This window comes from Rattus norvegicus, chromosome 6 (assembly GCF_036323735.1).
Source record: "Rattus norvegicus strain BN/NHsdMcwi chromosome 6, GRCr8, whole genome shotgun sequence".
NCBI classification, from domain to species: Eukaryota; Metazoa; Chordata; class Mammalia; order Rodentia; family Muridae; genus Rattus; species Rattus norvegicus.
Window position 1 is genome coordinate 52,425,517 of NC_086024.1, and position 138,407 is coordinate 52,563,923.

General features: G+C 43.4%; 2 protein-coding genes across 5 annotated transcripts in view; both read right to left on the reverse strand.

Moving 5' to 3' along the window:
- Positions 1-481: 481 nt before the first annotated feature.
- Tpo (thyroid peroxidase) lies at positions 482-70,277 on the reverse strand. Its single transcript, NM_019353.2, has 17 exons — positions 70,237-70,277; positions 69,487-69,581; positions 62,838-62,922; positions 57,086-57,237; positions 54,583-54,715; positions 43,003-43,132; positions 41,394-41,600; positions 40,535-41,035; positions 38,978-39,236; positions 37,245-37,415; positions 33,427-33,664; positions 31,404-31,612; positions 29,970-30,140; positions 23,434-23,565; positions 21,438-21,537; positions 19,776-19,899; positions 482-983 (listed from the first exon to the last, which is right to left on the reverse strand). The coding sequence occupies exons 2-17, from the start codon at positions 69,578-69,580 to the stop codon at positions 945-947; spliced, it is 2,745 nt and encodes a 914-aa protein (NP_062226.2). The 5' UTR covers position 69,581; positions 70,237-70,277; the 3' UTR covers positions 482-944.
- Positions 70,278-103,964: 33,687 nt separating this feature from the next.
- Sntg2 (syntrophin, gamma 2) overlaps positions 103,965-138,407 on the reverse strand; it is a 201,492-nt gene continuing 167,049 nt past the window's right edge. For all 4 annotated transcript variants that reach the window (NM_001106720.2, NM_001414915.1, NM_001414914.1 and 1 more), the window contains 3 exons: positions 122,361-122,453; positions 116,058-116,168; positions 103,965-104,239 (listed from right to left, as the gene is read on the reverse strand). In NM_001106720.2, the coding sequence (NP_001100190.1) occupies positions 104,108-104,239; positions 116,058-116,168; positions 122,361-122,453 (336 nt within the window). In that variant the 3' untranslated portion in view covers positions 103,965-104,107. The remainder of the gene's footprint in view (positions 104,240-116,057; positions 116,169-122,360; positions 122,454-138,407) is intronic.

Genomic DNA, 138,407 nt, shown 5'->3' on the forward strand with positions numbered 1-138,407 from the left:
CAGGTGCATGTTCAGGAGAGAGGTATGGCCAGATCAAATGGTAACTCTGGTTTTAGTTCTGTGATATCAATAGCAGCTGCACCCACCTTACAATTAAGTGATATGACTCCCAAGAGCTAGCCCTAATGGGAAGATCAGTGGAACAGTCTTCAAAGTGGGTAGGACTCCTGCCCTTCCCTGTAATTTTTGTGCTTCAGACATGAGCAGTTTTGTTGTACTATGTGACCCCACCATAGTGTTCTGTCTTACTAGATGCCCAAAGCTATGTGGCCTATCAGTCATGGACCAAAACCCCAGAACTGTGAGCAACAATAAAACTTTCTTCCTATAATTTATCATGCAACGTGTCAGTTACCATAATGCAAAGCTAACTAACACAGATTGGGAAGACAAGGAAGGATAAAGATGGAGAATGAGTGTTAATGAACAAGCTAGGATGGTTATGGTGAAATAACATTTCCAGGCTTATAAAGATACATAATATGTAATTTTTTAATGCAAGCCTAGAGGAAGAGGATATCTGAGCTAGACCAGAGAAGGGCTGTGGCATTTATTCGTCTGTGCTTTGTGGTGACTGGAACATAATGAGAGAACTGAATGTATCTGGAAGAGATACATTCTGATTCTGAATGAACGTGGAATTGTCTGGAAGGATCTGGAGTCTATGCTAGCTTCTCTCAAGCCTTTCAGGCTTATGCAATTCTCCTATCCTTCCACCTACTTATCCATTAGCCTTACTGTGTAGGAGAGGCATTAGCACAGTCTGGCCTGGCCTGCTCCTGTGGAAAAACATGAGATGGAACTCAGCTATGCAGCCTTGGACTGATAAGATTAACCATCTGGTGTCCTCAAGCCTCTGACTTCAACATGTATCATGTCTTTCTTTGCCCAGGCAGCTTGAGACTTGAATTAGCCAATGTCTGGCTCCAAAGCAGTGAGGACTTCTATTCACACAGGAGGACTCTGGATCCATAAGCCGGTTCCTGCCAAGAGAGAAGGCAGGATGAGTAGTGTCTCCAATACTAATACCCCTGACATTTCATGTGCCACTCAAGTCACTGAGGTATGAATTTAAACTCGAAGGCACCATTTGCATTTAGCTGAGCAAAGCCTTCACTTCCATCCACATGAGCCCCAGGAGGCAGGTTCAGCTTTCAGCTTTACAGTGAGTCCAGGACCTCTGCTTAAGGGATAGAGTGCTAGGGCCCCACCCAGGAGTGACTATTAGGGTAAAAATGGCCATTTTAGACAGGCCTCTCATGTGATACGTGACTTTGAATTAATTTTTGTTAAAAGAATTTAGTACATTTATTTTATAGGCATGAGCACGCCGCAGCAATACATGTGGAGGTCAGAGGAAGAAAGCCTATGGGGGTTGATTCCCTCTCTCTACCATGTTAGTCCTAGGTGGGAGTGGAGGTGTCAAATCTGTGTCTTCAGGGATGACAGTAAGTACTATACCTGTTGAGCCATGTCCCTGTCCCTAAATTTTATTTTTAGAGGATAATCCAATATATTTGCGTTGTAAGCCCTTACATTTTGGTATGTGCTAGAATCGTAGAATAAGTATAATAATTAACCAACTTAGCACCTCACATACCTAGTTTTCTTGTAGGGAGAGCATTTTGCACACCGGTCTTTCAACAACTCCAAGACATAAAACAATGTTGTGGTCACATTCTGGGGAGCAGCCCTTCTGCTCTGACTGAAGCTTCACTTTCTATCCTGCATCTCCTGAGACTCATGCACTCACATGCTAGATAGCACCGTTTGCTCTCTGTGCTAGAATCTCAAGCCTAACCTATGTCATACATGACCTATAAATACAGCACCTGGGGGTATACATGAGGGTAAGAGGCAAAACACCAAGTTTATACTGATTTTCTCATGCTGGTTATAACTTTATATTTGTTCAGTTTTATTTTTTTTCTCCTGTGTATGTCTCTGTGGGTCCATGCATATGTGTGCATAGCTGCAGAGACTGTAAAAAAGACTCAGATCTCCTGGAGCTGGAGTTACAGGGATCTGTGAGCAGCTTCACTGATGTAGTAGGAATTAAACTCAGCTACTCTAGAAGAACAGTGAACCCTCCTAACTGCTAAGTCATCTTTCCAGCCCCTATCAGCCATTTTATTTTAAAAAGCAAATTTAAAAATCTTTTTTACTTCCCCCAAGTAATAACTCAGATAATGTTGAAGCAAATGTTGAAATACTTGCATGTAGTTTCAAAACTGGTTTTTACCTATCTTTTACACTATACAAAGGAGGCATTTCAGTACCAAATGTATAAAGGAAAGGTTTGACTACTTCAAGGTATGTTTAAAAGGAAGCTTTTTATTGTAAATCTGAGAGAGAGAGTACTGCAAGAGATATGTGGAAGAGCCAGAGCGAGAAACTAGTAGACTAGACATGGTCAATAGAATGGACCAGGCTATGAAAGGGGCTTGAGAGAGGAAGACCAAGGGTCCAGAGGACACTTGGCCAAAGTAGCAGGGTTAGATAGAAATGAGAAGGTGGGGGAAGGGAAGCTTATGAACTGAAGATGATTAGGGTAGGTGGTAGGGTGAGAACAAGGCTACCAGCATAGACTCTGTAACAGTTACTTGGGAAGCTGAGAACCTTTGAGGCCAGCGTGTGTTTTCTGTATCCATTCCTCTGTTGAAGGGCATCTGGGTTCTTTCCAGCTTCTGGCTATTATAAATAAGGCTGCTATGAACATAGTGGAGCATGTGTCTTTTTTATATGTTGGGGCATCTTGTGGGTATATGCCCAAGAGAGTTATAGCTGGATCCTCAGGCAGTTCAATGTCCAATTTTCTGAGGAACCTCCAGACTGATTTCCAGAATGGTTGTACCAGTCTGCAACCCCACCAACAATGGAGGAGTGTTCCTCTTTCTCCACATCCTCGCCAGCATCTGCTGTCACCTGAGTTTTTGATCTTAGCCATTCTCACTGGTGTGAGGTGAAATCTCAGGGTTGTTTTGATTTGCATTTCCCTTATGACTAAAGATGTTGAACATTTCTTTAGGTGTTTCTCAGCCATTCGGCATTCCTCAGCTGTGAATTCTTTGTTTAGCTCTGAACCCCATTTTTTAATAGGGTTATTTGTTTCCCTGCGGTCTAACTTCTTGAGTTCTTTGTATATTTTGGATATAAGGCCTCTATCTGTTGTAGGATTGGTAAAGATCTTTTCCCAATCTGTTGGTTGCCGTTTTGTCCTAACCACAGTGTCCTTTGCCTTACAGAAGCTTTGCAGTTTTATGAGATCCCATTTGTCGATTCTTGATCTTAGAGCATAAGCCATTGGTGTTTTGTTCAGGAAATTTTTTCCAGTGCCTATGTGTTCCAGATGCTTCCCTAGTTTTTCTTCTATTAGTTTGAGTGTGTCTGGTTTGATGTGGAGGTCCTTGATCCACTTGGACTTAAGCTTTGTACAGGGTGATAAGCATGGATCGATCTGCATTCTTCTACATGTTGCCCTCCAGTTGAACCAGCACCATTTGCTGAAAATGCTGTCTTTTTTCCATTGGATGGTTTTGGCTCCTTTGTCAAAAATCAAGTGTCCATAGCACTCTAACCCTAACTATTTGTTCTGTGGTTTCTTTGGAATTTGGGATTTGACGTCTGAGCATTGTCCTTGTTAGGGGTGAGGTAATCTCTTCTGTAATAGCTTCTTTGCTGAAATTAGGCCAGTGTTGACATTGTTAGGGCCCAGGAATGCTGGAATAGTAGTCAGAGGCCAGGTAGGAAGAGAAGAGTGGGGCTGGGGGATGTCTGTTTTGCTCCCTATTCAGGTTCTACAGGACCACTTGGGGCTAGTGATGTACAGGCAGTTTTGGAGCAGCCTGGAAGTGCCGGGTCAAGCCAGGGGGACAAGCTTATTGCAAATTCATCAGAAACATCTAGTTTATATCTGCTTTCAGAACATCCAGGACTTGCTGGTTTGATTTAGAGCTATTTTCAGCCTTCAGTTGATTGGAAATCTGCCGGGACAGGTATAGACTAGGGGCAAAACGTAAAGTTAAAGAGCTTAGGGGAAATATTTATTTCGGGTGTGCACTTGAAATTTCCAGACTTGTACTCTTGATAGTTGGTGTGGAAGTGCTAGGTCCAAAGAAATTTTCTCTCCCTAAAGTCTGGTATTTAGACAAAAGCCAGCAAGCACCCCCTCAGGGACTTGAGGGAGCTACTTCACACTTGCTAGGAGTCATTCTCCTTATCACTGGTAAAAGGGGCACATGGTCCTTCTCCTGGGTTTCAGACCTGAGGGCAAGGGACTGAGGTGCATATTTTACATAACAAAGCAGACCTGAGCTCCAGAGTGCCCCAGCATCCCTAAGTCCCTACCTGGCATCCCCTTTCCATCCCAGGGACTGGGCTGCCCTTTCTCCAGAGGGTCTTCCCTATATAATCTAGACATTTTGTCCCCTGCAACTCCTGCACACACCTCTCTTTATACACCTTTCTTCTCTCTTTCTCTCTTTTCCCCTTCCCTCTGTCTCCCTCGGCATGATAACTTCCCTGACCTCATTCCCTGGGACCAGTGAACTCACCCAGAGTGCCTTTCTAATAAGCCTGCCTTCATATACACTAATCTGGTTTGAATTGACTCATTTCACTGGTGGAGCTCATCATCTTCCATTAACAGATACCTGTAGTGCCTAAAGCATCAAGGTCCATGCGAGCTGCCAGCCTCCCTCAGGCTCTACTCACTAGTTACTGCTATACACTTCAAAGTCTCCCACCCAGCTCACTGGCTCCCTTTCTCTAGGTACCCATTTCCCTATAGCCCTAGAGATTATTTTCCCTGTTGCTTCTCCATGGTGATGTCCACCATACAGGCAATTTCTTCTATGTGTTGGGGGGAAAAGGCAGTCCCCTGGGAGGATCCCCACTGGATCTACCTGGTTAGCGTTGAGTATCAGTCCCTCAGCAGGGTAGCCTGAGATAAAATCATTGTCTGTCTCCTCTGGCCAGCCTCTAAAAGGCCTCCCATCACATCACGTAATTAATTTTCATAAACTGAGGGAGGTCACTGAGAGAGCCAGTTGAAAATCCTACCAAGTTCCATATCCTACAGAGCCCCTCCTTCAGTACACAAAGCTAGATCCTAATTCTCAAGAGGGCACAATTGTCTTCTCACATCCTGTTCCAGTTAGCTTCCGATATTGGAAAGAAAAGTAAAACCTTAAAAGGCTGGATGACAGTCCTCAAACTACCCAGAGAGATTGGCTAGATGTGGCATTTAAGGTGTTTAATGGAAGAGAAAGGCAGGGAAAGATACAAACAACTTCTGTGAGAGTCAGAAGTACAAGCTCCTGGACACAGCCCTGTGGTGTCTTCTGAAGACAATGATGGGGGCACAAATGAACCCCACTTGGGGCTTGCTTTAAAGTAGCAAAGCTGGCCACTGTGTGAAAAGCTGCCTTTCACTTTGCCCACCTCCAAGACCCTGCCTGCCTGAACTATGGAAAAGTAGGACACTGGAGTTGACTGCATCTCTTTGCCTCAGGTCAGTGCCCTAAGTTTCTCCTCTACAGGAAAGACTCTTTTATCTTCTGGGTCTGTTGTCCAAAGACTGACACCACCCTGGGACTTCTACCTCTAACAAAACCATCAATATTATGAGAGAGGAGCCTAGGATAACTGTCCAGGTAGCAGGTAAGCCTCTGGCATTCCTAATTGATTTGAGAGCTATTTGGCACTTACTCTGATGTAAGTTATCCTTCTCAGATCTCTGTGGTGGGTGTGGGTGATGATGGTCAGCTCACCTGTACCATGCCTGCCTGGGTGGTACCATATTCCTACCTTGATGATAATGGACCGAACCTGTAAGTCAGCCTCAATTAAGTGGTGTCTTTATAAGAGTTGCCTTGGTCATGATGTCTACTCACAGCAGTAAAATTCTAACTAAGTCACCAACTTTCCATACCAAAGCAGCCTGTTTCCACAACTGCAGCAAGGTACAGCCTACCTTCAACTTATGTGACAATCCCAGGTGTATTTGTCTTCTCCAATACCAAACCCAGTCTGTATTGACTATCCTGAAAATAATGATATTTTGACTTCTTTCCAATTTATATCCCCTTGATCTCCTTCAGTTGTGTTATTGCTCTAGCTAAAGCTAGAGTTATAAGTATCATCACTCTAACCAGGGTGGGGCACACAACCTCAAAAACTGTGCTGTGGGCCATGCCAAGTATGGTCACCTTCATCATCCAGGGCCCCTGGGTTAGAGAATAGGTCCAAGGTGCTTTGGGGTAGATCTAAACCTACATGACAGGGGCTAGCCCATCCAACAAACGGTGAGTGATAATAATCTTTTTAAATCCCTTGAAGGAAACACCCATTACCATTCTTTTAGGTAATAGAGTGGAGGTTTAATCAACAGTCTGAAATCACCCTCCAAGTCTAAGTTGCAGGACAGCTCTCTCAACCCAGCACTTCTGAAGGCTATTTTAAAATACCCCTGGATCTCCTCCACATCTATGGCAGTAACAGTGGGCAGTAGCCGTGAAGCAGTAACGAGTAATGTACCTCCGTGCTTCCTTTATGCTCCTGGGCAACAATCCCTAGAAGCAGCTATGCCTCTTATCCACTTAACCCTAGACTCTACATTCTGTAACCTCAAAACATGCCCCTCCCATCACTTCTTGTTAGCATTTCCTCTAGGCTCTGCCCAACAGTTACCTAGCAACAGGCAGGTAGAAGCCTGGCTAGCCTCTAAGAACTGTTAGTTATCTCTCTCCATTTTTTCTTTCTGTCCTTCTCTGCCCACGCAGGTCCCAAATAAACTCTCTTTCAGACTAAACTTGTCATAAGGCTGATTTCTCAGAGGGAACGCTTTGGCATGGGCCAGCCCAGGTGTTCCCTTCCACCACACCACCCCTGGTGTGGCACCTCTGGTCGTCTTTACTCTCTGGTGATACCAGTTGACTGCCTATTTAATAACCACTCTCAGTTCTGCCCTTTGTCCTCACATATTAACATCCCAATTTCAAGAACCCATTCAAGCTGCACCTATTTTACCAGTCTTCACAAGCTTTACCAGTCCACTCATGGTCCCTATTTCCCAACTCTATTACTTCCCCAACTAATTCTATACACAGAAGGAGAGTTCTTTACTCTCCTCCAATTCTCACCCAGGCTCTGATGGGCTGTAGCCCTTCCAATCACGATTGGAATTAGCCTGGCAGTCTCAGTGGCTTCTGTGCGTTTGGCCACAGGCTGCTGGGGTCATAGTCTATATCTATCTCAGCAGATATCCACCCAGCTAGGAGACACCATTCAGGAATCAACCTCTGCTCTAATTATTCCAAAACCAGCTTAATTCCCTAACCTTAGTAATCCTAGAAAATGAAAAGGCTTTCCACTTAGTAGCAGCTCAAAGCAAGGTACCTGCTTCTCCCTCAATGAAGAATGCTGATAATATACTAAAACCAATCAGGCCAGGTGGAAGTAATGAGTAAAGACTTACATGAGCTAAAACAATCTCTCTGGCATCTACACTTTTGTAGAACTCTCACTTTTTACTCTCTTGGGCCCCTGGCCCTTAAATCTCTTGGTCCACTGATTTCCATATTCCTCATAATAATGATTGTTCCTTGTTTCTTCGAGTTCTTTCAGGAAAGAATTAGCAAGATTACCTGGTGGTTGGTAAACCAGATATTTGTGGTGGAATTTCCCCCGGCGGCCTACCATCAGCTCTCATCCTGAGCCCCTAACTACTACTCCAAAGTGGCCTGTAGTTCATCAGCCCCAGAGAGTTCTACAGAAACTTGGACAGTGAGTGAAAAAACAAACAAACAAACAAACAAACAAACAAACAAACAAAAAAACAGATGTTTCTGGCCATTGCCTGACTTTCTCTCTTTCTGGCCTTATGACTGGCATTCCAGGTTTCCTGATTCTTAACAAATTGCTAATTTTAGCTGAGAAGTAGTTAGAGGAGATTATATCTTTAGTTACCCCGTATCAACAACCAAAAGCCTGGAATGTCAGGTCTCAGGAACTTCCAAGGTCTGCCAGTTAGACAAAAGCCAACATTCCTTCCAGGACTTGAGAAGCTAGTTCTCATTTGCTAGAAGGAGTTATTCTCCTCATCTCTGGCAAAAGGGACACGTGGTCCTTCCATTAACATATAACTGTGTTGCCTATACATATATCAAAGTCCATGTGAGCCTCCAGTCTCCCTCAGTTCCTACTCATAAGGACTTGTTATATAGTTCAAAGCCACCAAACCCAGCCCACCTTTCTCCCAGGTACCATTCCCTGAAGAACACCCCCCCCCCCCACTGCTTCTCACTACTTTCCTGAAAGACAGTTTAGAATAAACTCTTCACTTTTCCACCCTTAGAGCAGGTATTTCGGTTTCTTTACTACACCCCTTACATTCCAGAAGTAGTTCCCAGACTAGGTGAGGTGGGGGGGGGGGGGAGAAGGAGAGAGAGAGACCACATATTCATGACTATGCAGTAGATGAGGCTGTTTGATTGGCAGGAGTACTCACTTGGAGTCTGTTTGATCTGTAGGTGGATCCAAGTCTCAACTCCCTGAAGCTTACATGAATTAAAAGCTTTAGATAAATTAGCATATACATTATTTGTAATCTGCATTGAAACCCCCATCCTGTGTGTGTGTGTGTGTGTGTGTGTGTGTGTGTGTGTGTGTGTGTATGTGTAAACAGTTAGGATAGACTCACCCTGCTGAGTCATAGGAAAAGCTATGGTTTGGGGGTTTAAGTCATGAACACTCCTCTGTCTAAAGGGCTGGATATGCAGGCTGGATGGAGAGGTTTTCAGCATGACAAGAAGTACTTTGAAGTCCATGCAACCAAAGGAAATTTAAAAATTTGAGCTGGCGATGATGATACTAGAAGTCAATATTTTATCAGAGCTAGATAAGTAGCCTATCAGAACTCCATTGATTAATGTCAAAACTATGAACTTTTCAAGTCTAATATAATAACAATAACATACTCAGAGAGAAAGAAATCTGAAGCCTTTTTTGTTTCTCACATACCTTAAATAATTTTCTTTAGCTCTTTACACTATGCTTTTACATATCTCAAATCGCTTCCTTAGACCCTCACAACTTAAGTTCTCTTTTTTTTTTTTTTTTATTAACTTGAGTATTTCTTATATACATTTCGAGTGTTATTCCCTTTCCCGGTTTCCGGGCAAACATCCCCCTCCCCCCTCCCCTTCCTTATGGGTGTTCCCCTCCCAACCCTCCCCCCATTGCCGCCCTCCCCCCATAGACTAGTTCACTGGGGGTTCAGTCTTAGCAGGACCCAGGGCTTCCCCTTCCACTGGTGCTCTTACTAGGATATTCATTGCTACCTATGGGGTCAGAGTCCAGGGTCAGTCCATGTATAGTCTTTAGGTAGTGGCTTAGTCCCTGGAAGCTCTGGTTGCTTGGCATTGTTGTACTTTTGGGGTCTCGAGCCCCTTCAAGCTCTTCCAGTTCTTTCTCTGATTCCTTCAATAGGGGACCTATTCTCAGTTCAGTGGTTTGCTGCTGGCATTCGCCTCTATATTTGCTGTATTCTGGCTGTGTCTCTCAGGAGCGATCTACATCCGGCTCCTGTCGGTCTGCACTTCTTTGCTTCATCCATCTTGTCTAATTGGGTGGCTGTATATGTATGGGCCACATGTGGGGCAGGCTCTGAATGGGTGTTCCTTCAGTCTCTGTTTTAATCTTTGCCTCTCCCTTCCCTGCCAAGGGTATTCTTTTTCCTCATTTAAAGAAGGAGTGAAGCATTCACATTTTGATCATCCATCTTGAGTTTCGTTTGTTCTAGGGATCTAGGGTAATTCAAGCATTTGGGCTAATAGCCACTTATCAATGAGTGCATACCATGTATGTCTTTCTGTGATTGGGTTAGCTCACTCAGGATGATATTTTCCAGTTCCAACCATTTGCCTACGAATTTCATAAACTCGTTGTTTTTGATAGCTGAGTAATATTCCGTTGTGTAGATGTACCACATTTTCTGTATCCATTCCTCTGTTGAAGGGCATCTGGGTTCTTTCCATTTTCTGGCTATTATAAATAAGGCTGCGATGAACATAGGGGAGCACGTGTCTCTTTTATATGTTGAGGCATCTTTTGGGTATATGCCCAAGAGAGGTATAGCTGGATCCTCAGGCAGTTCAATGTCCAATTTTCTGAGGAACCTCCAGACTGATTTCCAGAATGGTTTTACCAGTCTGCAATCCCACCAACAATGGAGGAGTGTTCCTCTTTCTCCACATCCTCGCCAGCATCTGCTGTCACCTGAGTTTTTGATCTTAGCCAATCGCACTGGTGTGAGGTGAAATCTCAGGGTTGTTTTGATTTGCATTTCCCTTATGACTAAAGATGTTGAACATTTCTTTAGGTGTTTCTCAGCCATTCAGCATTCCTCAGCTGTGAATTCTTTGTTTAGCTCTGAACCCCATTTTTTAATAGGGTTATTTGTTTCCCTGCGGTCTAACTTCTTGAGTTCTTTGTATATTTTGGATATAAGGCCTCTATCTGTTGTAGGATTGGTAAAGATCTTTTCCCAATCTGTTGGTTGCCGTTTTGTCCTAACCACAGTGTCCTTTGCCTTACAGAAGCTTTGCAGTTTTATGAGATCCCATTTGTCGATTCTTGATCTTAGAGCATAAGCCATTGGTGTTTTGTTCAGGAAATTTTTTCCAGTGCCCATGTGTTCCAGATGCTTCCCTAGTTTTTCTTCTATTAGTTTGAGTGTGTCTGGTTTGATGTGGAGGTCCTTGATCCACTTGGACTTAAGCTTTGTACAGGGTGATAAGCATGGATCGATCTGCATTCTTCTACATGTTGCCCTCCAGTTGAACCAGCACCATTTGCTGAAAATGCTATCTTTTTTCCATTGGATGGTTTTGGCTCCTTTGTCAAAAATCAAGTGACCATAGGTGTGTGGGTTCATTTCTGGGTCTTCAGTTCTATTCCATTGGTCTATCTGTCTGTCTCTGTACCAATACCATGCAGTTTTTATCACTATTGCTCTGTAATACTGCTTGAGTTCAGGGATAGTGATTCCCCCTGAAGTCCTTTTATTGTTGAGGATAGCTTTAGCTATCCTGGGTTTTTTGTTATTCCAGATGAATTTGCAAATTGTTCTGTCTAACTCTTTGAAGAATTGGATTGGTATTTTGATGGGGATTGCATTGAATCTGTAGATTGCGTTTGGTAAAATGGCCATTTTTACTATATTAATCCTGCCAATCCATGAGCATGGGAGATCTTTCCATCTTCTGAGGTCTTCTTCAATTTCTTTCCTCAGTGTCTTGAAGTTCTTATTGTACAGATCTTTTACTTGCTTGGTTAAAGTCACACCGAGGTACTTTATATTATTTGGGTCTATTATGAAGGGTGTCATTTCCCTAATTTCTTTCTCGGCTTGTTTCTCTTTTGTATAGAGGAAGGCAACTGATTTATTTGAGTTAATTTTATACCCAGCCACTTTGCTGAAGTTGTTTATCAGCTTTAGTAGTTCTCTGGTGGAACTTTTGGGATCACTTAAATATACTATCATGTCATCTGCAAATAGTGATATTTTGACCTCTTCTTTTCCGATCTGTATCCCTTTGATCTCCTTTTGTTGTCTGATTGCTCTGGCTAGAACTTCAAGAAGTATATTGAATAAGTAGGGAGAGAGTGGGCAGCCTTGTCTAGTCCCTGATTTTAGTGGGATTGCTTCAAGTTTCTCTCCATTTAGTTTAATGTTAGCAACTGGTTTACTGTATATGGCTTTTACTATGTTTAGGTATGGGCCTTGAATTCCTATTCTTTCCAGGACTTTTATCATGAAGGGGTGTTGAATTTTGTCAAATGCTTTCTCAGCATCTAATGAAATGATCATGTGGTTCTGTTCTTTCAGTTTGTTTATATAATGGATCACGTTGATGGTTTTCCGTATATTAAACCATCCCTGCATGCCTGGGATGAAGCCTACTTGATCATGGTGGATGATTGTTTTGATGTGCTCTTGAATTCGGTTTGCCAGAATTTTATTGAGTATTTTTGCGTCGATATTCATAAGGGAAATTGGTCTGAAGTTCTCTTTCTTTGTTGTGTCTTTGTGTGGTTTAGGTATAAGAGTAATTGTGGCTTCGTAGAAGGAATTCGGTAGGGCTCCATCTGTTTCAATTTTGTGGAATAGTTTGGATAATATTGGTATGAGGTCTTCTATGAAGGTTTGATAGAATTCTGCACTAAACCCGTCTGGACCTGGGCTCTTTTTGGTTGGGAGACCTTTAATGACTGCTTCTATTTCCTTAGGAGTTATGGGGTTGTTTAACTGGTTTATCTGTTCCTGATTTAACTTCGGTACCTGGTATCTGTCTAGGAAATTGTCCATTTCCTGAAGATTTTCAAATTTTGTTGAATATAGGTTTTTATAGTAAGATCTGATGATTTTTTGAATTTCCTCCGAATCTGTAGTTATGTCTCCCTTTTCATTTCTGATTTTGTTAATTTGGACACACTCTCTGTGTCCTCTCGTTAGTCTGGCTAAGGGTTTATCTATCTTGTTGATTTTCTCAAAGAACCAACTTTTGGTTCTGTTGATTCTTTCTATGGTCCTTTTTGTTTCTACTTGGTTGATTTCAGCTCTGAGTTTGATGATTTCCTGCCTTCTACTCCTCCTGGGTGTATTTGCTTCTTTTTGTTCTAGAGCTTTTAGGTGTGCTGTCAAGCTGCTGACATATGCTCTTTCCTGTTTCTTTCTGCAGGCACTCAGCGCTATGAGTTTTCCTCTTAGCACAGCTTTCATTGTGTCCCATAAGTTTGAGTATGTTGTATCTTCATTTTCATTAAATTCTAAAAAGTTTTTAATTTCTTTCTTTATTTCTTCCTTGACCAGGTTATCATTGAGTAGAGCATTGTTCAATTTCCACGTATATGTGGGCATTCTTCCCTTATTGTTATTGAAGACCAGTTTTAGGCCGTGGTGGTCCGATAGCACGCATGGGATTATTTCTATCTTTCTGTACCTGTTGAGGCCCGTTTTTTGACCAATTATATGGTCAATTTTGGAGAAAGTACCATGAGGAGCTGAGAAGAAGGTATATCCTTTTGCTTTAGGATAGAATGTTCTATAAATATCCGTTAAGTCCATTTGGCTCATGACTTCTCTTAGTCTGTCTACATCACTGTTTAATTTCTGTTTCCATGATCTGTCCATTGATGAGAGTGGGGTGTTGAAATCTCCCACTATTATTGTGTGAGGTGCAATGTGTGTTTTGAGCTTTAGTAAGGTTTCTTTTACATATGTAGGTGCCCTTGTATTTGGGGCATAGATATTTAGGATTGAGAGTTCATCTTGGTGGATTTTTCCTTTGATGAATATGAAGTGTCCTTCCTTATCTTTTTTGATGACTTTTAGTTGGAAATTGATTTTATTTGATATTAGAATGGCTACTCCAGCTTGCTTCTTCTGACCATTTGCTTGGAAAGTTGTTTTCCAGCCTTTCACTCTGAGGTAGTGTCTGTCTTTGTCTCTGAGGTGTGTTTCCTGTAGGCAGCAGAATGCAGGGTCCTCATTGCGTATCCAGTTTGTTAATCTATGTCTTTTTATTGGGGAGTTGAGGCCATTGATATTGAGAGATATTAAGGAATAGTGATTATTGCTTCCCATTATATTCATATTTGGATGTGAGGTTATGTTTGTGTGCTTTCATTCTCTTTGTTTTGTTGCCAAGACGATTAGTTTCTTGCTTCTTCTAGGGTATAGCTTGCCTCCTTATGTTGTGCTTTACCATTTATTATCCTTTGTAGTGCTGGATTTGTAGAAAGATATTGTGTAAATTTGGTTTTGTCATGGAATATCTTGGTTTCTCCATCAATATTAATTGAGAGTTTTGTTGGATACAGTAACCTGGGCTGGCATTTGTGTTCTCTTAGGGTCTGTATGACATCAGTCCAGGATCTTCTGGCCTTCATAGTTTCTGGCGAGAAGTCTGGTGTGATTCTGATAGGTCTCCCTTTATATGTTACTTGACCTTTTTCCCTTACTGCTTTTAATATTCTTTCTTTATTTTGTGCGTTTGGTGTTTTGACAATTATGTGACGGGAGGTGTTTCTTTTCTGGTCCAATCTATTTGGAGTTCTGTAGGCTTCTTGTATGTCTATGGGTATCTCTTTTTTTAGGTTAGGGAAGTTTTCTTCTATGATTTTGTTGAAGATATTTACTGGTCCTTTGAGCTGGGAGTCTTCACTCTCTTCTATACCTATTATCCTTAGGTTTGATCTTCTCATTGAGTCCTGGATTTCCTGTATGTTTTGGACCAGTAGCTTTTTCCGCTTTACATTATCTTTGACAGTTGAGTCAATGATTTCTATGGAATCTTCTGCTCCTGAGATTCTCTCTTCCATCTCTTGTATTCTGTTGGTGAAGCTTGTATCTACAGCTCCTTGTCTCTTCTTTTGGTTTTCTATATCCAGGGTTGTTTCCATGTGTTCTTTCTTGATTGCTTCTATTTCCATTTTTAATTCCTTCAACTGTTTGATTGTGTTTTCCTGGAATTCTTTCACGGATTTTTGCGATTCCTCTCTGTAGGCTTTTACTTGTTCATTAATGTTTTCCTGTGCTTCCCTAAGTGTGTTCATGTCTTTCTTGAAGTCCTCCAGCATCATGATCAAATATGATTTTGAAACTAGATCTTGCTTTTCTGGTGTGTTTGGATATTCCATGTTTGTTTTGGTGGGAGAATTGGGCTCCGATGATGGCATGTAGTCTTGGTTTCTGTTGCTTGGGTTCCTGCGCTTGCCTCTCGCCATCAGATTATCTCTAGTGTTACTTTGTTCTGCTATTTCTGACAGTGGCTAGACTGTCCTATAAGCCTGTGTGTCAGGAGTGCTGTAGACCTGTTTTCCTCTCTTTCAGTCAGTTATGGGGACAGAGTGTTCTGCTTTCGGGCGTGTAGTTTTTCCTCTCTACAGGTCTTCAGCTGTTCCTGTGGGCCTGTGTCTTGAGTTCACCAGGCAGCTTTCTTGCAGCAGAAAATTTGGTCTTACCTGTGGTCCCGAGGCTCAGGTTTGCTCATGGGGTGCTGCCCAGGGGCTCTCTGCAGTGGCAGCAACCAGGAAGACCTGTGCCGCCCCTTCCGGGAGCTTCAGTGCACCAGGGTTCCAGATGGTCTTTGGCTTTTTCCTCTGGCGTCCGAGATGTGTGTGCAGGGAGCAGTCTCTTCTGGTTTCCCAGGCTTGTCTGCCTCTCTGAAGGTTTAGCTCTCCCTCCCACGGGATTTGGGTGCAGAGAACTGTTTATCCGGTCTGTTTCCTTCAGGGTCTGGCGGTGTCTCTGGCAGGGGTCCTGCTGCTCCCCCACGGGAGCCCAGAGGCCTTATACAGTTTCCTCTTGGGCCAGGGATGTGGGCAGGGGTGAGTAGTGTTGGTGGTCTCTTCCGCTCTGCAGCCTTAGGAGTGCCCACCTGACCAGGCGGTTGGGTCTCTCTCTCACCAGGTCTGGGAGCAGAGCAACTTAAGTTCTCAATATGCAGACTTTTACAATTTGCATCTGCGTATCTTAAATTGATTACTTGGACCCTCACAACTTACATAAACTCCAAATCCTTTCCTCCAGCTATTTACCATAACACACAGCTGGCTGCCTACTCAGAGCAGTCACTGTCACGGAGAATTCCTTTAAATAAAGGAATAGCAAAATCTTATGTCGAACCGAACCCTGTTTTATGAGTTTATGTCTTTCAACGTGAAGTCTGCCAGCACAGTAAACTGTCTGTGTCTGATTATTTACATATGCAGTGCACTGACCTTGTTGCTGCAGCCTTGGGGGAGGGGCTGGTCTGCTTGCTGCGTTTAAACTGAGAAAGCCACAGCTAGCCACTGACATAATCAGAGATCTGAAAAGGATACATTAGGGCAGGAAGTAGGTCCCAAATGGCCTTTGCATCAGTTCAAATGACAAGATTTACTCACTATCTAGACATTTACCCTCTGCTCCCCATGATAATCTGAGTGGTTTCATTGGGGGTAGGGTTTATCAGGCTTCTGGCTATCACCCAGGACAGTATTAAGTCTCAGCTGCCAGACCCAGGAGGTCTGAGAGATTTTCCAGTGGAGGAGGGACCTGGGAAAACTGACATCCCGTGGGGAGTCAGGGTAGAGCAATTAACCCTACAGTGTAGGAAGCAGAGTCCTGGCAGAGGCGCGGCGCAGTTCTTCGTTCCCCAGTGGTTACTGTTACCACAGTCCAGGTGGAGTCATCTGTGCCCTGTTGTCTTCTTTGCACATCTGGCATTTCTATCTATCAGGGGAAGCTTCTCCATTAAACACTTTAAATGCTACCTTCAGCAGATCTCTGAGGAGTTTGAGGACCATCTATTTAGTGTACCTGTTTAAACAAACTTTACTTGTTTTTAGTTACTTTAGGCTTAACTTCGAAAACACATACAGGAAGCTAAGCAAAGCCCGTCCTTGTAAGTGAATTACATTTGTACTTAGCTCATTAAAAAATTTGATCATTACAAGGTAACTGATCATTACCTTGTATGTGTTAATTATCTTTAACAGTTTACAACAAGCTAATAGCTTATATAAGATTGGGCTTTTACAACTTTATCCCACTTAAGCTTGGGCATTAAAAACTTGAAGACTTAACTGAAGATCCTTTAGAATCAAAATAAAATTTTGAACCATAAATACAGTCGCAAAGACAAAAGGGCTAGACATGTATCTGCAGATCAGTTTCTGCCATCCTGAATAGACCTTAGGAATTCATAAACTTCACTTATGAAACATATCTTATTCATCAAACATATGTGTTGGATTCCAGACCTTAGACAAGGGGATAAGATTTATATTTTACATACCAAAGTAGACCTGGCCTCCAGGTTCTCCCAGTATCTCTCAGTCCCTACTTGTATACAGGCCCTTTACTGAAAGCTTTCCAGCCCATGCTGCCTTTTCCTCAGAGCCTCTTCCCTATATAACCCAGACATTTTGGTCTCTCTGCACTCTTTGCCTTCTTTCTTTATATACAATTTCTTTCTCTTCCCCTTTCCCTCTATTTCCCTCCATATGGCAACCTTACTGGGCTCCTTCAGGGCCAGTAAACTGCCCTGCCTGAGAGCAACTTACCAATAAACCTGTGTTTATATATATTTTAGTCTGGCTTAAATTGGCTCATTTCACCCACAAAGAAATAACTTATCAACATGTTGTTCCTTTAAAATTTTTCTAGAAGCCTGATGTTGAACACAATTAATAAGGGTATATGTGATTAGTCATACATCGCTAGGTCTGCTTTTGTTTATCTGAGTAGACCTTTATAACTTTAGAAATTTATAAACCTTATTTATTAAATATTCCTTATTCATCAAACATACGTTGTTCCTTATCTAAAATTTTCTAGAAGCCTGGTGTTGAACAGTTAGCAAAGACCTAAGTAGTGAGATGTACATCTCTAAGTTTCTGTTAACATTAGCATACCTTTATAACCTTAGGAATTTGTCATCATACAAAGATCTATCCTAATCCAAAATATTTTGGAGGCCTGCTGTTTCCTTCTTAGTCTAAAGAAGAGATACAATAATAAGCAGAGGGCTTAGTAGCACTAGAAGTTTTATGATTGTTGCCTTGGTTTCTTTATATCATCTAGTCATCTGAACTAAGATTGTGGTGAAGTTACATGCACCCTTTATAACCTTAGTAAAGATGGTTGCCAACCACATGGTTGTTTCCATCCTGATGAGGTCATCAGCCAAGATGGCGGTAACGTGGTTGCTATTTGAAAACATCTATTTTCCTAAACAAGAGTTGAATTCAAGTTACATAGACAGTATGCTGTCATAGATCTATTTGTTTAAACAAGAATTAAATCACATATGTAGGATGGTATAGCAGATTAAGATTACCTGTGTATAGCTTTAACAATTATTAGCCATTTGTTACAACTTTTAAGCCTTTTGTCACAGGTTTAACAGATTTCTTTTAACTGTACTTGAAAAACTTACAAATCCTGAGTCAAAGAGTTTACCCAATAGTTTTAAGAGATTTTGTTCGAAAGTAGAGCGACAACATTGTAGAGAGAAAAGATCTTTAAGAGTGGAAAGTAAAGACAGCTTAGAGACAAGAGGCTTTTGAGAATGTAGAGCAGAGAAAGTTTATACAGAAGAGATTTGGGGATCATTTGTTTGTGCAGTGGCAGACGTTGTTGTGGAAATCAAGTGCGCCATTTTTAGCCATTGAGTTCTAATGAGAACAAGATGCTTTCAGTAAGACACCGAGGGTTTAATGAAATCTCTGAGTCCAAGGAGGGAAGAAGAAAGGGTCACAGACAGGCGTTCCACTAGACCAAAGGTTCTGATACATTTCAATAAGTTCCAAGAGGGAGCTAAGAGACTGAGGAGAACAGGGTCACCATGAGGGTTGCAAACAGGAAATCCATAGAGTGAGGATTATCCTTGTGTTGCTCAAATGTTGATTTATCTGCCTTCATATCTCATTTCAATTTGGACACATGGTATTGTAATGCTTATGTCAAGAGTCTCCTGTTTCAAGTTAGTGTAAACAATTTTTGCCATTTATTCTCTGCCTTGTCAATAAATGCTGGTCATTCAGTGGCTGGGAAGATGAGAGAATAGGGTGGAAGGAACTTCTATCAACCAGGGGAAGAGGAGTTGGAGTTGAAGCAATGAGGAAGGGGTCCAGAGAGAGGTCATAGAAACACATCTGAAACCCAAAGAGCCTGACCAATAATAATAACAAGTATATTGTGATCATAGTGGGGAGGTAGCCAGATTAGCTTAGATAGAGCATTTGACTGCCTGGATATTGAGGTGAAATATTAAAATAAATGCTAGTTTTTCTGTGTCATTATATTTTATACCTAGGATAAAGATATACAGTTGCTAGATTAATTCACTTACATTACAATAATTCATTTTATAAGGAAGAAGCAGCTGAAGAGTCAGACTCTAGAGTTTGGAAACAAATATGATAGGTGGCAGAAGCCAGCAGAAACAAATGATTAAAACAAGCCTTAGGGGAGTCAGATCAGTAGATTGGTTTGGATAGGAGTGGCTGAGCTGGTTAGGGGGCTCACATATGTTTCTTCTGGATTTTAGCACCAGATGTATAAAGTAAGGATATGATTGTTCTAAGTATGGTTGAGGGAAAGTTTTTGCCATATATATGAGGGCAAGTACAACTAGAGGCATTTAGAAGGAGCAGGGAAAGAAAATTGGTAGTAGACTAAACATGGCCAGAAGGGTGGGACAAGAAGACACACACACACACACACACACACACACACACACACACACACACACAGAGAGAGAGAGAGAGAGAGAGAGAGAGAGAGAGAGAGAGAGAGAAAGGAGACCAAGAGCCATGAGAGCATATGGTCAGAATTACATAAGGATTGAGAAGCTAGGGGAAGGGAGGTCCATGAGTTGGAGAAGTTTAGGGTAGGGGATGGGGTGAGAAGAGGTAGGAACCCAGCATGGACTCTAACAGGTACTTGCTATGTTGAGAGGACCTGAGGCCACCATGTGTTTTGGTATGCTAATAAGTGTTACACTTAGCCTTTGTCCCAAGTTTCATTTGGACCTGACCGTTACTATTTCAAACTTTTATAAATAGTGTGAGAAAGAATGGCAAAAGGAGGGAAGTGCAGGACAGAACAGGGCTCCATATTAAACAGCTGTTTGGAGGGCACCTGTGTACAGGTGCAAAAACCGCTGACAGTCTTAGTGACATTCCTGGGATTGGGGAGACGACACACACCAGTGTGTACCCACCTGTTCAGCATCTTGAACCTCGGCCTTTTGTGGTGAAATCCCACTCTCCTGACTCTTTCTGAATCCTGACTCCGTGGTCACTCTCTCGGTGATCAGCAATGTGGACTTCTTATCAGCATGTGTCCTGTGAATAAACACGTATCCTAGTCACTGTTGCCAAAGCTTGGAAGACCACTCCAGGGTCTGAGACCACCCTGCTCCACAGGAACTGGACACAGACATAGGGACAGCAGACACCTCTGTGGACTTAGTGTCAGGGAAGCCACTCAGGGGACCATGGAGAATGGCTTTCTCTATGGCCTCATGCAGGTTGTTAAATGGTAACCTGACTCTAGAGGAGCTGGTGGAGAGGAGGTTTTGGCAGTGTCAGGAGTTCCAGACACAGTAGTTAGCAAAACCTCTCACCATAGCTTGCCAATGCCTGACCCTGCCTCATTTAATTTATCATGCTTTTAATTATTCAAGAAATGTGTTCATCAAATTGCAGAGCCTGCAAGGAGATGCCAATTTGTGAAGCAGAAGCTCACGACTCGTTTCTTCCATTCTTGTTAATGGCCTGTCACATTTGCTGCAGCTGTAGGTTTATAAGCTGCCCTGTAGACATGTAAGGCCATGTTACTGTCACTTTGCAGAGCCTATCTACCTTATGACTCTCCACTCCCATATGCAGGCAAATGGTTATGTGATTCTTGAAGGAGAGTCATGCTTTCCTCTATCCGTGAACCATGGGCTGGCTGGCTGTACATTCCTCTTCAATAGGAATTTTGTCATGTGCATAATCCTAGCTCTCTTCCAGCAAAATAACACTTTCATGTAAGATTGATGATGATGGTTTAAAGGAATGCCTTTCCAAGAAAATAAAGTAGGACCTGGTCCTGGATTCTGGAAACCTAAAACAGTCTACCAAGCCCCACTTTGTGTGTAAATATCTTTACCTGAGGGATGTAAGATGTGTGAGCTGTGGTTAACTGTGTGCTTGGGAAAGAGTGCTATGAACTGTGAAAGGAAAGTCTTTCAGAGTCAGAGAAAAGGGAAGAAGGGAGAGGTGAAAAATGAATGTAGAATAGAGAGACCAGGAGAGAAAGAGGATGGTGAGAGAAGAGGGGAAGAGAAAATCTGACATAGCCTAATTCAGGCTGGACACTGATAAGGTAGTAGTCACCATGGCCAGAGACTTGGGACATGTGTGAGCTGCTTAGTGGAAGAACCACTCATAATGCCACAGTTTCCTGGGAACATCTATGCAATGCTCTACCACTATGGATGTGTGCCTGTCCTCCACACTGTCCTATTATTTTGGGGGCTAATCTTGCCTACTCAGACAGCACAGCTGCATACTGACTGGTTCCCACATTCCATAGGACCCTGCCACATGGTTGATGGGTAGTAATTGCCCACGGCTTGCCGCCACTCTGGTCCTACCACAGTTACATATATGACCTGGGTCCTCCTCATTGAATAAAGCCAGCTCTCCTGTCCCTATATCGCCTACTTCGCCTCTATTACCTAAACCACACCTGATAATCTAGTCTGCTGCATGGGTGATTGTGATAAATAGGATTGAGGTTTCCACTCCCCTCATAACAGGGAAGCTTTGGGAAGAACCATGCCCAGAGGAGAGGAAACACCCTGTGTGGGAACTAGGCAGAAGAAGGAACTTACCACCTGCAAATTACAGTCCAGCTGAGACTGGCCAAACCACCAATGAGAAGTGCACCCAATGCAATGGAGACCCAGGATGCCCGAGGTAGCCTGCCAGAATCTGTACAGGAGGATACAGGTCAGCAAATCTGGCCAGCATGGCCACCTGGCTGGCCCTAGCGCAACTCATAGTGGAAAGACTGTTTAGATAATATGTCCTTCCCTGAGTGATTGAAGGCAGGGAGAGCTGGCAGGGACTGGCCCTTAACTTGGACATAGGTTCAGGTTTAGTGAAGACCACAGTGACAGCCATAGTTACTAGGACAGTGAGCTTCCTGAGTGAGCTTCTTAAGGCTCCTAAAGGACTCTGATGGGGCATGACAATGGGGCTATAGTATCTACAGGGGAAGAACACAGCACAATACTCTGAGACTGTCTTCATATGCATTTGCAAAGACTGTGAAATTCAGCTAGGGTCTAGGAAGTAGCCCTGTACAGTTAGAACTTTTGGGGGATCTAAGGACAGATAGCAACTTTCTCAATGATCTTTCCCACATAGAGATAAATTGAACTATTCATTGGGGGTTAGAAAGCAAAGGGCAGAACCCTTAAACCAGCCTAGCCAAGGACCTGTAACATCTCTTCCTGGAGTCTGATCAGGCATTGCTTTCATGTGTCCTGTGCTGCTGCCAAGTTCCTAACCCAGTGACTTCCTGTGAGGAACTGTCTGTTTGGGGCCAGTAGCCCTTGCTTCAGCATCTCTGACATCACAGCCTTGCTATGAACTCCCTTGTGAGCTGATCATCACTGACTCCTTGGAATTGTTAGAAATCAGCCAGCAGAGAACTGTTTTTAAGTGTCAAGTTCTGTGTCCATCACTGTAAAAGGTGCCAAACCCCTAAAGCTATGAGGACTAGTCCCAGCAGCAGGCTACGGGCTTGGATCAGTGCTGGCTAAGGGTGAGTCTGAGTGAGAGAGGAGGCAGTAGAGGCCTGCTAGCTTAGACTGGCTCTCTAACTGGGACCCGCACCCCAGCTGTTCTCTCTCTCTAGAATCTGAAAATCTCTCAGGGTTTTACCTTCTTGGAAACTGGGGACACCAATGTTTCTTAAAGTTGACCCTGGGAATTTAAATTTGACTGCATTTCCATTAAAAATATTTAGATGAGCTTCCTTCTCTACTTGGATTATTTCCTGGACTCTGCCTTACCAAGATCTCTCTCTCTCTATCCTTCCCCAGCTTGGATGTGGTAGGGCATTAGGCCATTTACTGTCCCTTGGCCTGTACCTGACTGTCGAGTCTCAGGACTTGGTTGTGCACTATGATCAGCTTTATGAATGCTTCGTGCAGATGTGAAACCACTGTGTTCTGTCTCTGTGGAATGACTTGATCAATTTCAGTCTGGTTAAGATCTTCAGTCCCACACTTACAAGGGTCATTGTCCATCTCTCGTGTTTCTCGAACCTGTGCCCTTTGGTGATAAGACATCAAAAGAAGAAATCCTGCTCTCAACACTTTTCTGGCTTCAGTGCTAGTCATTCAGCAGGAATTCTGAAGACATCCTGGACCAAGCATTAGAATTGCAGACAGGTGCCCTTTAGCTGATTGACAGTATCACGAGTGTTATTCTTAGTCCTTGGGGCTCTCTCACAGGATGAAGTGAGGTTAGCAATGTTTCTGGACCTCCTGGGAATCAGGATGCTGACTCCAGTGCCTCATGGTTCACTTTGGCAGGTTTCTTTCTGAATTAGCTTTCTTGAATTTACAGTGGTGAATGCAGAGAAGTGACCTCAAACTCTGTTCTACACACTCTATAGCATGATTTGCATTGGAAAGGTGTTTCAGACATGCTATCGAGAGCTCAGGGTCTTACTGTCCACTTGCTACTAGGCAAGCTGAGCTTCAGTTTGGCACTTGGGAAAGTTTGGGGTCACCCTATAGGAAAATAGCTAACAAACACAGTGTTTTTCTTATTTCAGAGTAACTGGCCAACAGGCACTGCAAGGGAGCCACTCACCTATGCAGGTCTTCTCATCCTCACCTAGCACGTAGGGGTCTGTGCACACACACTGGAAGCTTCCCTTGGTGTTCTTGCACTTTGCGGAGGAGTGGCAAGGTGGGTGTGTCAGATCTGCACACTCATTAACATCTGTAGGAACAATGCACAGTCAGTAGTAGGGTAAAAAACAGCCCATGTCCTCAGCTCCATGTAGCAGACTTTACTTTTCAAGGCCATCTAGGACCACCTTTGACCTCAAAGACACCAGTGTCATAGCTTTGCCACTTTCCCAGTTATTTGACCACCTCCTATTTCTTATTTTTTGAGGTAAAGCACCTGCAGAGTGCACCTTAGTCCTGGTACTGTGTCCAGGCCTATCTCAGAAGCTCCCGTGGCTCATGGTCTACCTTTGTCTGTGCTTACACTGCCATTCAGGCTTCTGCTTAACCTCCACTGCCTTTTTCTTATGAGCTTGAGTCACTGAGCATAAGGGCCAAACATACTGCCCTATCTTATGTCCTATCTGCCATACTGTATTAAGACTGACGGTTACTATGGACTCAGCTCTGCCTCAGTGTGAGACACACTGTGTTTGTGGAAGGTAATTGATGACAAATACATACTAAGTCCTTCTCTCCTTCTCAATACATCCTGAGGAACCTTATTCTTACTTTTCCTATATGCTTTTTTGTGGCTGTAGTCAGGAATCAGCACAAGCTGAGAGCCTTAGAACCTAGTTCCCTTTTGGCTCTGGAGACTAGAAGCTTAATAAAGGTGTCAGATCACAATGTCCCCCCCCCCCAAAGAGCAACATGTCCCTTTTCATCTCCCAGAACAACTCTGAATGTGTCACACATTGTAGACTCATTGTTGTGTTCGCTAGTCCTCTTCAGTTGTCTGGTGTCTTTTCTTGTAAGGACACTGAATGCTGGGTGAAGGCCATCTGGAAGCCTCTGAAAAGATTCTATTTTCAAATAGGGCTACATCCTTAGATACTGAGGCTTAGAATTTGGACAATGCTTTCTTGTGGACAACAGTAAATGTCAGAGTCAACAAATTCTGTTTATTCTAAACAGAAGTCAATCTAGGAGCTAGTGAATTTGAGACCATACACATTCTGGGCTTTCTGGCAAGTGATTAACCCTGAGGTGTGTGCTACAAGTCTTCCCTGAGTGTATTTGTGTTTCCTACAAAGGAAAAAGGAAACATGTTGAGTCTGGCTACTTTATTAGAACTCTAGTGCAACTTTAATGGAAGATCAAAGTGTTGTGTGTGATAAAATTTTGTTTTTATTCAAAAGCAGTAGAATATGCCTTCAGATCAGCATGAACATATCTTCACAGATCTGTTTATTCCTGAAAGTAGAAATAGATGCACATATTCCTTATGAGAAAGAGAGGGGAGCCAAGAACCATATCCAGGAGGCCAAAAGAAGGGGCAAGAGAGAGTAGGTAACCAAAATGTTTGAATTATATAGGGAAGAGTCTCTGGGGAAAGGGCAGTCCAGTCCTTGGGCTAGCAAGCTCAGATAGGATGTGAGATATAGCGGCAATACCCTGTAACAGGTAGGGACTGAGGGATGCTGGGAGAACCTGGAGGCCAGGTCCACTTTGATATGTTACCTTAGCCACTTGTCCTAGGTTAGAAACTTGACACACGCATGATCAACCCCCCCTCCAAACAGAGAAATCAACTGCAACCAAGTATTCAAATGCTCAAGACCGTGAGAGACATCTCATTCAAAACACTACATTCCACTCTCTGTACCCTGTAGGCTGATGGCCACATCACAATGCAGAACGCATTTAGTCCAACTCTGAAAGTCTTCATAGCCTTTGAGTTTTAACATAGTTTAAACATCCAAAGTCTGCATCTTTTCTGTCTGTCTGTCTGTCTCTTGCTACCTCTGTCTCTGTCTTTCTCTCCATCCATCTATTACCTGTGTTCAGCTGTCCTTGGCAGTTACTCCATGGCTGTAATGTATGAAACATTTTGTTAAGGACCTCTTGCTCTCTTAAGGCCCTTTATATAGGGATTCCCCTGACACACCCTGACTGACCTCAGTGGCTCTCTGAGACTGTAGGGAAAGATTCCATGACCTCTTTACTCTCACATCTTTCATGACTCTAAAGCCAAAACCATGTGAATAAGACTGAATAGTTTCCCACCAGCCTGTGATGGACTCTAGAGCCCCTGAGCCACATATGAAATTTCTTTTTGTTCTCCTTGCTCATTTTCATTACAGATATACGTAAGAGTGATTACTAACAACCATTTGCTAGAATCAATATTATGGTGTCTTAAAAATCACCTTCGACAAATTAAAATTAAACTATTACCTTTAAATTTATTCCCAGGCAAGTTCTTAGGAGAAAGGCAGAAAGTGACCACAATTTAACCAAAAATCTCACAATAATGATCTTTAGACCAGTTACAAATGTTTTTCTCCTATAGAATCTCTTGACATGGACCTCTACAGTTCACAAAGTTCTCAATATTACTGTCTTCTAAGATCCTAATAGAAGGGTCATTAAGCCATACTGCAGCATTCAAGCACTTTTCTAGTCCTAAATTCCTCCAGATTCCTCCAAAACCCAATATGCTCAGGTCTGGCATAGCAATAGCCCATTCCCAGTACAGTGTTAGCATCTGTGTTCATTACTTTTGTATGTTACTGTGATAAAATACCGTAATCAAGGCAACCTGTTGAAGGAAGGGTTTATTTGTGCTGGTGATTCCAGATGGTTTGTCATGGTAGGGAAATGTGACAGCAAACAGGCCTGGTGCCTGAAACAGCTGAGAGCTCACATCTTGAATCACAAGTGCCAAAGAGCAAAATTGGAATGGCACAAGATTTTGAACTTTCAAATCTTTTCTTTAGTGAAACACTTTGGCCACCAAAAACACTTCTCCTAAGCCTCCCTAAGCACCACCCACTGGGGATCAAGTATTCAAATGCCCGAGACTATAGGTTTTGACTCATTCAAACCGTCATAGATGGATTTTAGTGGCTAAATGAGATTTGAACAGAGAAGATAAAATAATCTCATTGGATTTGCCATGTCAAATCCCAAAGCTTGTAGCTTTCCCATCTATAGCCAATTATACGGATTTGCAACTGATTGGAGATTGGTTAGACACCTGCCAATCATACGGATTTGCAACTGATTGGAGATTGGTTAGACACCTGCCAATCATACGGATTTGCAACTGATTGGAGATTGGTTAGACACCTATTCATGCCAATTCACCACAAAAATGTTTAGTCTTTATCATTCTTTAAAGATTTGGGGGGTTGGGGATTTAGCTCAGTGGTAGAGCGCTTGCCTAGGAAGCGCAAGGCCCTGGGTTCAGTCCCCAGCTCCGAAAAAAAAAAAAAAAAGAATTGGTTTGTTTCCTTGTAATTCCTTCTTTGGATTTATGTAGTTAAAGGTAAGATTTAGGGAAGACACCTGTAGACGTAAACATATCTGCACCTACAAGGTTTTCTCAATTTACCTCCATGACTTGTGTAAAAATACTATAAAAACAGGAGGGCAGAAAACATGGACTTGTATTCATAAAACTAGCAATCTCTCTTCATTCTCTTTTCCCAACTTGCTCTGCAGAAACTCCTGCAGTTATATAAGGTCTCAGTCCTGTCATGCTCTTTGCAAGCTCATGAGGACCTTTATCTGTGCATCCCATGCAAATGGCTATGGAACAAATCAGAATCGATTCTCATTTATACATACCACTCTGTCACTTCTGTTTTGTTCAGTGACATATCTTGGGTACACTTGGTTCTACAGTAGTAGCAGACCCTCCTTAATAGGCATGATATTTCAGGGTATGCTGAAAGGGCACTAGACCTTGTTCTTGATATTGTACTCATTAATCAATTTAAACAGACAACCAATGAGCTGGATCCCATGGCCATTCTCACTGCACATTTGGAGGCAGGAGTTGCTGAGTGACATCAAGGGACAGAGTAATTCGCTTCTGAAAGAGCCAATCCGGTGTGAAGCTGCTGAGTTACTGCCCTGGGGAGAGGTCACGGTCAGTACTGCTCAATGGGTGTCTCACTCCTAGCACACTTGGCTTTGCAGTGTCCCAGAGACAATGCCAATTTGATCTCAGAACTGTTGGCACTGAAAGGCTGCTGGTCTGAAAAGAAGATATTGTATGTCGTGTCTTCTGTTCACAGAGTCTACACCATGCACTCACTTGTCGCATTTGAGGCCATGTCACCTGATGTTCCTATAATTAGAAGAACCTGGGAAGTCTAGAAATTAAGCCAATAGTCACTAAGTTCTTAGTACCTACTGGCCATTGTACCACACAACTTCTTTAACTTTAGGCAGGTAGGGACTCTCAAAGTAAAAAGTTAGGATAAAAACAGCTGAAGGATATGGGCTGGGGACAAAAAATAAACAAATAAAAAAAACCCAATGATTTCTATGCGGAAGTGTAGTATGGGTGCACTACTTTTAAAAGTTCATCAGAGAGGAGCCCTGTGAACTGTTACGTCAGCCCATGTTCAGTACGGTCCACCCAAGCAGACGGAGAACATGTAGAGTTTTCTTTAGCCCAACTTTCCTTTACAGTCAGAAATCCTAAAGCAAACAGCCTGAATGAGGACATAAAAGTTCAGTTTTTTAGATAAAATGCAGTAAGGTGTACAAGCTAAGATATCACTATCCCAGGGCTAGCCAGCCATAGAACGTCACTGTGCCCAGCCCCGAGGGTCACACCCTAGTGAGACACCACCAGTGGGGAGAACTGGCAATCCTAGACAAGTGAGCATCTCTTGTTTAATTGCTAAGCCAAACCAGCATGAAAGCTTTGAGGTTTGTCATGATGTTAATGAAGATTAACTACAAAATGTGATAATTCAGAGTGATCAAACTAGCAGCTGTCAGAAACAACACCTGCATGCAGATGCTGCCACTTCATAGAACATCTGGGCTTCTGTCACTCTTTCTATGGGCATTCTGTCTTCTGGGAGAAAACCTCTGTGTTCCCAGTGATAAAGTCCTTGGCCTTGTTCCCTGCCCCACTTTTGCTCATGATCAGATCCAAAACAGAGCCGGGCAGTCTGCCAGCTTTGGGCCTTCACAGACCACTTTCAACTGGTACAAGACTGGGAGAGTGGAATTGTTAGTTTATATCCCAGATCCAGGTTAGATTGGTGTTTTCTCACAATAGCTTTCATTTCTTACCTGGTAGGCTTCAGACCCATTGATTCCTGGGCAGTTCACCTTGCTAAAGCCATTTTCCTAGCTCTGCTTTCTCTCTTCCTTGTCCTGTCTCTTAGACTACAGTTATGCCCTGGGGGAACCCAACATGACTATCTGTCATGGTGTACAGAACACAGGAGTCAATCATGACCAAGGCTGAGACTTGGCTCTCTGTCTCTTGATTACTTAGGGTTAAGAAGTGATGAGCATTGTAACCCTTCAAGAACAAAGCATTCTGGGTTTCAAAGTTGAAATGAAATGTTCAACCATGTGCAAAGGAAATGTAAACTAAAGCTCACCCTCAGACACTGGACATGGGAGCTCAAAGGTATCTGGCATGTTCACAATGCTGTACAGAGTCATACCAGATTTTAAAAAGAATACAAAACTTTAGATTTTATCTGTTTGCAAAGCAGCCAGTTTCTTCCATGATATCACCTTTGCATTCAGAGACTTTGTTAAATGTCTCTCATAGCAAGCAGGCAATGGAATGCTGGCTCTGGCATTCACTCCTTCTGTGGGACCACTTGGTATGCAGGGTTTGTCTTCTATTCAGGAGTCTATCATTAATGTGACTGACAGACACTAAGACAATATATCCTTTCTAAAAGTAGGGTCCCCGTGTCCTCTTCTCACTGCTCCATGCCCCTGGCTGAAGTACCACTTAAGGGAGGTGGATTTTAAGTGAAACAGAAGATGCAAGCTACTGTACCAATAAGTCTCATTGGCAGGGAACTAGAGCCCAGATATCCTTTCTCACAGACTTGTATTTCTGCAGACAAATCCCAGGACTCAGGCTTTTCCACAAGAGGCAAACACTCTTGTAAACTTCCCAACCATCTTGAGGGCGATTCCTACCTTATGCAGTCACAAGAGAGATGTGGGAGGAAGCCAGGGGAGTCCTTATAGCAGGACCTGAGAGTGACTGTTTCCCTCTACTCTCCTATTACTGGCCATAAGGATTAGACATTGATTTCCTGAGCTTGAGGAGCCAACAACATAGCTGGAAGGTGGTGCTCAAAGGCATGATAATTCTGGGTCTTTCTATTGGTACCAGGAGTGAGAAACTTTTCTGTTATTTCATCTGGGGGAAAAGTGCCTGTACATTCTGTCCATAACCTTGTCTAGAACTGATTGGCTCCTTTTCTTCTCTCCTTGACTAAATCACCGCGAATCCATATTTGATGTGACTGCCTTCATGTTTTGCCATCTGGACAGATCAGCACTAGGGATACCTGTGCTCTGAATAATGTTTTGGTGAAGGATATGAAGATCTCCACTGGGAAACAGATTGTTTTATAATTATTGTTAACCACACCACACGACACCACTGACCTTTACAGACAGGAGGCTCTGAGTCCCATCCATTCTGGGTACATGTGACCTGCTCCTGGCCTTGCAGCTTGTATCCATGGAAACAGGAATACACCAGTACCAGCTTCCCAGATTCTTCACAGTGCACAAAGTTCCCATTGTCCACCTTCTCTGGGAAGACACACTTGTCGTCTGTGGAATGTGGAAGGTCAAAATGCAATGAAGGCCAGAAGGAAAGATTCTAGACCACCAGGCCTACTGTATGCAAGCTGCCCCTCTTCATTAAAACTATGCCCCAATACCCTGCATCTGCATAGCACTATATTTGGAGATGGAGGCTGCAGAGAGATTTCCTTGGTCATTTCTTGGCCTGGGATAGAAGTGGTTAATAAGTTTGCATATGCATCTCTCTCAATGCACATGCATTCCTGTGTTTCTTTTGGCAAATGGGTCCTAGGCCCAGGAGAAATGTCTGCCATGTAGCTAATTCTTCTGTTCCCACTTGAAGCCAAGTCTTACATGGCACAGATCTGATGTCATAGTTAATGAAAGAGAAAATACTTTGTATGGTTGAGAAAATTCCTCAGCGGGTGAAGTGCTCATTGTGCAAGTGTGAGGACCAGAATTAGGATACCTGGAGCCCATGTAAAATCTGGTTGGGTATGGCAACCTGACCACAATCCCAGTACACAAGAGGCAAAGACAAGTAATTCCCAGAGCAACCTGGCTATCCAGATCAGGGAGTTCTATAATCAATGGGAGATCCTGCCTCAATAAAGTAAGGTGACTATAGACTGAGAACACTCAATGTCAGCTTCAGGTCTCCAGATTCATGTGCTCACAAATGTGCACCCAAACACATGCAAGATCCACACAATATACATACACCACACACATATGCATACATGCAAATATAATAAGTATTTTGAGTCAGTGGCAATTAATGAGAAATAATTTAGTCTGTCCTAAGCATGTGTAGAGCTGAAACCAAGGTGAACACATTTACTTTGCTAATTAACCATCAGGAACCTGTTGGTCCCTGCTAAGTCTTACATCTTTTCTATATAGCCAAATGTCAGTCACTACTTGCTCTTAAATGAAAGCTCATCGGCTGCTTCTCAGCCAGGAAGGCTGAGCCAGCGGGATCCCAGGATCCACGATTGCCAGAATTCTAGAGTAATGTTCAAATCTCATGGGCACAGAGCCCATGACAGAAGAGGGAAATCTGGGGGTTGCCAGTGCCAGGGCCCAGCATTCCCCAAGCAGTATATGAACTTAGATGAAACACAAGCTTGCCCACTGTTGCAGACCTCTGCTCTGACTCTTTGCTCTTCCTGGGGTGCTATGATTCTACAAGACAAGACAAGGCTCAGCAGGTCAGGTTTAAAATCACCCTCTTGGAGAAGTTAAACTGATTTTAATGTCACAATAAAATAACAAGAGGCTCAGAGTTACCTTGTGGGAAGGTCTCCCTCCACAGTCTGAGGTCCATGCTAGGGATTTCCTCACAGGATTCAAAGTCCTGGGGGAACTTTCCAATACGGAAGGCATCCACAGGTACTCTGGTGAGGCCGGTGTTGTCACAGATGACCCGAGGTAGTGAATGCTTTTCCAGTTCCTGCCTCTGAGCGTCTGTGAAGACATGGCTGTTCTCCCACCAAAACCTACACAGCAAAGGGCACATGAGTGAGCTGGGATGCTTTGCTATTTCTGTTTTCTAATGCACCCAATGCCCCTATGGAGAATCTTGTTGTAGGGTAGCCATAGCACACAGGGCCCATGAGAATCAGTCATTGTGGACATGGAGGAGAAAAGCCGGGTGTGAGCCTGTCTGGGGGATGGGCTACAAGCTGACCAACTTGTAGTGGAGTCTGTATGGGTGCAGCCCTGCCACAGAAACAAATGCAGCAACACCGAAGTCAGTCACAGGAAGAGGTCCTACTCAGTCCAAGGTCCAAGTTCTGTTCTTGTCCCCACCCCCGGGCCAGGGTCATCAGAAAGAAAGAAAATGTTAGTTTTCAGAATGTGAATATCAGAGACAAAGCTCCAATTTTCCACAGCCCTTTACCATATAAATCATGTCTTGATTCCTACTTGGGAACACATTCTCTTAGGATGGGAGGAGCAGAAACCAGTAAAAGGACCCTGGATGTATTGAACAGCAAGAGAAGTCTCCTCTATATCAGTTGGTTGACTGGAGTTTTGCTTTTTGGAGACATCCGGTCAAAAACACTAGGGTGAAAAATCCCAGCATCACTCCAGCATCTGCTAGAGGCTCTTGGACTTTGACATTGAACATGATCCAAAAGTCATGTCATACTCAAGTGAGTTTAGGAAATGAGCTGCCTACCAAGCTTGTGTCTTCTCGTGTCCTAATTACATCAAGCCATATCATTTTTCTAGAGACTCAGTTTCAAGGGAGATAAAAACTTCCAGGATGTTCCCAGGAATCTCAGGTATGGGAAATGCTGTACCCCTGAAAATGATGGCAGCATTTCTAGCAAAGGTAACAAAAGAGTACAGAGGCTGTGGCTAAAGTCCGAGGTATGCCTGAAAGCATTTGGATGGGGAGAGAGGGATGGGTGGAGGCAGGCAGGAAGAAAAGACAATCGACAATGTGGGGACTGTTAAAAAATACCAGAAAGAGGGCTGGAGAGATGGCTCAGCGGTTAAGGGCACTGACTGCTCTTCCAGAGGTCCTGAGTTCAAATCCCAGCAACCACACGGTGGCTCACAACCATTTGTAATGGGATCTGATGCCCTCTTCTGGTGTGTCTGAGACAGTTACAGTGTACTCATGTACATTAAATAAATAGATAAATAAATGAATGAAAACAGTTTGCGTACTTAAAATAACAGAAAGAAATGCTTCCTTGTTTTTAAATGTATGGTTCCTTCATTGTAATGGGCCATGCTTTCCATTCTGCTGATCACTACTTGGGGTACCATGAGGTACACAGATAACTCTGCTTTCCCAGCCTCCTCTGGGTGTGTGAAGTTAAAAAATTTAGGCTGAAATGGAGGCAGGAAGAAGGAGCAAATGCAACTGTGAGGGAACTGTGAGGAGCTGGAGGCAGAGGCATGGTGGAGAGGCAGGACTGAGTCTGTCCTGCTGGAGCCTGCTCCTGGGCAGTAGCGGGGTCCACATCGGCATCAAGGCAGGTCCATCTCCTCAGTGCCCATGGTGTCAGTGAAAGGCCAAAGCTGGAGTTGTCTCAGTTGAGTTTTGTTGCATACCTTTTCATCCACATGACTAGAAATACCAGAAAACAGTAGTCATGTTTTTAAGTGAACAGAATATTCTATAGGCCTTGTGGTCCTTTTGTGCGGTGACAACAGCGTTTTATTATCAAGGATGCTACATTTGAGAGAAAACCTGTCCAGTGTCACTTAAGCAATTGAGCCCAGACCTTGCAGCTCCATACAAACCTAATACGCCCAGAGTGTATACCACATGTACTTTGCCACGTGTACTGACCTGTCCCCATCCCTCAGAGCCTTCATCTGCTTCCCAATGATACATGCAAACAGAGGACCGGTGCGGGCTCCCGGTAAGAACTTTTCAGCCAGGCCTCCCAACCAGACATCAATGTTGTCAGCATGCTTGTATAACTCCATTATCTTGTTGACCATGCTTCTGTTGGCAATGGCCTTGTTCAGCTCAGCTGGTGTCTCCAGGCGTGACAAGCCACAGAACTCTCTCCACTCATTGTAGCCTGTACCATAAAGAGAGGATAGGTCCGTCTTCACGGGGATTTAAGTTTCACCAGTCTACCCATGGGTTCTGTTGACGCCCGGAAGCCAGAGTTGCAGAGTCACAGCCCTGCCTGCCAGTCCCTGCTGCAGAGTGACACTGCTATTGTAGCATGACATTCAGCCCTATTGATTTCAACAGGACAGACCAAGTAGCATAGACTTGAAGCTCTTATAAAGAGTGTATTTTGGGGTGAATTGGAATTAGAAAAGGTGCCAAGTTAAAACACTTAGTGGACTTATACTGTGTCAGTAAGATCTTATAAGTAAGACTTATACTGTGTCAGAAAGGATCAGTCTTTCCTTACAGAACCATGGTGGCAGATTACACCTTTTACAGAGCTGTGGATGCACCAGAAGGACACTGGGAGCTCATGGAGAATGAGAGCACACTAGCATATTCTCTCTCTCTCTCTCTCTCTCTCTCTCTCTCTCTCTCTCTCTCTCACACACACACACACACACACACACATACTCACACACATATACAAACACAAACAGACAGTTTTACACATATATTCATAAACACAGACAGTCTTAGACACCAACTTATACACTCTCTTAGACACACTCACTAACAGACATACTCTTATACACATTTACTCACATAATTTCTTATACACACTCACACACAGACATACCCTCTCTTATAAACACAGTCACTCATACACACACACACTCTCTCTCTTACACAGATACACTCACAGACACACACTTTCTCTTACATACACAGATGCATGCTCTCTTATACAATGTACTCACACAAGACACACACTCTCTTATACACTCACTCACAGATACATACTCTATTGTATACAACACCACACATTCACTCTCTTACACACACTCACAAACAAATACTCTCTTACACAGACACTCTCTCTTAAATACACGACAGACACACTCTTATACACACACACTCTTATACATACACACGCACCCAGAATACACATATGTGCGTGCCTATCTTTCCTCGTCTGACTGTCTCTAATACTGCAGATTCTCTATCTGCTTGAGGGTGATTTCATCATTGCTGGCCTCATGGTCCCAGCATCTCTCAGTCCTCATTGACCCTACATGTAGTGCTCTGGCTTTGCTGGGCTGCTTTCTCCTCTGGACACATGATATGATCTTCAGTATCCTCCTTATAGGCTGCCTTTGGCCTCATCCTCCTCATCTGGACTTCTTCCAGAAGTCTCTGTTTCTCCTGACATTAATGGGAAATGCCAGTCACAATCTGCTGGGGGACTCCACATTGAGGCACTCGGCAGGCAGCACAGTTCCTTGTCATTCCCTTTGCCTGTTTATTCTGACATCAGTATTCCATCCAAGTCTGCCTTGTGTTGTTCCCACTGCCTTCTGCATCTATATCCTCAGCAAATATTGTATAAACACCCATAGAGAAATTCATTGAAGCCCAGGCCAAGTCTTTATAGGGGTGATGATGGCATTAACGGGATAAAAAAGTTGGGGACTCATGGTGAAGCCCAGATAACATAGAATCTGAAGGAATGATCATGCATCTTCTGGATAGTCTGAGAAGGGATGGTATTACTGGGAGCTTGATGATGGCAGTCCCCCCATTCTGACTCAGGAGAAGCTGGGGTCTGTTTAGTGTAGCTGTGTGTTTGATGTGTGTGTTTATGTGTATGTGTGTGCATGAGTGTTTGTGTGTGCATGAGTGTGTATGTGTGTGAGAATGTGTGTGCATGTGTAAGTGTGTGTATATGTGAGTGTGTGCATATGTATGTGAGTGTGTATATATGTGTGTGTTGTGTGTATATGTGTGTTGTGTGTATGTGTGAGTGTGTGTGAGTGTATGTGTGTATGTGTGTATGTGAGTGTGTGTATGTGTGTGAGTGTGTGCATATGTGTGTGTATGTGTGTATGCGTGTATGTGAGTGTATGTGTGTGAGTGTGTGCATATGTGTGTGCATATGTGTATGTGCGTGTAGTGTGCATATGTATGTGTGTTGTGTGTGTGTGTGAGTGTGTGTGTGTATGAGGGTGTGTGGGTGTGTGGGTGTGTGTGGATGTGTGAGTGTGTGCATATGTGTGTGTTGTGTGTGTATGTGTATGTGTATGAGTGTGTGTCTATATGTGAGTATGTGCATATGTGTGTGTTGTATGTGTATGTGTGTGTATGAGTGTGTATGTATGTATATATGTGTGTGTTGGTATTTGATGCAGCCATGCATCATACCACATTTTCAGAGCCATGGCTCTTGAGCTGCCTGGTCAACAAGTCTGCTCAGCCTCAACTCTGAGTCTGCTGTGCACAGCTGGACCTGGTAAGTTGTAGCTTATTGGGAAGTCCCCTCTTTGTTCTCTAATTCCAGTTGGGTCACCTCAGTCATGTCTCTCAGGAGCCATCTAGCAAGATGACAGCTTTCTTTTTCCTGTCTCCTGAGTCCTGACAAGTCCCATAGCATTTTGACTCCATTACAGACTGCTTTAGGCCAGACCCTCACAGATCCTGTAATTTCATGGCAAGCAAAATAAAATCAGTGAATTTGATTTATGTGAAAACATTTATTCCCACTGCTTGCTGCAGAGGTTAGGGAATAGAGGAGTTACTTCATTAAATATCCACTTGAAGGATCATTTACTCTCAGGATAATTGAAGCACAAAGAGTGAGCGAATCCCACTTGAATATTGGGAGAGAGGTTTCTCAGGGGCCATAAGCAGCAGGAATGTGCTTCAATCGCTCTGAGAAAGCTGGTGCACCTGGAGCTCAGGGTGAAACACAGAAGGCATGTGGCCTTCCACACATGCAGAAGGGACCCTTTCTATAACTTCCCAGTATACACATGCTCTCCAAATACAAGTTGCTACAGTCCCTTTGAAGGCTGCAGTGAGGGAAAAATGACACAGAAGGGCAACACCAACTGCATCGCACTCTGCAGTCAGAGCTTCAGAAGAGCAGCCAGGGTCAGAGCACCCTCATCTAGGGCCTTTTCTCAGTCACATTCATAGGGCAGAGGACAATGGCCACTGGCCCGGTGAGTAGGCCTCTGGGTTAGGCAAGGTATTGGTGTGGTAGTTCCAGGGGGACCCTGGTGCTCCACAGACTTTTGTGGCACTGACTCCATGGAGCTCTGGGAGAGACTCTGTAGTTCTGTAGTAGATGCCTCTTATAGACTGGGACTTGTCCCCAGAGAATACAAAGAAACACATCAGAAAAGGCAACTCAAACACATATCCCAGATAGAGACACAGACTATTCTGTAGAGTTTTTGGAAAGTCAGTCTACACCCAAATATGCAGTTAGTTACAGACGTGGTACATAACCTATAATCCCAGTTACATGGGAAGATGGCACAGAAGGATCATGAGTTGGAAGCTAGCCTGAGCTACATAGTAACATCTTATCTCAAAACACAAACACCAACCAATCAAAACAAACAAAACCCACGAATCTATTCCTTTGAAGCTGTCAGTGCAATAGACTTGTAGATCCATTTCACTCTATACCAGGTGCTGACTCAGCTAACTCTTCCTTCAGCACGCACTGAGGCACACCATCTAGAGACTGGACAAACCTGGTAAGCCGTGGTCCCGGCCCCTCTGCAAGTTCAGTGATGCCAGATCCAAGGTGCCCACATTAGACAACACAAAGAGCCTCTCGGTCAGTTCCTCATTCATCAGTTGCTCCTGTACTTGCAGCTTGGCTGGTCTTGCCAGGAGGCCTCTTACTATTGGATCCAAACCACCTGAAAGACATCACATACAAATCAGAGAGGTCCCTAGGTCCCTGCTGAGTTCTGAGGACACAGAATAGATTTTCAGTTGTAAGGCATGTTTACTTTTAAATGTCTGTTTACCTTCACCAAATTACCTTACACAATCCCAAGATTTCCAGGTTCCTCAGGACATGGCCATTATTAGCAACCATGTGCCTAGGATGTACCTTCAGCACCTCAGGGACTAGACATAGTCTAGTCATATTACTCAGATTTATTATTATTTATTTTTCAGCAGCAGAATGTTTAGAGCCAAAGGAAATATTCATTGGCCTCCACTGCCTGGAGCAGAAAGATGTGGCCTGGTCTGGCACAAACTCTCAGTTTCTCAAGAACCTTGCTCTATAACCCACTAAAATCTGGGCCATCCTCACAGAAGGCCTCAAAGGAAGTAAAGCAGCATCCATTTCAGAGGTCTTACCCTCCTTAGCTGCATGAATCCAGAATTACATGCAATAACATCTACTGAGTGATCAGTTGCCTTGGGTTACCTTTCCCTCCCTTACCCCCACAAAATGGCAGGTGCATAATACAGTTTGAACTGTGTAGAGTGACTTGGAAAGACCCCAAACCTATCTCCTTATGCTCTGAATGAAAGCAATGTGGTTATCAGTGGTGAGGGAGATGACGTCAGCTGCCATCATCGCTACCCTCAAACCTGTCCCTGTGCCTACCTTTGACACAGGTTAGAAATTACCAGAGGGACAGGAAGAACATGGGGGAAGGGAATGAAGACTATGGGGAAGCATGGAAACAATCCTCTAGAGTAGAACCAGAGAGCTGCAGGGTTTTGTTGTTGTTGTTGGTTGGTTTTGTTTTCAAATTCCAGCGTCCCAAAGCTCACAGTGCTGGTCTCACCAGAGAGACCAGGCATAGTGCTTAAGGATTAAGAAATGATAGCACCATCTATGAGACATGACCACCAGAACACTTTTACTTCTCTGTCTCAAAACACAAAGAGAGTGTACTCTACCTGGATCATCTAGCCTGAGCTCTGAGGAGCTCCAGATGTAAATCAAGGCATTTGTCATGAACATGTCACCTTTTAAAAAACTTTGAACACTGGACTAGGCTTGGGGGGCAGGGGTGGGGTGTGGCTCAGCCAGTAAAGCATGATGCATGGCAAGCACAAGAACCCAAGTTTGTTCCTCAGAACCCAGGAGAATAAATGTAGGGAGTGGTGGTTGCATGCTCTTAATTCTGCTGTTGGGGAGGCAAAGACAGGGATTCCTGTGGCTTGTTTTGTGGCCAGTCTAAATTAATTGGGGAACTGGGTCAATTCAAGACCCTTTCTCAAAGGAAGTAAATTGCTTTCCTAAGGATGACATTGGAGGTTGTCCTTTAGCCTCTATTTATATACACACACATCTAAACACATAGAACACACACATACATGCATATGAAAAAAGGCATTGAATGCAATTATTCCCTGTAAATACTGATAAATCAGATAGCATATTCATGGGATATGAAGGCTCATGTTGGGTACCCTGACTTGTACTTAGCTGGAGATAATTTAGGAGTGGGCATACCTTCCTGGATAAGCCTCCAGGGCCTGAAGAAGACGTCGTGCAGCTGCAGCCTGGGGAGCTCTGTGTGGTCCTGGAAGTCTGTGTTTAGTCGTCTCACCAGTGGATGGACTGTGGCATGGCCAAAGCGGAAGGCAGCAGTAGAGAAGACGTTGGACACAGTAGGGTTCACCGTGGGGTTATAGCCTTCATAGGGGCCCACATACTGCCTGAAGGCATCGGGACCCAGGATCTTGGGGATATAATCCCTCATGGTGATGATCTATAGAGGGGGAGAGAGATGTTCTCTGAGCAGGGTAGGTGTTCAACACAGCCCAGGTATACCTGTAGGCCAATAGAAGGTTAAAGATTAAGCATTAGGGAAGAATTCTGCCTGGGCATCTTTATGACAAATCATCATAAGATTCATGAGGCTCCCTTAGGAGGGCACAGCTCACAGATACAGGCAGAGGTGTGGGAAAGGACATACCCATCAGGCAAGAGTACAACTCACAGGAATGTAGAAAACAATAAAAAATAAAGAGATACTAGACTGAGGAGGATGACACAGAAGTCTATGCCTGGTCCTTAGGTGCCCAAGACCACAGTAGGTCCCTTGCTCCAGGCTACCCCTTGCAACTATGTATTGGAGAACAACATTCGCTTCCTATTTTGCTAGGCAAAATGCCAAGTGCCCAGCACAGAGCCTGTTCTAACCTGACAAGGGGAAGAGGGTTAGTATAAAGTGAGTCAGTCCTCCATCACAAATCCAGGGGGACTGAAGTCAGTACTGCACTGTTTTCTAGTGTGATTTTTCTTATACAACTGATCAAAGATCAATAGGAATTGCCATTTAAGATCCTTTGGCCTTTAAAAGTAAAGATCTAGAACTGATTTTTAGCTTAATGTGACAGAATTATGAGGAACTTCAAGATTACCAAAACACAAAGAAACCAGAATCCATCTACATACCCACCTCACAGGGCTGCTACTAAGAATATTATGAGCTACATACAATGTTTGGCTCTGTAAGTTTCAAGTACCAGGCAGCAGCTACTGAAAGGGTATTGATGGGTACAGTGGTGGGTGCAGGAGGTCTGTGGCTTTATGGTTACTATAGATGACCCAGTGCTTGGACAACAAAGCCACGAAGAGCCTCCTGGTAATAGGAGTGCTTTGTACATATAAACTTGTGCTTTGGAAGTTCCCACTTGAGTATTCCGAAGGTGATCCTGCCAGAAACTAAGAAAGCCCATGGTGGTCCCACTGGAAGCTACTGGTAAGCCTGGGGTGACCCAACCTAATACATCCACACATGACTCCTTAACCAGAGCTGACAGACACACGATGCACACTGCTGTGGACGCACGGGTCCTGGAGTGTTTAACTACTTCGGCAGGGTTGATAAACATGTTCCAACCCCGATGCTGCCTGTCTTCATGTCCTCTGGATGCTCATATTCTCCTTACTACCAGCGACACAAAGACTAATGCCCCTAGGGTGCTCACACCCGCCTTGTGGACACATCTTAGAAACATCCACTTCTTCCTGTCTGTAATACCCCTGCACGGAGGCACATACCTGGTGCAATGCCCCTACCACCTTGCGTGCCTCCTGGTAGGCAGTGTTGGCGCTCCAATGTGTGTTGATGGCTTTGAAAGCTGTAGCCAGGCGGTTGTGCTCGCGCAGCCACAAGGTGTGCACTGCTGCCAGGGCGGGGACCTCGCTGGCGCGGCCATCACCAGCCAGGAAGCAGGGCGTGCGGTTGGCGTGTGGAGCACCAGGCTCTGGAGCACAGGCGGCTGATGCGAAGGGCAGGTAGGCACGGCCAGAGTCTAGGTGGAGGGTGTTGACACGCAGCAGCCCTGCAGAGCTGCTCCAGTTGCGCAACTGCTTCTCAACACCTGGGGAGCTGCCATACACCGTGGAAGCATCAAGGAAGGAGGTCAAGCCATTCATCTGCTGCCTCGGATTGGCTGCAGACAGGTTGCCAAAGAGTGCTCCTTGGTCCCCAGTGCCACAGGCGGCTGAGGAGCGGTAGAAAGGTAGGCATGCAGTGGTCCGTGAGGAGTTTGAGGGAAGCTGTGGCAAAGGGGAGACTGGATGTCACTTCCGGCTCTTGGGTCCATTTAGAATCTTAAATCATAAAATAAATTTGCGTTGATTAGATGATGGGCAAGGGGTAATACTTATTGCTGAGTGACAATCCCTGGTTCAGAGCATGCACACGACGTGGTCTGGGAGTTATGGGATAAGTTGCACGCATAAAATGGTATTGTAAACAGGAGTGCATTGAATGTCCAAGAAGCCTGTATATGTAGGAAGCTCCTGGGGACAGGGCGTGGGAAGGAGACTTTGCAGTTTATTTCAAGCTCTTCTGTTTAACACTTTAAAAAGTCACATGCCATTTCATAATCAATGAAGAGTTGAGGGAAATTACCTGTATGGGGAAGCAGGGGTTTTGGTTCTCACAGGTCAACTGGCAGTCGACACCTCCCCAGAAGGCTGCTGTGCTGGTGCTCTGTGGTGTGAGAGCAATGTCATGATCGATGTACTGTCCCCACACCGGCAGAAAATCAGAGTACTGGTCATCTTCAGTCACAGCCTCATTTGAAACTTGAATGAGGTGTCTTGTCACCTCCCGTACCTGGGTAAAGAGGACAGCTTGTAATGGTGAAGTTAGACAGCACTGTGGACAATAATGGAGACCTTGGGGTATTAAAATCATGGTGAGACTCTTGTCCACAGCTCTGGAGAGCCCTGGAAAGACCTGTTGCAGTGGACATAAGAGGAAGAACCAAGATGGAAGGCAGACACATTTGGGCGTGGCTGCAGAGACGATTCTAGGTTTCTAAGTATATCCAGTATGGTCACATGGGTCTTCAATTTTTGAGAGCCTTCTTGACCATTGTTATAGAGAGTTGTGATTTGAGGTGGAAAACATGGACAGATTCCACACTGTAGACTTTGGTGGATGAGCCATAGAGGAGGCCATAGTGTAGCCTTTAGAAGTTAGAAAAGATGAGGCTTAAGAGACAGTCAGTGGTAAAAGTATCTGCCTTGCATTGCATGAGCAAAGCACTGGGCTTGAAACTCAGCATCCCAACCATAAACACATATGTGAAAGTCAAGGAGAGGGAATCCCTAAAACCTCGAAAAGGACACAATCCCGAGACACCTTGAATTTAGATATTTTAGACTTTTGGCCTACAGAACTGAAGGGTTAAAATTTTATTATAGCCAACTAAAACTTGTATTAACGTTAGAATAAAATCAAGAAATGAAAAAAATAAGAAAAGATACCTGAAAAACTGCCTAGGTACAGGGGTAAATCTCCATTGGAGAGTTTTATGATGGTGGAGGTGTCAGTCTATAGCTGACTGGGTCAGCTCCTCACTTCTGGTACTGGTTTTATCTGGGCTGAGCTGAGTACCTGCTACCTATCATACATCTTGAAAATTCTATTGTGGAATATGGCTTAGAAACAAACATTGAGTTATGCAGTGATGTGGAGTCAAACTTGGGCCAAAATGGACGATGTTTTGATAATGTAGATCAATGGACCCATGGCAAATGTTGGGCAAAAGGACAAGTAGGAAATGAATGCTTTTGTGTACCCCCTCTCCACCACACACAAATATGCCTCTGGTAGCAAAACAATAGCCAGTATCTGCAGATAAACAGTTTGTATGAATGAATTCATTAGTGAATGCATGTTATTGCTGAACCCTGTCTCCCACCTGATGAATAGAAAAATTTATTTAAGAATATTAAAGTCCTTATGAAGAGGAAAGGTGTAAAATTAGATGACAGTGACTTTAAATCTCAGTTGTTCTTTCCACTAGCTGAGTGTAGCTAAACTTCAGAGCCTCCTCTATAGGTGTTACACCTCAGGGCTCCAACTTTTAGGGAGTTTGGGAACACAAGGGGATGTTTCCACAGTAGATCATCCAGCAGTTGCCCATTGCCCTCCAAGGCTATGGGGAGTATGCTGGTATTATGGGAAACCTGTTCTGTCTTGTTAAAGTAGGTTCTAAATGAGTACCAACCGGGGGCAGTGGGAAGCCATGGTATAAGAAATTAGGGTTCCAGCCTCTGGGCTGACTGAAACCATCTTCGTAGACAGGAGGCAGCCATCTTGCTAGGGCTGTGTTGGAGGCTCCCCATCTGGGGTGATCTCTGTGGAAACAAATGAAGGGATGTGTTTGAGATGGAATTGAATAAAGAAATGTTGAGGTCTCAATTCATTATAAGTCACTCAGTATGATACACTGGGGGCATCTCTAAGTCTCTAGGTAGGCCTTAGAAGCTGGTCTTCCTGATGGATTTCTCTGGGGTATGTGGAAGAAACTGACTTCTAGAACCTTAGTCTGTAACCTTCCTGAGGGGGAATCCTACCTCAAGGAGCTCTGCCTGCTGATAACTACTTCATACTGCTCCTTCCCAGGAGACTTCCTAAGACCTCTCTCCAAAGTAAGGCACTCATCCTTCTAGCATGTACTATAGCAGTCCTACTCATAGGACAGATATTTGGGGCATTCAAAGGGACTATTCAAAATATTGTAATATTTAAACACCTTTAATAAAGACACATCCAGGGCCCTTGTGCTTATCATAATGATGATATTTCTACTAGAAATAAGGTACCTAGGAAACTACCAGAAGTGAGAGAACTGCAGATGGGAGGCATGTGTATTTGAATTAAAAATAATAGGCCTTTTTCTGAGTTAATTGCTTTGAATGAAAAATGAACCCTATCACCAAGGCTAAAGAAAAGGGATGTTTTCTACACTCAAACTGATCTGTGATTTTATTCTTTGGTCAAAGTATAACTTGGCAAAAATGTGTTTAAGGTCCATGTTAAGGCAAATGTGAGTTGATCAGTCTTTACTGATTTCCCAAGCTACTTCTAAGTAGGTCAGGAGCAGCGCCTCTAATCCAAAGGGGAAAGAAAGGGTATATTTAAATATTATTTGACACATTTTTCTCCAGGAGCTGAGAAATTGAAATATTAATGATTGGCTACTAAGCTCAATCCAAAGCAGATGCTTTTCAAGTCTTGTTTAAGTAGATCAACCACCTGGATTTTGTTGTTTCATGATAGGCCAGTACGTGTTTGGCTTTGAGATGGCCTCATGTAGCCCAGACTGGCTTTGAATTGACTATGAGTGACCTTGGATTTCTGATCCTTCTGCCTCTCCCTCTCCAGTAGTAGGATTGCAAGCACATGTTAACCATGTTCATGTACAACGTATGTGGTCTTGACACGAAGCAGTGTATGTGGTCTTGACACTTGAAGCCAGGGCTGTGTGCAAGAACTCTACAAACTGTGCTGTTTCCTTGGCCCCAGGAAGCGATTTTAATGAAAGCTCATTTGTATGTTCACTTTCTTGTATATCTGAGGAAGAATTTTGAAACCCAGATTCAATTTTCATAATAAACTTCTGTTGGTGACAAGTTCACAGGTACAAGATTTCTCAGATCCCTTTACTGAAGAGGGGGAAGGTGGCCACTGTTTGCTCACCTCCTGTCACATAACAGGGAACTGTGCACAGTGACTTAATTCGAGTCCTGGAAGTTGGGGAGATAGATCAGAAAGGTACAGAAGGGCAGAGCAGAGTTTCAGAGTTAAAGGTGGGTGGGTGACTACTGTTCACAGCCTGCGAGGTCACGAGGAGATGAGGGTCATGAGGAGAGGAATTTGAAGTAGAAATGCCTGAGATTTTGATGTTGAAAATTGTTGTCTGTATTCCTTCTAGGAAGCCGCTGGCTGACTACAGAGCTTCACCTCCCCTTCTGCTCCTCCAGATCCAATGCCCCAGCCTGATCCCCAGTTCTATGCCTGCTGTAGTCTCCCTTTCCTCTCTGACCCCATCCCCAACAGATCAGGACCAACTTCTCCTTCAACCTCCCTTTTCCCCATATCATCCCAGCATCCAGGCCTCTAAGGCTAGCAAGCACTCTTTGGGAACACAGCAGCTGAGCAGGTCAGGGAAACAGGTAAGGCAACTGAAGACCTTCTCCACCCCCTCCTTCCCTTGAAACTCCATCCCCCACTTTTACTCAGAACTCCTGCTCCTGCTCACATCCCTTGTGGACCCCACAGAACATTCCCTCACAATCTCCCTCTCTCACCCACTGCTTTATCTCAGTCCCCCCCCCGAAACTCCTGCAGGCTCTCCCTGCTAACCCACTAGGGAAACAGGTAGATTGACTGCAGATCCATCCTCTTTCTTTCCATTCCTGCCAATCCAGGACTCCAAGTTCACCCTCAGTTCTATACCAAATTTTCTGAAGTGATCTCTCTTCACTCTCTACCTCTCTCCTAAGGAGGCTTACTAAGCAGATCCTGGCAGGACACTTTGCTTTCCTCCCTACTGTGAACCCCTTAGCACCCCTAGCCTATTCCCCATGACTAAATGTCAATTCCTATTACTTAAAAATACATTTTACCTGGAACCTCCCTCCTATGGGCACACCTATCATGTACACATAAAATTTCCTAGCAGACCATGCACAGTCAATACACTTTCCTAAAATTCAAAATGAAAACAGAAACCAAGGAACAAAACACCCACCCAACAAAGCCAAGACCAGGTATTAGTACCTAGAACTATAATTTTGCCAACCTGATGCCTAGACACCAGTGTAAAAACACAATCAGTAACAGCAGGACAGAAAGTCTCTACTAGAACTCAGCAGCCCTACCACAGCAGGCCCTAAATATTCTAACATAGCTGAGACACAGGGAAAATATAAAAGAAAAAAGTTAAAACCATCTTGAAAAATCCTGAATAAAATAGATAGAGGTTTTTAAAAGTGGAAATAAGGAAATCCCTTATAGAAATCCAGGAAATACAACAGTGGGGGGAAATAAGTGAAATTGTTCAAGTCCTGCAAAAGGAAATACAATCAATAACAAAACAAAACAACCATGAAAGTTCTCCACATTGAGAAAATTTTGGAAATACAAAAATTGAGTAATTTGGACAGGAACTGCCGAGGCAAGCTTTACCAATAGAGTACGAGAGGTGGGAGCGAGAATCTCAGGCATTGAAAATCTGTAGAAGAAATGGACCTATCAATCAAAGGAAATGTTAAAGCTAAAAAATTCCTAGCACAAAACATCCAGGAAACCTGGGACATCGTGAAAAGACCAAATAATAGGAAGAAAACAAAGAAAAGAAAGCCAGGTCAAAGGTTCAGAAAATATTTTTAACAAAATCATTGAAGAAAAATTTCCTAACCTAAAGGAGAAAGTATAAGAAGCACACAGAAAACCAAATAAATCGGACTGAAAAAGAAAGTTCCCTTGGCACTTAATAATCAGAGCACTAAACATGCAGAACAAAGAAAGAATTGTAACCTGCGAAGGAAAAAGACTAAGTAACATAAAAAGGCAGACCTGTTAGAATGATATCTGTCTTCTCAGTGGAGATTCTAAAAGACAGAAGGGCCTGCAGAGCTATGCTACAGACTCTAAGAGACCACAGATGCCAGCCCAGACTACCAACTCAACAAAACTTTCAAAAATTTCATAAATTTCAAAAAAATAAGGCATTCCATGGTAAAACCAAATCTAAGCAGCATTTATCTACAAATCCAGCCCTACAGATTGTGCTAGAAGGAAAACTCCCATGTAGGAAGGTTACCTATGACTTACTGAACCAGTACTCTCCTATTTTGAGCAGTCTGGTAAACTAAAAGTTTGCCATTTTGCTCCAGAAGTCCCTTGTCTCCACACCCTGAGCTCTGGCGTCATAGATGGGCTGTCACATTCACCTGGCATCTTCATGGACTCTGGGGGTCCAGTTGATACTCTGTGCCGCCAGCAGTTTACAAGCTGAGGCATCTCCCTAGCTCCGGTAAGTGATTTTTAAGATCTCTCAGAGTATTTCATACTGTTTTTTTCCCTTATCCTCACTCTAGTGGATAGACTTTTTTACCCTTCCCTGTCTGAGATGCTCTGCAGAAAGAAGGGTGAGTGGTTAAGCATTACAAAGAACTGCTTGAAATATCCCTGGAGGGGAAAGGTTTCATTGTTCATGTGTCTGTTGCTTCACCTAAGAACATTCCAGGGGTTCTAGTTAGTAACAGGCCAATGCTCCAAGAAGACTTGATGACTTTTGTATGTCTGGAGAGACAGTAAGTGGAAAACAATTCTACTATTAATATGCTCCGTTGACATCTAGCCCACCAATCGGCTTAATTTGGAGTAGTGCTTTTAATTAGCAACACGAAGCCAGCCAGCCTTCTGCACAGATTTGTTACCGTCAGCTGTTTTCTTACTGTAGCTCCATAAAGTTCAGCTCTCACGGAGGCCTTATTTCACCCAAACTAACAATGCTTACACAACTTTGCTGTGAGTGCTTTCGTTTTTCCACCCTTTGGCTTTTCTATTTCCAATATCTACTAGGAAGTCTTAGGTGCTCAAGAACACTGCTGTGAACACCCAATGTACCACTGAACCTGTACAGTTAGGGTTGGCTGCTTAACAGGACTACAGATGGACATTACTGAATGTCTCTTGTTGGCTCTGGACCACATAAACACCCATGAGCATGTGCTGAAAGACCATCCTTAGTGGAATCTCGGCATCATGCTCATTTATCTTCAGCTCTTCATTAGGTTTGGATAAATGGTGGCCATTCGAACATGCTGGCACAGCATGAGTGGAAACAGTTCTGAGAGTGCTTTTCAGGGAAGTGCCTGTTCTTCCGTCAGAGCTCTAGTGACCTGACCAGGACTTAGGAACAGGTACTCAGTACTGTATTTACCTCAGTGTTCCACATTCTAACAAGGAAGAAGTCCTTCTATCTCCAGCTTAAAAGGGATGCTACTGTGCTGGGAGATAGCCTTTGGTTTGTTTTCCGGCTCAGTAACCTAGCCCCAACACATAGGAAAAAACAATAGGATAGCCCCCTGGGTCATATACAAGATTAACTTTTCTTCTCACTTTTATAGACATGCTGCTTTCTCAGCAGTAAGGTGGAATTACATGGAATGAGGAAGGTGGCTGCCTTGCATAAGGCAGGCTCACACAGAAGAGCTCAGCACACCTCAGTAGTCATGTGGTCCTGGAGTGATCCACGGAGCTCACTATACTTCTGAAAGCTGGCCTGGAGGAATGAGGAAACTTGGTTCTTGATTTGGGGGAACTCTGGCAAGAGCTGCATCTTTTACACAGCTAAACCATCTTGGAGGTGGGCTTGTCATGGTTGTGGGCAATGAAGCATGCTGGGATCTCTCAGATGGGAATGTGTTTTTCTATACCTACTGTAAATATGACCTTCTTCAAGAGGTTTAAATTTTACTCTTCTGGAGCCACTGGAGCCATGTCTGAGAGTCCTACAGGACACCAGCACCAACTTCTCCTTTTCCTTTAAGGTTAATGAGTTTGTTTGGGATGCACTGATCTCCCACACAATCCAGAGGGTTTGTTTGGATTTCTAATATCTAGTTTCTACCTTGTTAAGTGATATCTTCCATTCTGAATTTTAAAGTATGATCTGGACTCTGCATGGACTCATGTTTGTAACAACTATTGTTTGAAGCAGCCTAACTATCAACGCATCGACTTTCCCTAAAAGAGATGTGTTAATTTCTCCCAGAAAGCTTCAAAAGGTATAACAATTAGATGAATTATGTTAAAACCCAAATGATCAAAGTAGGAATTAAAGGTGAATCCTGTGAATGTGTACCCAGAAGACACACTAGGGAAAGGACTTAAGCATGTAGAAACTCAGAAATCATCAGGCTTTCCCAGAGAATCACACCTTTTGCTAGCTACTCCTACTGGAATGGTCTTAATTGAAACTGTTAGTTATCAGTAATTAGATTATTTCACAATGTGTTTGGAAACCAAACTCAAAGTTTCATTTAACTCTCCTGGAATGATTAGAGAAACCTCTGCAACAAATTACATTCTATGTACAGATGGAGTTGGGAGTTCTGGAAACAGAAACACAACAATCAAATTTTTGTCTCAGAGTCTGTCATTTCCCCTAAGAATTATTTCTATGTTTTTAGACTCAGTTAAACAGAAATGTCCCTCAAGAGGAGGAGTGAGTACAGATTAGCCTGCAGGGAAGCTGACATGCTGGCCCTTAGAAAGGGCCATCTACAGACCATGGCACATGACTATCTTCGAGTGGGAGGCACAGTTGTGTAAGCAAAGGTTAGTCTCCCCTGAAACAAGTCTGGTGAGGGAGTAATAAGACCATGAAGGCCTTATGGCCTTCATCAGGACTCATCACAGACTTTCCACAGGCTGAAAAGTGTGCTTTAACTCTGAGATGCAGGGACACCCTGAGAATAGTCATGTCACCCTGCTTACTGTGGGAACCTTCCAGAATTGCTCTTCTTGGAAAAGCATGCTGAGTTACATTGGGATATCTTAACGCTCACATCTGGGTCCAAGAGCAAAGAAGTTAGACAAAGAAGAGTCATGTCATGGTGACAGTCATAGTAATTATCACTGGGCTCCAGAGGACACATATGACTGGTAGGGCGAGTCACAGTCTCATCTGTGTTCTTTTCCAGAGGCCTTGCACATGATCTCACAGGGTCGGGATACATGCTCTGCCTTGCCCTGTTCTCATTTTATCATGCTTATTGGAAGGGCTATACTTCCTCCTCAAGAGGCCAAGCTTTGGATCCCAGGCTGCTCTCTAAGAAGTACTACACATACCTGCACCCACCTGCAGGGGAGGGCTCTTGGTCCCACTCTTGCTGAACACTCTTTACTTCCTATAGAGCTTCACATGTCCCTTCTTTTCCATTTAATAGAAGATTGCATTTTGAGGTAGGCGGACATCTCTTCTCCTCAGAACTACTGAGTGAACCACTCCCATAGCCAGGAACTCATGGACAATGTAAAGCAGAGAAAGCCAGCCAAACAGCAGCAAGCTCTCATGAACATGAGCTGTTGTTTAACCTATTTCTGCCAGAAGGACTGGCCTCACTTCAACTATCTGGGGTCTCTCATGCCTCTTCTGTGTTCTGGGAGGCACTTGTTTAACACAGTACTTGGGACACAATTTATCTGTTTCAACCAGACAATGTGTTTAAGTCTGGAGGACAGAGACATGGTTCTGAGCCATCTCATCATGCTTGGGAATCCCTCCACAGTGCCAATCATGTATGAGCAGGATGTTCATACATTCTGCTCACCATCTTTACCTGTGCTGCTATAGCCTTTCCTCTACCCTTCAGTGTGAGCCCACTGCCCATTGAAGTACATCAAGGGCTTCAGTATTTAGTTGGATCTTAGGTAGCTTGCTTTTCTTTTTCTAGAATCTTCCTGGAGACTGTTTTAAAAACCTGAAAGAACATCCATGTTTACACTGTTAGGTTCCTGTACTCAACCAACATAGGGTAGGGTATAGGAAGCAGATATGGTTCTATAAATCCTGGGTGTCAAAAAAAGTCATCACTTCCTTAGGGATTCACGAATGAAGCAGAAGGCTCCTGATAATAAACCGTCACATAGAGAAAGGCTCAGTAATAAGATGATAGCATGGGTAGGAGAAAAAACCTACATGGGTAATAGAACATACCCAGGACTGAGAAACAGTTCTGAAAGGCAACTGCTGGATCAAAGGGCTGAGAATTTATCCATCTTAGTCTCAGGATTCCTCTAAGCAGCCAGTTCTAAGTTGCTAACATCTACCCACAGAGAAGTTGCCTGAGGGTGGGCCGAGCCTCTGTGCCTTAGAATTCCTGCACTTAGTACAGTTTGCAGTCCCTTAGGATTCAGGTTTGTAGTATAAGCTCCTTGGTAAGTAATACATAAGGGTTGTTATCTTCAGGGAAGGAAACAAGGGCCGGGAATAGAAATTACTCCTGTGGCCAAGTGGCTGTAACTAAAGCAGCTTTGCTAAGAGAATGGATGATGCTTAGAGGAGACTCAGCCAGGAAGAGGAGGGAGCGATGACAGTGGGGCAGCCACCTGGTGCTTTCTAGGGGCAAACAGCAATCAGATAAGCAAGAACCTCCTGCAATCAAAATTAACTCCCAACAAAGTCATGTTTACAGGTGATGGTGACTAGCGAAAAAGGTCTGCTTTGTCCCGCTCCTCACAACCACCTGACCTTAACTCCTTGAGTAGAAAAAGCCAGTGTCCAGGTGGCTGTTCTTTGCTAGTAACATCCACCCTGGCTTCTAGCATATAACAGGAGTCTTTACTTCAATTGGAGTTTATCTGTTTTTCTAGTAGGGTCACAACCTCTGGGATCAGTTGTATGTTCCTCTTCCCATAATTACCAGAGTTTGGCAATAAATTCTCACATACATGAGGCTCCTTGGTTCAGGGCAAGGCACTAATATAATTCAGCATGTAAACAATAATGTTTTAAACACACTAAACATCATTTATGTAGACACACACAAAGTTCTCTTTAGTACCCACTACAAATGTCACAGAAATTACCAAATAAGGAACCTACAGGTAAGATGATAGCTTAGAAGCCCATTTTGATGGTTAGCATTGATCATCAACCTAATAGAAATTAGCGTCATCTGGTAGATTTCTGTGCATGCCTGAGGAGGGCTAGATTGATATGGGAAGATCTGTCTTATCTGTGTGTGAGGCCATTCTGTTGGCAGGGGATCCTGGACTATATAAAGTGGAAAAGGCCATCCAAGCTGCAACCACTGTTCAGGGTTTTCTTTCATGATGATGGGTACAATGTGAGCAGCTGCTTCACGATCCTGTCCCAGTGATGTCTCCACAATGATATAGTCCAGACCTGTAAGTCAAAATAAACCCTCTCTCCCTTTCAACTGTTTTTATCAGGGTACTTTATCATCACATCAGGAAAAGTAACTAAGACAACCTCAGTGTGACCCACCAAAAGTAAATAGTGAGGATAATAAGCAGTAGTCCCTTCTAACAAGAGCTGAACAATGGGGTAACAATAAGGTTACATCTCTAGGGATGAGATCATGAAGTTCTCGCCAAGGCTAGTGGGAATTCCAGAGAGATCCCCATGTATACATGGTGGAAACTCTGGGCTAGAGAAAGACAGACAAGGTGGTAGAACAGTGACCTGGGGTTGGATATACAACAGAGAGACACAAGACCAGATCTTGGAGATAGAGGCTGAAGTGTATCTGAAATTGAGCCTCCCTGGGACTCTAGAGGGAATAACCCAAGAAGGAAGAAGCATCCTGCTATTGCCTGGGTAAGTAGTGACCTGGTTGCTGAGCGGCACACTGCTGAGCTCAGGATAGATGTGCCAAAACCAAGACAAGAGAAGCAGCTTGGTCTGAAACTACATGGTGATCGCAGAAGCAGACTCTGATAGAGGTAGCTAGAGTCCTGGTAAGAGGGACCCACCCAGCTGAAAAGGTCACCCGTGTGTAGCATGGTAAGCAGCAGTGTGTAGTATGGTAACTTTATATCTTGGACATAGGAAATCAAGCCAGGGAAGCAAGACCAAGCACATGTGGAAACTACCTAACACCAGTCCATTCTGACAGTTGAAAAACCCAAGGAAAAAACTGGAATCTACTAGCAGCTGAGCAGAAAGAATCCAAAATGAGATTTGTCAGATAAGTGGCTATTAGCCCAAATGCTTGAATTACCCTAAATGCACAGAACACATGAAACTCAAGAAGGATAACCAAAATGCAAATGCTTCACTCCTTCTTTAAAAGAGGAACAAGAAAACCCTTGGCGTGGAATAGGGAGGCAAAGTTTAGAACAGAGGCAGAAGGAACACCCATTCAGAGCCTGCCCCACATGTGGCCCATACATATACAGCCTCCCAATTAGATAAGATGGATGAAGCAAAGAAGTGCAGGCTGACAGGAACCGGATGTAGATCGCTCCTGAGAGACACACCCAGAGTACAACAAATACGTAGGCGAATGCCAACAGCAAACCACTGAACTGAGATCGGGAACCCCGTTGAAGGAATCAGAGAAAGGTCTGGAAGAGCTTGAAGAGGCTCGAGACCTCATATGAACAACAATGCCAACCAACCAGAGATTCCAGGGACTAAGGCACTACCCAAAGACTATACATGGACTGACCCTGGGCTCCAACCACATAGGTAGCAATGAATATCCTAGTAAGAGCACCAGTGGAAGGGGAAGCCCTTGGTCCTGCCAAGACTGAACCCCCAGTGAACATGGTTGTTGGGGGGAGGGTGGTAATGGGGGGAGGATAGAGAGGGGGAGCCCATGTAGAAGGGGAGGGGGAGGAGTTAGGGGGAAGTTGGCCTGGAAACCGGAAAGGGGAATAATAATCGAAATGTAAACAAGAAATACTCAAGTTAATAAAGATAAAAAAAAAAAGGAGAGTTGTCAGAGTGTATGCAGTGTCTCCCTTAGAGGGCTTGCTTCCCACAGATAGTGTCCCTTACCATACTCACTCACACACTTCCTGGATGCTCATCTTGCTCTACCCAGCCTTGATATTCAGCACTTGTGTAGAATCAAGGCAGTGTTATGCACCCCTCAGTATTTAGGAGAAGGTAAAGGAAGGGTTAATGGAGAAACATGAAGGAAGTAGTCAAAGCATTGATATAACTGTCTGGCTGGGGTGCTCCCCCAAAATAGACTCAGCTAGGATCCTGCTCTGAAGCTAAGTGAGGGCAGAGGTATAAATTACTAAGAATTAAGCTTATCCCTGTTTAGCTGAAAATGAATGAGACCCAAACTATGATTATTTATTAGGTTCTGCATAATTACTTGGAGATTACCCCAATCTAATACTTAACACTAGACTGGCTCCTTTCCCAACTGTGCTCCCCAAATACTTGCTATTTGCATCTCCCTGGGTTATTTCTGCTCCAGCAGTTTGGTGTCCCGGGGAGGCATTTCACTTGGGCATATGCTGCTGGTCCATTATGGCTAATGTAGACCTCCTGTTCTTCCAGTCTGCCCCCTTCTGTACTCCTTCTCTCTCTTTCTCCTTTCTCCTTCTCCTAGTGGTCCCTACATGCAACCCCTAGCCCAATGACTCAAACTCTACCTTTCTCTATTCCCTGCAGTAATCTGTTGCTGCCAGTTTTGTTTAACCAATAGTTTTACACTGGGGAGTTAGAATTGCAAAACGAAGGCTTGTGTATATGGGAAATTGCTCCTCTTGGGGCAACAAGATCTTTGGGTACAGAAATTAACATATAAGTACAAGAAGCACCCAACCAACCCTAACAAAAAGGAAGGGAACATTGTGATGCTTTTTGTCTAACTTAGAGCACAAACATAAAGGGAAGCAAAAGATACATGCCACAAGGGCTGATGCCTTGTGGCAAATGGTCAAATTCATTTATCAGTCAGGTTGGTGGAAGGAAGCAGACAGTCCTGGTAACATACTAGAGACAGGTAGGAGATTTGGAAAAATCAAAGATGCTAAGTATCTGGTTTGGGATATTAGGTGATGGTGATGCATTCTGTGCTTTTTGGAAAATAAGGACGAGACAGAGCAGCAAAGCTCCCCTGTGACACCTCTATCTGGAGTGTAGGACAGCACGAGGGTAGCAATGGTAGATAGTTGGAGTGTGAGATAATGGGATACACAGAGGGGTGGATGGCCACAGTTCATGGATCTAGACTTCACAATGGCGTGTGTCATCAAGTCTTGAGAGATTCATGATGAATAGAGGGTCTTCACACAGTACCTGTTGTTGCACACCCCTGTGATGGGCCGGTACTTGTTTGCCAGGCAGGTGTCAGGACATCTCGGTGGCAGCATGAAAGGCAAGCATCCTGACAGGTTGGCAATTGTGGCCAGGATGTCTGCTGATAGTGCATCTGTATAACAAGACAGACCAGTATTGAAGTTAGGTCCAGTTGGCTCTTCTTCCCAGCCCCATGCTCTGAGAAATAAAACTCAGACTCAAAATATATTTATAAATAATTTGGCCATATAACTAGGCTCTTCTCTGACTGGAATAAATTTAAAGTATCTCATTTGTCTTAACCAACATTCTGCCATGTAGCTGGCTATCTACGCTCAGGTACCCTGTGTCCATCTCCTCAGATCTTCCTAGGCTGATCTTCCCATGCTTGGCTCTGTCCCAGAATCTTTCACCCCACGAATGTCCCACCTCCCATTCCCTATGTATGCCATAGGTCATAGGCTTTTTAATTGACAGGTGATATGTCCATACAATACACAAGACATTCTCTCTATAGGCCAGACTTTGTGTGGCATCTGCACCAGATAAAGTATCTTCCCAACAGTTGTATCAGCTGTGGCCTCAACATCAGGGCTTCCTGTGCAGTCTCAGTCACTGCTCTGAGAAAACCTGCCATCTCCCTTTTAGTCACATGCTTCTTCATTCAGTCCCTTTAGCCATCTTCATGGCCAGGAGTGTGTGTGTGTGTGTGTGAGGGGGAGTGGTTGTTTACTTTTTGGGTTCATGGTGATTCTGAAAAGCAACCTCAGAGCCATTTGGCTCTAGAAAGACAAGTCAGTAGGCTACTCCCATCTCACAGGACACATCACCCAGAACCAAGTTGCTAGGTCTGTACAACAAAACATCCCCATCTCACAATTACCCAGGAGAGCACTAAGACAGGATGTGTATCCTCCCAAAGAAACCCACCTTGGTTGAGCTTGCTAATAGCATCCATTCCTTCTGCTATAAAAAAGCCTTTTTTTTTCCTCCTATCGATTTCTCTAGGTTAGTACCTCTGAACGCAGTCTTTTTTTGTTTATATTTACTGTTTTTCTTCCTAGTTCTGTCACTGTTTATGCTATTCAACAAATCAAGGTTAAGGAAGCTCAAAGATGACTCTATAAAACTGTGATGAATGTATACTAATGAAATTGAGATTCTCACTAGAAAACAGAACCAACAGGAATGCATTTTATTTTCAAATAGAAGAGTTCTCTGCACCAGCCCTTATTGAGCAACCTGACAATGGCCCAGGTGTGTGAGGGCCATGTGCTCCTTATTTGCTAGAGCACAGCAAATCAAGTCCTGTAAGGAGTCTCATGTGACTGAACTTCTGCTGGCCAACGAGCCAATGTTCAGGAATAACCTAGTGGTTCTACCCAGTGCACTTGCTGATTGTTTATGCAGGCGTGGCAGGAAGTCTATTTGGATTGGCTGTTTATACAACCATGGCAGGAAGTCTATCTAGATTGGCTATTTTATGCAGGTGTGGCAGGAAGTCTATCTGGATTGGCTATTTTATGCAGGCGTGGCAGGAAGTCTATCTGGATTAGCTCACCTTCCTTATATACTCCAGAGTGTCTGAGTCTATAATGGAAATAACTTTAACATAACCTTTACGGTATTTTACATTATCAATTTCACACTATGGCCTCTCTTGGCAATGTGCTGTCCCTGGACTGAGAGTCCTATGACACGGAAACAGGAACCAATAGGCTCCCATCCTTAGGATAGGTCACCCTACCATCACTTCTACCACCATCTGGGCTGATGTCACTATTGGATAGGGACCAATGTACTTAGAAAGGTCTTTCAACTATGTGGTCTGAAGTGAAATCTTTTTCAGAGTGACTTCATGGTTGCTGTAAAAGTTGAACTTAACTATTCCGTGTAGGATTTGAGAATTGTAGTTAATACTGGCTTAAAATGACTTCGTCTCATCAGGTGAAGCAGCACCAGATTAATTTAAGAGATCAAATAGCTCATAACACTGCACTGAAAATAAATCTCACAGAAGTTGGTAAAAAGAAAGCTTATTTTTGAGTATGGCACCATAGTCCACAGAGGCTTTAATCTGGCTTCTGTTTTCTTCAAATGTACTCTACTGTGGCTACCATGTGAGCTGCTAGAGATGGCACACTAGTCTTATTCTTGGAAAGTCCATGGATTTTTACCTTCCTTGGGTAACAGACTAAGTCAGAAGGTCCTGGTTACAAACTGGGACGTTGAGGCGCCTGTCCAGTCCCCTGCTTGCTGTGACAAGACACAACCTGAATGAATGTCTCCCCAGAATGCCCTTATGAGTGAGTGTGTTCCCTGTGTTTCACTCGGTGAGAAGGCTACAGGAAAAGTCCCTATGTATTTTAGAACATAAATTAGAGCATGTTTAGCTGTTTCTCCAAATGGGATTTGAATAGGGGAGAAACTGTATTTCCCAGAATTACAAAAATAAGAAACTATGAATGGATCTAAGCAGAGGCGGAGGCATGCAGCTGCTTACCCGTGGAGAACTGTGATTGTTCACGTTTCATGACTTGTATTGATGTTTCCATGATCTCTGCTGCTCGGGAAATAGCTCCACTGGTGGACTCTGGCAGCTTGGAGAAAGAGAGAAGCTGGGCTGGAGAAAGGACTCCCCTTTTCTTGAGGTTTCTAGAGCGTAAGGAGTCATAAGTTAAATGGGGACCACTTTGCAAATGTACTTGATGAACAAGGATGTAAGTACTTTTATCTGATCTCCAGAAACATCTGGGCATAGTGATAAGCTCCTGTAAGCCCAGTGCTGTGGAAACAGAGATGGGTAGATTTTGTGGGTTCCTTACAGCATATCCTTACTGGTAAGCCCCAGGTTCCATTGAGAGATCAAGTCTCAAAAGATGTATGGCTCTTGAGATTGACTTCTGGAGTCTTCATGCATATGCATATGAATCGTCAAACACACCTTCTTCCCATTTAGCCTCTCCCTATCGCCAGCACATATGCCACATATACATGCACATACAATAAATAAACCAACAGAACATTTATTAAGTGACTGCATATACCAGACAATGAACTGTGGGTCAGACAAAGAAAAGGCCTAGATAGCTCTGAGCCACAGAAGTGTTCAGGTCAGTAAAAGGGATAGAGCACAACTAGAAAGTAGCAATATTGGGTGAGAAAGAATATTGTCAATATTTTGGTGAGGAAGAAATTGTCAAGAATATGGTCAATATTTTCTTTTAAAAACATCCACATCTCAATTATCTTGTTCTCCTTAACAGTTTTTTTGGGTTCTCACTGTTACCTGGGCCAGGAGGCCACTGCAGGGCAGAGTCTTAACTGGATTAGGGAGGATCACCAAATCCTCCAGATTCTGACCTCTGGAGGATCTGAGGCCAAGCAGAGCCCTGAAGCTGTCACAAATGTCCCTTCTTGCTGTCAACTCACCCCAGATAGACCCAGGTTTATATAACTGTGGATTGGGGAAAGCAGCCATCTTTTCAGTTTTATCATACTGTGAATAAATGAAATGTTATATTTTTCCATGTCTTAGTAATAGCCTAAAATACACGCTGCTCTTGAGAAAAAGCCATGTCTCTGGTGCTTCACTGCAGTTACGTCATGCTCTAGCCTGAAAACACCATGAGGTCCTACCTGCTCTTACCACAGAACAAAACCAGTTACTTCAGGTGATGAACAATGTCTGTTGTAATCCTTTCTGTATCTGTTTATATCCACACAGCATGCTGCATAACCCAAGATACACAATGCAAAGGAAACTTAATAACCTCAAGACATAAATACTGCAATTATGACAATTATGTAGATGAGGAATTTAACACTTAACTCATGTAAGCTGCTTAGCTTTTGCAAGGTAGGCATGAGGGACAGCAACCAGGTTGAGATACAAACACACCCAACTCACATACATTGGAAATGAGAGACTCGGTTCACCAATGTCCATGATACAAAATGTGACATACTAGTAAAAGACCCAATGACATCCTGAGCCTTGAGGAAATGGGTTTTGCCAGTTGTTAACTACAACATAAAAAGGTCAAAGTTTCATGGGAACTGGCAGAGGGCAGGAGACCCCAGTTCAGAGGTGGAGGCTATTGTCCCGCACCACAATAGGGCTACACCATCTTGAAGAGCCAATGGTAGACAGAAGCATGGCCCCTAAAGATATATTTCTCTAAAGTATACTAGGGCAGAGGATGTTGCTAACAGGGAAAATGTGATGTTTTAATGTTTGCATTGTGAGCTCTCCTTCTGACATTCCTCTTTGTAAACAGGCAAATATTTTGGGTACAAAGTGATTTGTCTTCCTACTTAGTTGGTTGATGAACTCTCCCTTGCTGCTCTAGCTGCCTTGAGGATAAAGACTGTGAGTTTAACAATCTGAATATACCATAAACATGTTACCAAGTCCACAGCTTTGCTAATCACCCTAGCTCCTTGAGGTGGTCCATCCCAGGTTGTTGGCTGCCATGAGCCTTGCTGAACATTCTCTATCTCATTAGAGGGGCACATCTCCTACCTCATTAGACTGGCACTGAGGCAAGGCCACAATGGATCCAAAACAAAAGCCCTGATGGGTATGATTGGTGCTAGTATTGAGGAAGGTTTGAAGAGCCAGGAGCCTCACTGCCAAGGAAGCAGCTGAACAGCTTGAGAGCAGTTTGGCAGGAAGAAGAAATCAGAAGGAAAGACGCAAAGGTGATGAACCAGTGGAGAGCTGAGACAAAGGAACGGCAGGCTGTAAGATGTCAGAGAAGAGGACCTGTAGGCCCTGGCTGCTGGGACATTCTCCTAGAGCTGTCAATTCCTCAAAGTTAAGGGTCTCAAATTCTAGGCTGAGGGCTGTAATACTAGACCCTGCCTAAGGCTAAATGTCTACAACTCCAGACCTGGTAGGGACATTTGTAGGACTTAGGGCCCTAATATTTGAGACTCACAGGGACTGTGACACTAAAGGGTGACACTAACTGTTGCTTCTACAAGCTTACAACTGTTGCTCACTGCTGCCAAACAGGGAAAAGAAGGACACTAAAGGTCAGCATCTGAAGAGCCTCTTGGATATCCAGGAGCCCTATCTGGATACAGCAAATGAACCCTTGGCTGGCTGATTGGTGATGCCAGTACCCTGCCATGTCTGAGGTAGACAGCCACTGGAGACTGACTGTTCTGGTGCCTAGACCCCTTAGGCTGGACATCCTAGTCCTCATAGCTTGCTGATGATAGTGGTTATTACCATGGATCAGTGCCCATTTCGTCCTCTGGTTTGTCCCCTTAGCTATCACATACAAGAGGACTGGTCCCCCTTGCTGCTTACTTCCCTTCTATACCCTATGCTCTGATCTTAGGGGCTTAGTGAGGTGTTTATCAATTGCCCAGTCAGCTGTCCATTTGCTGCTCTCTCCAGGATAACAGCTCCATCTTTTAACCCTCCAATCGCAGTGCAGAACAGACAGCTCCATGCTTTAACCCTCCAACCACAGTTAACGTCTACAGCCATTTTGTAGGGCTCATTAACACTCCAGCTGCAGGGAGTGGGAGGGTGTTAAATGAGAGGTGTGTGTCCTCCTATTTGCAGAAGGATATTGATCATATACTCACATTTCAGGAACTTCATATTTAGCTGGCTCAGCATTCCTCATGTGAAAAGCCAAGGAGGAGAGTCACGTGTCAGATTTATGTTCTCTTTAGTTCCCCTGAGTGTTTGAAGAGTGGGGAAGGCAGAGCCAACAGTGTCGCCTTCAATAAGTCATCCTATCTGCTGCCAGGCAGACCTAGACTATCTCAATGTCAGCATACTGAGATGATGTCACAGATCTGAACACAGATAATCCAGATAATCCTGGAGCCCATGGGGAATCATGAGTCAGAAACTGACTTAGAATGCTGGAAGGGAACAGATTTGTTGCCCCAGGAAGTGGTAAGGATGTGATCTTGGTACTTTGTGCTGTCTAGAGCTTCCTGTTTCCTCAGACCCACTGCCTCTCAGTTGAGGAAAAAATAAGGAAAATAGTCTATCTACATTCTGGAAGGGAGGGAAGGAGGAACGTGAGACAATGGACTGTGCCAGGAAACTTGGCAAGGTAGAACAGACCTGAGACAGTAGTTGCCTCCCTGCTCCCTGCTCCCTGCCAGATTCCTGGCCTAGAACTCATGCCCACATTCCCCATGATGATCATGTAGCCTAAAACAGAGTTCTTCATGCTAATGAGGTACCTAGAGACCCTGAGGGTTTAATCAATAAGTTTCTCTTCCTGGACATTCTTCCCTGCAAAAGGTGTTTAATCTCTGACCCACTCGGAGAAGTTGGTTCTCATTTATTTTCCACGATGAACGTTCAATAAATGGTATGGATAAACATGGACTGTCTCTTTCATTGAAACCACCATGAGGAGCATGGAGAAGGCCTATAGAGCTGCAGCTTGTCTCTCATAGAAGGCCTGCCTCTCTGCTTTCAGACCATCACAGCTACCTTCGTTGATGAGCTAAACCAGAGTTCTCCATTTCTCCAGCCCTGGGTTTGTCGTCCTCAGCCCATGGGCCCCCAATGGTCCCAGCCTCATGGTGACAGGGTACCTGAGAGTCAAGAAACCCCAACTTTGGCTTCCCACACCTTAGACTGTGTTCTCCCACCCCCAGGGGTGTCTAGGCATGTGCATAAAGCCCAGCACCTGACAGCGTCAGTGGTTTGGGGAGATGCAGTCAAACACTCTCTGTGTTTTGTCTACTCCTACAACCCCACTGTGGGCTGAACTAGGGAACCACAGAAGGGGAGGGAAAGAGGAAGAAGGGAGGGGATAGATAGATAGATAGATAGATAGATAGATAGATAACCACCTAATGAATATATGGATATAGGTTTTGTTCTGCAGATACACAAGTGAGAGTTTGAGCCAGGAAATCTCATCTCCTTGGTCTGCTGAGAATTCTTGGTTTGAAAGAACAGAGGAGTTGATGGCCTCACTCCTACAGGTCCAGAAAGGGCACTGGTCCCTAAGATGTGCTGGTAGCTGCTACTTCCTAGGTAGCCCAGCCATGACTGATAGCAGGTCTTATGCACATCTGCCAGCTTTTAGACTTGGTTGTACTTCCTGTTGCAGAAGCACAGGCTACAGATCACAGGTGAGGCTGCCATGTTGTCTGTGTAGCCTCATGCCTCTTCCTTCCATAATGGTGCAGTCATGGGGCCCTTTGTCATCAGTTGTAGGCCATGTACTGAGGTTGACACCATAAAACTCTTAGGTTTTTAAAAATTTTCTGCCTCTTCTCCCATTTCCAGTGGGTAACTCTTCTGGTTATAAGATTCCCAGGAGCATTCCACAGTACTACAAACTCTTTTTCTTTTCTCTCTGACAATTCTCATCAGTTCTTCTGCTCAGAGAATATTGTTTCCTCTTTCACCTTCGATTTTTTTTAATAGTCAGGTAACAATTTGTCTCTAACCAATGTGGAATAGTGGAACAATTTTTTACTTGGGACAATAGAAATTTGAAGTAAATCAGAAGATGTCAGGTAATAATTTGTACCTTGAGAGAAGTTGTAACTTTTCACCGACTTCCAATGAAATGATGTTTGTGAAGACAAAACCTAGTATGTTTTTGATTTTTTGAATATCGAATGAGTCACCATGATGCCACTAGCAATGGTGTCTGTCGCATATTTAAAAATGTGATGCCACAGGCTGGAGACAGGACTCAGAGTTAAGGGCACTGATTTAGAGAATCCAGATTAGATTCCCAGCACCTACTCAGTGCTTGTAACTGTCTGTAAATCCAGTTTTAGGGCTCTGATGCCCTCTTACATTCACTGCAGGCACAAAGCAAGTGCAGGAATCTTAGACATGCATGTGGGCCACAGATGTACATACATGTGATATGATTAGAAAACATTTTTGAATTATAATTAGTATAAAAAGTCAATTATTTTAGGAAACAGTGACAAGCAGGTTGAGGCTCTGGTTCTATGCTTGAGGTAGTGTTATGGTGACATTATAGGGGCTAGGCACCAAGCCTGAATAAACAACACCCCTTTCTCTGTAAAGTGCCCTAACTTTATTCCTGTCCAAGCTTCAGACTCTGTCATCATGGCACCTTGAACTATGATTAGACCTCTGGCTTTTGATTTCATCTTCTCTGTGCAAAGAGTTTTGAGAGTGAGCATTGTTTTTCATGGTGGCCAATCACACTGGAACCATGAGTCATCTCACATGAGCTTCAATGCCTCAATTGCAGGACGTTATGGTGAACACTCACCTTTTCATGGTGTTGTAGACTGCATTGTCCACCAGAAGCTGGCTCGTTTCTACAACATTGATAACATGGGATGTCATAGTCTTCCCTAGGATATAAATCAACACATCACCATTAAAACAGACCCCACAGGGCAGCAACTCTGCCGGCTTTAGCAGATGGGTATAGTGACAGTCATGTGGTCTCTAGAAATGATCAGCTTATTGGAACTCTCTGGAGCATTAGTTTCTATGCAAAATTGAAACAAATTGTGTAAAGGTAAACTAAATAACTGCACATTTCAGAAACTGTATCAAGGAGACAACTTTGCACCATTCAGCCCCTGACAGCATCTGCCTTTGCTACTTGAGGAAAGAAGATACAATGTGATGGGAAGTTGTTGGAGAGCCTTAAGATCACAAGTTCCCAAAACCACACCAGTCTCCAATGTGGGGGACAGTATGTCTACTCAATTTCCTTCTAAATCTATCTTGCTAAATCCAATTCTCATTTCCATTCCTGAAGACAGCTGTAGTCCTGAATTTACCATCTGAGTGGGCATTGCTGGCCTCATAACAGGGAGGCTATAGGTGTGGGCATACTAGAGTCAGGATACTGTGGTAAGAGGACATTGCTGAGTGATGTTGGTGTGGATCTCCCAGCCCTCAGATTGTTGACTGGTTTGGTCCACAAGGGCAGTGAGAGCAGAGACATCCAGCACAGGTGGGGTGGGGGTGAGCTGGTTTAGAAGCCCTGTGAGTATGTATGGTGAAGGACCACACTGAGACAAGCTGTCAGTAAGCAGATCAACTTTACTAAGGGTGATTGAAAGCTTTCAAAGTTTTGAGGGACTGGAAGTAGGGACATCCAGAATGGGCAAATGTCATTGGCTGGAATCTTAGAGTACCTAGAGTGCCTCATTAACATGGGGAAGCATTTCAGGAATCTCTGGTGCTGACTGAACAGGTTTTATCAGAAGAAAGAAAAATTGGACTTATGAACTAATTGAGGCTGTGTGACATTCTTCAGGTAGAGGTGGGCTTGGAGGCTTAGAATTCCATGGACAAGTTCAGAGAAGGAAAGTCTTCCATAATGTACCAAGCCCAGAGGCTATCTGGTCATGGTGGACTTTGACCTTAATGAGCAGAGTTTTCCCACAGTTGGAATGCTACATCCTGCTCAGTGCTCTTACATTGAGAATGGTGATTTCTTGGCTCTATTTATAAACAAATTGTAGGTCTCTTTGTGGCAAGCCTGTTGATTCCAGAGGGCTCACAGAATGCTGAATCTCTTGTCTATGGCCCTCTCTGTCCCAGCCTTGGTTCTTGAGTTCTCTTCCCTTTCTCCTCTTTGATATTTTTGGCTCTTCTGGCTTTTATTTCTCTCTCTTATCCTCCCCCAAATATTCATCTTCAACTTGAACTTCTTCTGTCCCCGCCAGTATTCATGGCCTCTGTCATGGTTTGCATGCTTGGGTCAATTAGTGGAACTGTTTGGAAATGAATATATGTGGCCTTTTTGGAAGAGATGTGTCCCTGGGGGTAGGTGTAAATGTTTAAAAAACCCACAATAGGCCCAGTCTGCTGCTTTCCTTCTATCTCTGTCTCTCAGTGTATCTGTGAATACCTGTTTCTCTCTCTGCCTGCTGCCTATGGATCAGGATGTAAAACTACTGCTCCAATGCCATACCTGTCTTCCCAACACAATGATCTTAGACTAATCCTCTGAAACTGTGAGACAAGTTCCCCAAATAAATGTTTTCTTTTTCTTTTTATAAGTGTTGCCTTGGTCACATTCTCTCTTTGCAGCAACAGTACAATGACTAAGAGAGTCTTTGACAGTTGGTCTCGAATCAAGTGGAGTTGGAGACCCTTGAAAATGTTTGTCTTTTCCTTTCACTTCCTTAATGCATTTTGGGAAGTTCTGTACACCAGCATTATCGAATAGGACAAGTCATGGTGCCGACAACTCACTTATCTTTTGTTCTTGCTGTAGTAAGTCAGCTGGCTTTGTAAATATAGACCTGCTAGGTTGTGCCTCCCCTCACAACACAAAGACCCTGATGCCCACAGAGTGACATCCACACTCCTTTCCATGGGAAAGATCTTCACAGTCTACACGAACAAGGTTTAATTTTCAAAGCTCTAGGTATAACAGCTTGATTTCCCCCTTACCTTAAAATGTATTGTCATCTGGCACTAAAGAAATGGATTAGTGGATATAGGGACATTTGCATTACACCCTCAGTACAGACCCCAGTATCCAGGAAAAAAGTTTGACACAGCTATATGTACCTTTTACTGCAATGCTGCACAGAGCAGGGACAGAAGGATCCCTGAGGCTCATTGGCTGCCAGTCTAACTTCGGGCTCAGTGATAGAACCTGTCTTAGGTTAACAATGCAGAGAATTATAGAGTAATAACCCTGATGCCCTCTTCTGCCCTCTGTACACATGCACATGGCCGCAAATACCCTAACATATCTGTGTACACTCCCTCCAACCACCCCTCCGAAGTATCTACTTAAACTATCCAACTCATTCTCTCTCCCTTAGAGTAATTACCTTCTGAGTGGGATACAGCAGAACAAAAAAAAGATCAGTCCTTCACTTTGTGCCCTGCGCACTATGAAACTTAGAGGGCTGGACCACATAGTTTTTACCTCTTTGGTGCCAGGTAGAAGTTGGACTTAGTAGAAACATCACTATGTGCGAGCTAAATGCTTGCACTGAACAATTAACTGTGAAGAAAAATTGTGAGAGTGTGTGTGAGTGTGAGTGTGAGTGTGTGTGTGTGTGTGTGTGTGTGTGTGTGTGTGTACATGTGCATTTCCAGGGAATAGTAGCTGCCAGTGAACTAATTTTCTGCTATTGACCAATACTAAGTTGATATTTAAATTGATATGATCATGTATTACTTATGATTTCATTTGCTATGTTACAAAATATTTTTCCAAGTTTTAAAGAAAGGCTGATTATTTCACATTTTATCTTTGAACCAAAGGTTTTTCTATTGAGAAATTTCCCACAGAAATGCTTCTCTTCTATGATCTTCCAAACTCTCTGTGGAATTGGATAGATTTTAAATTAATTATGTTTTGGATGAACAGAGGTGTCTCATTCATCCGCATCAGAGGAGAGAGAATTTTCTCTTCTGCCCGTCTTAGCTGACCTTTCTGGGGTCGAATGAATTAGACAAAGGAAGGATAGATAAGAGAGAAGACTGGCAGACAGCAGACCTTGACCTGTATGCTGGCATCCCATGGGAGCTGCTAGAGCAGCAGACTTGGCTCATAAGAAAAGAAAGGAAGGAAAGAAAGCAAGGAAAGAAAGCAAGGAAAGAAAGGAAAGAGGGGGAGGAAACAGGTTGTTACTTACTAGGGAACAAGCTGCAAATAGGCAGATAAATGGGGAATGCCCCCAGGCAGCTGGCAGCTGTGTTTTTAATGTGGGTTCCTGGATGTCTGTGGCTGCCTAGAGACTTAGTCTCCTTTTCATTCTTCCCAGTAGAGTGGTGAGATACTTTACAAATGGATTTTCTGGCCAGAAGGGGGAAACAGAGTGCTTCTCTAAGACCTGTGGCATTTTTTGTTTTGCATCTCAAGATCCACCTAGCAGGTGCATAGGCTACATCTGACTTGTGGTTGAGGGTAAGGTCAATAATCCTAAGAATTTCAACTTGGTCTCTTCTGTTTCTCTAGAATAGAAATCTACATTCTAGAGAGTAACTTGACTTATTCCCCATCCTGGAGATAGCATCTGTCATCTGGCTGTCCACGTGTATGTCCTGAAAGTGCCATCTGCTCTGGGAGGCACACTGGCCTCTAGAATCGCACCTCTTGCATATTCATAACTGGAATGAAGAAGCCATTATACAAGAAGATACTGTATGTCAGGACAAAGAAGCAGGCTACATAGTTCCAAACTCGTTCACAAATACAAAGCAAAAGACGTGAAAGAAAGCCAAGGTCTTCTTCTCCAAAGCCACAGAGGCCCCAGGCTCTTATGCCCTGCCTTTGGCTGACTCTGACCACTTGGGGTTCACTCAGAGCCACGTGTGGATCCCGTTTTGACGATCTCTGCATTCAGAAATCTGGTGAACTGGAATAGAGCTGGCCAGCTTGCCTTTTAAACAAACTCCCCCTACTAGGCTGGCTTCCCAATCTCAGGGTTTGAAGGCAGCTTTCCTGCTCATGCTGTTCATTTGCATCTTATTTCCTTTTCACAGCTACACTGGAGCTGCTGAGTCCGCCATAAAGATAATTTCGCATGGATCTTAATTTTGCACAAACACTGGAAGCCCATCGCAGTCTGTTGAGAGGAATACACAGTACTTCATGGAGCATGTGCTACTGAGGGTTGTCAAGAGACACGATGAGCAAAGTTTTCCTAGATTTATAATGATCGCGGGTATACTCTAAGAGAAAATGAAACCTTTTTTTTTTTCATTTTCAGTACTTTATTACTGAATTTCCAGGTGCCAAGAATTCTTTTCCTCTGTGCTCTGAGGCATCTGGCTTTGCATAGAGTGAGTGCGCGCGTGTGTGTGGTGTGTGTGTGTGGTGTGTGTGTGTGTGGTGTCCCCCTACAGCTTTGCTTCTCAAAGTGTCACTGATGTCCCCCAAATGTACAAAGTCATCTGCGTTGTCATTTTCCAGATACATTTAATTTTGGCTGTAGTGAAATAGATATGAAAACTGTGTTTCAAATACATTTTACTGGTGAATACTGGTGAATTGTTTCAAAGACACTGTCGTTTAGTTTTCAACTGATAAATGTTCTTCTATTAAAGAACATAAGATTGAGCAATTGTGAAGCAAATTATTTTTGCTTGTTTTGGTTTTTCTATCACAGGGTCTTATGAAGTCCAGGCTGAGTTCACTCAAATTTACTATACATCAGATGCTAGCCTTTAACTCACAATCCTCCTGCCTCAGGTGGCATTAGAGGGGTGCTACCATGCCATGCAGAACTTGAAAGGCACTAACAGTGATTTTGATGGTTTAAACAAATTTATTATCAAATCTAGGGTCTCACACATAACCCAGCAAGTCCTCCCTCGCTGACCTATACCTGACTAAGGTACAGCCAAAGCTGACTTTGACCTTGTGAGTCTGTTTCATCTCTCTTCAGTGTTTGCCAACCAATGTGCGGCACCACTACCTATAAGTTTTCTACCTAAGAAATTTATAGTGTAGATGGATAATAAGCCAGCTAAAAATATTCTAATGAATGGTAAAATACACTCCGAAGCACACTATCATTATGGAGGTCATGTTGCACATTATTATATGCTATTAAAATGTAAGCAAAAGAGTTGACTCTATTACAGATTTATAAATCTTGCTTTTCATCCCAACCCTCTGGAGGCAGAGGCAGAGGCAGGAAGATTTGTATGTTCTGCATGGTGATTTCCAACCCGATGGGGACTGCATACTGAAACCCTGTTTCAAGAAACAAAACAAACACTCTGTGGGCAGAGTTACAGATGTCCCATATCCTCATTTTTGAAAAGAATATGATTTCAAATTTTAAAGCTACACAGTGCAGATGGTTTTATGGACAGCTCACAGGTGCAGTATTGAGCTCTTGGCTAAACTGTTGACCTCTATCTTTTCAGCCTTGTTTTATTCCTCTGGGGTCTTGATAGTTATTGAACAAAAGGATAAAGTGGTTTTACTTCCTTCTGTGTGCTGAACACCTGTCATGCTCCAGATGTTAGAAAGATTGGTATGAAGGGGTGTACTTAGTTTCTCTTGAAGATTTCAAATGAGCAACCCCTCTTTTTTTTTTAGTTGTCATGGAAACACAATTCCCACATTATTAATGCTCACCAGGAATACAGGTCGTGGTGGTCAGTTGAAGAGCCAGACTTGGAAGGGGAGGGTCATGCCCATCAGAAAGAGTGCTTTACCAATCCCTGATTGTGGATACCCAGAGGGAAAGGTGGATGGATGCTTTCTTTAGGAGTTCCTGAGCCTGGGAAGGCAGCAGGGTGACTTCAGTACAGTCATGATGCTCAGGCAGATAAATTAGGCAGAATGTAGCTCCTAGCAGGAAGCAGGTCTGAGTATAGACAAGGATGCTAAGTCTGGGCTGTGTGTGAGAGACTTAGGGGCAGCGTCCTGCCACCAGGAAGCTTGCTTCAGGGTGACCACTTGTCCTTTCTTCTTTTCTTTTCCCAGGTCCCTTTCTTGTCCATCCCTTCCCTTCCCTTCTCTACCCTCCCATTCTTTCCTTCCTTCCTTCCTTCCTTTCCTTCATTCCTTCTTTCCTTCCTTCCTTCCTTTTTTCTTCTTTATAGCAAAGAATGAGTATGTTAATCCAGACATCTCAGTAGATTTTTTTTACTATAACTTCCCATACAACTAAACTAAAAACTATACCAGAGGCATTTAAGATGATCTTAGAACAAAGAAACAAAAATTTTCATAACTTTTTAAAAGATATAGGTACAGATAAGACAGAAATGATTTATTCTATAATCATGGGGAAAATCAGTTCTTTTAAAGGAGGAATTATAATTTAATCCATCTAAACCAAAGAATTGTATTATTCCCTTTGACAAGCACAAAACTTAACTGATTCTCAACAACTGCCATGACATGTTTGGTCTGTTGAGTGTGAAAAGCAACTTTAGAAGAATAAAACAATCATATATCATTTGTTACTTACCCCCCAAGATGTCTCTGCTTCTCAGGAGGAAAGGGAGGAAAATTGCAGTTCCCATCACAACCAGCATTACTGCCATAGCTCCAAGTGTTCTCATTCTGGGGTTGCAGTGGGGAAGAGATAATCAGAAAGTCAGCAGAATACTGTGGGATGTACCATAAATACCCAGGCCTCTCCTCAGGTGGGTCCTCCCAAGTCCAAGGCTGCTACCTTAGGACCTTGAACTACCTTTAGAACCAAGAAGACACACAGTCAGCCTGGAGTGCTGATCAGACCTGGTCCCCTCTTCATCAGAAAGGTGAAGCAAGAGAATGGGAAATGTACCTCTTCAAACACATCTATGTGAAGTGAATGGCTAACATTCAGGATTTAGCACTTATAAAGATAAATAAGTCCTTGGCAGCTGCTACATCTTTTGTGACATGATGATTCTAATGATGTGATTTCAGGTGAAACAGAAGATCCAAAATCCATCACATCCACATCCACTTTCTAAGTTTTTGTTTTCTTCATCTTAGACATTGATATTCTTGAATCCCTGACTCAGCATCCTGAGTTGAACACATCATAGTAAATATGGGTCTATAGATGCCCTAGCGCATGTGAACTGAAGTAATGGGGACAGGGCACCACCAGGCTTTGCTAGGAGAAACATCTATTTGCCACACAGACCAGTAATGGCCTCCCTAGACAACTTTACATGTTTCATGATAGATTTCTCTTAGAAAATGGGAAAATAAAAAGTTTTACAACCTGACCATTTTCTTTTCCTCCACTGAAGAAGCAGGCTGTGCACAGCTGGGTGTGTTCTTTGTGGCCTTAACTTCAGAAATGTGAATCTCAATTACTCTCTGGAGACTTGGTTACCCACCATATAAATGGACTCCATGCTCTGATGCCCACTCAAGCTTAGACAGGAGTGGCTCCATTCTGTTTGTTTAGTATTTGTTTCTGCCAAGTGCTTGTGTGTCCTTGCTGGTCAGAACAAAGGTGCCACTCATAGAAAGCAGTCTGGCTGCCTGACCTAGAAAGATAGAAAGGTTCCATATACCTTACTGCTAGGTGTCTTAGCTAGGGTCACCCACATAGGTTCCTGGGAGTTTCTCTTATCCTATATTTCTAGTTCATCCCAGAGATACCTCCCCTTCACCAGTTCTCGCTCCCTCTGTCCTCCCCACACTTGATCCATGTTCCCCTCCTAACTACCTTTCCCACCGAGTTCCCCACTTCTCTATCCAGTCCAGATGCCTCTTGTAATCAGGCAAGGTTTTCAATGGAGGGCCAGGGATACCAACCTACCCACAAAACCTTTGACCCACAATTTGTCCTGTCTACAAGATGTGCAGAATAGAGATGGAACAGAAATTGAGGGAATGGTCAACTAATGACTGGCCACACTGGAGACCCATGCCATGAGAGAGAGCCAACCCCTGACACTGTTAATGATATTCTCTTATACTTGCAGACAAGAACCTACCATAACTGTCATTAGAGAGACTTCACCCAGCAGACGATGGATACAGATGCAGAGACCCACAGCCAAACATTAGACAGAGATTGGGGGATATCATGGAAGAGGGGGAGGAAGAATTGAAGGAGCCAGAGAGGTCAAGGACACCACAAGAAAACCTACAGAAACTAACCAGGGCCCACAGAGGCTCACAGAGGCTTACACTACTAACCAGAGCGCATTCATAGAACAGACTAAATCCTTCTACACATATGTAACAGATGTTCAACTTGGTCTTCATGTAGGACCCCTAAGAGCAGGAATGGGGGCTATCTCTGACTTTGTTGCCTCCCTTTGGCTTCCTTTCACCTAACCGGGCTGCTTTTTCTAGCCTCAATAGGAGAAGATATATTTGGTCCTACTGCAAATTGATATGCCAAGGCAGATTGACATCCATGGACATCTTCTTCTTTGCTCAGGAGAAAGGGAGGGGGATGAAGGGAGGTGAGGTGAGAGGTGGGAACTGGAGAAGAGGGGGTAAGGGAAGCTTCATTGAAGATGTAAAGGAAATAAATACATTAATGTAAAAAAATACAGAAGTGTGATATTTAGAGAGAGAAGAAACTTATTAAAACTAACCTCTTTAACACTTGCACTTTTCTGAGATGATGGAGCCAACTGGACAAGGACACACACACACACACACACACACACCCCAATAAAGTAGAAAGCAGACTTGGGAAGAAGAAATTTGGTGGGGGTTGGGAAAGGGAATGTGGGGATAATAGGATACTTTGATTAAAAGCCTACCATACACACATATATGAAATACCTATGAGAAATTGTAAAAGAATAAGTAGAATAAGTAGAAGCACCACATGAAAGAGAAGATGTGCATCGCTCAACATCAGCTGGATTGTGTCTTCCGCTGGCCTCCAGTGGCAATGGTAATCTGGAACATTTTGTGTATCCCTGAGGTACCAGAGTCCTTCTCCTCGAAATAGTCCACTTTTAAAAGGGCAAGTAAAGTGTCTCATTTGAGATGTAACATCCCCCAAAACACAATCCCTGAAAATGAACAGATCCATCGAACTCCTCCCTGTTGGATTAAACAGTTAAAACCAAAGTGCAAAGAGAACTCTGAGACCAACTGAGGTAGCAGCTGGCTGAGCTGCAGGCTGTAGTGTGCTCTGGGTTCCCAGATCATGAGCTTGGGTGAGGTTTGGTGATACAGGTGCCTTTGAGTCATTTCTGATCCCCAGTAAACCAAGTTGGATTTGGGTGGTATCCCTACTTTGGACAGTCTTTGTCCCCTCTCTCAGAAGGTATGTGTGTTATGTCTCCCTAGAAGTCGTACTGCACATCTGTAAACACATTTCAATGGCATCTGGAGGCCAAATCAGAGTGTCTAAAGAACATTAGGAGTCTCCTTGCGGGGGTGGGGAGTGGGGAATCACTCCTATGAAGGTAGCAAAGTAAATGTTAAAAACTACAACTTTTGCTCTGCACTATAGGCTGCATTTTCGTTTTCCTTTCATCTTTATCAAACTATAGTGATGAGTAAAGATTACACCCATGAATGGACAGCTCTTTAGTGTATAAAAGCAAGGACTGGCTGGATCTATTTAAAACACCCTTCATATCTTGTGTTCCCCTATAGTCTCTCCTCACATCTCTTCATAAGTCCTCATGATCTCTCCCCGCATTGTCTCTCTTCTTCCCTCACATTCTTTCCACACATCCTCTCCTCTCAGGCTGCCTTCCCATCTCTCAGATGCTGCTCACACCCCTTTCTCATCACCTCTTCTTGGCCTAACTTGTCATCCTCTCCCTGTATCTCTTCCTAATTCCCTTCTCACATTGTGTCTTCCTTAAGGTCACTGCTGCTGTGATGACACACCATGACCAAAGCAATTTGGAGAGGCTTACACTTTCACATTGCAGTCCATCCATGAAGAAGCCAGGGAAGGAATCCAGATATGGTGGGAACCTAGATACTGGAGCTGATGCAGTGGTCATGGAGGAGTGCTGGCTTGTTTCCTATGGCTTGATCTTCCTACTTTCTTATAGAACCTGAGACCACCAGCCTCAGGACAGCATCATCTACAATGGGTTGGGCCCTCCCCCATCAATCACTAATTAAGAAAATTCCCTACATGCTTGTCGATTACCCAGTCTTAAGGAGGCATTTTCTTTTTCCTTTTATTAAATTTATTTATTCACTTTACATCCCAATATCCCCCCTTCCTCCCACTAACCTTTTCACACATATTTTCCTCCCACTTCTCCCTTCCCCCTTCTCCCTTCTCCTTTGACAGGGGGAAGCCCCCTCCTACTGCACACATCAAGTTGCTGCTGGACTAGGCCCATCCACTCCCACTGAGGCCAGAAAAGGCTGCTCATTTTGGGAAACAGAATCCACAGGCAGGCAGAGAGGCAACATATTCAGGGACAGCCCTCCCTCCTGTTGTTGGGGGACCAACATAATAACCAAGCTGCTCATCTGCTACATATGTGCAGGGGCCCTAGGTCCAGCCCTTGTATGCTCTTTGGTTGGTGATTCTGTCTGTGGGTGCCCCCAAGAGTCCAGGTTAACTGACCTGTTGGAATTCCTGTCCTCTTTGGATCCCTCAATCCTTCCAATTCTTCCACAAGATTCCCTGAGCACCATTTAATTATTTGTTTGTAGGTCTCTGCATTTCTTTTTATTGACTGATAAATAGAGCTTCTCAGAGGACAGTTGTGTTAGGTTCCTGTCTGCAAGTGTATCATTAATAGTGTCAGGGAAGGGGCTGGGGATTTGGCTCAGTGGTAGAGCGCTTACCTAGGAAGCACAAGGCCCTGGGTTCGGTCCCCCGCTCCGAAAAAAAGAACCAAAAAAAAAAAAAAAATAGTGTCAGGGATTGGTTCTTGCCCATGGGTCTCAATTTGCAACAGTCATTGGCTGGCCATTCCTTTCTTCTCTGCTCTTTGTTCCTGAACATCTTGTAGGCAGGACATGTTTTGGGTTGAAGGTTTTGTGGATGGATTGCTGTCCTTATCCTTCCACTACAGAGTCCTGCCTGGCTACAGGAAGTGGCCACTTTAGGATCCATATCCCCCACTGCTAGGATCTCAGCCTCCACAGACCCTCTGGGGCCTCCCTCATCCCAGGTCTCCTGTACATCCTAGATATTGTCCCCCCTCACTCCCCGCCAATTTCCCTTCTCTCTCTCCTACTTTCCCTACACCTGATCCCACCCACCACTGGCCATTCCCCTCCCCTTCCCCTCTACCACCCAGTTCCCTCCCTCTATCCATTTCTGATACCTATTCTATTTCCCTTTCTGAGAAAGATTAAACCATTTGAGGCTTAATTAATTTTCTTAACTGAGATTCCCCCCTTTCAGATGATTGTAGCTTGTGTCAGTTGACATAAAAATATCCAGGACAATTGACCCCTTGTCAACTTGACACACAAACTTATCACCATTAAGCTGAAAACTTTCCTTTCTCACTCATCCCAAGATCTCATATTATAAACATAAGTAGCTTTAAAAGTCTCATAATGTTTACAAATTCAAACATTAAAAATTCAGTCTCTTTAAAATATCTAGTCTCTGTAGAAATCAAAATTTTCTTTTAAAAGGCAATTTTCAACTGTGAGGTCCTAAAAAGATCAAAATTAAATAAAATACTTTCTTACTTCAAGAAGGAAGAAGCCGGGCACATTCACAATCAGATCAAAACCAAACCAAACCCCAATGGTGTAAATAACAAAATATCCAGTATCTGGGGTTGACTTACAAATTTCTGGCCTGCTGCAAAGGGTTTTGGTTACTTCTCCAGCTCTATTCTCTGTAGCACAATAGCTTGTCTTCTAACCTAAGGCAGACTCCACTCCACAGTCGCTGCTGTTCTTGGTGGCTGTCCCATGATACTGGCATCTCCAAAATACTCAACTGCACTCTCGCCAGTAGCCTGTCCTAGCCATTCCATGGTGCTTCACTTCTCTCTGTGACTCCTTCAATCCTGAGCCTTCAACTGCCTAGAAGGCTGCACTTTTACCACTTTACCAAAGGCCTCTTCTGGCCTAGATAATACGGAGACTCAGCTGTTCTCCGTGATCACTTCACGCTTTCAAAATCAAAACCAGTACCACCTGGGTGATTCTTACACTACCAAGATCAGCTGTCAGCTTGAGGTACAACCTTGGCTGCCTCTGGAATGCAGTTTCTCTGTGCTGATTCTCAAGAATTACTTTCCAGACTTTACCTCCATGATGCTGGTCTCGATCACGGCTATTTCTAAGTCCCAGCTGACCACCATTAATTGTATCAGTAAATCAAAAGTTTTACTTTAGTGGCTCTGGCTTCTTTTTAATCTCAGCTGCTTCTTCAGCTCCAGTAGATCAGAAACCATAGATACTTCACACACAATGGCTCAGTAGAGTTTTGCTTCCCTCTGCAACGACACAGGTCAGGCCTGCTTCTGTACTGCTCTCAACATTCTTATCCTCAAAGCTCCAACAAAATAGCTTACTGAGCTCTCAACACTCAATGGCTCTTCTAGCCCAAATTACTGAAGTCCTTCCACAGACCTCCACAAAACATGGCCAGCTCTGTCATAGCAATACCTCATTATCCTGGCACCTACTTCTGTACTACTTAAGGTTGATACTGCTGTGATTACATATCATGACTAACAGCGACTTGGGGAAGAAAGGGTTTATTTGGCTTACACCTGAGTATCATAGTTCCTCACTGAAGGAAATCAGGATAGGAATTTAAGCGGGGCTGGAACCTGGAGGCAGGAATTGATGCAGAGGCCATGAAGAGGCTGCTTGTTTTAGGATTGACTACAGCTGGATCTTACTGAGGGTAAGATCTTAGTTGGGGTTTCCTCTTCTCAGATGACTTTGTTGAGTGTCAAGTTGACATAAAAACTATTCAGGACACATTGTCTTCTCATATTCTGTTCTAAGAAACTCTGCTCACATTCTGGGAGTTTATGATGAGATCTCCTAAAACCTTTAACCAACTTCCAAGAACACTGTCTCTCACAGGAGTTTTCAAGGAGTTCTAAATCATGTCACATGATATTCTACTCCCATAGGTGGATCCAGTATATCATCAGGCCCAGCAGCCATTAGGATACATAAGCTGCAGCTTGAATCCTTTGTACCTGTTACTTGAATTTCTAATTCTGTGGTCACCAGGCTGAAGCTTAGGTTCTTAGAACTTTCTTGTCTTAAACAAGAACCTTGGACCATGATCCCTTAGTTTATATTCCTGCCCTGACACCAGTTTCTATTCATCACTTCCATAATCCTGACATTTTTAGGGTCTACATATGAGAAAGATGGTGAAGTATTTGACTTCCATGCCTGGGCTCTGTGTGTGTGTGTGTGTGTGTGTGTGTGTGTGTGTGTGCGCGTGTGTGTGTGTGTGTGTGTGTGTTCATTTATAAATTTGATTGTTTTAAGGGAAGAATATCTTTAAGCCATGGAAAGTAAGGGGCTATGACACTAACACTACAACACAGCACCTCCATTGCATCTCTGGATGAAAAAACAGACAGACTGGAGAGCTACGGAAACCCGAACAAAGTAGCTTTTGTGATGATTTTGGGGTTTCCTTCCTGGTTAAAGAATGGACCGCAGTCCTGTTGGGGGAGGTGTTAAAGGTAGCCCCAGTCTTCCAGCTCATTTGAGAATCATCTGAAAGTTTCCTAGAGTTTAAAAACGAATAATTTATTGCATTCAAAATTAATTAACTTATCTGGTATAAGTCAAAGAATCACCTAGTTTTGTGCAAACTTAAACCTAGGTCAGCATGCAATTTGCTAATTTACTTAAGTCAGAACAAACCAAAGACATATGCCCAGAAGAGACACCAGTTGACAGAAATGACATAGACAATGGTTCCCCCACACACATTAAAAACCTCCACATCTAGTGATGACAGTTTCCACAGTCTAGATGTGGAGTGGGAGCCTCAGTCTGTGGGATCCTCAGTCTGTGGAGTCTCAGTGTGTGGGAACCTCAGTCTATACTTGCTCATTTATTTTAATCAATGAGCACCATGTTATGTCCAGGGTAGAGTTCATGCTTATGAACTTTGTGTATGTGGCTACTAACTACAGTCAGCTCAATTCAATTAAAGAGACCTTGACACAAGTGTATGCGGTGTCAGGTCCATGGCCATCTACATGCCTGCTTTTACAGTGTCTGTGATATGGCTGCACAGAGCTTCCCATGTCTAAAGGTGAGGCAACTACCTCTCTGTGAGCTAAAGCTATACAGTGGCTCTCATCTTGGAATTCAGAATATCCCATACCCACCCAGAGCCATCTTCTGGCCATGGTGTTACGTTCTGCTGATGTTTAGACATGTTGGCTACGTTACTTAAGAGGCTAGACCGTCTTCACAGAGACAAAGTGGACAAAAGAAGGAGCTTCCTGTCCAGTTCACAGGAGAGGAAACAACAGCAAAGAGTTTGTTCTGTAGCTTCCTATTTTCATGGGTCTCTCCTATTACTATAGGAGAGATCAAATGGATCTTTTGGAATATGAATCCTTATACTATTAGAGTCATGTCCTGCTTTGGACCACCTTGCCTTTGAGAAACTGACTACACCAACAGCAGGAACTCACCCAGAGTAGGACGAAGAAGGGATTGTTTTCTGGGTTCGGGAAAACAGAGCAAGCAGAGTGAGGAGGGGTAGAAACTCCTCCATCCCAGTTTCTAGGAACATGTAGCTCCAACTACCCTGTAGTGTGGGTTTTGTTTCTTTATAAGATACCTAGTATGCTCCCTCTTTTAGCTGTATACACCCACTGCTAAACCAGGAAACCAGACAATCTCTTGTCAGGGACTATGTGTAAGTCTTCTAGAATTAGTCTGGAGACATGCCTTTCCCAGGCAGAGTAAGGATACCCTCTCTGGTGTCACTGCCAATTAGGGACAACCAGTAAATTCCTGTTTCTAGAGAAGAAATTACAGTCCTTATCTGACTGCTCTGGTTTGACGTCAGATGCTCAAGGACCGTGCGTGCCTTCCACAGTTGCTCTGTGGAGTGGGAATGTTGAAGGGCCCTTTGTCTCTCTCAGGAGTTTTCATTGAGTTTTAGATCACATGTCACACCATATCATACTCCCCTAGATGGATCTAGAGTGCTGTCATCAGGCCCAATAGCCATTAGGATAAATGGGCTGTAGTCTGAATTCTTTGCACTTGTTACTTGACGTTCTAGTTCAACTCATCTTTACAGGGTTATCCTGAAGAAGAGTTTCCAAACATGGTCATTGTGTCTTTGACCTGAGAAAGAGAGAGAGAGAGAGAGAGAGAGAGAGAGAGAGAGAGAGAGAGAGAGAGAGAGAGAGAGAGGATGGCATGATTGTTCTTATTCTGGGGAGCTGAGGTTGCTGCAAGGGAAGGGGGAAGACTGACGTGTCAGTTAACCTAGGACGTTATGTAGTCATCTGCCTCGCTAATGCTTCTGATACTCAGCCCAGTTTTTAAAGACAAGTTTTCACTCTGTAGCCCAGACTGGCCTTGAACTGGCAATCCTCATGTTCTGTGCACCTCTTGAGCTTGGGGATTACAGGCATTGTACCACCTCTCTTTGACTGCTTTAAGCTCAACTTTATAGTGGGCATTAAGACACTGATACGGGATGACGTGAAGAAAAACAACTGCAGGGTTGTTCTAGAGTGTAGAACTCATTTATAGGTTTCAAGACAACCTGGGAATTAGAGTGCTTTGGGAGATTTATAAAAAAATAAATGTGCCAATTTTAAGAAGAAAGAAAATAAGACAGTGGCTTTTCTTACGGTGACAAATAATGTCAAGGACCTGCTCAGTTGGTTGTAAAAACTAGTGGAGCTGCATTTTCCCACAGCACTCAATTAATTTTCTCATGTCTGAGGGCCCTCGAACAGCACTTCGTCTTAATGTCTGGATAAATTCACTACCAGTGTCCCAGATCTACACCTCAGCTGCTTTGGGCTTCAGGAGAGGGTTCCATGGATAGCAAGGGGCTTTGCTGCTATTACACCTTTCTAAGGGCACGAGGAGTGAATGGTGCCCATTCGGCTCATCAGTGTTAGCACAGAGTGAATTAACCCCTCCCCCCAGGAGGATGTGCAGAGAGGACCATTCAGCATGATGTGCCTGAAGGCTGCCCATGAGCTTCGGCCTTCCCCCTACAAACTCTGCCCTCTCTCTCTCTCTCTCTCTCTCTCTCTCTCTCTCTCTCTCTCTCTCTCTCTCCCCCCTAACTGTGTCTCCCTCTGCATGAGGAGAGTGAATTTGCTGCTGTCCTTAGGGTAATGTGCTTATTGAATGACATGATGACAAATTCACTCTTGTTCCTTCCAGGTCTGTGATCTTTCAAACGACAGAATTGCTCAAAATGGTCTGCTTTCTTGAAGAGGTCCTGACAGCTTCTTCTTCTTCTGACCCCCTCCTTTAATTGTGAGGAAGCTCAGTCTTACACTTCTGGAAGGTTCATGACCTTTTTGCTAGGGGCACTAAGGGCAATTTACCTTCACCTCTGAACAATGTGGGCAGCTGATCCCCTGGTATGAGACACCAAGACATGAGATATCCCCAGGTCCCTGAGCATATGAATATACAGGCAGGACTAAGAGGAGCAGATGGGCAGAAGTTCATGTTCTTCCCATGTTCTGGAGGCTATAAGCCAGGAGTGGTGATTTCAGCCCACATTCCTTCAGGCTGGTAAGGCTGTGATCAATACACATCAATGGGTGTGATAATGCTCAGCTAGATTCTTCACATGCCTTTCATGGAAAGAAAACCACAATGCAGTTGGTCTAAGGGAAAAAATAGGAACATTTTGGGGTTTTGAAAGACACACTGCATTCCTTCATTCCTCACTTCTGCCAGATTCAGAATTATTAGTTGCTAGATAAAGTTCTGGAACCACACACCAGAACACAGAGCTTCTCATCAAGAACACCTCTCTAATGTGGACAAGGAAGATCACTAAGTGAACTTGATAGAAGGGCTGTGGTGGTTTGAATAATAACGGCTCCCATAGGCCCACCGGGAATGGCAGTAATTGGAGGTGTGGCCTTTTTGTAGTAGGTGTAGCTTTGGTGGAGGAAGTATGTCACTAGGGAGCAGACTTGAAGTTTTAGAAGCTCAAGCCGGGCTTAGTGGCTTGCTGTCTCTTCCTGCTGCTTGCCAATCTAGATGTGAAACTCTCAGCTCCTTTCCTGCTATGCAGTCTGCTTGCATACTGCCATGTATGCCACCATGACAATAATGGGCTAGATCCCAGTTAAATGTTTTAAGACCTGTGGGGTCATCAAGTCTCTTCAAAGAAAGGAAACACCAAGACAAGGGCTATCACCTGACTCATAAGCACACCCCTTTTCTGAGGGAAGCAAGTAGGCATTTGGTTCTGTTGAGTTAGAAGAGTATTTTGCAGTAGGGTAAAAATTATCAAAATACATTAATTCAGGAATATTAAAAAAAGCACAGATCTCTAAACGTGATAGTCCATGTTGTCTGGATGAAATTACAGTTTTAAAGGATACATAATCTCTTTCTACGTAGACCTGGATATACTATTGTAACAGCAAAAAGAAAAAAAAAAGGACACAAAACTATGTAAGTAAACCCTGCTTTAGAACTGAGTTGAAGTTTCTTGGGTTGACTCATTAGACTCAGGGATATGTATTTCTCCTTGGATGCAACCAAATAATTACAAACACACCACAAAGGTTTGTGTTTGGCAAGTGTATAATGTATACTCATGTCTTTGTAGATGTTGTATTTCAGTTGGGAGGATAAGGAAGAGTGATTTCTGTGTGTGTGGTGTACTCCACTTGGAATTATGGGAGGTAAACCTGTGGGAGCAGAGAGGGGTTATCTGGTTGTTTGTCATAATGAGAGAGAACAGCAAAGAGAAAGAAGGAGAAATATGGCAAAGTACTGATGGATGGGTATGTGAGTGGATGGATAAACGGATGGACTGATGGACAGATAGATGGGTATGTGAGTGGATGGTTATATGGACAGATTGATAGACAGATGGATAGGTATATGAGTGGATGGACAAACAGATGGACAGATGGATGGGTATATAAGTGGATGGATAAATGGATGGACTGATGGACAGTTGGATGGGTATATGAGTGGATGGATAAATGGATGGACTGATGGACAGATGGATGTGTCTGTGAGTGGATGGATAAATGGATGGACTGATGGACTGATGGATGGGTATATGAGTGGATGGATAAATGGATGGACTGATGGACAGATGGATGTGTCTGTGAGTGGATGGATAAATGGATGGACTGATGGACAGATGGATGTGTATGTGAGTGGATGGATAAATGGATGGACTGATGGACACCTGAATAGTTGGATGGATGAAAGGATGAATAAGGTAATGGGTGAATGGATGAGTAAATGGACATGAATATATGGGATAGACATGAAGCACAGGTGGATGAGTGGATGGACGATGAATGGATAGGTGGTTACATGGATTGATATCTGAATAGATAGAGGGATTGATGTATCAATACATAGATGGGCATTCAAAAGGTACAGGCAGATTGGTGGGTGAATGGTAGAAGGTGGGTAAAATAAGCGAATGAATGAATAAATGATAAGCACATTTTAGGAAGTGTCTGGGTCATCATAAGGATATATTATAGTGAATGAACTATAAAATTACTCTTTTAAGATGAAAGGAAATTACTTTTTATGATAAATTTATAAAGGGTTAGGAAGATGACCTTTTAGAAAGGATTTTTTTTATGATTTTCCTTTTTTTTAGATTGCTTGACTTTTGGTACCAAGGACACATGAATGGAAAGCAATTTCTCTCTCTCTCTCTCTCTCTCTCTCTCTCTCTCTCTCTCTCTCTCTGTGTGTGTGTGTGTGTGTGTGTGTGTGTGTGTGTGTTTATAAAGGATAAAAGGAATTTTAAAGGAGACTTTCTTTAGGCTTATAGATCAGTGACTGACTTGCCAGGAAAGAAGGAGGCCTGGGGGTGAAGTCAGTAGTCTCTCCTTGATTTACTCACTTCTACTCTAAAAGCAGGCACCGCTTGCGTGAAAACATAGAGGAAATTCACACACCCACCTTCCCTGCTTGGGAAGCTTCACCTATCATGGCAGCAAGAATTCTATTGCAATGATTTTGTTCTCAGATGAATGTGGAGCCAAGCACAAATATTTTGTTTTTAAAGTAATGGTTGTTTGCAATTCCCTGTATTTCCTGTAACTCCCACTGTTCTTCTATAACAGCATTTTGAAAGTAAGTTTTCTAAAGGTAAGAAGGTACCGCAGAAGGAAGAGGAGGAAAGTGCCTGTCCAGAGCAGTCTGTACCCTTCACTAAGTGCTTCCCTACTGTGTGAAACAGCAGCTTTCAGGCTGTGTGTTACCCTGGGTGATTTTGCCCTCAGCGTTTGGCTTGATTTTGAGGGCAAATGTAAAAACAGGATGGCTGTGCTTCTATTGCTCATGTCAGCGCCACTGCTGGTCCACTATCACTCACTAGACACTCTCTAGTAAATTATGTATTCCTAATAATAAAATCTGCTACTTTATAAATTTACCAGGGTTAACTGGCATGGCAAGAGCCCATGGATATATTAAAACGCCATCAGAAACAAGACTGGAGAACTTACCAAACATACCAGACCAAGGAAGGGTGCAAACTCATCTGTGCCTCATAAGGAAGAGGACATAGATCTTAGATCATTGGGATGGGGCTGGAACCCACAGAACTGTCAATGTGTGTGTACCAAGAACCAACTGGCAGAAAACTGTGGATTCTCCCTTAGGCTTCTGTTCAGTTTTGTCCCTTCAGCTGACGCAGCCTACTCACAATGCCAACAGCATATCCACCTATTTGTCCTTCTGGACCTGACTCTGGACCTCTTCTCTGAGGTTCTATAGTATTATGTCTGCCTCTATGGCCTCTACAATCCCACACCTCACTTTTATAGCTTGACTTAGCTACAAATCTCCTTAACACTGAGACCACCAGTTAGTCTTACAGTTTAGCTCTTTAACCTCTGTGGCTCTCTAGTAAGATCTAATAGAACTCTTTTAACCCTACTGCAGCTTCCTTAACTCCATTTCAGCAATATTCTCTCTCTCCCTCTCTCTCCCTCTCTCTCCCTCTCTCTCCCTCTCTCTCTCTCTCCCTCCCTCTCTTCCTCTCTCTCTCTCTTTCTCTCTCTCTCCCTCCCTCCCTCTCTCTCTCTCTCTCTCTCTCTCACACACACACACACACACCCCACATACAGACATACACAGACTATTATTATTATTATTATTTGTTGTATATGATTTGAGACTTAATATAATCATGATCAGAGGGGGGAAATCTGTATTTGCTAAAAGCTCCATATTAAGGACTTCAACACTACTCTGCAAGACTAACATGGGTCTATTGTTACTACATAAATTGTTACATTATGGAAAGACACACATATCTATCCAAGTGTTGGTTATGGTGATCTCACTATAGTTTCACAAGAAGAATGCTGATGAAGACAGACTCATCCAAGGAGGAAAAGAGGTGAACTGAGAAATGCTGAAGGCTTCCTGGAAACCCCTGGCCTAGAAGGCCACCAGGCCTACAGAAAGCTTGGTGACAGTGGAGTTTACATAGATGTAATCTGTAAAATGAATTATTTTAATATAAATGTAATCAGTAAATTAATCCAGCAGCTTCATTTCTTTACCTTTGTGAGTCCCCGATAACTAAGATTTATTTCAAGCTGCACCTCCATATCTAGGCAGCTAAAGATCTACCTTAACTCTCTATGGTAATCTGTCTCTACCTCCTATCCCCATCCCCACAATACTTGAAGTTTAGTATTATTCTAGTTCTCTCTCTGTTTCTGATGTTTCTTCCCATGGTGTCTTCTCAGGCCCTCTCCTCTTGGCTTCATTTCCAACTCCTCCTCCTCTTCCCTTTTCTCCTCCTCCTTCTCTTTCTACTATTCCTTTCTCTCCATTCCCAGTCCTCTCTCTCCTCTTGCTGGTGGAAGTCCTGCCTTACTCTCTTTTCTGTCCTGCCAGTGTGTGATCAACATTTATTGACAAGGCAGAGAGTAAATGATAAGAAATGTTTATACAAACTTGAGACAGGAGATTCTTGATCTAAGCATCATGATGCCATGTCTGGATTGAAACAAGATATGAGGGTGGAGAAACCAGCATTTGAACAACACTAGAATAACCTTTACACAGTGTACAAAAACATTATGCCTATAGTGACCACTGTCAGGTCACTGTCAGGTCTGACAGGTGGGCTGTCCAATGTTTTATGGCTGTGTTTGTGAATATAACATCCCCCAGGCCAATGGATGTGGATGATTGCTATGGTGGTGTCGAGATGAAATCAGCAATGAATATCAGACAGACCGCTGTGTGGTGGGGTGAGGAACTTCTACAGGATGTTAGAACACAAGAGTTAATGTCACATGGGGATTGGCCAAAGCCAGAAGGAACCTTGGGGAGATGTTATATCTGCAAACAGTATAATCTGATGAAAATATGCACAAGAGCTTGGAGAGGACAGGTGACCTGTGGAGGGTCCCCGGGGAAAATACCAAACACTTTGTAGACTTGTGGGATGAGAGATTGACAAAGGGTATGGTCATCTATATCTTGCTAATACATCTTTTTTTTTTTTTGGTTCTTTTTTTCGGAGCTGGGGACTGAACCCAGGGCCTTGCGCTTCCTAGGTAAGTGTTCTACCACTGAGCTAAATCCCCAGCCCCTTGCTAATACATCTTGATAGAAGACCTGCAAAGTGTTTTTGAAGGAACCCTGGCAAAGGAGATGCAAGAACTCAGGCCTCTCTGGGCACTTTGTAGGTACTAAGCCTTGTTAAAAGTCCGTCTTAGCATCAGGAAATTCCTTGTGCTTAAATGGCTCACTGTGTGTGTCTCCAAGGGCAGAGAAGTTGTAGTGCATGCCAGGACCTTATATGGCTGGAATCAGAACACATGTGGTCAGCCATTGCTTCAGAGAAGCTTGGAGAAGCCACTTGAATGAGAGCCTTGTATCTCTGCAGTGTGCTTTCCAGCATGGACTTGGAGTAGGGAATTCTGGAGAGAAGGTCTGAGCTAAGTCTAGGAGTTTCTAGGAGATCTAGAGCTCAGTATGAAAATGCCCTGAAAAGGGGATCAGGTACGTTGACTTGAGCTGATAAGACATGGGGCCACAAATGTTCTGCTTGGGCCTGATAACACCAGGACACAATGATGACATCACTAGATGTCATCAAGCATGTAAACATGTATCTCCAGCAGAGAATAAGGAGCGGACAGAACCTTCTCTCTCCAATAGTTTTTCCCAGTATTGTGGTCATCACTGAGAGATGTTTTCTAGCTGGATGCCAGGTTTTCTGTTTGTTTGTTTGATTGGTTGGTTTTTTGAATGACTGGATTCCTTTTTTTCTCACTGCACCCAATGAGAACCTAGTATATACATAAAGTTCCATGCCTAAAACATCCAAACCATGGTTTTTCCTGTCCTGTGTAGAATGGGATTTTTTTTTGCATGTTTGCATAGTTGGATTCCTATAGACAGGCCCAGTGGGAGTTAGAAAATGAGTTTCTGAAACATGAGGTGGGATCTAAGAATGTTGTGCTCAGACATTCTTGGAGAACAGGGCAAAGGAAGTTACCTGAAAGAGTGAGGAAGATACGAATAGGTGGCAAGAGGCCAGGGCAGGTCACTAGTTTTCCAGGGCAACAGAAACTGCAGTACATAGGAGTGCCGTAGGGAGAGAGAGGGAATTGTGACCAGATAGGAAGAGAAGGCAGTGGATATCTTCTGGAGAAGGGTCCACAACACAACTCAGCTTTCTGCAAGGACTTGGAGAAACCCCCTGTGCTTTTAGCTAGAGGGCGGGTGGGCTTTGCCTGCCAATATGAACCACAATCCTGTGGAGAATCCAGAAGCTACAAGGGAAGCTGCTGGTTGGAATTTAACCAAGGCGATGCCAGTGCTCTGTTGGAGGGCTTGAGGGAGTCTGTTGAAGAGATGTGCTAGCTGCCCTCCTCTCAAAGAGGACAGAGGATAGTGATTAATGTTTTCATCAGTGACAACCTGAGCAGAACATTTGCACATATCCAGGCCCTAAAACAGCCCAATGCTCTTGGGGGAGGATGTGCATCAGGTTTCTATTTTCTCATGATTACCTGCAATACACATGGGTACCTGGAACTGGGAAGAATACTTTCCAAAATGAAGACAGTTTACAGACCAACATTGTACCATATGCTGGTAACTGAAGTTACCAAGAGAGAGTAGAGGTACATTAAACTGCATATGGGTTGAGTCCTAATTACATCTTCCATTCTTTCTCTCTTTTAGATGAGAGAACAGATAAATAATGATCAGATTTGTGTCTAGAACAGATTAAGTCCTATTAGAAAAACATCTTCTATGTGAACATATCCTGAATAGGTGTGACATTTTAGGCAGTGTAAGAATGTCCAATTCAGGGGCTGGGGATTTAGCTCAGTGGTAGAGCGCTTACCTAGGAAGCGCAAGGCCCTGGGTTCGGTCCCCAGCTCCGAAAAAAAGAACCAAAAAAAAAAAAAAAGAATGTCCAATTCAGCTCTTTCTCTCTTACCCTCTTCCCTCTCTGTCCCTTTATTCCCCATTCCCCTCCCCCACCTCTCTCCACATGCTCATGGTGGGCCTCTACTACTCCTCTGTCTCTGTCTCTCTCTCCTACCCCTTCAACTCTCCTCCCTATTCCTTAAATAATCTCTATCTATACTATAAAAAAAGAATGTCCAATTCATATTCTATTATTTCCTAAGCAGTACTTTATTTAATTAATCTATTAAACACACGGCCTTCATAAGTTTAAAATTGCACATAGCTGACTGATAGAGTACAAATGTGTTGAATATGTTTGTTCATAGTTATTTTGTAGAGCTTTGCTTGTGTCCTGTGATCCCATGCACAGGCCTGTCACTAGCCTCAAGTACAGAGCTCAACTCTTTGACTGGGAAAGCATTTAGGCAGAAAGGGGTGTTTTCTCTGCTTAGAGGATAAAGTTATCCTGTACACTGGAGATGGAATGGTGGTAACATTATATCTTCCCTAGTACTTACTTCAACAAGTGGGTCTATTTCCAGGGTAACAGACACCACAACTTCCTTCCTGGTTACTACTTTACAAAGCCACGTACAAAGCAAATAGATAATCTCAGAATGGCTACCTTGTGGCTGAGTGAGTGTACAAATGCTGGCCTATTCCACATGACAGCTGGGTACTTAGGCTTCTGTAGGTCCCTCTTAGCTGGATTCACATTGCTCTGCTCCTGTGGTTTTGGAAGGCCCTGTCACAAAGGATGTGACTGTAAGTACCAAAATACAGTTCTTACTTGAAAGAGAGTTTATTCTGGCGTCGTATTTGAGTGACCATAGCTTGGGAATAGATTTAGATTACTCCAAATACCTTGTTTTAGAAGAAGTAAATTTCATGAAGTTTTATAGTCACAGAACAAGAAAACCATAAACATTCCTTTTAAAAATATTGAATGAAATGTCAGGTAAGCAGGTTACAAAAAAATTAGAGAAATCCCTGCTATAGGTTTCACATGCTATCTGATGACATTCTTATTCTTTGTGAGAAAGCTTGTAAGGAAGGGGGCAGGATTAAATTGCTTCAGGGAAGAGAAGATGATGACTGAGATCCAAGTCATTAATACAGATAATAATAATAATAGTAATAATAATAAAACATATATTAGCATTTTTTATGTGACAGAGCACTAATTATGTTTTTCTTGTATTAATCGATTCTACTAACAATTCTATGAGGAAAATACAATAGTACAGAAATGCAGTTATATAAATAAAAATAAAAGCCAACCTGAAACCAGAAGGTGGGATAGCGATTTGTGTGTTCATCAATGACTGGGTATGGGATGGGGAATTGGGGAGAGGATGTGAGGGTAGGACTGGGAGGAGAGGAGAGAGAAGGCTTGTGAATAAGTATATTAATGAGACAAAATAAAAGGCTGCCCCACTGACCAACAACTCCTATTTGTCCTTGTAGGCAGACATTCTATTAACTATTATCTCACAGTCCTTCACTTTCCAAACTCTGAAACCTCATCCTTCACTTACCCCATAGCCATGTTCCTTTCCTACTAACTTAGGACCAACAGCAGCAGTGAGGGGCTACTGATGGCATCATTGCTCAGATCTCTTCTTCTGTTCTGCACTGCTTGAACTAGTTCTGTAGTCTGATGGAAGCTGTTGGGGATGTGTTTTATAAAAAAGAAAAAGGCAGGGATATGTTTGGTGGAGGTGGGTATGGTGTAGGGGCAGAGGTGCCTCTGCGGGGCCCATGCTGAGGCATCCCTTCCCCCTGAGGGACCAGCCACAGGATAGTATAGTATAGACGAGTTTATTTAGGGCAAGGGGAGGGGAGCTGAGGGAGTAGAGACAGAGAAAGGCAGAGAGAGAGAAAGCATAGAGTAGAGGCCAGTCATGAGCATGTGTTGAGAGAGGGGGGAGGGGAAGGGGGAGAGAAGGGAAGAGGGTCAGGGAGCAAGAGCAAGAGGAGAAGAGAAGAGAGTGAGGAGGGGCAAGCAGCCCCTTTTATAGTGACTCAGGCACACCTGGCTGTTGCCAGGAAACCATGGGGCAGAGCATAGATGAAATGCCAACAGTTGGCGTGTTCGATTCCAGATAGGGATGGAGTCTTTACTGATTATGTTCATGGATTGCCTAAACCTGCAGCAGGGCCTTGATATTCAACTCAAACATGCAGTGACAAGCCACTTGGATGTGGTCCTCACAGTCCCAGTATTCCCTGGAGCTGCCCTATACCTGCCTGTCTGCTGTAGTTGGGGACATGAGTTCCCGTTTTACTAAGGTATTGGCCAGTTATTGGTCTTATTTGGCTCATGATAATTGGGTATAAAAGGCTCCTTAGTAAAATCAATAAAAGTCCATAGTTCTTCTGTGACTAAGATATCTCAAGATCCTTGGTGGCCCTAAGCCAAAGATGAAATTTAGCTAGAGGAGGTATTAAAAGATTTATGTCCAGACTATATCTCCCCTACAGTGTTGCCTGCTTAAAAGCCCAGGTGTACTCCCCTTCCTCACCTGGTTCATTGATGCAGGTCCCTCTGCTTGGGTCTGCGCCATCAAGAAGCTGCTTTTACAACCCACCCACAAAACTTTCAACCCAAAATTTATCCTGCAATGCAGTAATGCAGGCACAGGGGATGGAACAGAGGCTGAGGGAGTGGCCAACCAATAACCAGCTCAACTTGAGACACATCCCATGAGCAAATACGAACCCTTAACACTGTTAATGATGCTCTGCTATGCTTGCAGACAGGAGCATGTTGTCCTCTGAGAGGCTCGACCCAGCAGCTGAGTCAGACAGATATAGACCCCCACAGTCAAACAGTGGATGGAGCTGGGGGATTTTTATGGAAGAATAGGAGGAAAGATTGCAGTCCCCATAGGGGGATAGGAATACCAGAGGAAGACTAACAGAGTCAACTAACCTGGACCCATGGGGCTTTCAGACTCTGAACCACCAATCAAAGAACATACATGGTCTGGACCTAGGCCTCTCTGCTCATATGTAGCAGATGTGAATTGTAGTCTTCATGTAGGTCCTGAACAACTGGAACAGGGGCTATCCCAAACGCTCTTGCCTGTACATAGGATATGTTCTAGCTGGGCTGCCTTGTCTGGGCTCAGTGGGAGAGGAAACGCCTAGCCTCACAGAGTCTTGAAGTGCCAGGGTGGGAGAGATACCTGGAAGGCCCCCATTGCTCAGAGAAGGGGAGGGCAATGGGGGAATGATTGTGGGAGGAGGTGACTGGGATGCGGGCCAGTGAGCAGGATGTAAAGTGAATGAGTAAAAAAATTAAATTAAATTTAAAATGAAGCTGGTTTTTTTTATTTTGTGTCAGCATTTTATTCTGTGCTAAATTATTTAAACACACTTTTGAACATTCCCTAAGGATCTACCACTTTCTCTCATCTGCTTTGCAATTAAACTTTTGAAAAAGACAATCAGAAGTTATTGTGGAATTGCTAGCACCTTTGTGCACCACTGATGGGACTGTTAATGGGAAACAGCATCAACAGGCCCTGAAACCCTAAAAATAGAACTGCTGCAAGACCCAGAAACCCCACTACTGCATTTTTAATCCAAAAGAATTGAAGACAAGCATTCAGAATTTGTAAAATAGATGTTTGTACACCCAGGATCATAGGAGCATCGTTCATGATAGTCCAAAGGAGGAAACAACCCCCACATTCAGTACACACATGCATATGCACACAAGTACACATATATGTGTATGTATGTATATACACATGTATGTTTGTAGTTGTATATGTATGTATATAAACATACATGTATGTATATACACATGTATGTATATGTATGTATATGCATGTGTGTATACAGATACATGGACACATATAAAACAGAATATTTGGCTTTAGGAGAGAAATACAGGCAGAGATGACAGCATAGATGAACCATGGGGAGATATCTGTAACCGGAAAGAGATCTGGTTCGGGATAAAAGCATTCTGGCTTTGAGTGGGTGATGGCTATACCGTCTGTGGCTGTGCCTAACACCGCTGCCCTGCGAACTGTCCTGTGATTTTTTTTTACCCAATTGATGCCAGCCTTCCCATTCTCAGTCATTCTGCTCCAGTCATTCCTTCCCTGCCATCCAGGGCCACGTTCCATAGCCAAGATTCTATGGCTGGTGGTCAAGATTACTTAAAGCAGCTTTGACACAGTCAACCATGTCCTTGTTCCTGGAGTACTTTCCCACACAATGGTCCTGGCAACACGCTCTCCTGACCCTCCACTCTCCCTGAAGTTTTTAGAGCCCTTAGCTCGTCTCCTAACACTTAACTATTGAGGCAGCCCCTGCCATGGTTGGCCTGCCACGTCATGCCAGTTCAGTGTGCTTCTAGGCCTGTGGAGTCTGATCCAACTTTAGAATTCTAAATGCCACCTGCAGCGGATGCTCTATGTTCTGGGCCCCAGCTGGACTTTGTTCTTGGCCTTAAGGACTGCCCCCCCCAACTGATTAGTTTTTGTCGTCAGTCCTACCTCAGTTTCAAAAGTAAACCCGAATCATTTCCCAACCCTGCTTCTCATGCTCCTCTGGCTCTGTACCAGCGGCTTATGCCCCAGCATCTCACCCAACATTGAGTCCCCTCACAGATCTTTCCCACCATCTGTTCCATGGCTGGAGGCCCAGGAAACAGCCTCTTTCAATTGCATCTCTAAAATGCCTCCAGAGAGGCCTGTGCCATGTTTTCTTTCTGCCATCTCCTCTCACCATGGAAGCCTGGATAAACGCTCTCATCCCCAAGGTCAGACCTGTCCCTGCCTTCCATTTCCCCTGTGACAACAACCATCCTGCTTGCTGCTGGTCTGTTTTGGTGTCTAGAGCTCATGTCTTACCAGTAACCTTTGCCCTGCTCCTTCCCTCCATCCAGGATGTCTGTCCAGGTAGTGTCTCAGAATGCTCTCACCTTGCCTGGTAGTAGGAAGAGATGGCCAACCTCAGCAGCTTCTGGAGGTTTTCCTCCACAGTAGTTCTCATGAGACACAGTGTCAAGTGTTTCTTTTATTCTCCTGATGGTCTCATCCTGGATTAAATGTCCCAAATTCTTTGAAGTTTCTTTCATCAAAGAGAGGGAAAAGGTCCAATATCACCTTCACTCTATGCCGCTCCGTCTATAAGAATGTGCAGGTTTTATGTAACAGCAATAAGTCTCAATGTGCATATGTTCGAATGTGAAGAGCATTTGCTGTGTGTTTAAGTGTGTAAGAGAAATCTTTAACTTCCAGTTGATGAAGGACATGAGCTCTGGGGCAGCAGATCGATCAGACCCTTTCCCCCCACTTTTCTGGGTGTCCTTGATATGACACAGCAGTTAAAGATCACTGTAGGGAGTGAACAGATTTGTATTGGTACAAAGTTGAGTGGATTTAAACAAGCAGACAGTCCTCTTCAGTGGGGCTTCTGCTATGTGTTACATATACAGAGTATATGGAGATAGGACATAGCGATATCCTCTTTTCTGTCAGCAGAGATTTTTACTATAGGTTTAAAGTTCTTTCCCTGCTAGAGTTTCTGTCCTGACTTCCTTCAGTGATGGACAATTAACTGAAAATAAAAGATAAAGTAAATCCCTCCCCCTTCCCAAGTTGCTTTTGGTCATGATGCTTTTATCACAACAATAGCAACCCTACCTAAGAAGAAACAAGACACACTTAAAACTTTTCCAACTCTTGCTTGTCAAACTTTGGGTTAAAGGTTGTCTTTTTAGAATATCAGTCAGGGATATAGGATTGTCAACTTGATACCGGCTAGAGTCATTTTGGAAGAGGGAACGTGAACTGAGAAAATAGCCCCACCAAATTGACCTGGAGGCAAGCCTAGGGGCATTTTCACATTTTCTTGAATGATTATGTGGCAACCTGGCTGGTACCTCCATAGGTTGGTGGTCGTGGGTTCTATAAAAACGTAGGCTGAGTGAGCCATGATGAAAGGCCATGATGAGCAAGCCAGTACACAGCACTCCTTCATGTCCTCAGCTTCAGTCCCTGCCTCTGGGTTCTTGCCCTGCTTGAGTTTCTGCACAGTTTCCTGGAAATATAAGCTGAAATAAATCCCTCTCTTTCCAAGTTCCTTTTGATCATGATGCTTTTATCACAATAAAACCCTAACCAAGACGGAGGTCATGGACTAAGGAAGGCTCTTCAGGATGAGGTCAGTCCTGTGCAGCAGGTTGGGCAACAGCAGACCTGTGGATCTGTGACTGAGCACATTACAGAGGGAGCCCCCCTCTAAACCCTCCCCACCCTACAGCACTTCCCTGTGTAACTACCACAAGAGTTCAGAGTATCTAGCTTGAGAGCCTCTCACATGCACACTGAACCATGAACTCAGCTTAGGGTTGGGCTGCACCTATTTGAAAGTGTCCCAAGAAGTGGAATTTATCAATGTTTATGCTAGGACTGCGTTCCAGCACATTCTGTCCCTTCTGAGAAGTTTTCTCAGAAGTAGTTCACCTTTGTTTGGCATCTCGTGCGGGCACATTATGAAGGTGGGTGAGAGAAAGCACTTGAGGGTGTTCACGGGGCATTTTTAGGCCTCTGTGTCTTCTCCTGTCTGTCTCTCACTATTCTCAGGACAGACGCATGGTTTCATTTCCAGCAGGGGCTGAGGAACTTGAGAGAAGTTGCTCACATGGCAGACCTGCTGTAAGGATCCCTGATCTGAACACAGATGCCCATAGTTCAGGTGTTTCCTCAATGGTATGTTCCATGCCTGGGCAGGGGATGCACGATGGAAGGTCACCAAGTCTGTGCTGCCATCCTGTGGGTTGTTAACAGTAGTGGGGACAGGCTCAGCTCTGTACTGCCTTTGGAACAGTCTGAGAACTCCATTAATCTAGGGGCATCTAATTTGATAAAACCAGTGAGTAGGAAGCAGAGTTAAAATTTATCCCAAAATATTTTAAACACACACACACATGCGGGTGCATGCACACACAGACACACACACACACACAGATACACACACACACACACACACACACACACACACACGCACGCACACGGCTATGTGTGGGTTCTGGGAATTGAACCACAGTCCTCTGGAAGAGCAGCCAGTGCTATTAACTGGATGAACTATATAGAACTTAGCAGGGCTCTTAGCTGCTGAGCCTCCTCTAGATCTTAGGTATGGGGATGTTAGGAAGAGAAATTCTATGGAAGAAAGTCACATCTGAGAGCATTGGTCAGGATTAAGTGGCTCCAGAGTAGCCATGTAAGGACCTATTCTCCTCATGTAAAGGAGACCTCAGGCTGATTCCTGCTATTCCTGGCACAAGATTGCTGGATTATAGATCATGAATTAAAATCCTAGGTCACAAGGGTTGGATTGAAGTTACATTTTTTTAAGCTATAAACAAGGTTTACTTTTGTTTTTGAGATTGGCAAAAAGAAAGATACTGTTTAGGAAAGCCACTACATTACTATTTTAACAATCTCTCTAGAGCAAATTCTGTTAATTGATCTGAGCTGGAAAGAGAGAGAGAGAGAGAGAGAGAGAGAGAGAGAGAGAGAGAGAGAGAGAGAGAGTGCTCAATCAGACTGTAATAACTTTTTCAGGTCAGAGATGAAGATCAAAGCTTGCCTTGGCCACGAGAGCAGCTGGAGGCCTGGCTTAGCTCTGCCCCTTTAATGCCCTCAGATCTCACTTTCAAAACTTCTTCAGTGGAGCTGGAACGGCCATTTGTAATTTATTTTCTCAGAGCTGCGTGGTAATCTCCACTCATCCTGATATCACACGGGTCTGGGATGAACAGGTTGAAATGCTGACCTGATCTTTCCATGAAACCCAAGGGGAGGAGATAAGTGACTTACAAAATTCTTGTCGAAGCATAAAGCAAATGATCAAAGATAGTAAGTTGAAGCAAGAGTCCATCGAACATGAATCACACGTGTGCAGTCCTTCAGCAGACCATGAGACACATCGCACACTGAGGCAGCACAGAAAGACCAGTGTGAGGACAGAACTTGGGGTGGTTGCAGGTGGTGGATGCTGTCCAGTTCATTTCTACTCTGTGGGCTGCTTCCTTTACTCCCTGTTAAAACGACTGTCTGAATCACTCAAAAGGCCCTGTGAGATTTCTTTCCCTGCCTTCCTTTGTTTTGGAACTGTGATTTATAGCCCTCTAATCCCATCTTCCAGATGCTAATCCCAAGGCCCAATACCTTTGGGGTTTCTGAATTTCTATTAAACAACACATAAGTCACTGTGGATCTGTTTTCCCTTCCTTAAGATGCAGATAATGACACCTCATTACAGTGCATAGGTGAGGATGAGCCATAGGGTACTCATACACTGAGCACTTTTGAGCACAGGAACGCATGTGTGTGCACACGTGTGAGCTGCAGGGAATGTTAAAATCTAATTCTCTCCCTTTTAACCCACTTCCTTCATCATTCCTGTTATTTCTGGAAATGTATTGATAGAATGTAGATGATCTAGGGGAAGAAACCTTTCTTATCTCCCAGTACCTTCTTTATTCTTCTGATTCTTCTGTAAACGGGAATGGAAGCCAGGAAGCAGGAGAAACAAAGTAGAAAGTTAGGTACACACCTCTCTCCCAGGGAGCTCAGTACTTGGGTTTAAGGGACAACACAGGAAAAGGCTCTGGTTCTGGGAGGGGAAGTGACTGGGGAAGGGTGGCCAGGACAGAGAAAGGGCAATGCTCATCTGGAGGGTGGTTTTGAGGTTCTGCATTGAGCTTAGCTGTATAGTCTTCAACTCTTAGGGAGACGCCAGCCACAGGTGGGAATCTTGTTCAAGAGAGGGAAACTCCTATCCCCCATGTTAGCATTTCCTGGGGGAGCTTCTGTCCCCAGTGGCTGCTAGGTCACAACAGCACACCTGACAAGAGATCAGGTATGAAACTCCTCAGGCACTGCTTTTTGTCTACATTAGGGGGAGTCCTCATTTCTGTGGTGTAACATACACATTTTGAAGACTCAGGCTTTATAAAGATCCAACATATCAGAACATAGAAAGATTTTTTTTGTTATTTGTATATCAAATGTTCATCCAACATAACTCCTTTCTAAGAAATTATTAACCTCCTCACAGCCTTGTAGGAAAGCCAGTACTTTTCTATATACCTGGAATTGATTTGATTGACACCATTCCTAGTGTGATCCTAGCTACTTGAAGAAGGACTTTATGAATGTTAAGTGTTGTGACTCCAGGTGGTTCTAATCTCCTGGTCTTAAACAGCTTCCTGCTAAAGGCAGAATGATGCCAAGTCTGAGTATGTTGAAGCTGACATGGGAGAGTATACAGAGGCATTCATTGACAGAAGGCCCATTTAAATCCCATTGAGGAAAGGGGCTCTCCCTCAAGCCTAGGGACTAAGGAGAATTGGATCATATTAAGTTCATCTGCACATGTTGGGCAGCCAGGCTGACACATCTCTTTGGGTGTTGGCTTCAGGACCTTGGATGAGCAGACGATTGCAAGGTCATAGTTCAGGCACGAAGACTCATGTGAGTGGCTGTACTTGGTTGGGGTTCAAGGCAGTTCCTGGTTGAAGAGCTAGGATAAGGTTTGGCCTCCTTACAAGAAGCATAACAGATGCTGTGGATCTACTCTGGATTGAGGATGCTGAACAGCTAGGTTTCATTTCCATGCTTCTCAAAACAACACAGTGGTGATCCATGTTGAAATAGATGCCTTGCCTTGGCACTTCTTAGTGGTTTTCTGACCTTTCACAGAGGGAGGTGATAACTTGCTAGGAGTGCAGTCTTTACGTAGGCGTGGAGCTGCATTCTCTCTCTCATGATTCTTGTGTTTATATGTCTGTTGGTGGATATGTACACCATAGTGAAGGTAAGGGGGCCAGAAGAGGGCATCGGATCTCCTGAAGCTGAAGTCACAGGCAGTTGGTCATGACCCAAGAGTTGTGGGTTCTGGAGACTAAACTTGAATCCTCTGGAAGAGTAGAACACACTCTCAATGGCTGAGCCATGTTTCCAACTGCAGTTGTTGGCTTTCTAACTGACACTCAGAGAGCCTCTCTCTTCTATGAGTCTGTATTTCAGGTTTTCCCAGAATTGTCCCTCATATCCCCTTACATAACAAATGGTCTTCAAAAGCCATAGAGCAGTCTTCTTGTCTATAACCCTCAGACGAATAAACTTCAATGATTTCCATACCTGTGGCAAGGATGATGAGAAGAGTATGTTGTTTCTCTGATGGACACATAGAGACAGTTTCTAGGCCCAGGTTCAGATGGAAGTGAGTTTTGTGCCAATGGGACATGGATACATGCCACTTTTTTGACTCTGTAATGATCTGCAAGGAAGCTGCTGAGATCCTAGATGAGGGAAACATAAATGAATGGTCAGGAAGAGAGGAACTGTGAGTAGTTATCTATTTGTCCACTCCATTTGGAGCCTTTTGTCCAAGCAGGAAGTTAATCTTCATGACCACCATTCCCATGTGCATGGCTTTCCTTAGGGTTTAAGGTCAAAGCATGTTCAAAAGGTTTGCAACTTTGAATGCTGCATGGCTGCTCCAGCACTGGACACACAGCTTTCAGGACTCTATCTAAATACTTAGGTCATGCAGCAAGACTGGAACAGACTGCCTAAATTAGCTTAAATTCCGGAGATAGTCTTGTGTGACAATGTCTAAAAAAATTAACCCTGTCCAAGTTAGCACTTTGAGAATTCAATTGTTTTCTGTTGAGAATTAACAATAGAGTCTTATGTTCATGTATAAATTTTTGATATGTTAATTTTGAGCAAGGTGGTTTATAGGGATAGCTTACACTACACACTCCTACACACACACACACACACACACACACACACACACACACACACCTGTATCCAAACAAAGCACCCCTTCCTAGTACTTTCCTAGCATCTGGTTAGAATCTCCCCACCACCACACTCAATTATTTATTTAGCCAAACACATGCTCAACTACATCCTGGAGCTAACATCAGTATAGCATTCAAGCCTAGACTGATTTGGGGTATATGCACAGTAAGGCAAACTTTGTCACAAACTGAACTTTTGGGAGAGAGGAAATACTCTATTTACCATCTTATGCCTATGCATGACTAGCCATGCACATTATTAAAATCAGATGCATCTTGGGAAAGACTGTGAGTGGAGAATAAAGGCTTATATAACCTGTCAATCAAAACAGAAAACATTCATGCTTCTGTTTCTAGTGATCACCTCCTCCAGGAGCCATGGATAGAAGCCCTGAGAAATAGTCTTGAGAAAATCTCCCTCAGGGCCTGCAGCCCTACTGCAGTATGTCCCCTCTACTTTCATTTCACCTTTGAAAAAACTCTCTTATCATTTTGCTATTTGTGAGCACTTTTAAATTCTTAGAACTAGACATTAAAAGCAGGAAATACTCAGTCCATACAGTGATCACTGGTTACCATTTCTTCATTCAACATTTCAACCTCGATGATGATGCTACAATACTGTGTCATGTGATAATGAGTCCAATAATGCAGCTCATGGTCAAGGTAAACAGTTTTCTAAGGAAATAATGGAATAAATGAGGGTTTAGTTGGGAAAACTCTTTTTTTATGTTATTAGATAACATAAAGAACAGGTTTTCTTTTTTCTTTCTTACTTTCGTCCTTCCTTCCTTTCTTTTCTTTTCTTTACTTTTTTTTTTTTTTTTTGCTGAGCACTTGTCAAAGCAGAATGGAATAAGGTAGATGACACATGTTCCTTAAAAGAAATCAACGTGTATTGTGTTAGCACTGTGTCTATGAAATATACAAACAATTGAGGTAGATTCCTTTTTCATTTCTTATGTTAGGGCCTCACTAAATGGCCAAGGCTGGCTTCAAATTTGTGATCCATATGCTTCAGCATCTGGAGTCCTGGTATTAACAGCACCACCATGCCTGGTTTCAAAATTCATCTTTTAAGAAGCCAGTAGAAAATATTTCTCTAAGTTTAATAGAACAATGCATATAGAAACACGGTCAAAGTCTTCTTATGGACAAAGTCATAACCTGTTTAACGTAACTTTATTTTCAAGGTTTAATATGTCAGACAGCCAATATGAGCTCAGTGACATACATACCAATGTAAGAGTCCTCAGCAGATGGACAATTTCATGGATGCTCCAGGGAAGGTATCACAGAGTGACTGAAATCAGCGGCAGGGGAAAGGAGCTAGCAGGGGAGTTTTCCACAACTTGGGATACTTGGCCTGGAAAGTGGACACTTGTGGAAAGGACAGATGGATGCAGGAGGAGGATGAGCTATGGGATGGTTTGAGGATGCAGGTACCAAGAGCCTGACTCTCCATCTCCTGCTAATCCCTATAGCTTTCATTAACATTCTGCAAGAGGCTTTTGAGTCCCAACAGGAGGTGGCCATTGCAATCTCTATTGTACGCCTTTCCAGATCACCGCTCTCTTTGCCCTCCCCCACTCAGCTGGATACACCTCTGTGGAGTTTGACACTGCTCTCTGAGGCATCCTGGGCACTGACATTATTCTCCTCATCAAATTCCTATTCTCCCTGCAGACCTTAGTGGAGTGAGATGTCAACATCTCTGATTCCCCTCAGCGGTATGCATAAAGCTGCCCTGGAAACCCTTTGGAAATGGAAGAGGAAGCCCACTCTTGGAAACCAAAGGTAGCACATATGCTGCTAGATCTTCATGTACACAGGGTTAGGCGAATCTGCCTGGTCCCACAGTGGTGGTGTGGAAGCTGGGATCTAGGGAAGGGATTCACAGAAACAGACCATAGGAGCAGATCTGACCTATTTACTGATATTTTCTGGTCCCTCCACAGTAAACACTGACCAATTTAAAATATCAGAGATTGCCACATGAGTTCTGTGTGTCCAAAGTTTTAAGTCAATAGGGAGTGGTCCAGAGGAATTCACTATTCTTTGAGTGTCTGCCCTTAAACAAGCCAACACCCTCTGGATCTACAGCTCCGTACCTACAGCGCCTTCCCGGAGACACTGATGTGGGATGGGAAGCCTTTGGTGTCTGTCTGAGTTTTCTCCCCTGTTGCTGTGATGAAACATCCTGATAGACAAAGGGTTTATATCCATTCACTGTTCACAGTTCTCCATGGTAGAGAAGGCAAGTGAGTAGGAGCTTGAAGTAGCTTAAGGTGGAGAAGCTCCTCTGACATATATTCCTACTGACATGTTATGCTCAAATGCATATTTAAAGCAACACTAGACTGAACCCTTTGAAATTGTGAACCAAAGTAATGACCTGACTTTGTGATGTTTACATTTGGTCATGGCTATGCAAAAGTCATTGACCTTCTCCTGATCTGAAATTCTGGTGCGGCCTATAAAGTTTCCCCAAACCAACTTGCACAGAAAGCCCGTTTCTGTGTATAGCCTCCTCCCTGCTGCCTTTGAAAGTTGAGCTAAAGAACTGCCACAAATCTACCCAAAAGGGAAGTGTCTTCCCTCTCTGCAGTGTATGCCAAGCCTCAAATTTGCTCTGAATCCCAGTTTTAAATGAGCAATTTATCGCACGAGAAACATTTTTCTTGGTGGTAAATATATGTTGTTCAAGTTTTCTAGCTGCTACTCTGGTGAAAATGTAAGAGTTAAGAACCAATAAAATATCCATCCTTCACCCAGCCAAATCCTGTGGAATCTATTTTGCCACTTCCAAATATAAAATATATTTTTTAAAGCCAAGTGTTCACTAAAGCTGTCTCCACTGCCTCCCCATGCACTGTTCTTTTAATACTGCTGTCATACTGCCAAAGCTGTTGGGGGATTTATTTTTAAATTCAGAGATATGAATTTGGCTTTCCACTCACTTTCAGAACCATTTAAGTTTCTTCAGCTTTTAGAATGATGCTGTTCTGTCAAGAGATGTGGTTTCTCTGTTAGATGTTTGTTCTGTTGGATTAGTCAGGGTTCTCTAGAGGGACAGAAATAATAGAACAAGTACATATTACAAATGGGATTTATTAGCTTGACTTACACAAGGACTGGGTAGGTCAACAATGACAATCTGCATTCTGGAGAGGCTGGGAACCCAGTAGCTACTCAGTCTAGAGTCTCATGATTCTTGTGCCTCAACAGTCCTAATCTGATCCTGGAGGACTGGAAGGTTCTAGAGAGCCACTGGTCTTCAGTCCAGGGGGAATACTGAGGAGGATGGGTTTTGATGTTAGTGAATGCTGCTAGCAACAGTTCAGAAATGATTCCTCAGAGCTTCCTGTCAGGATTAAGGGTCCAAATAGGTTTCATTTGCTTTGTCCTTCTCTGTTTCCGGCCTTTGTTGACTGGAGACAAATGTTTCCTCCATGATCCAGACAGAAATACCTGGACTTAGCTGCAAACAGACTGGAAGTGTTTTGGGAAATGGGGCCTATTGTTCTTCTTCAAGGTTATCTGGGCCCCTAGTCCTGAATATAACTTGTGGAAGGTGTGACAGAGCATATCGGGGAAGAGGGAAGGGCAAAGTGTGGTAGATGGATACACCGAGTTCCCATAAAATCAACTGTAAATACGGGATTTTGGTTTTTGGGAAAAGAACTTATTTTGGTGTGTGTGTGTGTGTGTGTGTGTGTGTGTGTGTGTGTGTGTGTGCATCCCTGTTTAAGTACACATATATGCATTCAGCTGTCAGCAGAGGCCAGAAAAAGTGTTGAATGATGAGAACTGTAGTTACAGGTAGTTGTATACTGGGAGTGAAGGCGGATCCTTTGGAAGAGCAACAAGTGCTGTTAACCAGCAAGCCATATCTGCAGACCCCCATTAAGAGTTTTGAAACACCATCTTCCTTTTTGAAGCGGGGAAAAGGCTTCTCCAGTAGCTGTTGGCACTCTATATTGATGACTCTGTTAAAAAGCTAGTCACAGGATGGAGCCCTGGTCCCAAACTCAGTGCTTTAACCCAGTCTAAGAAGCTCTGCTGGTGCAGTGGCTTCCTGATCTCCATGCTCAGACCAGAACCCATTACAAATTTTATATATTTATCTCTTTTTTTTTAAATCTAGCTTACATTTTTGAAACCTGTTTTTTTCTCATTGGCTTGAGATCATTTATTTTGAAAGTATGTCTCAACTGATTTCTTTCTAAACAATGGGGTTCTTGTTTTTTCCCTCAGTAACAGAGTCCAATCATGCCTGCTAGCCTCACTTTGTTAAAATCTAAGGTGCTGTGAATGGGCCACACAAACTCAACCCGAAGGCAAGACATACAGATGTGTTGGGTGCTACCCCATGACACATACAATGAATTTCTTTTAACCTCACTTTTTTTGCCTTTTAGGGTCATTGGTATTCCTAGTCTTCCTCATGAAGGTTGTGAATAAAGTATCAAGATAAACAATGATCAAGAGATGTTAACCAATGGGAATTACCTATTTGGAATGAGCTTCTACCTATGTTTGAATCGCAAATTAAATGAGGGTTGATGACTTGGTTTACAATAATTTCCAAAATGAGACTCTTCCCCATTTACTCACACTTAGTCAGTAGAAAGCTTTCTGTTCTTAGTATTCAAATGAGATAGCATGCATGAATGTTTGTGTTTATAGTGAGAGCTAACGCACATGAATGTTCATGTTTATAAGATGATCACACTTAGCAGCTCAGAGTCTACAGGTTGCTTGGTAGAACTAAGACACCAAGTGGGAAGTGGTAGGCATCAGGGACACTGGCTTGGCTCACTGCCAGTCTCATCATGCCTCATAAGCCTCAGTGTCTTCATCCTGGAAGTAAGAGCCCAAGACAGAGTTTACTCACGCCTGAGTGAGCTGGGAGCTGCCAAGGACCCCACAAATGGCCTCTACAGAAAGCACAGCCAATTTTTTTTATTTTCTAATAAAATATAGAACTGAGATGATCTTAAGATTAGTTAGGTATCTCAAAAGAAAATAAAAATCTGACCCAGGAGCATGTGCTGAGATCCTTAAGGTATCTTGTCCTGAGAATGGTTTGGATGTGAAGGGTGAAGGTTTTGGTACCTGGAGGAGCCTGGGCTTAAAATGTGCCCACAACCACTTCACTTCAGGGTGCAATATTTGGCACCTGTGTAGTGTAGAGAAGGCAGTGGGCATCTGGCTATTTTTAAAATGTGCACCTTCCAGAAAGAGCTGTGCATTCACACACATATGAAAATAAACTGTAGGGTTTAATCTTCTGGGGGAAATGCTGTCACCTTCTCTGGTATCCAGTAAGGTCCATATTGGATACTGAGCATTTTCATAAAAAACAAAATGAAAAATTTCCCCATTTCTTCAACTGTAGTTCAGAACACCTTCCAATTTTGAGTGGGTTTTGTTTCTTTGTGGTTTTTTTATATAAAGAAAAATCTGTTCAACTTGGAGATCAGTGTATATATCCCCAAAGAGGATTTGGAGAGAGGGCACTGCATCACTCAGTCTTTTTTCCCCTTTGAGTGTATGTTCACAGAACTCTTAACCTCCTGTTGCTACAGATAGTCAACAGGAAGAAAGTCTGAGGAGAAACATGAGAACCAAGCCCCACACAGACAGTTCAAGGGTAGAATCGGAGGACCACTCCATTCCCACTAGAGTCTGAAAGGGCATCATGTATAACACATATTCTACATACATGATGGAGAAATATTGTGTAAGAAGGAGGTTGCAATTTCAACAACAGAAGCACAAAACTAGTTTGATAGGGTGAAACTATATCCTTCCTCCCAGATATCAGATAAACATGGGTGGATGGCAGGTAAGGAGCTATTGCTGAGTGCCTTCATTGCTCAAGGTCTGAAGGATAGCTAGCCCTCGGTGGTGTTTGTCTCTGCTTTCCACACGGTCCCTGTGTTTCCTTCCTCTCTGCAGTCAGATGGTTTGCACTCACCCTTTTCTAGAAGCCTTGACAAATGAGCATATAATCACACCTTTTCCTAACCACAGCCTGAATTTCTGAAAGGAAACTCAAGAATTCCATTAAATTGCTTTTAATAAGAAAAATAGAAAAGTCCCAGATTAGAAGTTATAAACAATATGAAAGACAAGGAAACCAAAAGCATGTGCTGTATTTGATTAATTAGGAAAAAATAGAATTCACATTTAAATGATATATAATTCAATTGCATAATAAACATGTAAGCATTTAATATAAAACTAAATAATTCAAATTCCCTCATCTCTCTCTTCATTTATCACCCTGTTCATTTCACAACCCAAATGCCTGTCCCACCCGTGACAGAGAGTTTGGTAATTGTAGACCTGTAGGAACCCCATTTCTCCTAAGAAAGAGTAAATGGTGGCTTCTGACTCTCCTACCTGGCACTTTGCAAAAATAAAATTTGGATTTCAAGAATGCAAGCAGTGGACTGTGGCGTTACATCACCGGCTGTTTGACAGGCTGGGACGGGATGGTTTCAGAGGACCCTGAGTTCCTACCACCACTGTGCCTGGTCAGGTTGATACCCCATTGTCAGATTCAACAGTCTGACCCATCTGTGAAACTAGCGATGTCTTTATTGGTATCACAACTATAGGCTCATTATAAAACCACACAAAGTTGCAACATTGTGCAGGAAAGGGTTGTTTCTTAAGAAAATAATTTAACTGTTCCCACGCAGCACTCCTTAGACTTGTTTTAGCTGCTGCACATGTATCTTCTTGCCACGCTCTGGCTGTCCATGAATGCAGGGTCTAGGGAGGCCACCTTGGCAGCAATGAAGGAGTGGATGCAGTGGAGGACCGCCGTCAAATCCTGGAACTCCAGCTCCTGAGGATGAACGAAACAAGACTATGGTCACTGGGAAGATGCATTATGGTAACTTTCAGCAAATTCAGTTCTTTGTGTACTCTAAGACTCGTTCTCCAAGTAAATACAAGTGCATGGTAAACCAGGTGATGTTAAAAATAAAGGCAGTATTGCACAATCAACATATATTTATAAAGATGGATATGCTGTTGTTGGTATTGGTACTCAGACAATATTGTCTGTGTCTCCTTAATCTCCATACAGGTTGAGATGCATGTCCTTTACTCAGCATTCCTCCTTAGTTTGTGATAGGTCTGAAGTTAGGGTTTCTGTCTTCACCGCAGGTGAAAATGCCAGGGCTAACAATGACTGTGCAATCAGAGTCTCATGGTGGTGGGGCTACCTGTTTGCTTACCCTAGTTGCATGTGTGCCTTCTTCCAAGTGTGGCTTGTAATGGGCCTTTTTAGAAGGGCAGTCAGAGTCCTACTGTGTGAACAGCATGTGGAGGGAGAGACCTTGGTTCCTCCGCCTCCAGTTGTCATGTCAACAAAAGGGAGAAAGGATGCTCAAGAACAAGATACTTTAGAAGGTGATGAGCTCCTTAAATTTAAGGTAAAAATACCTTAAATTCATGGGTCCTTACTTCTCTACCTTAAAGCTCTCAAAGACTAATATTGAAGAATAAAACCTATGTAAGTCATTACAATTATTTTAAAAGTAGTAGTAGTAGTAGTAGTAGTAGTAGTAGTAGTAGGAACTTGCCCAAATTTAGGAAATAATAATAATAATAATAATAATAATAATAATAATAATAATTCTTCTTCTTATTATTATTATATTATTATTTTGGAGTGCTACTCATATAGAGATCAGAGGACACTTTGTAGAGTCAATTCTCTTCTTCTACAATGGGTTCTGAGATCAAATTCAGATGGGTTCTGAGCCATCTCACTGTTCTCTGAGATTATTTTCTCCCCTACAAATTTCCCCACACAAAGTTTCCAGTCCCAACCAACAAAATTGGCAATGAGCCTACAAGGCAATATACAAGCTGAAGTCTTCAAATGTCATGCTGTTATAGAGAAAAGCAATCTTAGTGTCTTGGGATACAAATCCACCCCAACCTGCCACCCATCCAACAGGCGGAAAAGGTGATTTCAGTACATGACTGATGATTTTTTTTTCTACTCTATGCTATATCAATATGGTAAATTTCCAATATGGCAAAGAACAGCACACTTCCTTTTAAGGTGACTGTTCATTCATTGACATACCACTTATTAAATTTGAGCAAAATTCAATCATATTCTAAACTGCTGAGATAAGACCACAGAGAAAACGTCATCATTTTCAGGAGGACAGTCTGCTCAGGCTTGTCAGTCCCTCAGTTGTACTTGACAGGACCTCTGGGATGGGAAGTTGGCACACCTGCCTACAGGAGAGATCCAGCTCATCACAGGTGCTGAAGTCCTCCTGGACACCTGATGTGATATTTTTACTAAGGTTACTAAGGTGCTTCCTAAGAGAAGGACCTCATACTGTAAAGCTAGCCTCTATCTTCCTTTACAGAAGGCCCCACCCACATGCCTCTCTTGGTGTCTCATCCATTCCCTTCAGAAACTGCTCCTGTACTGGTACTCAGGACCCTGAACCAACCAGAGTGCCAGGGGAGGGTGGCCCAGGGAAGGGGACAGGAGAATTCACTTAGAAATGGCAAAGTTGAACTCCTGGAAAGTGTGAGTCAGCTGGAAAATGAATCCCGTGAAATCATACCTGGCCAGAGAGGGGAAAGGCACAGGTATGGGGTCCCTTGCACTTAGAAGCTGTCCTCTACCTCCTTATACCTGTGACCCAAAGATTCTCTTTTCTTCTTGACAAGATCTCCTTGTAAGATCCTCCTTTGCATGGAGGTAAAGCTTAACCTTGACTTTTTACCTGCATGAAATAATTACTTTTTTTTTTTGGTATGGGTAAAGAACAAGATGTCGCAGATGCTTAGGGTTTCCTTTATACCACTAAAGGGACTTCATAGCAGAACTCTATACTTGCTCCATGATTACCCCCATCCTGGTTTGTTGCATCCATGAGTTGAATTACCTAGCTGCTTTTCTGGATGTCAACCTGTCCTTGTGTTTTCTGTACACTGTGAGATGATAGTCAGGATGTTTTATCACTTTCAATTTTTCTCCATAAGAGAGGAAGACCAAGGAACATTCTTGAACAAACACAATGTTCTTGCAAGCTTACCAAAACTCTTACTTTCATCTGCATACACTCCTGATCGTAATCATCTTCTCAGGGGGATGAGTGGAAGGACAAAGTCACAAAGCCCCGCATCACGTATGCTTCCACAGCTGTGCTTTACGTACAAAAGCTGAAAATTGCTTTACAAATTCCTATGATTCACTCAATAACAGCACGGCACTCTGGAAGAAGCAGCCAGATGGCCACTGGCATGGAGATGCACATCTCAAAGCAGCCTTGGCATTTCCTGGCATGGCAATTTGAAGCCACATGAAAAAAAATTGAAAAGACTATCTACCACAAGGGAGTCACTCTGTGCAAAATCTCAGCCAAGAGTGTTCCTGTCCAGGAATCAAGTGTGAGCTTCTGAAAGCAGGAATCAGTCTTGATCCAGATACCGAATCTGAACACTTCACAGAGCATCCTTGGTTTGAGCAAGGGCCACGTCATGGTACCTGCTGCTCGGCCTAGATCCTAAGCAGATGCTGCCAGCAGGGCCATCCTGAACTACCCTTTTTGCAAGAGTTGTGAGCCAAAGACATGTTTGGCTTCTGTTGGGACAGGACATTCATAGTGAGTCCAGTGTTGTCTCTGTGCCTGCCACTCCCTGCTGGCCCCTTAAACTGTGTCCCAGGGGTGGTAGGCTGCCAACTCCCACCCACTGAGAAAGAGAATCTGTACACTTGAGTCGGACGTCATACAGCAGGGATACAGCAACTGCCTCCAAATTTGTCTGACAAACCTTAGATAAAGATAATTGTTTCTAAAACAAGTTTGGAGAAAAGCCAAGAAAGCCATATCTGTAACTATAGACTGTTACTGACCCTTTCTCATGTCAGCTGAGCTGTCTTGTCTAGGAGTGACGCATGTGCTGTTTTTTTCAAACACATTTGACATTTTGAGAATGGGGTCTTCCGCCACAAGTGCAGTGGAGCCATGAGAAGCCCAGGAGATGATGAAAACCTCCTGATTCTTAGCGAGCTATACTGCTAAAAAATATAAATAAATAAACGGTATTTCTTCATTTAGTCGTAGATTCTTGTCAGTGGAGCCTCAGTTCAGTGCCTGAGTAATAAAGAAGGCAAATCTGGAAGGAAACCCTGACCAGTGACCCAGTCCCTGCTCACCTGTGTCAGGCTAGGTTGGAATGGAGTTGATGGTTAATGCCTGTGACAGAGATGTCACCTTGCAATGTGGACTCTGGTTCCTCCACATACTGGCTGGGCAGTCAGGTAGTGAGTAGGCCAGTGCCAACAGCCCTCCAATGTTTTTAGCATGTGTTACTAGTTCTAGTATCAACAATCCTCCCATGATTACTAATGGCTTGCCACACGGCTAGGAAATTTTCTGAAAATTTACTCCATGAATCTGGTGCCATTTTGATCAGATACAGTGAATGATTGAGCTGGACAACCAGGAGACTGTGTAATTTCCCTGTCAGTGAACCTGTAACCTCACAGCCGCTCCTGTACCATCCCTATGGAACTAAGGGTGATGACAGGAATCAGGGGACAGTCACTGGAGCGTCATCAGTGTGAGATGGATATTATCCCTTTATCTGCATAGTTTTGTCAAATCAATAACATTGCCTTGCCTCAAAATTACAATATAAATGAAGATAAAAGTCAGAGACCACCATTCCAACTTTAAAATGAGGAAATGGAGTTCAAAACAATCTTCCAAAGTGACAAGACAGAAATGTCACTTGAAGTCAGGGATCCAAGAAGCCCCATAGGACTTCGCTGTGTCCCCTGCTAGAGTTTTAGGAACTTGGTACAACAGTGTCACCACGTTGCAAGCTGCCTGAGGAGAGTAACCTCAAACAATTCTTCATCACCAGGAGTCCTGAGTTGCTCTGAAGAACAGAATTTAAGCCTTTTCCAACTTCCCTATTCTGCAGATGTCTTTGTCGACAGGTGGGTAGCATTGTTGAAGGGATGTCCAGCTGCCATCACACTAGAGGAACTTGGCCAGGAACCCCACAGTAAAGGTATCAAGGAATGGAGGAGAAGGTAATTTTGATGGTTCCTTCTTCCCTTGATTCAATTCTTGAATAAAGCATTTTTACATTTGTGCAGGGGTGGGGTTGGAGACATTCCAGAATAGGGCAGGAGCCAAGGAGCAAAAGCAAAACGCTGATGGTAGCTATGGGTCTGTGCATGTGTATCATTAGGGAGAAACTATGAGTGGGTTCTGAGATATCCTTAAGGTCACGGCACAGAGCAGACAGCACACACATCACTCTAAGGACAACCCTTCAGGAAGTACAGGGAGCTATGGATGGAGGGTGTGTAGGAGGCAGAGGCATGTCTGTGGGGCAAGGACGCCTGTCGAGCATGAGACAGAATAGAAGGTCTATGGAAAGAAATTCTTTTCAGACAAGGACAAGAGTCTGTGAGAAAAGATGAGGGCTCGAGTTAAGGTAGAAGGAAAGGCAATGGCAGCTTCGAGAGGTGCAGATATATGCAGGGTTAGGATTGCTCTTCTTGGTACAACCTGGATAAAAGACCCCCAAAGAATCAGGACTGCACCTGTGAGGGGTGAAGCAACCAGTGTGTGTGTGTGTGTGTGTGTGTGTGTGTGTGTGTGTGTGTGTGAGAGAGAGAGAGAGAGAGACACTGAGACAGAGTAAGATGGAGACAGAAATGGAGAGAGACAGAGAGAGACAGTAAAAAACAGACAGAGACAGAGACAGACAGAGAGGAAGGAGCAGGAGAAGAAGGGGAGATCAACTCATGGTAGTCAGTCTGGAGCTGGAGGGAATAATGGAGAGTGTAAGAATCCACTGTTTGCCTCAAAGGAGGCGCCTCTCCTCACTTTATTTGCAATTTTCTTGCATCAGGTAGGCTGTCTCTGGTTTCACTCTCCCAGTCTTAGCCACATATGGCTCACTGAAACGTGAAAATACTAGAGATTTCCAGAAGTCAACAATTTGTAAGCTTTAAGTTACCCACTAATTTGTGTAGCTTGATGTCTCCTGTTTTCTATCCCAGGATGCAGACATCTTTTGGCCCAGTGAGTACACACTGCATACACTGCCTGCTGCTAGTCACTTAGGAGCCATCTGTTATCGCACCAACTGTCTTGGCACCACGGTCACCCTTACTCTGCTTAATGATGACACTAAAGTAGAAGAGTAGTGATACTCGGCAATTCAGATATGACAATAAGAAGACATAAACTGCAACAAGTTAGGTCTATCACAAATCTGTATAAGAATATTTGTTTGGCACATACTGCAGGAAATATCGACAGATGCACAGGTTTTAGTGTTAAATTAATTACTTTTAGAAATCACTGTGGCAAAGTATCTGACTCAAGGAATTTAAGGGAGGAAATTTTACTTTGGCTCAAGATTTCAAGAGATTGACGTTCGTCACGCTAGGCACCAGGTAGGAGCTGCTCATGGTGGGTGTGAGTGTATGGAGAATGGGGAGGCAGCTCTTCACATCCTGAAAGACCAAGAAGCAGAGGCCTCAAGCCAGAAGCAGATATATAACCTTCAAGTGCTACCCCACACAGCTCAGGTCTGCTAGCTGGAGCCTGGAGCTAAAGTTTCGACAAGGTCTAGAATCAGCAATAGTCGCTGTGGACCAAGAGTTCAAACACATGTGGGGAATATCTCAGATTCAGCTCAAATAGGTATTGTCTGTGACTTCTGGTAGCCACTGGGTCGGGGAGGTGTAAGAACATTCCTTCTGGAAAGGGAGATCCTCTTATCTCTTCTAGCAAGTTCATGTTTGTCTCAGACCCTGTTCTATTGCTTGGAGAAGCACCGTGACCAAGGGAATCCTTGTAAAAGAAGGCATTTAATTGTAGGCTTTCTTACAGTTTCAAAGGCTTAGTCCATTCTCATCATGGCAGGGAGCATGGCAGCATGCATGGCACTAGAGAACTAGCTGAGAGCTTTGCATCCTGATCTGCACAGAGGCGGAGAGAGACTGGGTCTGGCATGGACTTTTGAAACCTCGAAGCTCACCGCCAGTGACACTTCCTCCAAAATGGCAATGGTACTTAATCCCTCTAATTCTTTCAAATAGTTCAACTCCCTGGTGACTAAGCATTTAAATACATGGCCATCAGTGCCATACTTACTCAAACCTCCATGGTATTTGGCAGGTTTTGAAGGCATATATTTTAAAATGTTTGCTGTCACCCTCAAAATTGGCATCATAATCTGTCTGTAGGCAGTGGTCTGCGTTAGGTGATGAAATTGTCTGTTTTCTCTGGTTCACATGTTTTTTCAAAAAGGATTCATTTTAATTAAAAAAATTATTTGTATGGCTATATGTCTGTGCCAGGTATGTACATATGACAGCAGGTGTCAGTGGAAGCCAAAACGTGATATCAGATCCCCTAGAATTGAATTAAAGGCATTGCAGGCTATAAGGCATAGGTCCTGTAAATTGAACTTGGTTCTAAGTCATCTCTCAAGCACCCCTGGTATACATTCTTAGTCTTTCTCCTTCAGCAAATAACAGAATTACAAATTAATGCCTCTTATTGACATTGGCAAGATTTTTTTAAAGACAAATATGACTTCTCTAAGTAACCTTGATTCTGTCAAATTTGGTGCGTCCACATATTTTAAGATGGACGAGAACTTTTGGCAAAGCTGTTTTAACTAATACTTTTTTTTTTTTTTGTAATTTGCACTGACTCCAGGGTATCTCACACACATACCGAGAGCGAAAGAAGCTGGGAATGAGGAATGACTGTGTGGTTTCACCTTTTTTTCCCCCCTGTGCTGGTAAATATTTTATTTGGAAATTTCCATGTTCCGACAAATATAAATAACTCCTACACATTTTATTCAACCAAGGTCAATATCTTGAAGGACAGTATAGAATTTCCCTCATTTTTAATTTAATGTTGAGGGATAAGTTACTGATGGTGACGCCCTGGGAAGATACCTTCAGGTTAGTCTGGTGTACAAATAATTTACAAATGCATGAAGCTGGCACTGGCTCATACCACGAGGGGCTTTGCCACTTGGAGTGTCACCAACCTCTGCAAGGCTACTCAGCGCAGCCTCCTGGGCTTCCTTCTTGTCCCAGTGAGGACAGCAGGAATAACTTCCATCTCTCTTTTTAGGGAGGCACACCCACACTTTTGCTTCTGTTTCCCTTTTTAAAAACATGGTGCTCAAATCCACTTTTCATTCTATCATTAACATGAGTTGTTTCTTTGAACCCAATCCTTCACTCATCTCCAGGGGCAGTGAATAAGGAGAGTGCACTCACATTCCAAAACCTAGAGGGAAATTGGGCCCAGCTGTCTCTGCTTGTAGAATCTGTTATTTCATCAACTATAATTAGAAGCAAAGTGATTAATAAAATGGACGGGGAGTGGAAGAGATAATCTACGCAGTTCCCTTGCACAGAGGAAAAAGCAAGTTTACAACACATGTCTGCAGGGGCAGCTAGGCCGGCCATGCTTCAGGGTGTCTAATACTCTTGTGATGCTTGGCCACGGGGACAGTGTCTTTTCATATGTGGAGATAATCCTTTGACAAAGTTCCTAGCAACCTAGTTAGCTTTCTAGATATCTTCTCTTTCCAGGACCTAGGACTTGAAGCTCCTATGAACAGACTTGTCCTCAAACCCAAGCTATATGCTGGCGTCCACCGGTATGCACCTGCCTCACTTTAGAAAGAACATCTCAGTGTTATGCTAGTTTTTTTTTCTGCCTTGAGATTTTTTTCTCCCTTCCTCTAGCCTAGAGAGAGCTAGCAGCAAAGCTTCAGAGATCACTCTTAGGGAACAGACTTCCTATATGCTTGCCTCACTATACGGTCAGCTTGTTCAGGAAGCTTGGGATGTGAGTTGCCAGAGAGCCTCAGAAACTAGGTCCAGCCTGGGGACATCTTAGAGGGTAACTGTATCATCAAGTTACCACTTGGTACAGAGTATCTTCTGGTGGAAGAAGAGTTACATACTTGCCTATAGAGCACATTTAGCTGTGTGTTTCTGTTAATAGGCTAGTTCTAATTCCACGGTCAGTCGGAACACTGTGATTCTAATCTCACAATGAACAGGACACACTCGAAACAAAACAAAGCCAAAGAAAGCCACCTGCTACTGTGTAATGGCTGAGTGGTGTGAGGAAGCTTGCATGGGAGCAGACTCAAATGACCCTGAGGAACATTGGAACTGAGCACTGCTCCTGGGGGAGTTGTACCTCTGCCTCTGTTCTTCCTCCCTTTCTGCTGCAGAGGTCATTCAGTTGTCCCTGGTTTCTCCTCATGAGCAGTGTAACGGTCTGTCTAATGGCTGGGTTGGGTTGACTACTCCATTTTGCTTCTTCTGACTCCGAAATAGTTTTTCAGTGTGACTAGTTCATTAGCATCAGTAACCCACGCCTGGCATTGCTCTCTGTGCCAGCTCTGTTTGCTGCCTGCTCTTTAGCTCAGGTTATTCACACCCAGTTCTCCTCTCTGCATTAGACAGGCTTTATTGGCTGCCTGATGACAGAGACTACTCTTACAGAGTGAAAATTATGTGCTATTGTTTCTCCCAAAGACAGAATTATTCTTCATTAGACCGTGCTTTGTTACAAGGATACAGATGGGGATATTAGGGGTAAGATTGGTCTGCAATGATGAAAGCACTTCATTTTAATAATGAGAATATTTTTCTTCTGAGAAACTTGTAAAACTCTGGGTATATTTAGTACCCCCCTCTTCTTCCTCTCCTCCTCTCTTATCCTTCCCCACTCTCTTTCTTCCTTGAGACAGGGTCTCACGTATTTCAGGGTGATCTCGAGCTTGCTGTGTAGCTAAGGATGGCTTTCAACCTGTGATGCTCGTCTACCTCCCAAACACTGGGATTACGGGCATGTGCCACGGCACCCAACATTTTACAGAACTTTCTGTGTTTCTGTACTAAGTTTCTCTTTCTTTCAGTGTTAAAACGGACTTATTAAACACACGTTCGGTGGACTTCATGCTGCAAAGATAACCTGTCCCAAGAAGCTCAGTCTCAGACACTGAAGAGACTATCAGAAACATAAATATAACCAATGGACCCAGAAATAAGGTGTGGGGTGGTGGAGTCACATCACAACAGGAGCTAGCTGAGGGGGTGGGGACAGTTGTTTCACCATTACCCAATCCTGCATCTCCTCATAATCTCATGGTAAGTCATATAAGCAGTCAGCTAAATAGAACTCCAGGAAAGCAAGTCTTTCATTTATGAAGATTTTAGAAGCGAGGGAGATGGCTCAGTTGGCAAAGTATTTGTCACACAAGCATGAAGACGTGAATTCAGACACTCAGCAACCACATAAAGACACCATCTTTCATCCCAGCGCTGGGCAGGCAAAGACAGGTGGATTTCTGGAGCTCACTGGCCAGCCAGCCTGGCTGAATTAGTGAACTCCAGAACAGAGTAAACTCAAAAAAAAAAAAAAAAAGGCAGAGAGGAACTGAGAGAGATATCAAACACCAGCCTCTGGCCTCTACACACAGTATGCATACATGTGCACACACCTACATGAACACACATATCAGAGAGAGAGAGAGAGAGAGAGAGAGAGAGAGAGAGAGAGAGAGAGAGAGAGAGGAGAGAGAGAGGGGAGAGAGAGAGAGAGAGAGAGAGAGAGAGAGAGAGAGAGAGTAACTGACTGATGATTGAATGACTGAGGCTGTGTGCTAACTCCAAGGACACCTAGAGGTCTAATTTCCCCCCTGCTTCATACACTGTAGCATCTTCAGCTGGGCAGGTTATTTCTGAGTGAAGCAGAGTTATGTAAGGCGAGGCATCACCCCCGTTTCTTTCCCTCACTGTGGTGAGCTTAAGGCTGGACCTGCAGAAGCCTCCAAGGCCAGGAAGTGAGCCTTGTTCTTGCTTTACTTCACTTAAAACCTCAGCCCTTTTATGCCTCATCCATGCTTGTGTTTCCAGAGAAACCCTGGTAGTCTGAGATCTATGAAGGATCAGGGCTGGGCTGCAAGTCTGTGCATCTCAATCTGTTGAGATGTATCCACACGCCTCCCAGGCATTTCTAGGTATGTACATAAAATTTCTATTCACCCACTATTCATGTACATGACCTCTATAAATATTAGGTTTTTTTTAAATTTTAAACCAACCAGGATGGAAATCTGCATAATCCACGCTAAGGGCCACAGAGAAGTTAACATTCATTTCAGATCCCGACCCAACAATTCCCTTTCATCACAAGCTGACACAGCTTCCCCTTTATCAACATGGCTGACCTTCAGTTGACTGACTGATGGTTAACAGATAGGAAATTAGACCTTTAAGTCCCACAGTACCACCTGCTAAAGGGGCAGCCCAGATGCTAGGCAACCATGCGCCGTTCCTTCAACATGTGTTCCAGAGTACAACAGTGCCTCAAGCCTACCATGAACCAACATCCTCGGGACCCTGTGACTCCCGCGCTGAAGGAGTGACTGGACAGATGCAGGGAAAGGTGACAGGTCCCTCCCTGAAGAAATCCTGACAGGAAAGTGCTGCAAGTCACTCTCTGCTCCACTTTCCTCACACTAATCCCCACTCAGGCCCCAGGACTTGGCTCAAAGTAGAGGGTAGGATGCAACTTTCTGAGACAGCCCAGTGTACTAAGAGTCTTGTCTCCTCACTTTAAACCTCAACACAGGGGTCCACAGCTAACCCCAGCTTAGGGCTTCACAGGATGTACCCCCCACCCTCCAGAGCGTCATACCTGTCCTCCAGCTCAGGGCTCTATAGCTTTTCTCTTTCCCCCAGTGCAACACTTCAAGCCTCCACAGTCTGCCCTCTCCACCTCAGGAACCCAAAGCCTGAATGTCCCATGTAAGGAACCTGCAGCCTCCCACTTCCCTTCAGGGCTCTACACCCTTGTACTGACCATGGCCTGTCTAGTATGCACCTCTATCACTGGCTTCGGCCAATTCCTAACATAGAAAAGCCAAGCAATTGTATGTAATTTCTCTTCTTCGTAGAAACGTTCTTTCGTGGAGTGAGACAAGGGCAGGATAAAAATAGACCCTAATTCTTCACATATAACAATGTCAGGTGGGTTGTGTTGCTCAGGTTAATTTCATAAGAAAGAAATTCAAGGAAAGAGGTGACATTCTGTCTCTAAACAATGCATATGTGTTATACGCACACACACACACAAATCTTTTAATGCACTAAATTTATGCTTTCATTTGACAATAGTTTGCATTAAAGTTAGTTTGTTGATGATGACATACATGTAAAACCATGAAGAAAGTCTACCTATTAATAATGAAGAGATATCTCAGTGTAGCACCTCTGAAAGGGACAAGGGACATTTTTTTTTATTCTGTGCCTCAGACATTCTATCAGACAATGCAGCTTGCAAAACTCGATTAGATTTTGGCTTCTAGAGCATTTTCATTGCATCGGCTTCCTACTGCTATTTACCAAGCAAATTGTGGATTTTGTTAGAGTTAAATACTTTGTCTCATCTGTCACAGTTTCAGGTCACAAACCCTCCATGGGAAAAGTGTCAGCCCTGAGGTCGACTTCTAATGCTGGGCTGAGCTCGTTCCCTCTCACGCAACCTTTTTCCCACTGACCCCTCTCCCTTTGTGTCTGTGGGTGCAGGGTGCACAGGCGTTACCTTCGTTTCAATCTGTTTGGTGTCCGGATTCTGAAACAGCAGCTTTACTCGAGTTTTCCCGTCATCTGAAGATCCCTTAAGCTGGGAGAACTTGAATCTCCAGAGTACGTTCTGCAGGGAGATGAAACAAATGAGTGATTTATAAGCAGGGCTATTGTTAATTAATCAATTCATTTAATTAGTAACTGTTATTAATGTGAAGTACCTATTGGGTAAACGCCACAGTGTTGAGAGGCTGATCCCATCCCTAGCCAGTTCAGGGTCTCATACGGGCCTTTCTAGTCCTCACCCTGCTTTTTCCAGTCTGGCTTTCCTGTGCCTCTCCTGGAAGCTTCCTTTTTTGCTTATAGGACTATGAAGTCAACTGAAGGCTGGCCTCAGGCCCTGTAGGATGCCCACCCATTAAAATGGAAAGCTTGTATCCTGGTTGATCACCCCACCATGGCCACACAGGATCATTCAGCCTCGGGTTCCCAAGAACCAACAGGAGGACGCGGGCAGCTCTGCCTTCCACCACTACATCAAGTGCGTCTGAAGCACACACTGAAGTGTTTCAGAGGTAAAATGTAGTCCCAGTCCTTAGGAGGCTAAGATGGTAGAATAACCATAAGTTTAAGGCTAATCTGCCTCACATAACTTCAAACCAGCAAGGGCTACCAAGGGAGAACATGCCTCGCAAAATAAGAAAAATGCAATCTTTGTTGTCCTAGAAAAATACCAATGGGGATTAGCAATGTTTTAGCCACCTACAGGTTGTTTCTATTGCAAGCATCATTTTCTAAATGAACAAAGCATTTTCAGCATTAGGCAGACAAGAAGAGGAGAATGGAAAGTCTCAAAAGCAGTTCTGTTCCTCTAGATGGTAAGCTGTGTGCCATGCCATCCACACTGGCCTCAGGATTCCTTGTGAGATTTTTCATAATGAACCGTGGACATGGATCAAGAGAAAAGTCTCGAAGCTCATGCTGCTTTCATACTTCAAGACATTTGGACTCCGTGGTATCTTGAGAACCATTCACTCTATCCCTGCATTTCCTCTGTGCTGAGGCCAAGTCTCTGCCAGCTCTGGCAGATCTGAGTACCAGGCTGTTTTCAGAGTAGGAATTAAGAGAACATGAAAGAGTTTCACCCCAGTTACAGCACAGGTCACCAGTTTCCTCATGTAGCCCTTATTTGGGGTAATGGAAGAAAATGATGTTCGGCTTCTCCTGTTTTTGATTGTGTTACAAGACATCCAGGTCCACATGGTGCATGGGGTGGTCAGCAGGCTTATTCCCTTTTTTTATTTCGTGTGAGCCTTATGTCCTCAGCATGGTGATGCCATGAGCACCTTGTTTGACACTTATTTAGTTCGTTGTCTTTAATGGCTCACTGTCTGTTCTTTTCAGTTTTAAACATTCCAAGCTTTCTTTCATGCGCCTAAAATGTAATTTTTTTATTTAAAAGGAAACTATTTCAGAAAACCGTGAATACTATTTCTGCCCGTGGTCCTAGCAAGCTACTAAATCTCTAAACGCCAAGCCCTTCTTAAATATGCAACTGAGCCTCTGTACACAGATCTGGGCTTGCAAGCTGGGAACTCAGAGCTCAGATTGGTTGCTTAGAGATCATGACACAAATAGTGCTCACTTTAGTTTAGACATCAGGAGATGGATTTGAAAGGGCATTGAGTCCCACTGGAGTAATAAAGGCCAAGGGGCATCTCAACACTCAGTTCTCAGTCATAGAGCTGGGAGACATCTTTGTGTGGTTTTAGCAACCACGGCATGCATGCATATATGAAGTACATGACCTTTGCTTTCCTCTCAGCAGTGACAATTTCATTGATAGTCACTGCTCGCCCCTTCAAAACCACTTGGGGCTTTAAGGTATTGAAGGTGAAAGTGACACGGATACCCATTTAGGAAGCCTGGTGGGGTTCACAGGGGCCGTAACACTGGGATCATGGTGTTTTGCTTCTGCCAGTAGAATGACCTCAGTTCCTCAGTCACTTCCTTTTTCTTTTGAATTTGAACTTCTTTAGTCCTAACCTTTTAGAATTATGGGATTCCAGCCTGGATTCAGGCTTCACAGGCACCATCCCAGCATCAAGCAACCAGGAGATTCGCACTGAGAAAGTTGGAGCACTGGTGCTGTTACCAAGGAACATCCATGAGGTAAGAAAATTTCCATGGCAGGAAATTCTGGAGTGTGACTTATTTCATAGAGGGACAGAGCCCCGGTGTTGCTGGAAATCTGAGTGGCATAAACCCCGGAGTCCTCAGCCCTTTGCGGTTGCTGTAATCTTACTAGAGACAAGGCTGGGCATTCACACTGTTCGCGATAGCTGGTGGAGGAGGAGGAAGATCTTCTTTGGGTATCTGGCTGTTCTTTATTCTATACGTGTGAGCCTGGAACTTGGCTATTAAAGGGAAGTAGTCAGTCTTTGCTTTACTTCTTCATTTCCAGCTCTTCCCCTGCCTCCACAGACCACGACAAGACCAGAACATCAGTTACCATCAAACTACAGAGCAAAAAATGTGTTGACTGGTGTCATGCCAGCTAGCCTGTAGACATGTCAGGTCCAGGCCACATACCTAGAATGGTGTTCTTGTTTATTCCCATTTTGATGACTTTAAAATATCTTTGTAGAAATGGAAAAATGTTCTGTGGTCTTCTCATTTAGTATCAGGGGAGAAAACCTGCTTGGCTATGTTTCCTGCCCTTCCTAATTACTCCTTATGTTGGTGAAATAGATGCTGATAAGAATAGACTGATGCTCGGAGACAAATGCTTGTCCCTCCCTGGTAAAAGAGAAGTGAGGATTACAGAACTGAGCCATTAGTATATGAGGGACAACTATGTGGATATCTACTAAAGCACAGACAGTTATCAGAATCCTAGTACTGTGTGTGTGTGTGCGTGTGTGTGTGTATGCGTGCACATGCTACTGAGGATGAAACTTAAGGCCTTGTGCATACTATCATCCTCTCCCACCAAATCATAGTCTACCCTCAAACTATGTTTTCTTAGGCCTTTGATACAGAGAGCTACTGCCAAGTCATGGATCTAGCTGTGTCTCAGCAAAGATACAGTAATGAACTGATTCAATGACATGAAGGCTTGAAAGAGTCTCTCACATTCCTCGCCCCCTCTTTGTCTAGGTGTGTATGTGGAAGCCAGAGGGTTAACTTCGGTTGTTCCTCAGGTGCCATTCACATTATTATTATTATTATTATTATTATTATTATTATTATTATTATTATTATTAGACAGTCCTGTTATTAGTTTGGAATTTGCCAATAAGCTCCCAGGATTGACCTGTCTTTGGTTCCTCTGGCTCCCTTATGTGGTTCTGGGGCTGGACCTCATGCTTGCAAGGCAATCACTGTATTGACTGAGTGATCTCTGACCCCATCCTTGTCCATGATATTCTGGGTAAGGGGCAGCCTACTTTATCTAGCCCAAGGAGGTATTAAATGCTTGACATAAATTCTAATGCTTAATGGCCAAGGGTCAGACTGATCAGATAGTCTGTCACCATGCAGTCTAGTTCCCAAGGGCTCATAGCAGTCCTGAACAACATTATGAAACAAACGATACCATTTAAAACCTTTGAAAGGTTAATTTTCAGGGAAAGATGCTAGATTAAATGGTAAGACGTGTCCTCAGAGCCTCATTTGAAACCTACCATGGGAATAAGGGGCACTGGTTGGTAAAAAGGAGGACAAGGGAGCAGGAAGGAATTTAAAAGCGAAGGAAGATGGCGGATGCATGACTTAGTTGATACTGTGTACTGTGGGTTTAACCCCCACACAAGAGCAAGGGGCCGTGCAACCAGGAGGCTGAACATCCTGCTTGTAGCCTGTGCAGAGCAGCTCAGAACTTCCCACAGATCTTTATAGAGACAGGAAGGGAACTACAGAACACTAGACCCCTCTTCTAACTCATTAGGTGCCAGACTTTACACCACGCTCTTCCCTTGCAGTGTTGCTCCCCCTGGCTGCACACCGGACAGTGGGTAGACATGGGAAGAGTCTCACAAATGGTCTGCTGAAGAATCTTGTGTGTATTGTTCTATTCCCTGGAGTGACAGGAAGACTGGCTAAACAAGCCAAATACAGAAACATGAGTGGACCATGTGTGGAGTCTCCAGCAGGCAGTAGACTGCTGTGTTGTGCTTTGCTCTTCCTAGGTAAGGACCTTGGCCAGGATCTAGTCCAGGATATTGCCAAGTGCAGCACAAAAGACACACAGAATCCTTCAGACTATGTGGAGGCAGAACATGCAAACCTGCCCTTAAAGCAGAATCCTGAAGGTCTTAGATTTGGCGTCCTGAAGGGCAATACTGTGCATATCAGAAAGGAAGAAGCAGAAACTACACAGAAGACGTTTCTTCCTCTAAACCATACGCATCCTTGAAGAACACACATGACAAGAACATTCGGGTCTAGCTTCTAGATCATATTAGTAGCAAGGGCAGGTCCTGTATCTGCACAGGTGCCATGGCTACAGAAAAGTACAGCAGGAAGAACCCTTGACAAGGATCAAGAAGTCATTTGCTCACTGATTCTGTGCTGTAAGCAGGAATGGCCTTTGATGTTGGATGCAGAATTGAAATCCATTCTTGGCATTACATTTTTATGCAACTGCATTTTATTTTTACTACGATCACCACATAACTCCGCGGGGAACATCATGATAATTTCCCTGCGAGGAAGTGAAGCGAAAATGTTTTTAGTGAGTTTTCAGGCACCAGGCTTCTGTAACAAAAGCCTTCCTTTTCTGTCTCAGGATTTCTTCACCTCTGCACACAGACTTCTTGGCTATTTTATATGGTGCTCTATTCTGTTAATGGCAGTGGCTAAGCAGCACTGTGGTCCCCTCTCATGGACATCCGAAGCAGCACAGTACAGTACCCTTCCAGGTACTGGTAATGAAAAACCTTCTCCAGACATCTCCACGTGTCCCCTAGAGGGCAGACTTGTCCCGGCTGAAATCTTTGTTCTGGCAGAAGGAAGGGCACGGGGAAGAGCTCTAGACAAAGTTGCTGCCTGGGAGTATTTATCAACTGCCTGAGAGGCTGGGCCACGAAACAGCATAGCCTAAGAGGCTCAGCGACCGCAGTTTGGAAACAGCTATGAGAAAAAGATTCCTGGTTTTTAGAAGCCTTCGGTGAGCTTCACTTCTTCAGCGTAGTCTCTGGGAACGAGGGGAGGCCAAAGCTGAGCCTGCCCAAGGCATGTGGAAAACAGGTTTCTGGAAATGTCATTATGGTTAGTAACAGAAATGAAGACACGATCCAGTAGAATCCATGTGTAAGAATGAGCTTAAGCACGAGGCCCCAAAGACCAGACCACATTGCCATCATTCATGTCAGACGGCACATCATCAAACTGAAGCTTTATGCAACAAGAAAAGCTCCACTAGTCCACAGGTTCCTAAGTGCTGATGGGCAGCAGCCAATCGGATGGGACCCACGCTAGCCCGAATGGACAATGGGGACGACCATTCTGCTTCGCTCTGCAAGAGAAACCACAGGAAGCTGCTTCCTGTGAGCCATGGGGTTCTGTAGCAGGAGGCCCCTGGATCCTGCTCGAGCCACCCACGGAAACCACTCTTCTGCTCCGTGGGGCTGCAGTGGGCTGTTATGCTTTGTCCTTGCTAATAAAACCCAATGAGATCTTCACACTAAATCTGCTGGCACCCCAGGGTCACAGCTCCTCACAGGCACGCTTCCTCAGGCATCAAGCATTTGTAATTAGCAAAGTAGGTTTTTATAAATACTATGTGAAAAAAGCCTTGGCGCCTCACGTTGGCAAAGAATTCCTTAACACTCATGTAATTTGGAGAGCCCTCAGATGATAGTGGAAATAATCCAGCGATTTCTATTGCTCTCACCGGCCGCTTAATCAATACAGCTGGAATCAAGGGTGGCTTTTCTATTCCTGGATGCATGCTCCCAACACGTGGTCCTTACTCTCACCAAAAACGATGACTCAGGTTTTAAGCGATGGTTCTTTTCATTATGTTCTCGTGTTGTGGGTTTTTCCTTCAGAGAGATTATGAAAACCCACTCTGCGTTTTTCTCTCTCCTTCCCTCCCCATCTCTGTCTGTCTGTCTGTCTGTCTGTCTGTCTCTGCATCATAGTTACCAAACGCCATCTCACTGGAGTCTTTGCTACATGGATTCTAGGGCCCCAAACTAGCAAGTCGGGAGGCAGATAATATAGGCAGACCTTGGGTTCACACACAACGGGAGGGAGCTGCCACCTCTCAGGCACATAGGAGTAAGTGCAAAGTAGCATGCACAGGGCATCTTACCTTTGTTTTACTGTCAAAGCAGGTGAATCCCAGAGCAAAGTCCACCGTGAAGCACAGCATTTCTCCTTGCCAGCTGCACAGATACGTTTTGGACTAGAAAAGAGTATTAATAGTGAGTGAGCACTCTGCAATAGTTCTGGTTAACTATAGGAAGGAAGCTGGCACATTAGCTATTTTAGTCAAAGTACACTGTTTTAACTCCGAACACACAAACTATGTAGAATTAAAGGGAAGGTTTGGGGGTTGCAGGGAACTGTGGAGACACGTGTAGGCACTGAGATCTTCCTGGCTTTACAGTTTTAGACAGACAAAGGTTGTCTTTAAAGGCATCCACCGAACAAACCCAAATCACAAAAAACATTTCAACAGGTATCTGCTCTCCGATGTACCTTTAAAAACTCTCCCTGGAATATCTGTGTGCTTTAAGTGTTTCATGGCAGTCTAGGGAATATAAAAGGTATATAGTAAGGAACAGTCCTACAACTGGAAAAGCTGTTTTTATTAACGTCAGTAATCGGTCTGCAGGTGAAGTTACCCCAGATTACAGAAGATCTGAAGCCATCACTTGTGTGGGGAAAATCAGGGTGCTTCTCATGGGATAGATATGAAGGTCTTGCTTAGGGATGATGATGGGACAGGACTTGATTGTCTGACTCTCTGACATATGTACTCAACATTGGGAAGCCAGGAGGAGCCCACCTCACTCCTGCACTGCTCCTTATCACTCTACCCAGGATGCCATGGGCATCCTCCGCACTGTTACTGACTCTCCCACTTAGATCTGTTATATTATATTCTCTTCCTAGCAGCAAGACAGACGCCTGGAATAGCATTAAAATATATCAAAGATCCCTGGTGAGGTTGTCGCTACATCTTGGCTCCACTCTCTCCTTCACTTTTCATAGGGGTACAGAGAGCAGGCCCATGAAGAGAGGACCCTGTGCAACATGACTTGACAACCCTTCATCTTTCTCAGCCTTCCATCAGCTCCCTAATGCTGCCAGGTATTCATTTCTGCTCATAAACATGCGCACAGTAGCAGCTGCCCACTGCCCACTATGTGGTCTACCAGTGCTTTGATGCTGGTAGGAAATGGATGCTCCAATAATGGTCCCAGCTTTTCCCCTAACTCACCTTCCCTAACTTGACCCAGAGCAGAAGACGTTGCCTTTTGCAAGTCCATGGCAATTCATGTTCTCATAGTTTAGGACTCACTACACTTCTAGAATTTACATGTAGTGATTATAAACTGAGAAAAAAGATTTATTTCTAGGGAATCACTAGTTTCTTGTAGCCCAGGTCTCTGACATCATGAGACTAGTAGAACTGTGAACCCCAGTGGATACAGCCTGGTCTTTGGAGGAAAACACTGTTGTAGAATGTTACAAACCCCTGTGATTCTCCAGCCCCTCAGAGTCTCAGGAAGGACGGGGAGAGATGTGGAAGGTTTGTTCAGAGGCTCAGCCCTGCGGAATCTCACAGAAGAGGCAGCCAGTGGTTGCCAGGCATCTTTAGAGTCTGGCATGGTGTGTGTGCATATGTGCGTTAAAGCTCAGCATCTCCATTGTGTTGTATATTAACTCCTCTTCTTTAATATGTTGGAAAAAACCTCAAGTTCACATCTGCTCCCAGTCCTCTGAGAAGAGTAGGCCTCATGGTCCATTCAGTGGGAGAAGAGTATCAGAGAAGTGGCCACTTTAAAGGTACCCTTGTGGACTGCTTACATTTTAAAAATATACCAGCAGCTTAAACATTGTAATGTAACCGATAGGGAGAATTTTTCTGACACATATTTGGAATTGTTCAAGATATACAGGCTATAAGAATGACTTACTGAATAGCTTTAGAGCTGCTGTTTAAAGTATGGATAAAAGTTACACACAGAACACTTTGGCTGGGCAGAGAAGACCTGCCTATATTTAAGGGACACTACAGCATGGCATACAACGACCCATAAAACAATGCTTCATGGTGACTGTGGCATAGGACACCTAACAAAGCTTCTGAATAAATTACTATGCTCAGGAGAGATGTATTAAATGCCTCCCACTACAAATGCCCAGACCTTAGAACAAGTTTGCAGAGCATTTTAGAACATATTATATGAAAATGTCAGAGAGGCCTTAATAATAGCTCAAAGTATATGGCTGTGAAGGTCAGCGTCAGAACAAAAGAAACGGCAGCGACAAAGACTAACCAGTGTTTAAGAAAAACATCAAAAATCTCAAGCACAGAATCATATGGAGCTTTTGTTTTTAAAAAAAAAATCTCAAGACAAAAACCAAATGAGAATACTGGTGATCAAAAATGCCTTCTCAACTTTGTTCTGGAGAAAGAGCCTTGTTGCCTAGAGATGGTGCAGAGTTAGCCCCATGCAATTGCTCGTATACAAGGAGGAGACTGTGCAAAGAATTAACAGTCCATTGGGTTCAGTATGGCTTAACGGCAATGCCAGCTTTTAGGAGGCAAAAGCAGGAAGACTGTTAGCCTGGGCTAGCTTAGCCCAGACAGTCTGACTCTGTCTAAGATAACAATAAAAATGAGGATGTTAATGATGATTATGATAAAGACATCAATACAAGCAACTTGGAAAAGTCCTGGGCTTTAACACAGAAAAGCAAGGAACAGGTCTGATTACACACCCCCAGGCCAAGCTTGTCTGTATTACTGAAGGATGTGATGTATAGTGTCCTTTCTAGTGCTCTGTGTGTGTGTGTGTGTGTGTGTGTGTGTGTGTTTATATGAACATATATCAATGTTTGATTTTATATGTGTATGTATATATGTATGGATGCATGCATGCCTCTGTCTCCTGCTTTCCTTCCTTCCTTCCATTTCCCTTCCATTTCCCTTCCCTTCCATTTCCCTTCCCTCCATTTCCCTTCCCTCCATTTCCCTTCCATTTCCCTTCCATTTCCCTTCCATTTCCCTTCCATTTCCCTTCCCTCCATTTCCCTTCCATTTCCCTTCCATTTCCCTTCCATTTCCCTTCCATTTCCCTTCCCTCCATTTCCCTTCCATTTCCCTTCCATTTCCCTTCCATTTCCCTTCCATTTCCCTTCCATTTCCCTTCCATTTCCCTTCCCTTCCATTTCCCTTCCCTTCCATTTCCCTTCCATTTCCGTTCCCTTCCATTTCCCTTCCCTTCCCTTCCCTTCCCTTCCCTTCCCTTCCCTTCCCTTCCCTTCCCTTCCCTTCCCTTCCCTTCCCTTCCTCCTCCCTTTCTCCTCCCTTGATTAAGGGTAACTGCTTTCAATTCTTTTCTAAATATTTGGTTGAATTCTCCAATAGCATCTAGTCTAGGTATCTCTTTCTTGGGGAAGATGATCTGCCTCACCTTGATTGGAACCCTTGATTTTTGTCACCTGCTCTATGTATTCAGCGCTCCACAGGACCTGTCTACAAGAAGTCTTCTGCCATGGTGGTTTTCTTTGCTGGTTCTAGCAGTTTGTGTTTTTCCCTCTCTTTCTTTCCTGTGAGCTTTTGTATAGGCTCGTCAAAGTTAATGATATTTACAGAGAGCCAGCTTCATGATTTGCCTTAATACTTCTCTGACACATTAATGACATAATGTTTTCAAGTATTTGAGTATGTTCCTGTTATCTTTCAGTTACTGATTACTGTTTCCAATTTGGTTGGAGAACACAATTTAAATGGTTTTAGTTCTTATCAGTTTTCTGTGGTTACTTCATAGTCTGGGTATGGTTGATGTTGGTGTATGTCTCACAACCCTTCAAAATAACTTCCAGTCAGCTACTGTTCAGTGGGATGCTCCGTAAATGCTTCTTGTGATTTGCTGTTGGTTTGTTTCCTTTGGCTCCATCAGCTTTTACTTCATATATTTTGCAGTTCTGTGTCTAGTGAACACACATAGACTGCCAAGTCTCCTTGGCTGGGAGTTGGCTACTCATCATCCCACAATTCTGCTCGCTGTAGCATTCTTTGCTTTGAAGTCTATTTGATTTGATGACTGCTACCTTTGCTTTCCTTTGACCCGAGCCACATGGTAATATTTGAGGCAGCCTCTCTGTAGACATCACACGGTTGGGTGGTACTTGCTGTCAGTGTAACGCATTCATTTCTATGTTTAATTGCTCCTACAGATTTTAATTGAGGGGATTTGTGACGTCTCAGTTTCTGCCTGCATTTCCTGTTTCCAGTTTGCTTCCTTTCTGCTTAATGCCATGCTAGTTAGGAAAATGTTAGCATTCTGTTTTTATTTGCCTGAAGGGTTTTGAGTTTTGTCATGGATTTCCTCACCCGAGAGTCTTACAGAGGCTCACCTATGTCCATATGGCCTCCCTTCCCCATTCACTTGATTTAAGCATTTTCTCTACATACATTTGGACTCAGATGGACAGTTGGTATGGCTTTTGCTTCAACCACGACATGTGAAGATCTCTACCCTTTTCTTCCCTCTTCCTAAACACTCTGGGTTCCTACTCTTGCTTTTTCTTTTCTGTTTAGAGAAATCCTTTATCTAGTCCTTTTAGGAATGTCTGCCAAGGATGATTCATCTTCATTCCTCCTTAATTAGGAAATGCCTGGAAAGACATTTTTCATCTTTGAAAGGTATTTTCAATAGCTATGGGATCTGTAATACAATGTCTTTCCTGGCACTTAAATATTGGGACCCTTCTGTCTGCCATCATTCTTTTTTTATGAGAAATTTCGTGTAATCTGCATTATTTTACTCTGTAATCTTCTGCTCTCTCTGGCTGATTTCAAGATAGTTTCTTCTTTTTTTAATCTAATTTTCTGAGGTTTAATCACAGCATGTCTGTTGGTGTGGGCTTCTTGCGGTGTTTCTGTTTAGCATCTGCTTACCTCTTAAATGCACAGGCTTCTATCTTTGAAACTTTGAGCCGTAATTTCTTTGAGTATATTTGTCTTTCCTGCATTCTCCTCTCAGGTCTCTGGTCAGAGGCATTACACCTCAGTCTACATCTTGAGCCTGCCTTCCCTCTCATCTGTACTCTCTTTGTTACTCATATAGACAGTTTTTGTCAGCCCGGGTTTGGTCCCAGTCCCTCCCTCTACACTCATCTTACCTCATTGGCTGAGTTTTTAATTCAGTCACAATAATTCGCACATTTTCATTTTCTATTTTATTCTTTCTCTCCTCTGTTGTGTTAGTTTTCTTTGTGCTTATGATATTTTTATTTGTTAGAATATGTTCATACTTGCTTTTTAAGCATATATTTTTTAAAGACACAGCTGCCCTCAAATCTTTCCCAAAATAAGTTTAACATTTTTGAATTTCAATGTTGGCACCTGGGGACTGTCTAGCAAGTCTCTGAGATGTTCCTAGGTCTTAGCACGACAGGTGGTTTTCTTTTGGAGTCTTGGGAGTTTTGTCTTATGAGATGTCTGATCTTAGGCAAATGTTCTGTTTGAACCAATTCCTTGACATTGTCTCAGCAGGGGGCAGGGTGTCAGGTGGGCTAGACATGCAGCTCCCCCTCTTGCTTGGATTCCTTGTTCCCTCGATGAAGATAAAAATCCTGGCCATCTACTTGTCTGCTGTGAATACTCCTAGGAAGGATGTTTGGGCTTCCCCATAACTGGCAAAGGTGGAAATCCTGGCTCAAGAAAATTTCCTACCTCAAAGTCAGAACCATAAAACAGGCTTCAAAACCATGTGAACCATGGAATTTCAGTAAGCAGGCATACCCAGCATATGCCTGGAGCCAGGGGTTGCAAAACAACCTGGCTTATCTCTCACCTTGTAATTTATTAAAAACCAAGTAATAATAATAATAATTAGAAAACATTGTCTGGGCCTGGTAAAGCTGGGTCCTACCTGACCCCATTCTCTAGTACTACAAAACCTGATTCTCGGATCCTGCATGGCACGTCCTCCTGTCCCCTCAGATACCGAGCAGCAGGTTTGTGGTCACCAAGATCTTATACCAGTAAGCCTGTTGTAGCTGTTTACATTGAAGAGCTGCTATGTAGATGATTTTTTGTTGTTTACTAGGCTGCATCTTTAATTTAGCATAGAGCTCTTGTGAGTCAGTTCCTGGGTTTCCTGGTAATGGCTTCTTCAGTTCCAAATCTGAGAAAGTGAGGCAGAATGAAACCCAGGAGTCAGCCACTTGGTTCTTTCTACTTCGAGGCTGCTAGCTAGTCAGTTTCTGCTGTGGTTTGGATGTAAGTGTCCCTGGAATAGATGGATGCATTGAGGAGTTGGTTCCTAACTGGTGGCCCTATTTTGGGAGGGCACAGAAACTTTGTGGCTGCCACAAGCCAAGAAGCTTTGTCTACAGACTGCCTCCCCACAACCCAATGATACTTTTCCTCACAGCTGACCAGGAAAAAGTGATCATGAACTGAACCCCCTGAAACCAAGAGGTAAAGAACATTTCTCTTTCATGGCTCTGCCAGCTGTTCTGTGCTAGTTACACAGAAACTACCAATTGTTTCCCTGTTTTCCTATTCCCAGAGATATCCTACATATGATGTGTAATATCTAGGGTTTTACCCCACTTAGTGGAAAAGAAAGGGGCCTTATGCTATCCTTTAGTAATAGTGTCATAAGAGTATTTCTAAAGATTGTATTTTTAGTTTTTGGTCATGACATGATGTAATGGTTTACTGAAAACATTTCAAAACAATCTATTGCTATTGAAATTCCAGTGAAGGTTTTCTGTGACAGTCCCCTGGACTCTTAGTTCTGCATGCAGTTCTTTCTAGAAGAGAGGCAAGCACATAGCTTGGCTTTCCCTCCCTTTCTGGTGGCCACAGTAGTGCTGCTTACTGCAAGTCTACACAGGAGCACAGGAGAGCACGCTGCAGCTGAGTGTGGTGGGCTGTGGAGCAGCAGGCTCTGCATGCTTCTATCTGAGCTATATTCAGAGACCATCTCAACTCTTCCACCTGTCACTGAGAAGTGAACGGATTAGCTCATTAGCTCCAGTGAACCATGAACAGAGACCCTGCCACCCTCAGCATGACAGGACAGACCCTGTCCTTACAAGGAAATGCAGAGATTGAGTTTAGAGCTGGCCCATGTCCACAGACATCTCATCTTTACTAAGTACAGATCACTTGCCAAGGCTGTGGAGGACCCAGTGTATGGGTGGTTTTCCACAGACACTGCATCACAGAGAAACCGAGGCTCAAGCTGAGCGCTATGAGAACTGGAGATCTCGCGCTGCCCAGTGTGCAGAGCTGTGGGCGTTTTCTGCTAGCTTCTTTTGGCACAGTGTGCCTGTTGCTAATCAAGACTCCCAGACCCTGAGAAGGCACAATCAGAAAGGTTCTGAATACCTACCTATGCTTTCATCTCCAAAATGCCACTCCAGAAAATTACATGTGTGGTAGTAGCAGGAAAATCAAGATAATTAAGATTAAAATAGCTCTTTGTACGATGGTGGGTTGTGAACTAAATCAGACTGTGCTAAAATGTAGTTTTAAATAGCACATTTGGGTTCATTTTCACATATTAAAAAATATTCACACTCTGGTACCATTAAATAAACAAAGGCATGGATATTAGCTTTTGAAATATCATAGAGAACATGGAAGGATGTTTAAATGGAGGCTGATAAATAACAAAGGAGCTAGGGAAGCAATTCTTTTCATTGAGAGGAGCAGGAAGCCTGGGGCTGTTTGGAGACACCAGGGCAGCGAAGAGATTGAAAAGCAGCTACTGCAGAAGCCCTTCTGGGGCAGCACAGACACAGGGCAGCCTTCAAGCCCCAGCCCACTATCCACTTTAAATTATAAAAGAACAATGCTAAGTCCTGCAGATCATACCCTCTCAGTTACGTAGGTCTCTTGATTCCCTTTTAAGGTGCACAGCTTGCAAAGCAAAGGGAGGTGCTCACTGTCCTTGTCCTAGTGCAGGCTCCTAATCCTGCTACACACCACTAGAGATCAGAGCTGAGATCAGACGTGACGAGGGGTCGCGTCCCTTCTAGGTTGTAACGTGCTCCCCTGAAAAGTATGTCATGATCCTAAATCAAGTGAACACAGTGCTAAATGGGAGGTTTACAGAGTTAGATGTGGACATTCACTAAAGAATACAGATAGCAGCCCAACATTATGCTGTGACGAACTAGAAAAAGAAGAAGAAAAGTGGAATAGAAATCTAGAAAAAGGAAAAAAGATAAGAAAGGTAAAAAGAAATGTAAATAAAGGAGGAAATAGAAAGACAACACAGAACATTTACAGACTAAAAACCTTGAAAAGAGATTTTTTTTTTTAAAAAAAATTAAAGCCCCAAGTCTAGCTGTATTGGTGAAGTACAAAGAAGACTCAAATAGCTCAAGTCAGAAATCAAACAGGGCATACAGTTGCTGATTTTGCAGAAATAAAAACACTGCAAGAAAATACTGACAATTTCACATAAATAAATTAGATAAATTAGATGAAATTGATATGTTCTTATGAGACACATAATCTTCCAAGACTGACTGTTATGAGGGAAAAAGTGGGAACATTTAGAGAGCTGGTAAAGGCACCGAGCCTCAGCTAATAGACCAATCCAAAGGAATCCAATAAGCCACTCGGCTTCACTGGCAAATGCTACCAAATACCTAAAAATGAATGAAAATCTCTTAAAAACTTGAAATTTCATATTTCCAGACTTGCCTCCTGAGACAAAATCTGCCTGATCTTGATGCTAAAACCAAAGCCCCTCCAGGAGAAAAATAAAGACCAGTCTTTCTAGTGGATACCAGTGCCCAAGTTTACCACCACCAAGAGCAGCCAGAATTCAACAATGCATTATAATCATTGCATACTTTGACAAAGTGTTCTTTATCTCTGTTAAAAAGTAAAAAGATAGCCGGGCACCAGAAACTCAATCAATGCCCTGTAGTATATTAAAAAAGGAGGGAGGAAAACTTTATCATTTCAATTTACCTAAGAAAGGTATCGGCACAATCCAACACCATTCTATGAGTCAGACAAAGAGACCACTGATATACACATACTGAAACTGCACCATCTGAGAAGGGCTGTGTGTGAAATCCCACGGCTAACATCAGTGGTAAAAGGCTGTGAGGGTTTCGTGTCTCTGAAAGAAACAAAAAGCATGCAAACTGGAAATAGAGACAAACAGAAAATCATCTTTGTTCACAAATAACGTGAACTTTTATGCAGAAAATCTTTTAAAAAATCAAGAAAATTGAACACTATTCATGCATAGAAAATAAGTAATGGAAGCCAATTATGCTTCTACATGCCAATCATGAACAGCCTAAAAAGATATTAAGGAATAATCTCATTTATAATTACATCACAAAAAATAAAATACGAGGATTAGAATAGTCAACCAAGTAACAGAATACTAACCAATGAATAAAGTATTTAAATTAAAATACGTAACCAAGGAATTTAAAAAGTCATACACTTCAACCTTGAGAAGTCATCTTGTGTTTCTACACAGGAGATGTAATGTTGAGGTGCCCATTCTACTGGGATTCACCAATGCAAACTCATACAAACGCCAAAGACATTTTCATAAGATTATAAACTGTTGCAATCAGGCTGTGCTAGAAGTTATTCCAATTGTGTAAACAACCAGTGTTTTTTGTTTTGTTTTGTTCTGCTTTGTTTTGTTTTTGTTGTCTTCTTGGAGGGGAGCTGTGCCTTGTTTTGAGATTCTCCATTTTAAAAGCAGCATTTCATTCCGACTTGCATACAAGCACAATGCATGCACCTTGCTATGGTCTTAAATATCACCTATCTACATGCTCTAGGAATTGCCTTAAACTTTGTAGTTAACAACCATTTACCAACAGTGAAACAACCCTTGGGAATTAATTCTCTTAGTTCCAATTTATAGATAAGGAAACTGAGGCACCACGCCCAACCCCAGCCCAGTGGAAATGTCATGGGGACCTTTCTTCACTTTGCAGATGTTTCAGTCCAGCCATTGAGGCTCAAAACAATAGTTGGTACTGTGAGTATATATATGGTCTTGCTCATTGTGACCTTGGGCATTCTGTTGAGCGTTCCAAGTAAGGATGGTGCTATTAATAGTGTTCTCATTTAGCTTCCCAATCAACAGTATTGCTCTAATTTCCCATCTCCTGCTGATTGCTCAGTTCAGAGCTGCTTGCTTCTGTCCCACTGCCTGAGCCCACAGGCTCATGGTGGTGGCTTCAATGTTTTCTGGTCCCAAGTGTGGCTTCCCATATTGCTTCCATGTCCTGTATCTGTGAATCCTACTAATTTGGGTGCAGTGTAGTGAGATTATCCAGTGGAAGGCATGGCATCTATGGTTTCCCCAAGGCCCATTTATCTTTGAAGCCCTGGCTCTGAGCAGGAAGAGAACCCTGGTGGACAGGCTCATGAGGAAGAGAATAAGGAAGGACAATAGCAATAATAAAGGCCATTTGTTGACAAATTTTCTTTGAACTTGGTTGTCCTGGTTTGTTTATTTGTTGACAACTTGACACAAATTAGAATTGTCGGAAGTAATACTCTACTAATATTTTACTAGTTATGTAAAACTATCATTTTAAGTAAAAAAAAGTAAAAGCAAACTAATTTTCTTTGGTTTATTCAGAGAATACGTGTCATATTTTTATAAAGATCCACCAATAAACTATAAAATATAGTGGTTTGGAGTGTATGCCAGAAGAATATGTTACCGGTTTTTAGGTTGCTTTGTAAATTTTGGGAGTACTTCATTTGTGAGAACATTCCTTGAAGATTTGGGGTTCTAGTGTCAAAGAAAATAGGATGCTGGTTACCCTGAACTTATGTTCTGGAAAGCCATCTGGACTCTACTGTTAGACATATAACCAGGTCAGTGGTCATCTCTCCCTACATCATCCACCAGAATGGGATTGTTAAGACATAGAGACCAGAACCTTCAAGTTGAAAGCAATTAATAAAAGCTAATTTGGCAGGCTCTTCTGGAGAAGGAATGGATTAAACCCTGAAACATAGTAAGTTGCAGAAATAAAAACAGTACCACCAGTAATCCAATTAAATTAAGCTATGATGTGCTTCACAGGAATACCTAGCCAGTTCTAACCCAATGTAGGCTCCAGCAGCTTTCGGATAATATCCAGAGACGCTAATGTGCCAAGAACAACACTAGGTAAGAGTCTTCATCACCTCAGGTCATGATGTATTCTGGATTTAACCACTGAGCCACCTTATAATGGCACTACCCTAGACTGACCTCAACAAACTGAATAGCTACACAGAAGCTTTTGGTACCTGGAGTGGGGCAGTACCACATGATGTCCCTGAGCATTATAAAGTTGTCAGGAAGCACAACAGGGGCCTAGACAAGTGAAAAAGACTGTTGTACTTACAGTGTGGTGAGTCTAGCCTGCTAGAGTACAGGCAGAATAGAATACCCAGTGGCATCATGGTAGAATTATCCATAGAGAACACACTCTGTAGGTCTGGCTTTGATCCTCAAAGAGAGCCTCATGGAAAGATGTTTGGCTCTTCTTCAGGAATTCTTGGCTCTAAGATGTATGACATAGACCACTGAAAGTCAGTGTGGAGTGGATAAGAGAAGTAAGTATACAGCAGAGAAAAAGGGTTCTTAGACACTGATTATCGATGCTGATGGGCACAGGCAAATCACATTGGGCAGAGCCCGATCCAAGATAGTAGCCAAAGACTTCAGGATCAAGCAGGAGCAAAATGAATATAGGTACAAATGTGTCCCTCCTTGGCAAATCAGGAACTCAGTAGCTTGAGAGGACACTCAGGAACTGTCCTGCCTTCCTTCCTTCCTGAGAATGTGGGCTCCCTCGTGAATGCTGCCTGTTGGCTTAGACGATGTCCTCTATAACTGCTCCAGTATGGTCTCCATGTATGTATTCTATGCCTCCTGAAACCAATTTCCCAGCTCAGGTGCTAGCTTGGGCTCACAGTGTACTGTGTGGCTTCAACTTGATTGTGCCCCCTGAGGAATGCAGAGTCCCCAGCATAAGGTGATAATTCAGTAAGTGTCTGCTGTGAGAAAAAAACATGCCACACTGAAAACACCCAGTGATCTCTTAGAAGGAGGTGAATTCTGTGCAGCTAGTAGATAGAAGAAAGACACCGACAGGGAAATGAACTTATTTTCAAACACTGCATAGATGAAACAGGCACACTGTCCCCAGTCAGGCTCTGGAGGCCACTGGTCACCTACTCCTTTGCTCCCAACATGGTATCTTCTCACGCCCCTTGTCTGAATGTATCTTCTAGGGGTCTCCAAATGCAGAGGTACCCTAGTGAGATATTTGAGGATGAGGGCAGCCCAGTGTGCCGTCTTGCCTGCTCTGTGCCCAGAGTTGAGCCTGAAGAACACGTTGGAGTCAGTAAAGATCCCAGTGCTTTTAAGCTATCCACCAGCACACAGCTAAGACCATCCTGCCAACCTCGAAAACTTGCGAGTCTCGTATGTTAGTGGTAAAAGGAACATGAGCTTCCCCATCTCCCTAAGAACTGTTGGTGACAAGCTGTCTTGCCTTTCTACAGTCTGATTTCTGCCATGTGTTTTTTACCCAACTGCCGTGTCGAGATACTGGATCAAATGTCCTATGTCCATCCTTGGCATCTGAAAGGAACTCTTAAGTTCTCAGATATTCTCCTCTCTGGATGAAGTGTCTCTTGGGAATTCCTGTTGTTGGGCTTGTGCTTTAACTTCTCATGTAAGTGACAATGACATCTTGTGATGGGTCCTTGAAGGATACCTGAACTCAGCTTCATGCTATCCACAGAGCACTGCTATGGTGCTTCCTGAGAAGGTTTGTAGAAGGGAGGAGGTCAGAAAGGAGGCGATTCACCGACTTCCCTCCACAGATGGTCTGCTCACTCCTTTTAAATGTGGTAATTCATTTTAGGATGCTTGACTCGCAGCTGGTCTTATGGCGGTGAGATGATATTAGTTATGAATACAATTCTGATGCACGGGGAAGTAGGGCAATGGAATCAAGAGAACCAGGCCACAGGTGCTAGGAAAAGAAGCCCCAGGCTTCATTCAGATCAGAAACTGGACAGACAGAAGTCACTGATGCAGATAGTGCTAGACCAGCATCCAGGGAGAGGTTGGGGATCAGTAGTCTAAGAGAAGACAAGGAAGCTCCGCAGGGCTCTGTTCAGAAACTACACATCCCTACATGTGGGGCAAATGGTATGAGTTTCATGTGCATATAGAATGGGCCAACAATGGGAGTGGGAGGGAGGACTGAGGGAGGGGCAGAGAAGAGCTAAGGCAGCAGATTGAGGAGAGGTGATGAGGGGAAGGGATGCTAGGCCTGAGACAAGAGGCTGCAGGACCTTTAACTGGATGGTGTTCTAACCACAGCACTCAGGGTGCATTCAGACTCTTACTGGAGCATGAGGAGTCTGAGCACTTTCTGCCTGTGGCTTGTCATGGGGCAGGCCTAAGAGGAGGCTAGGAAACCTGAAGAGAGATTGCATGCCGTCTAGTCCATGACTAGCTCACTACGGAAGAGTCTCTGCTGCCTTTTGCTCTACGTGCTGTGTATGCACACATGGGAGCAGACGGAAGATGGAAGGGCAGCTAAGCCTTAGCCTGCACAGCAGACTCAGGTGTGAAAACAACCCAAACTTAAACAGATTAGCAAGTCAGCACACAGGCGGAGAGCTTCACGATAGCTAAGACTGTCATGGATTTCCTTCTTTTGGTGAGGTCACATTCCCATGGGAGTGAAGGCACAGCAACATCAATCGGTATTCTAACAAAGTAACTCTGCTCAAGGCCAAGGTCTTCTTGAAATGACTAACTTTGCTCTTTCACAAAGTCACGAGAAAAAAAAATGTTGGAAACAGCTGCTTCTTGGCAACAGGAGACAAGATTGGCCACTATATACCTGGTTGGAACTGTGTCCACCATACACTCATAGGCACACATAAACACATCACACAAACACACAAGCACAACACATACCACATACACATACACAAACACATAAACACAACACACACATAGACACACATACATATACACACACATACATATACACATACACATACACACACATACACATACACATACACACAAACACAAACACACATATACACACATACATATACACATACACACAAACACAAACACACATATACACACACATACATATACACATACACATACACATACACACACACATACACATACACATACACACACACACACACACACATACACATACACATACATATACTGGCTAGCTTCAGTCAAGCCCGAAATTCTACATTCAATGATAGTCTAGCCTTGGAAGATGCTGAGGCCATGGTCAGCAGCATCATGACCTCCAAATATCCACCAGTAATGCCTAGGACTTTGGGCTATATTGTTAAGTGGCCAAAGGGGTTCTTAATGTATGACAGGAAAAAAAAAAGACCTTCATAAAGATAATCTGGGTCATCAGTCAAACCTCCTAAGTCCTCACCATAGGAAACCTGCTGTCAGAACAGAACTATTCCAGGCTTCATAGATAGACCAGAGCCAGGGCAGAGGTATGGGGTGAAACTTTTCAGCCAGTTGCTGCGTATGGCTCTATAAACCCACCCCAGAGCTCCAACCCACAGAGCTGTGGGAGAGAACACCATAGTGCCAGGTAAGCCAGAAAACACATGGTAACTCCTGTGTCAATCCCAAGGCTCCCGTGCTCAGTCTTTCAGGATACTTCATTTTCCTGTGATGGTTAGCGAATCCACTATCTTATTTCACTCTCGAGGCTGGCTGAAAATACATCATATCCTCATTTAGATCTCTGTTACTTTACATTTCATATTTGCCTTTTCCAAATAGTTTCCTGGGAGGTGTTTGTGTTGGGCAAACATAAACACAATCTAAATCTAACTCCTGTGTGCAAACATCAGGAGGGGCAGCCACTGCTAAATGTTTTCATGGATATTCATTCCTGGATTGCTCACCAGCCTGACAGGAGGAGCTGGTGCTGAGCTCACCTCTCCTGGGCACTCCTTTCAGGACCCATTAGCATGAACCATAACTGATGATATCACTGGAGGTTATGAATTAAGCCCAGAGAACGAGTGGGTAATGATAATCATGTGGTCAATGTAACCTCCCACATATGTCTACCATAATAACAGACTATACCTCTATAGGTGGTACATTGTTGTGAATTGTGAATATTTGATTTTGATGGGTTAAATAATACTGCAAAATGCTTAACAGAGACAAAATTCTAATAGAATTATAAATTTCAATTAGATTTAAATTAAAAAATTGTTACTTGGGTGTGTCCATGACATATATGTGAAAGTGTATATGAAAACTATATAGGGCTATGTAGGGACTAAGAGGATGATTTTATGCACAGAGTTCCCTTGTTTCACCTTTAGATGGAGTTAGGAATTTGAACTCAGGCCCTCACACTCCTGTGACATGTACTTTGCTTCCTGAGTCAGTTAGTCAGCACAGATTTTAAGGAAAATTTTAAGAATGTGAAATGAATAATATCCCTATGAAGTCAATGTCCCCTTAATGGCGAAGAATATCTCCCAGAGAATGTTCAAATAAGTGAATGATTGGAAAGGCTCATTTCAATGTGGGTTTATATGGAACTTTAAAAAGGAGGCAACCCCAGTGTCTTTTTTGTAGGCTGAGAAGCAACAGGAGAATGCTAGAGAGGAAGAAAATACAATTTCAAGAGTAATGGGCATTGCATTGATGGTTTTAAATTAAAATAAAAACCTGGCTAATAAGCTACTTCTGTAAACAGCTCAGCAAGCCAGAACTGAGGTACTCTGCTTTGTGTACAAAATTAAAATAAACTAAAACTTAATTGCTTTTGGTAGCAAAGCGGTGATGATCTTTTAATCATCTCATTAATCTACCCAACTACTCTTTAGTATTCCATCCAGTGTCTCTTTGGTTCTTTTTCTCTTTAAGAATAAACAATAAAACATATTTGTAGTAGTCACAAGGTATTAGAATTCTCTTACTAACAGTGGTTTTTTGAAATGACTCCAAGATTGAGATTTCTCTAAAAATTATCTGGAAAATTAATGGAAGCACTTAGGGAATTGTATTTTGCATATTCCAAAGTGAAGTGTATTTTAAACGTTAATTAGCTAAATTACTGG

Coding starts and splice junctions, on each gene's coding strand:
- Tpo (NM_019353.2), bottom strand. CDS start 69,580: ATGAGAACACTTGGAGCTATGGCAGTAATGCTGGTTGTGATGGGAACT. Junction 43,133..54,582: donor ACAGGGGTGTGCAACAACAG/GTACTGTGTGAA, acceptor TTGTTTCCACAG/AGATCACCCCAGATGGGGAG. Junction 30,141..31,403: donor GAGGGAGACCTTCCCACAAG/GTAACTCTGAGC, acceptor CACATTCCACAG/ACGACAAGTGTGTCTTCCCA.